Raw genomic sequence first — 144,179 nt, 5'->3', positions numbered from 1 at the left:
CCACACCCATAAAGAGATTCCCTCACCCAAACTGTTAGAACATGTAGTTTTAACTTCATATATCTACTGAATCAACTATTCACACATCTTTGGACAGTCACACCCCCCCCCACCGAACCACACACACTTTCACACTCCCATACAAATACTCAGTTAACTAATCAATAACTAATATAGACTTTCACATAGCTAGTAACCAACTGTAGAATCATTTTACACAACAACTGACAAAATGATACAGATATTCACACAGTTTAGTCACTATCCACTATATTTAGTGAGACATTATAAATTGGTCAAGTAAACAGTCAATTACATTGCTACTAAATCCTCCAACCAAATATTTATTTATATATATCCACTCATTCTTCCATGTAAATTGCTATATATATATATAATACATATTTAAATAACGAAGCAAACCACATTCACTGGATGATGTCATCAGTGATGTCATCAGTGATGCCATTTGAGATGTCATCAGTGATGTCACTGACCATGTCATGAATGATCTAATATGTGACATCATCAGCAGTGGATTGCGGGTGCGCGAAATATAGTTAGTACAACTAACTATATAGGAGCAATTTCATTGGTATTGTATGAGTAAAATGTCCAGCTAACTATAACACCACTAAAACTTATAGTTTTTTGAGTGAATATATATATATATATATATATATATATATATATATATATATATATATATATTCACTGAAAAAACCATAGGTTTTAGGCCTTATATAGTTAGGAATTAGCATTTAATAAAACCTTGAAAATTCACTGAAAAAACCATAGGTTTCAGGCCTTATATAGTTAGGAATTAGCATTTAAAAAACCTTTGAAATTCACTGAAAAAAAACATAGGTTTAGGCCTTATATAGTTAGGAATTAGCATTTAAAAAACCTTGAAAATTCACTGAAAAAACCATAGGTTTTAGGCCTTATATAGTTAGAAATTAGCATTTAAAAAACCTTGAAAATTCACTGAAAAAAACATAGGTTTCAGGCCTTATATAGTTAGGAATTAACATATAAAAAACCATTGAAATTGCTCCTATATAGTTAGTTGGACTAACTATATTTGGCGCACCCGCAATCCACTGCTGATGATGCCACATATTACATCATTCATGACATGGTCAGTGACATCACTGATGACATCACTGATGACATCATCCAGTGACTGTGTTTTTCTATAAAGTTTAAATATGTTTTACATAATGAAGAATGAGTGGATGTATAAGTGTCGGGATGAAGGATTTAGTAGGTGCGTGACTGACTGTATGAGTGAGTGATTAAATGTGTCTTACTGAATGCATAGGTTAGTGACTAAACTGTGTGAATGTGTGCATCAGTGTGTCTGTTGTTGTGTAAGCTGCTGCATGTGTTGATCAGTAGCTATATGAGTGGCTATATGGGTTATTGATTGGTTGCCCAAGTATTTGTATGGGAGACTGAGTGTGTGTGTGGCTGGCTGGGAGGTGTGCGATTCTGTGCAGATCAATGTGTACTTGTATCAGTGATTGTATAAGAGAGTAAGTATGTGTTAGTATATGTTTGAATAAGTAAGGTGTTGTGTGTATAACTATATAGATGAGGAAATGGGAGTGTGATTGATTCTTTACATGACTGACTAGGTTTGTGAGTAACTCCATGGATGAGTGGCAGGCTGTGAGTGTCTGCATAGGTGTATGAGTGCATATGATAGTGTTGCATTGATGAGTGACTGTATGTATGAGTGAATGAGTGGATGTGTGTGTAGACCTAGGAATCAGTGAGTGCCTATGTAGTAACTGGTATTGGTGTGTCAATAGTTTCAAGAATTGTAGTCTGTATTTAACACTGGGTATTTCAAAGGTTATATTAGAGTGTGAGGAGGTGCATCGTATTATCACATGAATGATGTAATCAGTGATGTCAAATGAGATGTCATCAGTGATGTCATTTGAGATGTCATCAGTGATGTCACTGACCATGTCATGAATGATGTAATATGTGACATCATCAGCAGTGGATTGCGGGTGCGCCAAATATAGTTAGTCCAACTAACTATATAGGAGCAATTTCAATTGTTTTTTATATGTTAATTCCTAACTATATAAGGCCTGAAACCTATGGTTTTTTCAGTGAATATATATATATATATATATATATATATATATAAATATATATATATATATATATAATTTCCAGCCCTGGATCCTTACATATGAAATCAGGGGCTGACACCGTGGGATCAAGATCAAAGAAAAGTTGTCTTTATTACATACGATTAGCTCAACGCGTTTCGGCGGCAGAACCGCCTTCTTCACAACATTTTGACACTGAGTGGAAAGTGAAATATATACAAGGGTGATTGGCTTAGTCGTGGCTTGACTGGGTTGCCATGGAAACTTCCCCTGCATTACTAGTCATGGAAGAGGTATGTTTTTTACATGTGTTACGTCATGTTCATGCAGTCTTTTTTCTAAAAAATATATATATATTTTTGTTTACTGAGACACTATTGACATTTAAATCATATTAACATATAGGCTGTGAGTATAAGTAATTATAAACTATTGTTTCCATTTAGAAACTCAAATGTTATTGTCACATAGTAGTTAATCTCATTGTGTCACGGGAAGTAAAAAACATTCTGGCATATATTTATGACATGCATAGGCATTCAGTCTAGTATCGTGTGTGCAATATTTACAGTGTCATTGTTATTAAACTCTCCCCAATGAGTGCACAGTGATTGAAATGTTCTCTTGCGTTGCCGTTTATGCTCACATATATGAATATTTTTGTGTAGCAACCGCTGTGTTCAGGGCCAGTGCCCCTTGTGGATCTTCCCGAGTTAAGTAAGTCATGTTTTGTGACCGATCAAGTTGTTTACTTGTGTGTATTCCCTGTGATAGTGCGATTGACACCTTCATTGCAAGTGTATTGTTAGTCAAATTAGACTTGGGTATATGCGGATTGTCCGTGTACTATAGGACTACCACCCGCCCCTGTGGACTTAACTTTAATACACTATTTCATCTGGTCCGAACTACACTTTCTTTCTTCAGGCATGTGCGAGAACACAGGATTGAAAAAAGAGAATGTGGTGCATGAGGTGAGTGTAAACTAGTAAGGAAGTGGGGGGGGAAAAGCAAAAAAATTATAATTGCTAATGCCACTAAGTCATTGTGTGTTCATTTATTAAAGTGTTGAAGAGAAATGGATACTAGTGTAACCCTGACACATGTGTAAAAAAATGTTTTTAGAGGAGTTGGGTCGGTACAGTGGGAGGCACGCATTATGTGTTTGTGACAGATTTTAGAGATGAACAATCATCACTTCATCTGTGTTCAGGTCATTGGGGGTCTTGGAGTCAAGCAGGATGATATACCTTGACTCCAATCTCCTGAGTGTGAGTTGTCTGTTGCCTCCTCCGGTGTTCTTCTTAAAACTGTCAATTGCAAAGTATTTTACGTCTTCAGCTCTCCCTTTGTGGTGTGCATTGATGTGTCTTGCTACTGGGTAGGCAGGGTCATCGTTATTGATTGCCCATAGGTGTTGGAGTATCCTTACATGGACAGGATGTATGGTACTGCCTACGTACCTTTTGTTGAATGTACATTGCAAGACATAGATCGCAAAATCTTTTTTGCATGTGTAGTTGTCTCATATGTCTAGTGGTGTTTTTCTTAGTGGGAGCTGAACTTTGTTCGTGCTTACGCCGTATCTGCAGGCTTTGCACTTGGTGCACTTATGGAAGCATTTTGCACTTTTTAGCCAATGGGTGTTTTTTTCTTTTCGTGGTATGTTGGACACTAGTTCTTCTTTCATTGATTTATCTTTCCTGAAAGTTAACTGAGGCAGTTTGGCGCATGAGGTTCCTATTGTGGGATCGCTGCGCACTAGTGGCCAATGTCTGTAAAGGATTTTTCGCAGCTGTGTATGATATGCACTGTATCCTGTAATCAACCGTGGTGTTCCCGTTGATTTGGATGGTGTGGGGTTCAGAGGAGGTTTAAAGATAAGGCTTTCCCTACTCTTTGTTTCACATTTCTGTTCTGCTCTGTTGAGAGTATGATTTTTGTACCCCCTTGCGTGCAGTCTGTTAAATAACCCCTGTTTGGATTCTACAAAACTGTTTTGTGTGCTGCAGTTGCGTTTCATTCTCAGGCATTCTGCATAGGGGATGCTGTTGATAAGACTGGTTGGGTGGAAGCTGCTGGCGTGCAGTATGGTGTTGCCGGCCGTAGGTTTTCTGTAAGTTTTTGACTGTATCTTGTTATTGGAGACAAACAGTTCTAGATCTAAAAACATGATTGATTTTTTACTGGTTGTACAAGTGAACTGTGTGTTTAATGTGTTTTCATTTAGATCTTTGGCAAATTTGGCTGCACTTTCTTCGCTCCCTTTCCACAGCAGAAAGATGTCGTCTATCTAGTGACTGTAGTGTACCACATTTTCTGACATCCGTGTGTTGAGTTGTACCCTGAGTACTTGCTCCTACCACCAGCCCATATGCAAATTAGCATAGCTGGGGGCGAAGCAAGTACCCATGGCTGTCCCCTGTGTTTGTTTGTATATAACAATTTGTCAAACATGAATCTATTATTTTCTAGACACCATTCTGTCATCTGCAACAACATTTGTGTATGCAGGTAATGTTCTATATTCTTAGTTTCAAGGAAATGTTTGATGGCATTAAGACCATCTCTGTGTCGAATGCTAGTGTACAAACTCTGCACATCTAGTGTCATAAATGCATATTCACTTTGCCAATTGACATAATAGATTTTTTTCAGAAAGTCACCACTGTCTTTGGTGTATGAAGGTAGATTCTGTACATATGGTTTCAAAAAATGGTCTATGAATTTGGTTGTATTTTCAAAGAGTCCCCCAATTGCCGATATGATGGGTCTTCCTGGGGGGCATTGTTCATTCTTATGAATTTTTGGGATAAGGTAGAGGTGCGGGGTGACTGGATAGTTGTTTTTCAGGAAATCAAACTCATGTTTGCTGAGTAGTCCTGTGCTTTTCCAATCATAAAGGCTTTTATGATACCTTTCTTGTATGTTGGCAATGTTTGTAGCGCTGATCCTTATGTAACAATCTCTGTCAGATAGCTGCAGTGATGCCTCTTTGTTGTACATATCCTGTGGCCAGAGGACCACATTGCCCCCTTTGTCTGACCATCGTACCATAATGTCACGTCTGTCTTTGATCTTTTTCATTACTTTCTCCTACTCCATTCTTTCATTGTGTCTTGTTTTCGTAAAGTTATTGCTGCTTTCCAGCGAAAGTTCCTTTAGATCCTTGATCACTTTATCAGAAAAAATGTCAATGTTATCCTTGGGCATAAGTGGGCAGAATGTAGATCTAGGTTTAAAAGGAGTTTTGCTGGTCCTATGTATGTTGATGCCTGCATGGGTCGCTGCTTCTTCTGAGCCCATGGTTACTGTTTCCTCCTCCGTATCTAGTTCTGCCATTTCTCTAATGAAATCCATATCAGCTATGTTCCAGTTGTTGTGTGAGTCATTGGTTGTTTCTTCATTGTTTGAATTGATGCCTCTTTCTCGCGTGTTAAAAAAGAATTTTCGCAATTTTAATTTTCTTGTGAATTGGTGTATATTTATGCGAGTCTGTGTGTAATCAAAGTTAGTTCTTTTCCAATAGGACAGGCCAAGTGTTAATGTTTCTTCTTCTTTTGATGTGAGAGCCATGTTTGAGAGATTCATGACTGTGTTTTTTTGTTCAATTGTATCTCTCATAGTCTGTTGTTCCTTCTGTACGTTTGTTTCTTTGTTTGTTGTTTTGAGTTTGCCCCATCTCCTGTTTTTGCGCCATCTGCTCCTTGATTTGTGGTTTTGGTTTTAGTTGCCTTATATTCCTGGCGTGGTTGTCGTGGCCTGAGACTTTTCAGGCGGTCCTCCCGTAAAAAAGCAAATTCTTCTACGGGTGTTGGAACTGTGCGTGTTTGACCGGTGTTTACGGAGGTTCCGGGGTCTGATTCTGCCCCTGAGTTGACATCGGATTCACTTGGCCCTGATTCTTTATTCGTATCGTTGTTAGTTGGTGGTAATTTCTGCTATCTGATATTATCGAATTTGTGGGCAAATGTATAAATTCTTCCCTTGAGGTAGTCGTTTCTATCACGTTGAAACTTGTGTGCTTTCCTTTCTTTTATAGTTTGCTCGTATTTTACCTCTCTGGTTTTTATTTCTCCCATGCATTTGCTTATTTCATCTTGGTTTGCATTTTCTTCCAGTTGTTTGCTCACAGTTTCAAGTTTGGCCAACAGTTTCTCACGGTCTGATGAGGCGTATTTAATTAGGATTTGGAGCATGTTTTTTGACGATTGGGCATTGCTGTCTGCCCATTCCTGTAACATGGCTGGGTCAGGGTTTTTGTATGTCGGTGCCAATAATACTCTGAGCCCCCTTGGCACTCGGCCTACCTCTAAATATCTTCGGAGTGAGGTACACTCCCACCACTTTGAAATTTCTTGTTTTCTTAGCTTTTCAAATTCTTTTAACTGTGCCTTGACATTGGACCCCTGTGCTTGCTGTTGCCCTGTTTCTCCCGTTGCTTCGGGGCTTGTGCCTTTATCTGTGTCGCAAAAAATGTCCAATGCTGCCTCCTCACGTTCCCGGACCCACTCCTCAGCCATTGTTTAATAGGAATGAACAGTTTTTTTTATACCCACTGCCGTTTTTGTTCGGGACAAACTAACGACTACCTCTCCCAGCAGCCACTATTTCCGGACCCAAATTAAAGTGCACTTGTGAAAAACACTTGCAGGCTTACCTGGAAACTCGGATGCCCTCCAGCATCCACAAGGATCCGGAAGCCCGTGTCTGTGCAATCAGTCCGTGCACTAATCGTCCAGCGATGCTGGCTTGGGGGGATCTTCGATTTCCTCGGTCCCAAAGAACAATCCACTTTGTTTTGCCAGGCAGCAAAGAGCACCAGATCGAGGAGGGTCAGCGTGAGGGGCACCGGCAAGTCCCTGTGTATAATTTCCAGTCCTGGATCCTTACATATGAAATCAGGCGCTGACACCGTGGGATCAAGATCAAAGAAAAGTTGTCTTTATTCGATACGATTAGCTTGACACGCTTCGGCAGCAGAATCGCCTTGTTCACAACATTTTGACACTGAGTGGAAAGTGAAATATATACACGGGTGATTGGCTTAGACGTGGCTTGACTGGGTTGCCATGGAAACTTCCCCTGCATTAACAGTCATGGAAGAGGTACGTTTTTTACATGTGTTGAGTCATGTTCATGCAGTCTTTTTTCTAAAAAATATTTTTTTTTGTTTACTGAGACACTATTGACATTTAAATCATATTAACATATAGGCTGTGAGTATAAGTAATTATAAACTATTGTTTCCATTTAGAAACTCAAATGTTATTTTGACATATAGTAGTTAATCTCATTTTGTCACGTGAAGTAAAAAACATTCTGGCATATATTTATGACATGTGAGAGAGCGCAAATCAAGAAAAAAAAAAATAGAAGTGCACCATATTTACAAGCACGTTGCATCAGTTTAGTAAAGATTTCATAAGAGTGTCGAATTTATAGAGAGAAAATACATAAGAGTGTTTAATTAAAATAGAATGCATATATCAGTGTGAAAAGCTAATGTAGAAGTGTGTAGAGATGTTAGAATGATGTTGAAGTCCCATGTTATGTGGCTGTTGTAAAGGAGAATGTAATGCTGCTAAACGTAGAAATGTGAAGGCCACATGGCGGTTCACAGAGAATGAAAGGTGTTGTTACACTCTCACATGATGTGGATTTTTAATGTTTTTGTAATTCAAAGTATTATTGATCATAAGACTGAAATATATATTTTATAGAAGTGTTTCATATAAACATTGTGTGTAATAAGTTAAGAATACTGTTTAGACTAAGAAATTAAAGGTTTACAGAGTGCACAGGCCCGTTTCATGTAATTCTAATAGGCCTGAATAGATAAGTTTGTTTCTTTTGATCTGCATGTGTTAGTTAAAGGAAGGTCATGTTAAGCATAAATTGCAGAGACTGTTCGATGGTTTACGACTTAGAAGATACGGTGGAGGCCGGAATTTGGGGCCCAATGTACGAGTGTCTGTTTGCAGGTGCGAGGAGGTTCCAATCAAGAGAGTGATCAATAGAGTTTTGTTCAGGGAGCCAGGCACAGGCTTGGAGGAGGCTTCAGGAATTTCCTGGGGGGTACCATCCTGCCGGAGAAGAGCCTGAGAAGCAAGGTCAACGCTAACGATGGGCCCAGAGGAGTATCAGCATGGAAAATGCCAGAACTGACACCACGTGAGGGGCGTCTCTAAAGGGCGTTTCTATTGTAAATGTGATTTTTGTATTAGGGACAGCACCCTTGGGTGGAGTTAGGGCAGATGGTCTGAGGAACCTAAGAGAGCGGATGGGTAGGCAGATAGGATAACTGCGAGACATCGTTTTTACAACGAAGACTAAGGGAAGTGAGTGATCTTCTTTGGAAGTCACCACGGCTGACACCTTTTTAGGTTAAGATTTTACTAAGCAGGGATGTCACTTAGTCTAGTGTAGGGACAGTCTAATCTGTATTTTCTTCCTTTCTGTAAATGACTCACAAGCTACAGCTTGTATCTATTCTTGCAACTCTGCTGAGTTTTTAATTGGTTTTGGTGATATTCTTTTGCCGACTAAGAGCATTTAGAAAATTTATGTTTGTATTGATACCAGTATATCTTTTGAACCTTATTTTGAGATGTTTGTATCTCCAGTTAACTTTGGCTTTGTAATAAACGTTTAAACTTATTCGTAGTAAGTGGTTCTTTAGAGTGGTGTAAGTCCTTATTGATTGACCTAGTAGTGGATTGCCTTTTACTCTATGACAGGTATCAACGGTTCAGTCGACCTGAGTTGGGATCTAGATCTATAGCAATAGATCCGAAATCCCGCCGTAACACATGTATAGACATTCAGTCTAGTATCGTGTGTGCAATATTTACAGTGTCATTGTTATTAAACTCTCCCCCATGAGTGCACAGTGATTAAAATGTTCTTTCGCGTTGCCGTTTATGCTCACATATATGAATATTTTTGAGTAGCAACCGCTGTGTTCAGGGCTAGTGCCCCTTGTGGATCTTCCCGAGTTAAGTAAGTCATGTTTTGTGACAGATCGGGCTGTGTTACTTGTGTGTATTCCCTGTGATGGTGAGAGTGACACCTTCATTGCAAGTGTATTGTTAGTCAAATTAGACTTGGGTATATGTGGATTGTCCGTGTACTATAGGACTACCACCCGCCTAGGACTCATTACAGTAGAGCTGGCCAGGATCCATGTTTTGGATGAGGAGTGCCTGCTGTAACCTGGCAAGCTCCTGTTCTAATCCAGCATTAGTCAATTCCCAGTTTTCTTGCACAACACCTGCACGTACAATTCACGGTTGTGGCCTAATTCACAAAAATCTTGGCTGCAGTGCATGAAAGTTACATTCATAGAATAACACCTACAAATATGCACATATATTTCAGACCGGTTCAATTCATAAAGACGTCCAGGAGTAGTCCTAGCATCTTTCATCTGTAATGGGTTCCCATAAGCACTACATTGCAGAATAAATATATGTAGCATCACTATTTCTTTCGTGAGTAGTGAAAACAGTGTATTTGCAGTTCCAAACTTTCTTTTGTTTCCTTCTGCCGTGGATTGACCCTTTCCAGTACGTCTCCCATCATCTATGGGGTTTTCTCTTTCCATTCTCACATTGGGTACACACCTAGAGGTGTACACATATGACCATATACAGGCAGTGCTTTTAAATGTGTGTGCATGTGTATTTTACTTGCACATATTAGGTCGATATATATTTTGTAAATCTGTTTTATCAATTGAAACATTTTTTATAGTATTTATAAAATTTTCTTAAGATGTCAGAGGCATTTTTTATAATTTTTTTATAATTATTTAAAAATGTCCAAATAATACAATATATATCTTTTTTTTATCTAATATGAATGTGCGCATTTATCTAATGTTTTTAGATTTTTTACCTATATTTATATATTGGCATTTTCTATGATACCAGGCGCTTAGTGAATGGCCAGGGAGTCTTAATAAGATCACGAAATGTCCGTAAATATCAGAACAGCATTTGAATGTTTCTTCTATTTTTATTCCACGTCAGAAATCACGTGCAAATGTGCAGCAATTTAATAGGTCTTGAATGTAAATGGCGCTGGCATGTGATCAAGCTTCTTCAGGAAGTGAAACGCGTTATGGCCGACATTAAACTGCTGCTGGTTTAAAGCATTGAACTTTGGGTCTGTGTCTGCTTGCTGAGAGGCAAGTCTGTGGAGTAGCGAAAGCAGCGCTTTGGATATATATATATTAATTTTCGGAACTTTGGAAGGAGTGCAAGTTGGTGCTTTGCAGGGAGCTACCTGCTTGACCCTCAAATCGGCATCTGTAAAGCAAGGCATGCGCCCTCTCAGACTCTGCTTCAACCCACTAGGGATTTTACTTGTCTTGATGTCTAAGGAATGTGCGCACCCACTTGGGATCTATCTTGGCACTACAATACCCACAAGGCCAGAGCACTGGACACGCCCACTGAGGCAGGTACGAATAAGTTCAGTGCGCTACGAACTATGCTGCCATTCCTGAAATTGACTTTCGCCACTGATGAAGGGATTCTACATTCCTGAAACGCGTTTGGCGCTTTAATTTGGAAGTGCTTTCTGGGCGAGGGGCCTGCCAGCAAGCTGTCGATTAAATAAAGAGTGTGCTGATGCAATTCCTTGTGGCTTTCACTTAATGGGTTTCCTGTTCTGGATGGACTTATAACGGCCGACCCGGTCGTAGGAGAAAGGCCTCTGCTGCTTGCAGGTCCGTTCTGAGGTCACTTGATTTTCGGAACTTTGGAAGGAGTGCAAGTTATCGAAATGTTTATATATTAAGAAGTTCATCATGGCCGCGCAATTCACATGCAAAATTTTAGTTCCGAAGCCGTCATCGCTTTCAAAGCATATGTCGTGATGACGTGCTTAAATAAAGCCCCCTCACACACGCCATTTTGTAAACACTGACGAAGGACTAGACGTCTGAAACGCGTCTGTGCACACTTGGTGTTGCTGAATAAATAACTTTGACTGCCCGCCACGGAGTGCTTCTACTTTGTTTTGGAGAAACAACGAGGTTTTTGAGCTTTGATTTATGACACGCGGTACCGGCGTGTTGGAGCACCCGCCCATGAGTGCCCTGGGATTGTTTGGTACAACTGGGGCTTCATATATATATATATATATATATATATATATATATATATATATATATATATATATATATATATATATATATATATATATATATATATATATATATATATATATATGTGCAGGTACTCACTATTTAGAGTACCACTTTGCTCCTCCTGAGAAGTGCTGATACTCCTCCATCAGTTGAAAAGTGCAGGTGCATTTCCATTAAATGCAATACAGCAGTGCTGGGAAATGTTGGTGCTCTCCCTTTTAAATTAAAGAAGTACAGGTATTCAGTACCGGACAGTACTTGCACATTTAAAGCATATATGCAGAGCGGTAATGTTCCTATCAGACATTTTGCGAACATCCTCACAGGTACAAGTTTGTGGATTCTCACCCACCTTCTTGTCTCTATTTCCACTCTGGAAAACCAAAATCACACAGGCGTAAACAGATTTAAGCATTTTTAAAATTCAGCCATATAGGTATAATTTGATGCATGCATAAATCTAATTGCATTCTTTGTGAATCAGTGAGGTGAATTTGCACTTCCAAACGTTGCTGTTTCTGCAACAAAATGGTGCTTATGTGCCTAAATGGATCTGGCCTCCTGCTTCACAGGGCCCAGCCTTTCAGAAGCACAGCCCGCCTGGGAAACCTAAACAGCTCCTCGTAGACTTGGCTGCTTCTGATCCCTGTGCAACAAGTAAACCGGCTAGTGGTGGCAGCACTGCACCGCACAGGCCTATCGCTTAATTTGTAAACAGGGTGCACTTACTACTTCTGCTGCATGTGACCTACTTTGCATCAGGTCTGTCATTAGCAAGGTGCGGCGAGACAGGTGGCGAGAGAGGTGTGATGATGGGGCCCATCCCAGGCTGGTGCCGCAGCTACCTCGCATGCACCACGCCAAATCCAGCCCCTGCACTTTCACAGAAATGTCAAGCGCCACAGCGTGCTCACACGCCCTCGCCCCTCCCTTGCTGTGAGCTTTCCAAAGAGGGATATGTGTTTTTTTTCTTGGGCAGATCCTGCTTGGGGCGACCCAGCCCTGCTACAGGTGAAGCAATTATTTCCAATCAGACATCATGTCGACCGAGGGCAACAGACATACCATCTATCATCCTCTGTTGGCTAGAGGGCTTTCGTGTTTACAGCCCAGCAACAATTGTTGGCATCGAAAATGAAACTTTTTTGTGTTTGTTCTTTCATCTGTCGAGCCGAGAATCCATTCTGCCTGTCCATTTATGAGCAAGCTGCATGTCCACAGAACACCCACATTTTCATTCGTGGGGCCTCATTTATGAGGCTGTGTGTCACTTTTATGCCGCCGGTGCGTCACTTTTTGTGACGCACCAGGGGCCTCATTTATGAAAAGTGACACACTGCTGCGTGAAAACAGTGATGCGTCACTTTTCACTGTGCCCTCCTTGCGAGACTAATGATGCGTCATATTTATAGTATGACGCATCATGGCGCAAGGAGTTACAGATACGTCAGTATTTCTGACGTATCTGTATGGCGCAAAAGTGACGCATTGCTGGAGTGTGTCACAAAAGTGGCGCAACTCAGGCAAGCCCCATTTGAAATGGCCTGCATCAGTCTTAAGCCTGCTGTGAGGCAGGCGTAAGATTTTGACGCATTTGAGTCCTAGAAGTGGCGGAGTGAAATCTTATAGATTTCACTGCGTCACTTCCATGACCCTTTCTTGCGTCAAAATGCCCCCCTTGCATACATTATACCTGGCGTAGGTATAATGTGGCGCAGGGGTTTACAAAGTGACGCATCTACCTAAATGCGTCACTTTGTAAATATGGCGCAACAAGGCGCATTTTTTACACCACTGGTGCATCACAAAAAGTGACGCACCGGCGGCGTAAAAGTGACGCACAGCCTCATAAAAGAGGCCCCATTGCTTTGTCAATGGCTGTTGGCTGTGTAAAATAAATGACTAAGAACAATTATATTGTATTAAATAATGCTGAAAAAGTTTTGAAATTGTGAATTAAATATTACTCAGGCCTATGGAAATGGTGATAGCCTTCAGAGTGTCTCAATTGCTCCTGGTGTGTTCACTCTTTGATAGATATATAAAACATCTTTCTCTCCACATCTCACACGTCTGTATATCTTACACCTCATCTTTTTCCTCTTCAGGTCTTTATTTTCACTCTCTCCTGTATGCACTTCCTTGCATCTCCCTCACTTCCCCACCACCCCAAATACCCAACGCATCCACTTACCTGTGAGCACTTCATTTTTTTTAACATAATATGACAACTGTGTACCGCCATCACACACATTTGCACAGAATCATAACTGCAACTGGAATAGGTGATCATTGCTTGGTGCCGTAGGCAGAGAGGCCAAGGATTGGTTGGCCATGTATTTTTTTGACAAGCAGACAGACACTGAGAGAAAATTGCACCTCCATCAGTTTCAACTCCAGAGCTCTTAATCGTGGCCCATTATAAGCCTGGGATGGACACACAATTGAAAGCATGCACTATACAAGAGTAATATGCTACACGACAAAAGGACATAATCACAATATCCTGGAAATAGCTAACACTAGTAGGGAATGCAAGGTAAAGTAATATGAGAAATATAAACAGAAACTAAATCACCTACTTGTATCACTTAATTATTTTTTCATTCATTGTTCAGAAATCGATCAACGTTTTTACCAGTAATATTAAGGACATAATTATAGGACCCAACAAGGACATGTTTCAATATCTGTATTAATAACTACCGAGTCTGAGACCTTGTCCTCTTCCAGCCCTGATTTTGGGAGTTGCAGTAGCTAGAGTTGTTTCCCATTTGCTCCACTCACCTTGGCACCAGGTATCCTTTCTAGTTCCTGTTCCAGGATGTTCGTGGGCAGGGGCGCTCCTCCATTAGGGTGGAGGAGCGTTGCACCACTGTTTTCTCACAGTGAGAGAAAGCCAAAACATAAAATGATAATACATTTTGGTTATTACAATGTTATGTCTTTTTCCGCATTGTTGGCGGGTGGGTGGATGGAACTACCAAGGCAGGGCAGGAGTGGTTTGCCCAATACTGAATGTGCATGACTGGTTAGGTCGGCCCTCTCGGGCCGCCCAAACCAGTCATGGGCACTCTGCACTTCTCCATGCAGGCTGCATTGCAGCCTTAATGGAGAACAAGCCATCCCCTACAGCCCCTTGCTGGACGACATCTTGACCAATCACAACACTCCACTGGAGCGTTGTGTTTGGCTTAGGGGAGGGTAGGGAAGCTGCCTGCCTCCTGTTCCTGCCTGAGGCAGGACTGCAGGAGGAGCAGTGATGACGCAGGACCCGGGCCAGCAGAAAGTTAGGTTTTATTATTATTATTTTTTTAATTATTGCCCCCCCTCCCTGCACTACCCCCTCCCAGCACGACCCCACGCTTGACCCTCCATCCGCGAGCCATACCGGCCGCTAGCTGTTCGTGGGGAGGAGTCTGAAGCGGCGAGAGGAAAGGAGAAGGCTGAACTCTCCCAAAAAGAGAAGGCTTAACTCTCTCATGCAATATGGATAGGTTCCAGGTGCGCCAGCAAGGGCAGTGCATGGTGGTGGAGCAAGCTGGTGGATTATAAGGAAGAGTAGTTGCCGTTCAGGTAGCAGAAAGAAGGACTGTGGACAGGCTGGGCGAGAAAGTCTTTGCCAAAACACAAAAAGGTTCATGGGCCATTTATCCAGGGGGATTCCGATCTGTTGACTCACCTACTGTTTCACAGATATATTTAGATATTAAGGCATGGGTAATCACAAACTTTCTCTTGGGGGCCAGATTTACAGTGTGGTTTGTGGAGGAGGGCTGCACCGGTGGGGGCGGGGTCAGTGGGGGAGGCTGGGCTAGAGCAAAAAAAAAACTGTGACCATGAGGTTGAACACAGGCCCCTGCAGCAAACGCATTCGTCCACTGAGCCACCAGACCCGGGATACACACATCTATGTATCTCTCTATCTCTCTATCTATCTATCTATCTATCTATCTATCTATCTATCTATCTATCTATCTATCTATCTATCTATCTATCTATCTATCTATCTATCTATCTATCTATCTATCTATCTATCTATCTATCTATCTATCTATCTATCTATCTATCTATCTATCTATCTATCTATCTATCTATCTATCTATCTATCTATCTATCTGTCTGTCTGTCTGTCTTTCTGTCTATCTATCTATCTGTCTGTCTGTCTGTCTGTCTGTCTATCTATCTATCTATCTATCTATCTATCTATCTATCTATCTATCTATCTATCTATCTATCTATCTATCTATCTATCTTTCTATCTATATATCTATCTATCTATCTATCTATCTATCTATCTCTCTATCTTTATCTATCTCTCCATCGCTATGTATCTCCGTCTGTCTCTGTCTCCATCTGTCTCTGCCTCTATCTGTCTCTGTCTCTATCTGTCTCTGTCTCCATCTGTCTCTCTGTCTCTATCTCTATCTGTCTCTGTCTCTATCGCTCTCTCTGTCTCTATCTCTATCTGTCTGTCTCTCTCTGTCTCTATCTGTCTCTCTGTCTCTACCTCTGTCTCTATCTGTCTCTGTCTCTATTTCTCTCTCGCTCTGTCTCTGTCTGTCTCTATGTCTCTCTGCCTGCCTCTATCTGTCTCTATCTGTCTGTCTCTGTCTCTATCTTTATTTGGCTCCGTTTGTCTCTGTCTCTATCTGTCTTCGTCTGTCTCTGTCTCTATCTGTCTCTATCTATCTCTGTCTGTCTCTATCTGTCTCTATCTCTCTCTCTCTCTCTGTCTCCATGTCTCTCTGTCTGTCCCTTTCTGTCCCTGTCTGTCTATATCTGTCTCTGTCTCTATGTGTTTTTGTCTGTCTCTGTCTCTATCTGTCTCAGTCTGTCTCTTTCTGTCTCTATTTGTCTCTGTCTGTCTCTATCTGTATTTGTCACTCTGTCTCTGTCTCTATCTATCTCTGTCTGTCTCTGTCTTTTTCTATCTGTCTCTGTCTCTATGTGTCTCTGTCTCTATCTGTCTCTGTCTCTATCTATCTCTATCTGTCTCTGTCTCTCTGTCGCCATCTGTCGCTGTCACTATCTATATTTGTCTCCATCTGTCACTGTCTATCTGTCTCTATCTGTTTCTCTGTGTCTATCTCTGTCTCTCTCAGTCTGTCTCTGTCTGTCACCGTCTATATCTGCATTTGTCTCTATCTGTCTCTCTGTCTCTATCTGTCTCTATCTGTCTGTCTATACGTCTCTGTCTCTATCTGTCTCTGTCTGTCTCTGTCTCTCTCTGTCTCTCTCTTTCTGTCTCTGCCTGTCTCTATCTGTCTCTGTCAGTTTGTCAGTCTGGCTCTGTCTGTCTGTCTCTAGCCCTCTCTTTCTGGCTTTGTCTGTCTGTCTCTCTCTGTCAGTCTCTATCTCTGCCTGTCTCTATCTGTATCTCTATCTGCATCTCGGTCTCTGCCTTTATCTGTCTCTGCCTCTATCTGTCCCTGCTTTTATCTGTCCCTCTGTCTGTCTCTATCTGTCTCTGTCCCTATCTGACTGTCTCTGTCTGTCCCTATCCGTGTCTGTCCCTATCTGTCTCTGTCCCTATCTGTCTCTGTCTGTCTCTATCTATATCTGTCTCTATCTGTATTTGTCTCTATCTGTCTCTATCTGTCTTTGTCTGTCTCTGTCTCTATCTGTCTCTGTCTGTCTCTATCTGTCTCAGTCTCTATCTGTATTTGTCTCTATCTGTCTCTGTCTCTATCGATCTCTATCTGTCTCTGTCTCTATCTGTCGCTCAGTGTCTGTCTCTGTCTCTCTCGGTCTGTCTCTGTCTATATCTTCATTTGTCTCTATCTGTCCCTGTCTGTCCCTGTCTCTATCTGCCTCTAACTGTCTGTCTATCCATCTCCGTCTCTATCCATCTCTGTCTCTCTCTGTCTCTTTCTGTCTCTATCTGTCTCTGTATGTCTCTGTCTGTTTGGCTGGCTCTGTCTGTCTATCTCTCTCTGTCAGTCTCTATCTGTCTGTCTCTATCTCTATCTATCTCTATCTGTCTCTGTTTCTATCTTCATGTCTGCCTCTATCAGTCTCTGCCTCTAGCTGTCCCTGCCTTTATCTGTCTCTGCCTCTATCTATCTCTGCCTCTATCTGTCTCTGCCTCTGTCTCTGTCCAAACAGGAAGCTTCCCAGAAGGCCCTTTAGAAGTCAAATGTGAAAGCACTTACAGCTGACTTTTAAAGGGCCTTTTGAGAAGCTTTCCAATGGTGCCGGTGCCGTGAGGTCACAGAGCCCAGCAGTAAACACAGAATATGGCTGCAGGAGCATTTGTAGTGAATACCTATTTAATAGGTAATCACAACGTATGCTCCTGTGGTTATCTTATGTGTTTACTGCTGGCCTCACTAGAAACATAGGCACAGCAAGGCAAAGTCTGCGGGCCGCCAATGAAGTACCACGGTATTAAGGGAATGCACCTGACCCACAATTAATAGTGGCATGCTAACTCATAGGGGCCTTTCCTTCATTCAGGAGGATGAGTAACACCCGAAAAGACTCAACCATTGATTGGGACCTCTATATAAATTGTCTTATCTGGATAAGTGCAGGGATTCAGTTTATTGTTTAAAAATAAAAGGCTATGAGCATTGTTGGACCTGACATCCTTGGGCTGGTTTTGCCCCAACTTTTTGCCTTCCAACTTCCTGTTTATGTTGACTTTAGACTCTGCACATTTTACCTGCTCATTTTACTACTTCAAACCAGTGCTAAAGTGTTTGTGCTCTCTCCTTTAATCATGGTAATATTGGCTTACATCCTATTTGCATATGTATTTTTCTTCTAAGTTCCTAGTACAGTGGTTCTAGAAGTAGCCAGGGCCTGTAAATTAAATACTACTAGTGGGCCTGTAGTACTCCTTGTGCCACTAGCTTCTGTAGCCCTTTAAACATATCTCAGGCCTGCCATTTCAGTCTGTGTGTGAATTATACACTGCCATTTCATCCTGGCAAAAAAAAACTTTTTCCAGGCCTAAACGTTCCTTTTGGACTTGGCCCTTTCTGCAGGGTCGTCCCCACTGCCTCCACTCCTCCTATTTTTCTGCTGAATTAGTTTTTGTTGGACTTAGGACTCTATGCACTTTACGACTTGCAACTAGTGCTAAAGTGCTAACTTCTTAAAACATGGTAGTACTGATTTATACCCAATTGGTATATTTAATGTACTTATAAATCCCTACTAAAGTGGTACTACATGTGCCCAAGGCCTGTAAATTATATGCTACTAGTGGGTCTGCAGCACGGATTGTGCTATCCACTTATGCAGGTCTTTAAACATGTCTCAGGCCTGTCATTGCAGAGCCTGTTCTTGCTATTTTAAACTGTCATGTCGACCTGCCAAAAAAACTCTTTTTTTCCAGGCCGAAACCTTCCTTTTTAATACATTTGGTATTTCCACTTGGGTAGGCCTTAGAGCCCAGAGTGCAATGTGAAATGTATTAAAAAAAATTGGACATGTTCCTTTAAGTTTTACATGTCCTTGAAGTGAAAGACTTGCATTGTTCACTAGTGCAAAACATACCTTTCCCATAGGATAACCTTGGAGTCACCTTATTACATCCATAAGTGTAATTTCCAAATGGGATTAGGTAACCAGTTCATGTTTGGTGTCTCTAGAATCACAAATCAAAATCCTAACTTATGGTGAATTCAGATCTTAAATTATAATTCTGAAAATGGCACTTTTAGAAAGTTTATATTTTTCTGCCTTAGCCATTTAGTGCCTGTAGCCTATAGCCTGTACTTGAGTTATATGACAGGATGTATCTGACAATTGAGCTTTGTTTATTCCTGCTAGTCAGCCACACACAATGAGGAGCTTAAGTGTGACTGATGGGCCATCACTGGCAGGATTGAATGGAGAAGCTGGGCACAACCCTACTTACTCTTGAATCAGCTGTGTCCTGCCTCCACAGAAAGTGCAGCATACCCCTGTAGTTAATCTGGAGCTAGGGCCCGGAGGCAGGACACCTGTGCACTTCAAAGAGATGCTCCTAGAAACTTCTCCCCACTTCAAAGGCACACATTGGTATACATTTTGGACCTCGGACATCAACTCTTCAGTACACCTCTGGACCTGTGGACACTCTGCCAGAAAGATGAAATCTTGTGCTGCTACAAGGACCACCACTCTGCTGGACTGCTGTTCTAAAGGAACTGCTGTGCTGACTAGGGGTGGGCGGTGAACTCCACTCCAATGGCGGTGTTCGCTGGGTTTTGCCCACTCTGCACTCCGCACTCTGTGTAAAGTGAGAACTTCTGAACCGCATGGCTCGCCAAAGTTAAGTTGGCAAGTGCGAGTGAAGAAAGTCATTCGCTCTACCACCTCCTGGCATTTCTCAATGCCGGCAATCGTGGCTGGTCGATACCACTCGTGTTGAGAAACCTGCAGCTCGAGTTGTGGAAGCTGCTGCTCGAGGAAAACATCTACATGAGCGGCAGAAAGATGCAGCGCTCTCTTGCACTGCACGTAGGACCGTTCCCACTGATTTTACAGTGTGGAACATACATTGCTAAAATAAGCACAAGCAGAATGATATACTGAACTCCGCCGCTTGCAAAACTCACTGAAGCACGTGGAGTTTTTTCAGCAGTTCTCTGAGTTCTGTCTAGCAGAACTGTGCAAACTCTGCCCAGGCCTAGGGCTGCTGTCTTGCCTGGGGAAAGAGAACTGCACCTGCAAATTCCTCTTGAACTTAGGACACTAGAGTGACTCCAAGGGCTAGTCTACTGGACTCCTGATCCGAGCCTCAGGCATATAAAAGGCTCCAAAACATCCTGAACAAGCCCCCGGACAAAGCTACAGTGAGTGTCTGACCCCCAACTGGTACCTCTCAGGTCCAGGATCCCTGGTGTGACTCATGAGCACTGAAATTAAGGTTTTGGGCTCTTCAAGACAGCAAACAGGCCCATTCACATCGAGGCCGCGCCGCTCCCACTGGAAATCAGTGTAATGCTCTGCCAGCCTGTCACTTTGTGCTGCAGCATCGGGCATTTGTGGGGGACTGCCAATGCTAAGCTCCAACTCACTGTCCACAATGCCCGTCCTGCTCTTTGCATCATGCCAACAGCCTCCTGCGTAGCTCTTCTTGCTCCTCGCAACCCTTTCCAACATGAGTGGGACTCTTGGCACCAAACCCGAGAAGGTAAACCTTCAGTGAGACTAACCTGGGACTATATCTGACCTGCATTCCATCGTGGTCAGCCTGAAATTTTGAATTTGATTCAGTCCAGAGCAACCACATATCCTGAGTAAGGTTCTACTTTTTACTTTATTATTTTTTAATTCATAACTCTGAGTCTGATAAATTGGATTTTGTTGTTTTGGTCCTGTTTTATTGATTACATTGTGGTCTAACTTTCTAACTTAGGGGCCGATTATGATGGCGGACGGACCTGAGTCCGTCCGCCACCATAGAGTAGGAGGGACCGCCCGCAGGGGCAGCGGCGGTCCCTCCATGAAGATTAGGATGTGACCGCCAGGGTGGCGGTCACATCCTATATCTCTAACATTGCGGCGGGTGCAGCTTCAAGCAGCACCCGCCGCAATGTTAAAAAAGCATACATTGCATTTGTATGCAGAAAGCGGCAGGCACCGCGCGGTGCCTGCCGATTTCTGCATACAAATGCAGGGGGGTACCATAGGTACCCCCCATGTGCACCCCCCACCCCCCCACCCCTTCACCTAGGGGGCCCGCAACGGGCCCCCGCAGTGATGTTCCACATGCTTTTCCACAGCGGAAAACCCGCCGCGGAAAAGCATCTTTTAAAGCCCTTCCTAATATGGTGGACGGTGTCTGAGAGACACCGCCACCATATTAGAGCTTTTCCGCCGCAGTTGTAAGCCAACCGCGGCGGAAAAGCTGCAGACGGAAACCAGGACCCACCAGCCATCCTAATGTGGCGGTGGGTCTTTGGTGGGTCCGCTGCGGTTTTTCCGCATCCTCTGGGCCGGCGGTGGCTTCCACCGGCCCGGAGGATGCGGAAAAACCGCTATCATAATAGGCCCCATAGTGTGGGATCTTTTTGTGTGGTATTTCAACTGTTTTACTGTTTGAAGTGTTGCACAAATACTTTACACATTGCCTCTAAGTTAAGCCTGACTGCTCTGTGTCAAGTTACCAGAGGGCTGAGCATTGGTCATTTTAGGGCTGGCTGGTCCCCCCACACCCCCCCTCCTCCCGACAAGGACTGTGGTTGCTGCTTGGCCAGGGCTCACACCTCAGTCAACCAGTAACCCAATTTCTTTTTAAAGCATATGTCAACCCTCAGGTAGGCCTGAAACAGCTCAGAGGGCAGTGTATTTATAAAATTCAACATGTGCTTTTAACTTTTACATGTCTTGGTAGTGAAAACCCTTACATTTGTTTTTCGCTACTGCAAAGTCTACCTCTCCCATAGGATAACAGTGGGTTAAATTATTACATTTATTAAGAGATAACCTTCAATTGGGAGCAGGTAGATATGTTGAGTTTGGTGTCTAAAGAACTTTGATTCAAAACACTCTTTAATAGTAGAGTTGGATTTTAAACAACAATTCTGAAAATGTCACTTTTAGAAAGTTGCAAAAAGAACAATTGATGTACGGAATGCTGAAAAATGTCAAACATTCACCCTGGTACAGAGTTCTGGGACTGAGTCCATTGTTTTTTTGCTCACCGTGCCTTTCCAGGTTGTACCCAGCCATACAACAAACTCCAAAGTTCCAGAGGGTCTAAGAAAGGAAAGTGAGAACGCGGTGGGCAGAAATTAATTAAACAACAGACCAAAGGACTGACCGTAGAGAGGTACGCAATGACAACTCAGTGGATGGTCACAGGTACCCATCAGTCACCACTCGAGACCGCCCTTCATCATTTGGGATTTCTTTGTGGAACCATCGATGCAAGTTGGTAATGCATAGGCAAAGGGAGACTAGATGGTTAATAGTTCTCCTTTCCTAAATAGCAAAAGTATGGTTCAATCACTCAATGAGACTGATGAGTGATAGGAGTGTGGTATCCACTGAGTTGTCATTGCGTACCTCTCTACGGTCAGTCCTTTGGTCTGTTGTTTAATTAATTTCTGCCCACCGCGTTCTCACTTTCCTTTCTTAGACCCTCTGGAACTTTGGAGTTTGTTGTATAGTCTTAGGGACTGTTCACAGAGCTGGTCTTTAAACATTCCCTTGGGTCCTACTTCACCGTTATGTTTTTGTTGTACCCAGCCACATGCAAATCAGTCTTAACCCTGCTCCCCCATGGGAACATTCCAGCCAGAACCTCCAGGCCAGGTTTTCCCTGGACTGGAAACAAGCATCCTGGGACCGATGCTTGCTTCTGGTCCAGGGAGAATCTGGCATTGCAATTCGGGCTGGACTGTTCACAAGGGGAGCAGTGTCAAGACCGGTTTATATATGGCTGGGTCCAAAATGGGGTGGCGTGGTGAGCACAAAATGTTGGATTAAACCCAGATCTCTGACTGGGGTAAATGTTTGAGTTATTCAGCATTCCATCCATCATTTGTTCTTTTTGCTTTTGTTGCCCTATGTGCAAAGGGTATGCCTAGATGTGGGTCCCTTGCTCACCGTGCCTTTGGATTCAAGCTAGCCTGGCTGATGAGGGGTGTTACGTCGAAACCGGTCCCTGGATACTTGCTTCCGGTCCGGTGAGGACCTGGCCTGGTAGTTCAGGATGGACTGTTCCCATGGGGAGCAGGGTTAAGACTGATTTGTATATAGATGGATCCAAACTGGGGTGGTGTGGTGAGCAAATAAACAATGAATTAAACCTAGATCTGTGACTGGGGGTGAATGTTGATTTGCTCAGCATTCTGTCGATCATTTTTTACTTTTAGAAAGGTGGAATTTTCTTGTCCTAACCATTTGGTGCCTGTAGCCTGTTTACTGGGTCACATGACTAGCTATAGCTAGCAGTTGATCTTTGTGTATTGCTCTCACACAGTGAAACAAACGGCCATAGGTGTTGGCAGGATGGGCCATCTCTAACTTGATGAGGGGGAGTAGCTGTCCCCTACCACACTTGTACCTCACAAAGGTTCTGTCTAGCACACTCACAAAGGGGTTTGACACTAGTCATTTGTGACCCAGACAACCCGGGAGCTGTGCAGGGAGGAGGGAATTTCCAAACACCTCATCAGGTGGAAACGTCCAGAAACTTCTCCTACTTCAAAACGGGCCCCAGGTATAAATAATGGTCCTTCAGACCCAACTCTTCAGTATACCTTTGAACCTGTGAAAGACTCAGGAGGACTGCTGTGCTGCTTTGTAAGCAGGACTGCTGCTCTGGTGCCTTCTGCCTTAGTTAAAAGACTGGACCTGTACCTTGGTCCCAGAATTACCAGAGTGGCTCCAAGTGTTTGTTGGCTGGCCTCCTGACCAGATTCTCAGGAACACAAGGTTCAAACCACCTTGAACTCAGCACCTGAACTATCTGATGTAAGTCATACACTCCCAAGTGATGCCACCCCAGTCCTGGAACCTTGAAGTGGGCCTGAAGGTGCTCTGACTGCCAACCTGAGATCCCCGAAGAACTGACGCAGCATGATGCAGCACCTCCCAAATCTCTGCATTGGAACTGCAGCGAGGTGTATTGCCTCACAAAACTCTGCTTCAGAACTTCTCAGCAACAACCCCGAAATTCAGATCTTCACATCACAAGCCCCTCGTTGACGCTATCCTCGACGACGACACAGGACTCTGCATTAAAGCCCCGCAACTTCTTCAGAACCAGCCCGTGCGCAACACATCTTCAATGCAGGCCATCGTATTGCAAGCCCATTGTCTATGGCAAACTCATTGACGATGCAGGACCTTGCATTGCAGCTTTGAAACTTCCCGGAACTGCTGCTGTGTGACTCATTCTCAATGCAGGATCTCGCAACCTCCAGCAACCAGGAATCAAATTACTCTTGTTCAGTGGGCCTAACTTGGTCCTTTTATCTGTGCCCAGCTCCATCATGTTGGCCTGAACTTGTGACTTTGTCCCAGTTCAGCACGACCAGATAACCACATATGGCACTTGGGTCTTTTTGGTGCTATTTTTACTTAAATATTTCGAATTGCATATCTCTGGTTCAACTGAATGGATTTTTGTCACTTTGGTCTTAAATTATTTATTAACATCTTTCTTGTGTTTCATTTTCACTTTATTAGCAGAGGGTTAAGCCCAGGTTAATTTGGGGTTTGCTTGTGTTTCATCATCACAGAGATTGTGGTGGCTGCTTGAGTGGGGTTTCACCCCCTCAACGAGGACTGGTAATTTGTAAAATAAATAAGTGCTTGGGCTCTCATCAGAAGGCAGCTTGCACAAGCCCTGTTCTCCTGTTAGCGCTGTCTAAAACAAAACCAACTATTAACCATGAAAGTGAAGAGAAGATGTGGCATAATGGCCAGAGCTGTCGACTTTGGGGCTGCGGAACCAGGTTCGAGTCTTAGCGTAGGCTCAACATCCTGTGATTCTGGGACAATCACGTAATCTCCCCGTGCCTGCCATTACTGAATGCATACTGGAACTCATGAAAAGCACTTGTATTGATGATAGAGTGCCCGCGCTGATCAACGGAAACTACGAGCTCAAATTAAGCACTGTCAACCAGTAACCTAATTTCCAACAGGCATGCTCCCAAGATATCTCCAAATTTCCAGTGTGCCTATGCCATGATTAAAATATGTTGTGAGGTTGTGTTATGACACTGAATGGTGCATCCATCCCACTCACTAGTAGTTTTTGCCTCCATTTGTCATCCGAGTTACATAGCCCATAAAGGGTTTCTTCAGGGATTATAGATTGCCTACCTGTGTACTTCAGAGCAGTGTCAAGCCTGCAGATGGAAGTAAAGGCATAAGGCTTGCATACCTGTCTATTGTTTAAACATTACCTACGAAGGTGATATAATGATATGTTACAGATTTATTAATTTATTCAATAACTTACGCTCACACATTAGTGATCATTGAAAATAACCTTGCTTCCAAGAACTTTAACATGACTTTCCCGGTAATGATGGGTTTTTAGTGTACACCGCACACTATAAAAACAAACACACACACTCAATCGCGCATGCATACATAGTATCACACGCCAGCATCTATGTATTGCAAGTGCTTACACTCCGATGACTGTGAGTGATCTAACTTAACCAACGTGGGCGTCAATGAGGGGATGGGCAGTCTGTACTCTTTAAAAATGTGATTGAATCGGTCTATTTCTTGTTTTGAATTAAAACAATTCTCTTGCCCTAGTTTGTTTTAGGTGGAAACCTAAGTGCTTATTTCTGACTGTTCTAACTCTTAATAGTGAATTAAAAGGCCGAAAATAATCACATCTTCATGCTCGTGACCTTGTGCCAGTATAATTGAAACGCTGAGTTGTGCACTGGCTCAAGAAGACTGAAGCGGCACACGAGAAAAGCGAAATCAAAATGGCACACGGTCCAGGGCACACATGGGCATATTTATAAAATATTTACGCAGCGTGTCGCCGCAATCCACCTTGCGGCGCTGAGCTGTGCCATCAGGAAGGTGCAGGGGTGCATTATATTTACAGCAGTACCACGCATCCCTGAGCTTCCTCAGTGCTGGCGCACAATTGGCTGCCTAGTGCCAACACAGGCACCCTTGCATTATGGTGCAATGGTGTCTGTGTTGTAGGAATGAATGATTGTGTTTGTGCAGGAAGGGACACCTTCCTGCCCAAACACTATCATTGATGGCATTTTCCTCCTTCTGTACGTGCTGCATAATGCAGCACAAATGGAAAGAGGAAAAAGTGAGAAGTAAAGGTATTTCTCCTCTCTGCGCCACTTTTACACCTGCCCTGGGGTGGCATTGGCTTATGACGCATTCCCAGGTTTACAAATCCTTGTAAATCAGGGAATGCAGCAAAATCGATGGGTGCTGCGTGGGAACACCCACAGTAACAGCCATTGAACGCCCCTTTCACGCAGAGTAAGGAATTGTCTTACTCCATATTATTTACAAGGTACTGAAAAGCCACGCAGGGTGGCATTGCTTCTCCTTGTAAATATGGGTCGGCACAATGCTCCTTCGGAGCATCTCAAAAGTGATGGTCTGCTGGCAAAAATGTGCCGCAGGAGCAGCCACGGCCCGTGGAGGGAGTTCGGTGGGGCAGGGAGGTGGTGCGGGGGAGGGGCAGGGTGGAGGGTGGTAAACAACGGAAAATGGATCATTGCAGGTAACTAAACAATTTAATAAATAAAACGAATTTCGTAGTGCACCCTGCATCGCAAAATGCGGGTAAATAAGCTCCACAGAGCTGTATGTGGTACAGATCTGGGTATGGTTGTCACTTAAGCATCACTGAGAACCAGAACACTTTGGGGCACATTCACACAGGGGCTTCTCCTCCACTAGGTGGAGAAGCGACGTTCCACTGTTTTCTCGCAGTGCGAGAAGCAAAAACATAAAATGGTAAAACGCCCATTTTATGTTTCTGCTTATCACACTGCAAGAAAGCAGAAGTGTTTGGTGCACTGCTCAACGCGCAGTGCTGGGCAGGGGAGGAGTGGTGTACCCACTCCTGAGTGAGCATGACTGGGCACTCTTCCCTTTCTCAAAGCAGGCTGCAATGCAGCCTAAATGGAGAAAATGGCCTCCCCATAGAAGCCTGGCTGGGCAGCTTCCCCACCAATCACAACACTGCCATTGCAGGGTTGTGATTGGCTTAGGGGAGGGAAGGGAGGCTGCCTGCTTCCTGTTTCTGCAGAATGCTGGTGAGGAGAGCAGGAGCCACAGCTGTCAAAAGGCGGGCCCGGCTGTCGGACAGGTAATTTTTTTATATTAATTATTAAATCTACCCCAACACCCTCCCCGCGCGAACCCCCGCCCACGATTAATGCAGGCCGCGACTGCATTTACAATGCCCCTGCATCACTTTTACGCTGCAGGAGCATCACTTTTTCGATGCCCTGGAGACAAAATGTTCCAGCCCATATTTACAAGGCAATGTTAAGCCACCCTATGTGGCTTATTACAGCCTTGTAACTATGGAAGATGGAGGAAGGCAATGCTTTACTCTGCGTGGAATTGGTGTTCCATGGGTTTTGCTGTGTGTGTTCCCATGCAACACCCATGGTTTTTGACACTGCTCCAGATTTACAACATACCTCTTTTTCTGTCACACTATCTAAACTAACTCACTAAACACAATTTCTAGAGTAACTAGATAGAGGCAGTTCTTGTACTTTCATTTTATAGCTGGTTTGTAAACTCTGGCACTTAATGGTGCTAAAAAGCAATGTATTTCAATATCCATCTGGCATGCACTGTAAGAACAAAGGTGTCAGGAACAGGTAAACTGGATAAGATATGTGTGCCTGTTAATGGTGAATAATCAAGGAGAGAGGTGAGACACCACAGACAGACTGATGTACTAGCTGGTTCTCCCTTTTGGCCAGAAAATCAAATAGAAAAGCGGCACTGTTGGAAGTGAGGGTCCTCATCCCTCACCGCCGCCACCAAATGCTGGAGGTGGGAATCCCTGTCCCACACCGCTGTTGCCAGATGCGAGAGCTGGACCCCTCATTTCAACGTTAGGCTAAGTAAGGATAGCGTCTTAGATAGCCCTGCTCACCCCCTTAGTAGCTTGGCATGAGCAGCCAGGCTTATCTCCAAAGCACGAGTGTACAGTATGTGCAACTACACTCACAGCAACCCAATGATGCCACCACATATAGACTCCACACAAGTTTTTTATAAAACAGTATAATCTTTATATGAGCAGATATACGATATGACCACACAATACAAAACCAACATATAATAATGGGTAGTATTCCTTCCGGTTGATTGGTAGGTTCTAATCCCAACCACTACTTCTAACCAACAGTTAAGCTTACGTCTAACCGATTCCAAAAGGTTAGGCAGGTTGTATTGCTAGAATTACACACATTGTAAAAGAAAAGAAATACTGCAATGCATAACGATATACTCCTGTTCTGTGCAATAGAGATCCAATGGCATGCATAGCACCACAGTCATCTACGTTGCAATAGAAGGAATAATGCAATGCGTATCACTACCAGCATGCCCTGTGCAAAGAAGAAACAAAGAAATGCGTCAGGCTACAATCATGTACTGTGCAATGAAGAAATAATCTAAGGCACCACGTTATAATCAGGTACTGTGCAATGAAGAAATAATGCAATGCGCCACGTTACAATCATGTACTCTGCAAAGGAAAAATAACGCAGTGCATAGCACACCAAGCATGTAGTTCGTCAGATACAAATAAGGTCAGGCGTCATACGACAGTTCGGTAGTTCATTAGCAGCAATAATGCAAAGTGTAATACAACAGTTTAGGTGCTCTGTTAACAGTTGCCCCCAATATAGATCAATTATGACACAAAAGTACTGCTTCTCATTCCGGCCCCAGTACTGCCCCTCCTTGACCCAGCACGGGCCTAGATCCGAGCCGAAGCAACAGGCTTGCGCAGCTGACAGAAGAAAGAGGCCGAGAGAGTGTCCCTCTGGGCCCGCACCCCACCCCACCCCAGGTGGTGATCCACGTTACCTGGGGGCGCGACCCCACTCTCCTCTCTTCCTTCAACGACTTGGGCCTTGATCCAGAGCTCCGTCAATGGGCATGGTGAGTTCAAGCTGGCGGCTCAGCTTCTCCAGGACTGCTGTTCCGGGCCGCTACTCTTTCACTCCAATGGCCCAACGACCTGGCCCTCCTTCTGGCGGTCTCAGTCGACACCGAGACCCACCCTCAGCACTGTGGAGACTTACTTCGATTTCAGTGCACACACTACCCAAGCACTCCTCACCAACGCCTCTGGTTGCACCTCGACACGTACTCTGCGCATCCGAGAATCTTCTCTGGTGCCCACGATGACCAGGCGCTCTTCACCAACGCCCCGTCTTGCATTTCAACACACACCCTGCGTGTCCGAGTCTCACCTCTTCGCTCGGTGTACACGATGACCTGCTCTATTCACCAACAGCTTGGCTGCTCCTCGACACGCACCATGCGTATCTTAGACTCACTTCTTCCCTCGGTGCACACCATGACCAGGCGCTCTTCACCAATGCCTGGGCTGCACCTCGACACGCACTCTGCGCATCCGAAGCTCACTTCTTTGCTCGGTGCCCACCACGACCAGGTGCTCTTCACCAACGCCTGGGCTGCACCACGACATGCACCATTTGCGTCCGAGCCTCCTCCTTATCCCGGTGCACACAATGAACAGGCGCTCATCACCAACACCTTGGCTTGCACCGTGACACGCACCCTCCGAGACTCCGTTTACTTCATGTGTGTCCACGATCACAAGGCACAACTTCCGAGGGTCTCAAGCTGCAAAAGCACATGCACACCGCGTTGCTTGGGACTTCCCCGGAAACTTTTATGTTCCTGTGTTTCCAAACAGGGAGCCAGCTCACCTCGGGCCCTTGGGGTTCAAGACACAGCACAAAGCACAGTCTTCATCAAGCAGGGGGACTCTGCGCCTCCAAGCACAGTACAAACAGCCTCTTTCTTGGTTAGAACAGCGAACTGTAGACTCGCCCCAGATCATGAAGCAAGGATTGGTCTTTCCCCAGCAGTCTCTTCAGTTGCTCCTTCCATAGCAGAGGTTCCTCTTGACCACAAAATGGGTCCAAGCATTTTCAGTCTCAATTCATTTCTGTTTCATTCCAACGTTCAGGGGTTTCAGCTCTCATAGTTATACCCCTTAATGTCTTTGAAGTTTGTTGTGTTCAGGGGTCCCTGACCCCTCCCTAAATCAGTTCTGGGTGTCTCCCTCCCAGTGTCACCTTTCTCCCTTTGATACTGGGGGCTGGATCCTTAATCACTCAGCAGGAGATGAGTCAATTGGTTTATAGCACCAGCCCAGGCCGTTTCACCTCCTGGGCTTCTCCTCCCCCTACTCTCCAGATGCAGGGCAGCCTGGTGCCATCTCAACCCCTCCCTGGGTCAAGACCTCTCCCAGATCCTCTCAGTTCCAGACAGTCAATCCACATTCAGCAGAGACATACAGAAATGCTTAAAGCACAAAACTCTGCCACTTTCTAAAAGAGTGGTTTCTGAACACACACTAAACGTCACTTCTCCATTTTGAACGTATAGGAAACTAGGTTAACAAACACAACACCCAGTCTCCCCCATTCTGTCCTATGGGCGGGATGGCCTTTTAGCAGTGAAAAACAAAATGGAGTGTTTTTCAGTGTCAGGACAGAACACACACCTTAGTACATGTCCTGCCTTTTACTCACACTACACCCTGCCCATGGGTTACCCTGGATTGACCACAGGGGTGCCCACTGTGTATGCAAAGGGAAAGTCAGACCTGACAAGTGGTTGCACTTGTCAGGACAACATACTAACTTAGCAAACTGCACGCAGGCCCTACACTGCAGCCTGAGTTCCCTTCTCCACGGGCCTTTGCATTACTAGCCCTGGCACACACAGTGCACATCACTAGGGACTTTACTAGTAAGGCAAACATACCAATCATGGCCAACTGATTACCAATACACTTCACATAGGGAGCACATGTACTTTGACACTGATCAGCAGTGGCAAAGTACCCAAAGTATCTAACTTTTCAACTCTATGTCAGGAAAACTGTCAACGGGGAAAGCAAAAAGTTTAGGGAACTTTAGCCAAAAAGGCCAAGTCCTACAAGCCCTGTCACTGATAAACCATAAATTGTGGTAAAACTAATTGGAGATCATGAGCAGTCAGAAAAAGAAAATTAGAATGCAGGAAGGGGCAGGGAGCACATACGTAAGGCACCTGGACAACAAGATCATTGAGTAGCAAGTGTGCCATGGGCCCTAATGCAAGTAAAGAAGGTGTACTCACCCTCTCCTACCTCTGCCGCTCTCTGGGTACCAAAATACACGTTTAATTGTGGACCACCAGGTTCCTTACACAGAGGCCCTGGAACCATTGCACCTAATGCACATTGGTAGCTAAACCCCTGATTGCTATACCCTTGAACTGTGGAAATCGATAAACCGTAAGTATACATAAGCGGCGTTCATTGATGTTCACCACAGCCACTGTTGAGAGCAAAGTGAAGATCGTGAAACATTGTCTGCATCATTTTGCGTAGCAAGGGCCTCTGCGTGCACGTAAGCAGCAACCATTTTAGATATCGCAGCCATTTTCATTCCCTGCTAGTCACCTATGATTCACCCTGACCTCCTAATCATCCCCAGCACCCTGACCAAGCCTGAACACACGTACTAGGGTTGTAAAACCTTTTCAGCCTGACAATGCCCCGGAGTCACTTCCCGCACCAAACCCACTTGTCCTTTCATCCTCCATGCACAGGCAAGCCCCCTTTTATAACCTCCTTCCCTGCACCTGGTCACTCAGTCTGGTCCCAAGCACTAACCGACCCCTGTGGACATTGTTTATTGCCTACACACGGCAGGGCTTGTTTCACCAACAAAGGGGCCTGACTTAATCAATAACCCAAAGCCCTTAGATCTGACCGATCCCACGTGTTTTTAGATCCTGTCGGAATGTCCAGCTGCGAGATCGCGATCATCTGTTACATCCAGGTGGGGGACATTTGCTGCTGGATTTGTGTGGGAACTACCTTAAGGCGGGGATTCCAAGGATGTTTCACTATGTAATAAACTGATGCCAGGAATGTTTGACCATGTAATAAACTGACGAAAAAGGGTATAAAAGGCCATGCTACAGAGATGCAGTTAGAGCACCTCCTGATGATAGCCCCGGTGTCTGATGTGATGTGTTGTCCTCCTGGAGTAATAAACCTGTTCTTCGCTTTTCCACTCCCCAGCGCCTGTCTCGTTATTTTGATAGCTAATATTAAGGTGAATTAGAGGTGGTTTGCACCAAGCGGTATCAAAAGTCTTGGGAGTCACAGCTGCTTTTTCACAATTGGCGCACCAACGTCGGGCCCATCAGAGACACGTGGGTCCAGTGAGAGAGGTCCTAACGACGGAGTGAACATCTAAACGGTTGGAGTATACCTGCCTTGAGAGGACCCTCGTCTGGCTGCCGATCAACCTGAACTTCACCAGTTCCGAATGGACCTCTCTCTCGAGTGACCTACGGTCCTGACTGGGACCTTACAGGAACGCCGCATTGTTGGAGTGAGAGGACAAACAGGCGCTGGAATGGGGCGACGAAGGAACTGTCCACAACGGTCCGGGTAAGGTCGTGAAAGATCGATTCTTACTTGTTATTGATTGTTTGACTGGTTGAATAAGTTCAACCGAATACTAGTATTCCCCTTAGTTGAGATATTCCCTACGTGCAAAGAAACAGAGATTAGGAATCCTCTCTTTCTTTGTAGGCAGTGAAGGGCTGGTAGTGCGGAGCTTTGTCCATGACCTATTGAGATTTTTTGTTGACTGCTTGCTACCTCACGCCTGTCTTCTCAAAATTGATTGATTGTTTTAGCTGGACCGTTTATTAGAGGTGAGTCATCGGGCACCGCCGGAAGGCACCCCTAATAAGGACATGTATGTGAAATATGGATTAGACACTATAATGTATAGCGAACAATGGCATAAAACGCGCTAGGAAAAAAACGGGAAAATCAGTAGGCCACTGATGGGATCTTTCGACCCCCTAAAATGGAAGCACTAGGAATAGCCCGTCACAAGAAACCTGGAATTAGCATCGTAAATATTGATTGATTGGTAGTTTTGAACAATGGTTACTCTTTGCAAATAGTAATGGACAGGTAATGTAGACTTCTTGTCTGAATTTAGGATTAATTGAAAGATTTGTTTTAAACCAATATCCATCATGCCTGTCTTTCCTGAAGTTATTGGAAAATGGTTGTTTAAGCCTGATTCGTTCGTCGAATAAAAAGTATGGTATTTGTCCCATAATGTATGACTCATTGTGGAACAAATATGCAAAGAAGAAACTCGAATTTCAATAGCCAGTAGAATGAGTAACTCGATTCTAAAAAGTTAAAAAGATACAGTACGCAGAAACAACGTCAAAAGAATTGTCAAGATCTGTTTTATTTTGCACTCCTACAACATGAGCAATTGGTAAAGATCCTGACGTTTAGATATATCAATGAAGAGGACAGTAGATCGAACCTCTTTTACTTAGCAGCTCCCTCGGAGGAGCAAAAGCACACCTTTTTCACATTAGGAATTTTTGTTTTTATTACAGTTGTAAGGTTCCCAAGGAAGTACATTAGCCCGAAATTGGTTAGCTCTTAACCCCAAGTGAATTCTGGTACTTGGAGTCCTAAAACATCGTAATCTTTATTTTCGTGCACCATGTGTTTCAGAGGAGCTTTTCAAATGCTCCTGAGCCTCACCAGAGGAATGCCATCCAGTCTAACATTAGACAGAAGTGAGTTATAAGCGTATTAAATAAAAAGGAGAGAAAAATCTTCTCTAAATCTAGTTGCCTGCAAGGCCAAAGCTAGGGCTCGAAAAACATCGCAAGAGAGCTCGTTTTAAATGTTAGCGTTTGATGTCCTCGCACAAGTTGCGTGATTGGAATGAGCATTTTTAAGAAAAGTCCGACTCTGTTTTAACCACTCGTAACCTCCTAAAGCAGCGGTCATCTGTTTAGATTATATATGGGAAAACATTTCTAGGCACTGTATTTAAGCAGTCAGGCACAAATGCATATTACCGGTTTTAGAAAGGCACAGTTTCTTTTGTATGTTATAGATTGGTACGCCTTACACAAACATTTCAGGCATGGCCTAGTCCGAGTTTACGGACCCCATGAACAGGTCTGCCAGCCTAGGCAATTACGAATCTGTGATTTTCTGGCACAGCTGTGCCCCCGCGTTATCGAACTAGAGCTGCGCTGTCTCTTCTATCCGCCCGAAAAACCGATCTCCATGCAGACATTAGACAAGTCTGTTAGTGGTCTTACCGTGTAGCAAAAAATGCATACCATTGGAAACACGAATGCACCCAATGAAACTCGCCACCTCCTATACTTTCCCTGCTCCGCGAATAGGAACCGCCCCAGGCCACTGTAGATTGTTTCTTCAATGAAAACATCGATCCTTCGCCCCCCCCTCACCTTATACTGAATACCTCTGGCATCTGACCCTTTTCCCACATGCAGTCCGTAATATCGCACTCGAATGGTCTATGTAGTGAGCGTCCTACCATTAGTTATCTTTACCACACTAAAAATTCTTCTGGGCTTCAATGCCGAGATGCCAAGGACTGCATCCAAAGAAATAAGTCAGATATATGGTAAGTAAAAATATTATCATTATCACGCGCGTTGATGTGCTTTAAATGCTGCCCCCTCCCCCTCTTTTCTTTTTCTTTAGGTTACATTGGAGTTTCAGCTGAAGAATGGAGAAGGCCTAAGCGCACTGTCTTCCACGCGAAAAATAGGCTAGTACTGTGAGATAGTACGTTGTATGCAGAGGCTATCTCTGGGGGCGTGAAATATTTGTATAGTATGAATGCGTATGTGTCCTGATTTGTATAGTATGATTTGTATAGTATGAATGCATATGTATCCTGATTTGTATAGTATGAATGTGTATATGTCATGTGCACCTGAGTCAATATTAGAAAGCTTTTTGTATGACTGAGGTGTTGATTGAGCGGTCAATGGGATGCGAAAAATAGGCCTGAACATGGTGCTCACATGCAAAAGACGAATAGCATTTTTTTTTTTAAATATAGCATATTCCTTACTTAGAAACGAGTCTCTCTGAAGCCAGTGAATGGGAGGGTAGCCTACACCAGGAGCTTAAAGGATTATTGCAGTACAACAAGCCGACTCCAACCGATATCCCAAGTGTGCGACCTTTTCTAGGAACACTTTCTATCCTGTTTAGACCAAAGTAATGCGCACCAGTGAGTTGATTTATGTACTGACCAAATAGAGAAATGAAGAGTCCACCGGGTTGGGGTTCATCCAAATCCTCCTCCACCCAGAAGTTAGAGATATTGTCATGTTTTAGATTTACCCCTTCTTCTTCCATCCATATAGAAAGATAGGAATTGTACCATTGCACGTCTGACTGGCATCCCTCCTTTACCTCAACTTGGACCATCGTTGCTAGATGTTGGGGGGACCCCACCATGTGTATCAGTACGACTGGGCTAGTATCCGATCATTAAAGGGAGTAAGTATTTTCAAAAAAGTCACTTGTTCAACTGTTAGGAAGGAGGGAAGGAAGGAGCATGCCCCCCGAGTAAATTAAATGAACTATGAGATGTGCAACATACATGAAAAAGTCCTTTTGTCCAAACTAACCCTGCGTCTTTGTCTTCGGTTTTTTACTTGGTGCATGTACTGTCGCGTCCTATTCGGTATTGTGTGTATGTAAACTGTGCATTTATGTTTTCCCTTGGCTTGTGTGTTTAATATGTAAATCGTCCTGTACTGTTCTGTGTTGTACGTGTACTGAACAGCCTATTGTTGTGCACGCACACACTCTCTCTCTCCCTATGTTGTACATGTACTTAATAGCCTATTGTTGTGCACATTCTTCCTCTCTCTCTCTCTCTGTGAGCCTACCTACGCTGTCCAGGAATGATCATGCTGGGATCAATTCAATAAGACAACTGGGTGGACTCACCCTTAGGCGTTCACTTCACAGAATGCTGTGAATTCAGTTTTGAATAAATGACGACACTGTACCTCACCGGTACACGTCTAATTGGCTTTAACACAACAGTGTTTGAACATACCATATTTTGCCATATTACTACCCATCCTTTCTGTAAAATGATGGAATTTAATTGGCTGAAAATGAAAGGGCGGGTAAGACGACTGATGTCCCCTAATCTGGCCCTTAAAAGGGAGCTATATGTCAGTGGCTTTTGTTTTAGTGCCTTAGTGGCACAACCATCATCGTTCATGTTACCACGCACATTACACATAAGTAGAGTGACCAAAACGTCCCCGTTTTGCCAGAATGGTCCCAGCTTTGTACCAGCTGTCCCAGAAAATTGCAAGAAATATAGCTTATGTCCCGGTTTTTAAAGATAAATCGACTAAAATTGGTAAGAGTTAGCAGTTGTTTCAAGAAAAAATGTAATTAACAAGCAGGCTACCAGGTTTAAAATCACAATTTATGTAAGTTCTTACTGACCGTTTTGTAACTCTCTGCTAAGGAGCGCGCTCACCGCTTGAAGTAAGATCGTAGTCCTTCTTCCAAATTCGTGAAATGTCCCTGGTTGTTTTGACTTTAAGATTCTGGTCACCCCACATTAAGTTGTATGGACATCGCAAGTCCTTCATTAAACTAATGAAGTAGCTAGGTTGTAAAGGATAATGCAGAAACAAGAATAATGTTTATAAAAAAAATGATTTGAACTAAAGTGAAAGGAATGTTGTAGTAAGCCCTGCTGAATGGGTACTGAAGTCGAAATGTTTGGCTAAAAGTAAGGAACATTGACAGGATGGAACAATGCTTAGCCTGTGTACTTTATGGTAAACAATAGCTAGGAAGGGTACCTGTATGCCCATGATAATAGCACATCACACTTTTTGTAGTTAGCAGACCTTGAAGAAAATATAGCTCAACAGGATTTAGTTTATAACGACAAGTCTCTGCCGGAGGAGCCGGTTTGAATTTGACAGACTATATAATTGATAGATATTAGATTTCTTGCCACAATCAAGAACGTAAAAGGAATGGACACCAAAGATAAAAATTATGGTGGAAATTCATAGAAATGCTTGCAGACCTGCACAACAGTAATGGTTCATGAGTAAATAATATATGCACAGATGTAAGGATTAAGAGTATCCCTGCTATCGTCATTTTTGAGTAAACGATAAATGTTTCCCCAGCTACTTGGGGTTGGGAGAGAAATTGAATTGTGTAAACGTCTTCCCCTGCCAGTTCTCTAAAAATTGTTTTATACTTATTCCTAGATTAAAGATATCATACAGTCTTCGGAAGAGAGGGGCCGGACGCGATGCACAGCCTGGCTGCAGATCATGAAACACCTATGACCACGACCAAGGTAGAGCCGCAGAGCAAAGAGATACTGGAGGAGGCACCATCCCCAACAAGGAAAATGAAAGAAAGAAGGGCTGTCCAGAAGCCCCCAGCCTCTTGATCCACCTGTGCCGGAAGTCCCAGCCCATTGAGCCTAATTGGTGAGCTCACTTGCGTGAAATTTCCGCCCCCCCCCCCCTTGGTCCATTTCAGATCTGACCCCTCTCCACCCTCTCTTCCCTTGACCTCCCCAAACACACACCCCTTTTTCATAAGGGGTTTTTGTAATTGACTTGATGAAGAAACACTGCACGAAGATAGAATAGGGTTAGTAGGGATGGACTTCACGGACCAAGAATAGGGTACGGGTACCCTGTCTCAGATACCAGCGATAGATTAGTTAGGTAACAGGGCAAAAGGGACTGCGGTCCTAGAGCAAGAACGACCTCGCCCTGCAACGTGGAATCTGGATCCGAGCTGGACGCATAGCTCCAACGCCGGTGCTCAACAGCGCCAACAAAAGAAGACAACAATGGGAGCCTACCAGTGATGGCTCACTGTAAAAGACACTGGAAAGAAGAGAACAATGGGAGCCTACCAGTGATGGCTCACTGTAAAAGACACTGGAAAGAAGAGCCTTTGAACATTATCACTCCCTGACCATCACTTATATTAGGTTGAATTTCTCTCCCAATCACCTCGTATTGATTATGCCCCAATTGGACAAGAAAAAGATTTTCCTTTGAAACCCTACATCGGTCGCTTTCACTGTGTCATATTATAAATAAGTAACGTAGACACCAGTTGTCCTCATGAATATGCTATTTAGTTTGGATCCTCATGGAGTCTAGACCTCAAATAATGTACTTAATGGTCCTTATCCTATCAGAACAAATTGTATGATCACATTTTTTGTATTAGAACGAATTTACCGCATCATCTAAAGAATTATGCTCATCTCCATGTCTAAAACGTATGGTACGACAAATTTCATTTTGTATGTGCTGTCTCCCCGCTTGTTACATTGACTACATAGGTTATTGACGATACTGTTTGTACTGATAGCAGAATTGTTTTCATCTGCCCATAAAACATATAGACCACCAAAGACCACAATGAACAGCCCAACTGCATACTTAGCTTTTGTGTATAATAATGTCAACTTGTACATCATCACAATGGATATGAACAGAAATGAACTAACTTATTTTAAAAACTGGGGACTGTGGAAATCGATAAACCTTAAGTATACATAAGCGGCGTTCATTTATGTTCGCCACAGCCACTGTTGAGAGCAAAGTGAAGATCGTGAAACATTGTCTGCATCATCTTGCATAGCAAGGGCCTCTGCGTGCGCGTAAGCAGCAACCATTTTAGATATCGCAGCCATTTTCATTCCCTGCTAGTCACCTATGATTCACCCTGACCTCGCAATCATCCCCAGCACCCTGACCAAGCCTGAACACACGTACTAGGGTCGTAAAACCTTTTCAGCCTGACAATGCCCCGGAGTCACTTCCCGCGCCAAACCCACTTGTCCTTTCATCCTTCATGCACAGGCAAGCCCCCTTTTATAACCTCCTTCCCTGCACCTGGCCACTCAGTCTGGTCCCAAGCACTAACCGACCCCTGTGGACATTGTTTATTGCCTACACACAGCAGTGCTTGTTTCACCAACAAAGGGGCCTGGCTTAATCAATAAACCAAAGCCCTTAGATCTGACCGATCCCACGTGTTTTTAGATCCTGTCGGAATGTCCAGCTGCGAGATCGCGATCATCTGTTACATCCAGGTGGGGGACATTTGCTGCTGGATTTGTGTGGGAACTAGCTTAAGGCGGGGATTCCAAGGATGTTTCACTATGTAATAAACTGATGCCAGGAATGTTTGACCATGTAATAAACTGACGAAAGAGGGTATAACAGGCCATGCCACAGAGATGCAGTTAGAGCACCTCCTGACGATAGCCCCGGTGTCTGATGTGATGTGTTCTCCTCCTGGAGTAATAAACCTGTTCTTCGCTTTTCCACTTTCCAGGCCCTGTCTCGTTATTTTGATAGCTAATATTAAGGTGAATTAGAGGTGGTTTGCACCAAGCGGCATCGAAAGTCTTGGGAATCACAGCTGCTTTTTCACAGAACTGCTGCCTGCCCATCGCTGATGCAAGGACCCAGCCTGGCAGTTCGAGCTGGTCTGTTCCCATGAGTAGCAGGGTCAAGACTGATTTGCAAATGGTTGGGTTCAAACTGGGGTGGTGTAGTGATCAAATGAATAATGGAACTAACCCAGATCTCTTGAGTGGGGGTGAATGTTTGATTCATTCAGCATTCCATCCATCATTTGTTGCCACGGCACTTTTCTGATGGCCACACACAAAGTGCCTCATTTATGAGAAATGACGCATCGCTGCGTGAAAGCAGCGATGCATCACTTCTCAGTGCGCACTCCTTGCGTCATGATTGATGCATCATATTTATAATATGATGCATCATGGTGGAAGGAGTTACAGATACGTCAGTATTTCTGACGTATCTGTAGGCGCAAAAGTGACGCATTGCTGGAGTGTGTCACAAAACTGACGCAACTCCAGCAATGTGTACTTTCACATGGGCAAGTTCCATGTTGTTAGTGCCTGCATCAGTCTTACGCCTGCCATGAAGCAGGCGTAAGATTTTGATGCATTAGCGGCCAAGAAATGGCGCAGTGAAATCTTATAGATTTCACTGCGTCACTTCCATGACCCTTTCTTGCGTCAAAACGCCCCCCTTGAATACATTATACCTGGTGCAGGTATAATGTGGCATGGGGGTTTACAAAGTGATGCATCTACCTAGATGCGTCACTTTGTAAATATGGCGCAACAAGGCGCATTTTTTACGCCACTGGTGCGTCACAAAAAGTGACGCACCGGCGGCGTAAAAGTGACGCACAGCCTCATAAATGAGGCCCAAAATGAGGAGGGACGGCAGCCAGACACTGATTCTGAGCACCACAAGAACTGCTTTCAGACTGCATAAGCTGCAGCAGGGAAGAACCAGGGACGGCTTTAGGGCAGTGCCACAGGTGCAGCCGCACAGGGCGCTGACCAGTGGAGGGGGCGCTAACCTCAGGGAGGGCACTGTTTTTATCAATAACTTATGATTGGAGAGATGATGGGCACTTTTTCCTGGTGGTAGTAGGAGAATCTGAGCAGGAGGTCATGGGATGTGGGGGCGCCAAAATGGATTGTCGCACCAGGTGCCACCAGACCTAAAGCCATCCTTGGGAAGAACACATGCTGCTTTATTGCCTGTCTCCATACAGAGTGCACATAAAGGCCTGGACTGTCCTTTATAAGCGTTTGCATAAGGGATTGGACAGTTTCAGATGTATACATAGTCACTTCAGATCTCGGAGACAGTGCAGCTGTTTGAACAGATGGACCAGAAAAAACATTTCCATTATACACCTAGGAGGCTAAAGGGATTTGTGTGCAATGCACTTAACAGTGGCACTTTTAGAGGAATACAAGAGAGCATCAAGTAGTCCTTTAACATATAAGCTGGTTTTGGTGGGGATCCCACAGAGATGAGGGAACCACACTGCATCCAGGGGAGTCCAAATTTATGGGACACTCTGGAAGCGTATTTAAAGTCGGGGAATATGGTAAGAGATTTCCAAACAACAAGAATTCAAGGAAAGCAGGGTGTCTTTGAGGCAAAGATCGACTTTCCATTACTTTGTAGCTGGTCTATTAGAAGTAATGTGCTGGAGTGAATAACAAGTTTGTTCTATCCGTCCTGCTGCTCCCTATTACAGTTCCTCGACTTCTGGGTGTTTGAAATATGATATTTGCGACTTCTGGGTTTTATTTGAGGTATTTCTCTTAACATTGTTAAAATATTTGTTGTGATGAATTTTAAAGGGATAGCCTGATATTTATCTTTTAAAGTATTGATTATTGGGTATTGGATATCCTTATGATATGAAGTAAGAATAATGTGCTGTAATTTTTTTTTTTTTTTTAAATAACCGTACTGTGTTTGTGTACTTTTACGGGCGGAGAGCCTGAATAAAGTATTTGATGATGATAAAGTACAAATCTTTTATCTGATCACTAGCGAGCTGTGGCCACTTCTAGGGAAGCAACCAGCAACATGCCATACAAGATCACAGGTGGACATTTGTGCATCGGTGAGATCACTACGAGGCTTGGTCAAAAGGGCCGATTCAGATTGGCGCATTCATATCAGAGTAATTTGAGAGATGGAAAAAGTATTTTATACTGTGACAATCTTGCTATGGATATGTGCTGAATTTTAATGATTAGTAACAAGGCAACCACAGCAAGAAGCACAGCAACAATATGGCAAGGAGAATTACAGCATCACAGTAGGGGCAGCTAGCAGTTTCCAAGCATGGCAAAAATCCTGCCCCAACTGCATCAAGGGCAGATGGGTAAAAGTGTGTGTGCCTCATGTGATGAGTAACGTGAGAAAGAAACAACACGGGGCATATTCACAACAGAATGCGGAAGTGTGGCATTAAGCAAACATTGCTAACACCACACTTCTCCATTCTGAAAACGCAGGGATGCACCGCATTCACAAGAACGCGGCGCACCCCTGCATTTCCCCGAGCGCTGGCGCTGAGTTCAGCTGCCTAGCGCCAATGCACGCCTTTGCCTGGTCTTAATTTTGGCGCTGGCTCCTATTTACGCTGCCCTTGTAAAGAGGAGGCAGTGTCAAAATCAATGGGTGTTGTGGTGGAACGCCCACAGAAACACCCGTTGCCCTCCCCTTTCACGTTAAATACAGCTTGAAAGGGTGCCTTATTTACAAGGTAGCGGTACACCACGTTAAGTGGCTTAATATTGCCTTGTAATTAAGGCGAGGACCCATCGCTATCTGACAGTGATGTTGCGGTAGCGATAGGGGCTTGTAAATATGCCCCACGGTGTCACAGGGGTAAGCAGGAGTCAATGGAGTAGAATATGAAGGTAGCAGGTGTTTTGTTGCAATTTTATTGTAAAACAACTAATCCATAGGTGTTTAGCACTTTACAACAGAATCAGACTATGTTACTCATTGTTTCCAGCACAGATAGAAATTAAGTGATCGGCCCACAATCGCACGATGTTGACCTGAAGCCAGATTTCTTACCTGGTTTGTCATGGTCTAAGGACATCAGCACTATTCACCAGGACACATCACCTGCCTAGTACAGAGCAAAAGTCTGTTTTTGTTTGAAAGAAATTGACTTAAAGTGATGGAACCTACGGTGCTGATTTAAATCATGAATTACAGTATTTATGTCATCTCCCTGATAGATTAACCGTACTCCAGATTTAGAGATGTCCTCCACCCCAGTGGATTTCTTTTACATTGGCAGGAACCTCTTTCACGGCAGTTCCTGTCAATGCATTAAAAGTGTGACATGCAGTTCCATCAACATGATGGTGCTGTACAGTACATTTCCCCCAAAAGATTTTCAATAACAAAATTGCGAAAAGGATTTTTTGGGGGGAAATAAAAAAGCAATGAGCGTCTCACATTGAGAGTTTTCTCTCATGGCGTAGGGGTCATTAAAACAATTTTATTTTCTTTTTCTTCCACCTTTTGGATGGCGGTGGGTGAAAATAGAAACTGGCCATTTCTCCGCCCACTAAATAGGGTAGAAGGACAAATGGCCTAACCTTCGGCTGGCCCTTACTCTGTCAGGCTGTCGGAGGAGTATTCAAAACAAAAGGATTCACCTCAAAGAGGTTCAAAGGAAAGTGTTCCCAATCTTGGTAGGGCATACATAGTGTTTGCTTAAATACCCCTCCCACACCAAAAGAGCACTTGGTGTCATGCTTCATCATAGGGGTCTTTCCGCCCCGCTGCGGGGCTGGGCGTGCTACAACTAACAACTACGCTGGAGCACTGTTATTGTAGTGCTATGTGTACAGAAAATGATACTGAATACAGTACCCAGTCGGTATTGTTAATATGTAAGCCCAGTCAGTATTTCTGAAAGTAAGCCTGATAAAGAGAGCACAGTTAATTGCACATGTGCGCCTCCCAATGCGCAAACACAGATCACCTGTTGAATTAAAGGTGATAAAACGTGACTGTAGTGTCCTTTAAATTTTAAAGTTAAAGACAAGTGTTGTGACCTATTCAGGAAAAAATGGAGAAGGGAAAATAAACACAAAACATACATACAATAAACAGAAAACACACTCTCTGTGTTATCGGTTAGCAGTAGCTGTGGAGCAAAAGGTAAAAGGTTTAAACATTGGGTACATACTAGAATTGATAGGAGTCAGTGCTCCATGAGCCTTCTTTAACAGGTGTGAAGGAATTTGCCACTGTGATCTGTTGTTGAAAGAAATGTAGGAGATATGACACTTCTCCAATGCAGCAGAAGGGAAAAAAGGCATGGGTCTTAAGAGATTGGTGTTCTCAGACATCCACATCTAAAATGCGAATGTCTAGCTCCCTCTTCAAAGGTGGATCCTGTTGTTTTGAATAAATCTAGTTGAGGAGGACATATCCACCCCAGTGCCCATGGGGGGCATTACCTCTTCACTTCCTAATCCTGTTTTTTGTCACAGGAGTATGCCAGTGGTGGAGACAGAGTAGTCTCCATTGCTGACACACTTAGTTTTTGCCCGCATCTGTATGAGATGGGCAGAACATCAGTTTGACAGTGAGGGTGCTCCATTGCCTTAAGGACTGAGTACTCTCTCTAGCAAACTCTAAATCGGCCATAAGTGTGTGAACAAGTTAGAAAGATGTATGTCACTTTCAAGTATGGTTTCATACAGACTGAGAGTAGGACTGTGAAATTATCTTTGTGCCAGACTTTTTAAAATGTGGTGTATGCACTTGCGTGCGTCTATGTACGTGCGTGTAAAAATGTAGGTAGTAGTTTGAGTGGGCTTTCTTTTCTGTTTCATGTGCGTTGTGTTTGTATGGATTATTGTGGGGCTAGGGGATGTAGTTATCTCAAAATCTGTAAGCAAGGGTTGGACTGTTAGGTGTTAGAACCACCGACTATTTCCATGGAATATTTAGCAGTGGTTTGCTGTCAGTCCGTGTGTGTCCTTCCCAAAAGCCCACATGTTTTTGGGGGCTATCAATAAAGAATTTTTTGATCATTCACCACAGCTATGCATTTGTCTTCACACAACTAAGACATGTACTTACCTACATCCTACACACAGCGATTTTATATTTGACTTTGCTGCACACCTTCTCATGCATATTACTTTTGTGCCTTCACTTGAAAGGCCGTCTTGCTCAGCTCTCCATTTCTGCTGATATGCCTGCTTGGTCCTGCTGTTGCAGATGGTGCATCCAAGTGTATAATCTGGCTAGGATCTACTCATGTGAATGCCTCCAGCGTCTGCTAAACATACTACTACCAGGTGTGGTGCAGTGGTCAGACTGGCTGACTCTGGAGCACAAGGCTTACAGTTCGTTCCCAGCGGCAGCTCATCTCAGCATCATGTGACTCTGGGCGATAGCTCACTTAATCTCCACGACAACTCAGAGCGCCTTGAAACCTTAAAGACTGATATGTTCACGCTTTATAAATTGGAATTATTATTACCATCTTAAGTATCGAATAAGCCTTCTGGTCTTCAGCCTGATCCTAGGAAGCATGTTAAGGGACACGTATGCACGCAAAACTCCTCTAGGCACAGCTGCTGTATTTGGTTGTGTAATGCCATAGCACATGCAAGGATCATTAAAGCACCTCAGCTACCCTTTATTGTGTGATGTCACTGTGCATGTTATTTTTGAGTGATATATTGTATATGAGCATCTCCTTGGCACAACAGTTGTTGTTGATTACATAATGTCATAGTGCGTGTGAGAATCCCCTAACAGGAGTTGGATTGTGCAATTTTTATGTCAATTAGTTTCTTCTTGGCTATGTCTCCTGTTGATTGTTTTATGTTTAAGTGATTGATTACCTTAGTGCCTGCAATGATCCTCTCGCTACTGTACCTGTTGATTAGGCAATATCATAATGCAATTGAGATTCCTCAAGGCACAACTGCTATTTTTAATTGTGTGCCATAAAGCATGTCATTATTTACTAGGCTCAGCAGCTGTTGATTATCTGTTGTCATAGTACCTGGGAGGACCCTCAGCCCACAGCAGCCTTTTTTGCTTGTCTGATGTCAGTGCATGTGAGGATCACCCAATCTATGGTTTTACAGTGCGTGGGAAAGTCCTGCAGGCGCAGCAGTTGTCGGTGACTGCTCGTCAGGTTCACCTAGGCACAGTAGCTATTGTTGATTGGCTGACGTCAGTGTGCATGTGGAGTACATAGAAGAACCAGCTACTCTTATTATTCGCACACAACTCCTCAATGAATCACAGTTAAGATTCTCCAGCATCAGACTTAAAGAAAGAATACACATTTAAAAACAACACGAGACTTGAACTAAAAAGTTCCTTATCAACCCTAGCACTGGAATAAACAAAGGTTCCTCTCAATCAACCTGACTTAAAAAGAAAACCTCCATGATTCTTATCCTTTCTTTCTCAGGATGTTGAGGCTTCCACAGTACAAATAGTGGCCACCTTAGCAACACTTTCTGTGTTTTGACTACTGGCAAATGAACTGCATTGGAAATGGACTCTGAAATAATAAACGAAAAAGATTTGAGTATTAACCTGATAGAGCGCGCAGGGACCAACTAGCTCAGTTTACCATACTCACCTGGGCCCATAAAACATTCACACTTTGAACTAGTAGCCCTGCCTAACTAATTACTAATGTTAATCACCCTATCAGTACTTTGAGTCCTTTCATGACTTATACCTGTACACCATGACTCACCAATCCTTGTCACTCTTACTAAAAGTCCCGGGGATTGGAAATGGAGTTTGTTTTTAAATAGGCAGTATTTAAACATATTTACCTTTCCTGTAATAAACCACACACTCAGGAAGAAGTTTTAAAAGATTTATCTATGAAAGATTTTCTGAGTCAAAAATGAAAAAGCCACAATCTTGTGACTATGAATTTTACAAGCAAGAATATAACCAGTAGGACATAAAGTTTGTAAGAAATCACAGTAACACATTTACACATTTGGTACCTGGGAATGGTGAGAAAAAGAAATAGCACAAGGACATACCACATGGATTATTTTTACCTAAAATGATGAAATGACCAATCCTGGTCACAGGTTGAGCCAAAAGACCAGGGCCAGGCTCCCGACTAATCAGGTGCCCACGGGACAAGACAGGTGAAAATCAGGACAGGTGACCTCCTTTAATTGCAATGCCAGCTTCACACCCCTCTCTCTAGGATAAGACAATTAGTACCCTGATTGGGTAATTGATTCTTCTGACAGAGTGTTCCGCCAGCACCTCTGTTCTTGATCACCTATTGAGTGCGTTGGGTCAGTGACAAGTCAGCTATTCAGACAAGTCGGACAATTTCTCTATCTAAACCTAACTTAGTTATTCCATTTTGAGGGCAATCTACCACCCCTAAATGTTGCAAATCTATGTGTTCCCTTTCAGTGATTGGTTGGAAAGACGAGGAGAGGTCATCACACCAAGATGAGATCATCTAAATTGACTTGAATTGATCAAGTTCTCACCCACAATTTTCTTTCTCACGTCTTTATTCCGCCCACCAATATTGGCATACAAATTATATACATTGTATTTATTTGAGTCTTCTTGCTCCCTCTATAGAGACCAGTAGAGCAGGTTCCCAGGAACATCGTGGGTAAGAAGGGTATTGGCAGCTAGTCAATGCCAATGCTTCAGCAATTTCGGAGTTTGAGTGTGCTTACGCAGCATCGCCCAAGATGGAGGATGTGACAGTATTCAGGCCCAAAGTGCGAGCTATCAACAAAGACAAAGAGAAACCTATTAGAATAAAGGAATTAATGAATGCGCTGTATACCACTTATCTCTACTCTAACCCCATTACTTTATTTAAACTTTTGCATTAATAGTTAAGCAAGAAGAACAAGCTTAGTACAAGCTGCAGCATAAGCGTGAGCATGTGAGGTTTTAAGCGGTCATTTCTGGCACTAGTGTGCAGAAGTGGGAAAATCCCTCCATAGTAGAGATACGTCACACCACGTAGATGTGGCGGACGCATGCGTAGTACAGTTCCTGCGTTTTCGGCGGATATTTTAGGACATTCGAGTTAATGTTAGTAAAAGAACATAGAGAAGCTTCCCCTAGATACTAGAAATGTCGTGAAATGCTATTTTTTAATAAACAAAACATGTTGGTTAATATGTTATAAGTTATTTCGAGAGGGTTGAGTACAAGCAGGTTTCTGTACGTATGAAACCTTGCTCCATCAAACCACTAATGAGATTAACCTTCTTGAAATCACAAAAGTGACTAGTTTGTACCTTCATGCCATTAATAAAGGAAAGATTTTTTTCAGAACTTTGCTTGGAAATCTGTACTTGCTATTGGCAGATACAGACCCTCTGTCTGGTCATCAGGCTGGCCCTGTACCCAGCCCTCTGCTCATGGAGTTCATTGTACATAGCAGATTGAGGTTTGGTCCTGGTCGAAAACTCTGCACAGCAGGGATCAGTCACCTACAGTGCGGTGGCTATAGGGCACGTTTATAGGCCAGGCTCTGTGGGTAACCTCTGCTGTGCAAGAGGTAGGGATGTATGGGGGAAATTAGTCGCTGGTGTGTACTGAGCATAGGGCCCCCCAGGAGACCCTGAGCAGTGAGGACCGGTCATCACCTCCTAGTTGTGCTCTGCCCATTGCTAAAGGCAGTGAGAACTTATCACCTGTAGACGTTTAATCGGGTAATTACAGTGCTTAATTTGGAGAAAAAAATAGGTTCCAGGCCTCTTGTCAGGAGGCCATGGCAGCTTGCATCGCACATTGCTCTGCTATGCTGCCAAATATACTAACACCCAACTGCTAACCATCACACTCCTACAAGTTTGACAATTCAGACTACTTCAGGCCCCCAAAGCTATAAGAATGGCTTGGGCGGCAGGTAATAGTAATTTTTAATGAATGTAGCATTAATAATTAACTGGTGTTGTGGTCAACTCTAAATTACATAGACAGTGCCACCGTGTGGCAGGCTGAACCAAGCACTGGTGCTGATAATTAAGTGCAGGCGCCTAGAAACCACTGGTTCAAATTAAGCTCTACAACTTCAACTGCCTACAGGGTCAAACGTGTAAAAGTAAAACATAACACATTCGATAAACTATAAAGTCAAACATGTGTTTGATGTAGAAATAGCAATACGGAAGGAAAATAATATGAGGCAACTGCCATTTTAACAGACCAGAGCTTCTCTCCTAAATCACTAGCTGCCGATATTGCTAATAACCATATATTAATAATTTTTTACATTTTCCCAATACAAGTCAGTGGAAGGGAGCGCACTTGATCAAGACTGCAACTAATTGATGCTAACTAGTATGCAGGTGCCAGAATCATCTTCTCACAAGACATAACGCAGGAGAGGTTGAAGAACTGAAACTGAAGGGGCAGACACCCACTGACTCCACCAGTTTCTAAAAGTCTTACTTAATTGACACAATCCTCAGAAATGTTTTATCGTGCAAAACCAAATATAATAACTGTGATGTCTTGGAAATATGTGTAACCTGGCGCCATACTAGGGGGCAGATTTATGAAGGCCCTGCGCCGCTGGTGCGTCACTTTTTCCCATGTTAAAAGTGACGCACCGGCGGCGCAAGGCCTTCATAAATCTGCCCCTAGGACTTTAGTGGTGTACAGGCTGGAATAAGAATGATGTAGCAATTCAGAAACTTAGGGGCAGATTTATGATGCCCTTGCGCCGCAATTGCGTCACGTAATGTGATGTAACGGCGGCGCAAACAATGCGCCCTATTTACAACGTGACCCATCTAGGAGATGCGTCACGTTGGAAACCCCTGCGCCATAAGGAGGCGTTCCTGCGCAGGGGGGGGCGTTCCTGCGCAGGAACGCCTCCTAAAAGTGGCTGAGTGAAATCTATGAGATTTCACTCAGCCACTTTCTACGTCAATTCCTTACGCCTGCTTGAAGCAGGCGTAAGGGTGACGCACAATGCTTTGCATAGGTGGCTCCTGTGCATTGCAGGAGTCATGTCGCACTTGCGACATGACTCCTGCAATGCGCCGCCCGTACGGCGAGAGATGTGTCACGCATCCTCACTTCCTTGCACCATGGTGCGCCGCATCATAAATGCGGCGCACCATGGGTGGCGGAGCAGTGGCGCACTGTGGCGCATGTTAACTGGCGCATCCCTGGGGATGCGCCAGTTAACATAAATCTGCCCCAAAAGGTGTTAGTATTGTAAAGATATGCATGAGCACTAGCGTTTCATTTTCGCAACACGTGTAGAACTATTTAGTCATGGAAACAGGCAAATCTACTTTTTAAGAAGGAATACGATCTGCAGAGCTTTGAAAGGAGAGCAAATGCATTATCACATAACAATAAGATTATAGATCACTTGATTGCATTCTCTCAAGTCTACAAGCAAGCGAGCTCATGAGATTTGGTAAGTGGCTTTCACGAGTAACAAAAATGTAAACTGCTTCATCTGAGCAAGCTGGTTTGCTAATATCAAGACTGATGCTAAGCCTTATGCTAAAATAAAGCAACACGTTTTTGATGTTCACAATCCTATAAACATGTTTTTATTTCCACGAGATTGGTATTGGTGTTCGAGGCTTCCTCGAGGACAGAGGGTGAACCGTGCAGGCTGATTGTTACAAGCTTGCTACCTTAGCTCACTGCAAAACAGTTTCACTTTAGTTAAACACATGCATTAGCCCTAATATTACTTTGTTAGGTAAACTATTGATTACACTGTGCACTTACACTTTTCATTTAAAGTTTTACATCTTCCATTCGTTTTGAACACCAAGCATGCGTGTTCAAAAGAGGAAGCCCTACCTTAAAAGGCAATTAAGTTCAAAAGCACTCCGGGGCATATTATCAAGCATGGCGTTATAATTATCGCCGCTTTAGCGGCAGAAAACTGGCGCTAAAGCATCGATAATGGGCTTGATAATATGCCTAAGAGAATTCCCATAGAAGTCCATGTTCACACCAGAACATGGGCTTCTATGGGAATTCCCAAGGGCATATTATCAAGCCAATTATCGCCGCTTTAGCGGCAGTTTTCTGCCGCTAAAGCGGCGATAATTATAATGTGGTTCCTTGATAATACGCCCCTCCATTCTGTCGATCCGGAGATAAAAGACAAATAAAAACAGAACAAAACACATGAAAGTCCAACAGAGATTACGACCATCAATAAATAATTAAAACAGAATTGTTCCTCTGTCAGCAATAAACAGTTGTCAGTAAAACGAACTCCCAGATGTCCATATGATTGTTAAATGCATGAGTCGTAAGAACTCTACGATTCCAATATACATAATGATGGGAAATTGACTACACAAAGGACAGTAATAAAAATAGGAGCTTGTCTCTACCTAGGGGTGATATTAGCCCTCCATTGCTCTCCTGCTCTAATAGCAGCTTTGAAAAAGAACATACAATTAAGCAAGTGCCCGGGGTGTTCAACAATTGTAGGTGATATAAAGCATCCCTCCACGTACGATGACCAAGGGTTTTTAGCAAACGTTTAAGAAAGTGCTTAAGTGAATAATTAAAATAGGTACAGAAAAACATATAATGTAACAGAAATTGTTCCGAAGTCCTATCACAAGGATAGAGTGGAGAAGTACTCCCCGCTGTGGCATATGATGGTGCAAAACACAAAAGCCGCAAAATAGTACAGGATCTAAAACAAAATAACAAGGGGGCATATTATCAAGGGGTTTATCTCCGCTTTTTTTACTTTAAAAGCCAAGAAAGCGGAGATAAAATTATCTCCCTATTACCTAGCTGTCGCTAACACCAGTTAGCGACAGCTAGTGGGAGATAGCGACCATCTTGGGCCCCACTTTGCATGTCAGTGATATTTATCACTAATGACATGCAAAGTGGGCGTGCCAAGATGTTAGCGACTGGAAACAGTCGCTAACATCGCTATCTCCTATTATCAACTTTTGGAGATATTCGCGCTTAGCGCGAATATCTCCAAAAGCTAACACCTGCACTGAGCAGTTCTTAGCCATGTTATCCAATGGGAGGTGGATAACATGGCTAAGAGCATTAGCTCGGTAATGCATGAATATCGCTGACTTTTCAGCGATATTCATGCATTGCGGCCGTTTTTTATCGCATTTGCGATAAACCTTGGTAATACCAAGGTTTATCTGCGATAAAAATCGCCGCTGCTCAGCGGTAAAATTTTGTCTCTAACCAAGCAATAGCGATAATTACCGCTATTGCTTGGTAATATGCCCCAAGGATCTTTCCCAGTGTGGTAATTCGAGTGAGAAATAGAACGCTAGCTCAGGAGAAGCAAATGACCTGTAATAAAACAGCACTGTGCTTTTCTTAGGTTCAGCTACAAGCCTGCTATCTTCACAGGACTGCAGAAATAATTTCTTAACCCGCAATGTATCTTCTTTTTTACGTTTGTAGGGAAAAAAAGATTAGACAACCCCAGTGGCTTTGGTGACCTTGATATATAAATATGTGCTCATGATCCACTCGGATACAGTCCAGAATGATATCTCTGCGAAGTTTGGCATATGGGTTAGCCCAAATACTAATCCAAAGCAACACAGGGTCTAGGTGCACACAGTCCTGAATAAGCTGCTGGCTTAGCTTTGCATGGACAATATAACTTGTGGTCATAGGCGGAAGGTATAACAACCTCCGGCAAATGAGATTCTCCTTGGAATGAAGTGATGAAACATTTTAGTAACCCCAAACCCCTGCCCATAGATTCTCTTAGATTACATTCAGCATTATATAATTTTAACAGAGGTGAGGGACAACCTTTAAGCGAGGGTCTAGAAAGATTAAAAACTACTCCCGCCGATCTGCTAAGTTTTGAGTGACAGGAAGTCACATGGGAGTGACACGTACCTAAGGAGTTAAAAATGATTCCCAGGTAACTATGGGGCATATTACCAACAACTAGCGATAATTTTTGTCTCTAACTTGTTTAGAGACAAAAATTATCGCCGCACATCGGCGATTTTTATCGCAGATAAACCTTGCTATTAGCAAGGTTTATCGCAAATGCGATAAAAAATGGCCGCAATGCATGAATATCGCTGAAAAGTCAGCGATATTCATGCATTATCGAGCAAATGCTCTTAGCCATGTTATCCACCTCCCATTGGATAACATGGTGAAGAACTGCTCAGGGCAGGTGTTAGCTTTTGGAGATATTCGCGCTTAGCCCGAATATCTCCAAAAGTTGGTAATAGGAGATAGCGATGTTAGCGACTGTTTCCAGTCGCTAACATCTTGGCACGCCCACTTTGCATGTCATTAGTGATAAATATCACTGACATGCAAAGCGGGGCCCAAGATGGTCGCTATCTCCTATTAGCTGTCACTAACTGGTGTTAGCGACAGCTTGGTAATAGGGAGATAATTTTATCTCCGCTTTCTTGGCTTTTAAAGCCAAAAAAGCGGAGATAAACCCCTTGATAATATACCCCTAATTTACTAAATGTGTAACATAAGCCACCAGTCTTAGACAAGTGAAGTTAGGCTGTGTAGACTGTGGCAAGCGGGAAGAAGTTCTACTATCAATGCACGGTCAGAGATAACTTTGCTGTATGTGACGAATGAGATATAAGCCAGCTAAACAAGGTTAGGCTCTACTGTTAGTGGCAGGTATAAAATTGGGATATTTCAAATTCCTCTGAACAAGTGACATTCTATTCTCCACTGAGCTTTTCTGTTCTTAGAACTTTACTCATGATGATTGGAAGGACAGAGTGGCAAATATGCTCCCTTTTTCTGCTCGAGAAATTTAAATGGCGTCACAGGCAGGCCTCCTGCTGTCTTTTGCTAATTTACACATTTATCGCTGGAGCATAGAGTTGCAGAGACAGCTGAAGCTCATATAAACTAGGAGAACACAGTCAACCATTTCCCAAAGGAATTTGGGATTGTGGAATAAAAGGCAAACCATAGTGTCAACCAATAAAAAAAAGACAAAATACGGTCACAGATATTGTGTTTTTTTAGGGAGAAGTGTATTTTCGCTAAAGTGTAAATTACCTAAGCCAAAGGTCTCATTCCTTAGGGCTTCACCTCCAGCTAGGGTTGAGCAGGATATCCTGGTTGAGGAAATGGTGGGATCCGGGCTGGATACTCCTGCAAACACTGATAAGAGGTATGGGGAAGATGGCAGCAGAAGGTGGACCAGCTGATCTGAGCATGGTCTGCAGAGTGGAGAAACAATTTCCAGCAGCAGTGGAGATGACGCTCATGAGGACCAAGCTAGCCTTTAGGTTTGCAATAGGGACTCGGGAGCTCAGAGAAGGAGATGGGGTGTGTGGTTGCCAAGCAGTGCCAATCCCCTGTTAACTTGAGTAACCTTTTACCATCAAGGGGGACCATTCTCAGCTGCCGCAAAGGTCCCTTGATGTGGCTCATCATTTAAAAAGAAATTTTAGAAGCCCTTTTCTGGGCCACGGCACAAGCCGCAGTAGAAAAAAGCAGTTTCCGACTGCCTAAATGGCAGTCTTATCGATTTATGGCGGGTGGGACACCGACTCCTTGTCAAGCAGTCTCATTCCCGCTGCAATGGCTGTCGGTCATTAGGTTAAAGGCTAGAGGCATGGGGCTTATTTACAAGCCCCTTGCACCGCTGGTGCATCACTTTTAATATGGGAAAAAGTGACATACCAGTGGCAAAAGGGTCTTGTAAATAAGCCCCCATGTGTCCGCTGCCCTTTGTTCCTTGCATTGGCTTTTTGCAAGCAATGGGTCTTCTTTAGATCAATATGCTTAATCCATAACATCCTACATAACCCTGTGTCTATCTTGCTGCACGCAAGGATATGTAAATATGTAGCATTCAAAGTCCTAAGATCTGGTAATCAAATGCTCTTGGTAGTACCTACAGCAAGATGCAGGACCATAGGTGGCAGAGTATTCTCAGTCGCAGCTACGAAACATTGGACACCCTCCTATTAAAGTTACATTCTGAAACCAATCTTCTTGTTCCTCAAAGCTCTGAAGACATTGCTGTTTGAAAATGCTTAGCAGATTTTCAGCATCATTTTATCTTTCTCTGCAGCACAAATATTTATCAATTCTACCAGCGCCAAGACACCCAACTTTGCATGTTTAAGGTGTAGAAAACCCCAAATAAATGGATTAATTATATTCTAGTGAATGAATTTATACATCCCGTGGAGATTCAATGAATGAATGAGTTTCTTGTTGCACAGTTAGTAAATAGTAAAAAGTATGTGGCAATAAGATAGTTGCCTAAATGTAATTCCTTAGCCTTGCCTTCATTTTCATCAAGGGGGTGACCCCTGGGTAGTATAAGTGCGTTCCCATGAAACCACCCATGGTTTTAGACACAAAGCCTGATCTACTAACAGTTGAAAACAGGGCTTTGCACCTTAAAAATATGCCTCCTTGAGGCAGGTGCAAAGGCGAAGAAAATATTTTTCTCTCTAATCTTTTCAAACTTTGCATGTGTGCTGCACTGTATGCACATACACAAGTGAGAAAAGTTTTAAAGTAGGTGTGAGCATAGCTTTTTGTACTGGATGTGTAACCTTCCACAGCAACAACTATTCTAGAATTCACACAAACACACCTTTGAACTGTGACTCAAAGGTGTGTATGGTGCAAAGCAGTTGAAAGTGAGCTACTGCTTGGGAAGAGAGCAACAGTGCAACAACTTAATACATAGGGCATTTTCCTATTCTCTCCCTGGTAGTAATACACTTTACTGTGCTGCTTTGCATGAAATATTCTTAAATCTACCTCTGCATCTTACATGACTATGTTTGCAGTTTTACTGAGCAGGAAGTCGACCTGAAGGTATTGGATCACTTTACATGAGCACCAGGTCACATTCATTTTTGTTTTTAGTCCACGGGAGATTAAGTGATTGGCCCAAAATTGAAGGATGTTCAGCCCATGCCAAGACTAGAGCCTCGTTCCCCAGTTCCAAAGTCAGCAGCTCCGGCCATAACGCCACATCCTCCCACAACAGAAAAGAAAGATTTGCTGGTGGCAGACATCTGCAGAAACTGAACGTGGACTGGCCTTTGCAGTGATTGAAAACTTCCTTACACGTCACTACATATGATAAGTTTCTAGGACTTTCGTGGAACTAGTCACATCTGATGCACCAGCATTCCATGCGACCATCACTACCACATTCCTGCTGGCACCAAAAAAATAGGAAAGTATACCTGTTTCCCTTTGGACAGAAAAAACAACATACCCTTGAGCACTGAGGTGTTCTTTTCATATCACCCACGCAGAGCGTTTGAGAGCCAAGGTGGTGAATTGCGGTCTGTATTGTCTGTACAACTGGCTGCCATCTTTGCCAAATCCCTACAGTAAACAAACCTCCAGGGCGTGAAATGGCTGCCTGGACCAGCGGCACACAAATACATCTCTATTTAAAACCAGAGCTGAGGTTAACATTCCTGAGTCATGCATTGTCTCGTCTGGATCTCACTCCCTACCTCAGCATCGCCACAATGCAGGCAGGAGCCACGAGTGAGTGTTGTCTGCTTTTCAATTGTGCAAGAGGAGTTTTGTTTCAGTTTCTTAGGAGAATCAGTAACTAAGGCACCTCAAGGCCTAGCAATAATTGCATAGCTCATGCGTGAAAACGCAAAAAGTTTTTCTCACACAATAAAGTACGACAGCTCCAGCCAAGTTATGCAGGTTAAGGACTGTGTAGTCAGACCTATTTGGGGAACAAATGACGTGTTGGTTATAAGTTTTGGTTATAAGAGCACCATACATAGTTCGCCGGCTAACACGGGGACCAAATATCCTGTTTTGACTGAGTTTGAGTAAGCTGAAGGGAAATTTTTCCAATTGCTAATTTTTTATTGCGTAACATGTTCAAACATCCAAAAAACTCAGCAAAAGAGCTGCTTCCTGTTAAAGTAAAATGATCTGACAGAGAAGTAGGGGAGTTGGTGGAGAAGGCACTTAGGAGAGAGTCAAAGCTCTTTAGATAGCTCGTAGGGAATATCCTGTCTCCTCAGAGACGTTTTAAGGCATGGGCAAAGTGGGTATTGCCCAGGGCCCCTCCTTCCAAGGGGCCCCAGTGAAAGTGTTCTTTTTATGTCTCTGACTTCTATTTCTTTATCCTTTAAAGCATAAGCATCTCTTGTTTGACATCATGGGAATTGAATACTAGATAATGGGTAAGGAAAAATAAAAGTTGTTCTAAACAGGGCCTCCAAAATATTTCATGCTCTGGCATCCAAAATCCTTAATATGACGCTGTGTCTCTCTCATCTGCAGTGAAACAAGACCATGGGCCTTCACTTAGGCCTGTGGGAGACGCTGGTACTACGCAATCAATCAAAGGGTTAATGAAAAAGGTATCATGAATAAATACAACTGAAAGGGGATCCTTGCAAACCCATATTCCCATAACCGCCTGAAATAGTCTCCCTCCATATCTGAGGATGATAGTCAGTCTTGAACTGTTCAAGAAGAAACTTAAAACCCATCTTTTTAACCTCATCACTACGGCGCGAATTCCGCCGCAGTGCTGAACATTCCGATCGCGGGCGTGGTCATGACTGCTCCCGGCCGTCATCAGCACACGCCCACTGTGACTCATGACGGGTGGGAGCCGTCATGAGCATGGAAGAGGTTAACGATTAGTACCCTTCTTGTGTCTGTCCTCCCTCTGCCAGCACCAGGACACTCTTGTTGAGTAGCCGCACGCTTTATAAATGGTTTTAACATAACATAACAGTTAACATAACAATTTTCACCTGTGAAGGATTTAAGACCATTCCACAAAAGCAGGGGATGACACTGAAAGGTTACAGAGGAGGTAGTGTAGCTGGCCAAAAATGTCAATTTTGTCGTATTTCAGAATAGTGAGCACAAACATATTGTGCTACCAAAATACTGTGCCCTAGATAGTGACTTCAAAATGATCATGAGTGTTGGTATTTATAGGTCTAATATTCTTAACTCCGTTTCCATGTACTTTGAAGATATAGACATTGTAAATGACCACAGGCCAGGGGCGTAGCTAGAGCTTCTGCCGCCCGGGGCTACCCCCCAGATTGCCGCCCATGGCAGGTAGTGGCAGTGGTAGTGGTAGGTAGTGGTGCGAGGACGGGGGATCTGGGTAAAAATGACCGCAAGCAACCGGGGTGGATTGGCAGGGTTTAAGTTACGACGCCACTCTCTACTCCACTGCATTAAGAAAGGGTGTGAAACTGCTGCGTAAGCATAGAGCAAACCTCAAAGGCCAAGTCTCAGTTGATGAAGGCCCACCAGCACTAAAATGATAGCTAAACGCATAAGTAAATGTATCCCTTCCTCCTCTTTACATCACTCCATACTTAACTGCTGCTACAAGACCACAGCACTAAAACCACCTGCTAGACATCAAGAACAACACCAAAACCCCACATAGGTCACACTCTATACCTACCCTGTACACCACCAGAGCAGAAAAAACACTTTTACACCCTAAACAATGGCATTATGAGTGGGGGAAGAAGCCTGGACGCCTTCTGGCCTTGCAGGCTCACCAACAGGAAGTATCCTGTGCTATACAGGCTATCCTCCACACAGACAGAACACCCTGAACGCACCACTGGACATCCTGGAGGCTTTACGCTCTTACTGTGCAGCCTTCTACACCTCGGAAACCGTTAGTCCTACTACCGTCATTGAATACTTTTTGAAATAACATGTCCTACCCAATCTTTCCCCAACGCAACGGTCACAACTCTATCACCCCATGACTGAGGACAAGGTCAGGGAAGTTATAAGGGGGAAGCCATTCAACAAAGTATTACAACATGCAGACAGAGGGTCCACTTTTCTAGCATGGTCCCGAAGCGCTATATTAAGTCGACAGAGAGGGTGACGTGTAATGGTCACGTATCTCCACCCTTCACTGTCCATGGGGGCACATGACATAGGTGCCCCTTCTTCCCATTGCTGTTTATCATAGCTTTAGAACCCTTGGCAATTGCTATCCGTAATTCCCACAACTTTCATGGCATAATGACGCAGGGTGGGATACACGAAGTATCATTGTATGTGGAAGACATCCTGGTTACCCTCTCAAACCTGAAGTCATCGCTTGATAGTATCTGGAACCCAACTGCAGCACAATGGTGGGTAGTTAGTTGTTTTTGAAACAATTAATAAAAAAGAATTAAAAAAACACAAGAAAAAATAACTTTAACTTTCACGTTCTATTAAGGACAAAGTTGAAATGATCATTGGCACTCGTGTGTACGTTCGGAAAGGTGGCACAGCATACAGCCTTTTTTTTTTTAAACATGTTTTTAAAAAAGCTCTTTGATAGAGTACATGCTTTTTTATATTTATTACTTGCATTTTCTCTCATGTAAAGGTTTTAATTAATTGCATATATGATTACTAAATTAACTCCAGTAAAAAAATAACTCAGCAGTTTACCAAGCCAACTAATAGGCTTACCCAAAAAGAATTAGTCCAAAACAGGACCATTTAACACTGATTGTGACATCAATCTGCAGGTGAACTCCCACCTTGTAGGCAGCCTTCAAATCATGGCCACAGATGATGTCGCTATATGTTTCCGCGTTTTGTGCACACCTCAGTGTGCACAAAACACGGTAAATTACCCTGGGTTGTGATGTCAGTCTGAAGGGGAATTCATTTAACGGTCACTGGTGCCCGAGCTGTGGCAGGTGAGCAGACCTACAGGGGACGTTGTGACAGAACTGACTGTGTGGAAGAATGCTCACGAGTGCAAATCACTCCTAGCCCCCCCACCTCTGCTTGCATAATGATAGGATAAAACAGAGCTGCGCCAAAATCAGACCTAGCTGGAAAGCAAAGACAGCCTGCCACTGGCATCATAATCAAACATTGGCAAGAATACGAGAGCAGGTTTGCACAGCAACCTGGGCACTGTGGATTTAAAAACAGCCTGCCTTGTTCTCCTCTCTTTGGGGTTTTACATGCAGAGTAGGCATGCAGTTCTGGGCTGCTGTCACGTGTGTTGGGAAACAACAACGGGCGTTACAAGGACTGACAACAATATCAGCCCGGTTTCCATTTTACATTAATTCTCGCACCTACAGGCTGAAGATCAGACCAGGACTGCAGGAAAGTAGACCCGAATGTCTTAAAACATCTGACCCCAAAGGAGTTAATTGTTGAATCATCAAACAACAGTGTTTTAAACACAATTAAGAATCAATATTATTTCAGGACAATATCTGACACACTTGGATTTGCTCATAACAAGGTCACGAGTTGAGTGTGAACTGATAAAAAGAAACATCTTGAAAGTGAATAGCCGTTAGGAAGACTTACCAACACTTTATGCATATACAAGCTTGAAAATGGCCTGCTTTGAAAATGGGGGCAGTTTTTTTTAGCAATCGGGTTCGCAAATGGGGCCACGGCTAGCAAACGACACTGCGAAAGAGCAACCAATGAAATAAAACCCACAGATGAAAGTTTCATGTGTGCTGGAGGTACTTCACTGAGCACTGCTAGAAGAAGGATTATCAAGGTGATACTTTTATTTCTCTCAGGCAAGGCAAGCTAAACAAAAAAGTATTTGCTATGTTATGTTCCCTGTCAGTGCCAACCCACGGGAACCACGTGGTTGCCATTTATCCGTTGGTTTTTATCCTTCTGCACCAGACGGCGGAGGGTGTGGACTGCAAAAATTAACCTATGGGGGGGGGACAACTCCTGTGCTGGCTGTGAAGGGGTGTAATATCAGGGCAGGATAGTGTAAAGTTGGTGCATGCAAATGATGTGCACAACGCTGATATAGTGTGTTAAGTATTTATTCTTAAATTAACAGATGAATACTGAGGAGCGCCGGCCGGCGCTTCCGATCATTACTTTATCTCCGCGCGCACTGGGGATGCGCGCACAGCTTGCCAACATGGCCGCCGCACGTCACGCCTACGTGACGTGCATCAACTAGAATGCGTCCGCTACATATCTCCCCCTTTTTATCAAACATTAATGAGTCACTTACAGTTCATCGTCCAATTCAAAATCCCGATATCTGGAAGGTCTTACCACCTGCCTTCCGCTCCTTGTGACCCTGACTGGGTTCTCCATTGTCTCTTGACTCTGCATCTCATGGCTTACTGTCCCTTCATTCTCAGCTCCTCCTTCATGCGTGCTTCTCTCCAACCTGTCCCATTCCAATCCTTGACTTCCGTTTTCTCCTTCCTCTTCACTTTCCGTTCCATCTCTCACTCCACCTTGCTGCTCTGCGGCCTCTTGATTCCTCTCCACTTCCGAGCCTTCCTTGTCTTCCCAGTCGGCGCTCTGTTGCTCCCAGCCCAAAACCTTATTGCACCTGGCCATGCGGTCTTGGGACCACACGTTCCCGTCGCTTAATAGGGCTGCTCGATCATACACTTCCACAACTTGCAACGGCTTGCTGTACTTGCTGTCTCCCTTCTTCTGTAGGGTGGCCAACCTTACTCTTACCCACTCTCCTTTCTCCAGGCCTGTACTTTTGACATTCCTTCGCTTGTTGTAGTGGTTGCTGTAGATTGTCTGTGCTCTTTCCAGGTTAGCCCGCACCACTGCAGGGGACCATTCACTGGTGATGAGCTTTTCCTTCCAAATTCGGTTGTCGTGTGTAAAGGGTTCACGTCCTCTCAATATTTGGAAAGGACTATATCCCGTGCCGGTGGGGGTTATTCTGTAGGCCCATACCATATTCTCTAGCACCTTCTCCCAGTTCTGTTCACTTGATATGGCTGCTTGTATGGCTCCCATCACTACCCTGTTAAATCTCTCCACTAAACCGTTACCGGCCGGATGGTAGATTGCGGTGTGTTTGACAGTGACGCCATTTCTTTGCATGAACTTGTTCCATTTTTCTGATGTGGACTGGGGTCCATTATCACTCAATATCGATTTTGGTATTCCTTCCCTTGTGAAAGTCTCTGACAGAAACTTAATTATGTTCTCAGTGTCCATGGACTCGTCTACTCTCAACTCTGGCCACTTCGAATAACGATCCATGAGCACACACACGTATTTCTGTGTGCCTTGGTCATCTAGAACCGGTCCCAAAATGTCTATGGATAGTTCTTCCCATGGATTTGAAGGAGGGTCAAACTTTCCTATCGCTGGCCTCAATGGTCTTAATGTCTTGTCCGCCCGTTGACATTGTGGACCCTCTCTGACATGCCTTTCCGCCCTTATGTCCATGCCTGGCCACCAGTAATTTTGTTTTGCTCGTGCCTTGAGTTTCCCTATGCCCAGGTGTCCCTCATGTAGCAAGTCCACAAGTTTTGAGGTGAGGTTCCTTGGGGGAATCACCTTGTCTCCCCTGTATACGAAGATCCCTTTGTCTCCTATTGACAGTTCTTCCCGCACTTCAAAGTACGGCTTGAGGCTTGTTCTCACATTTCTTTTGTCCGGCCATCCATGTACAATGTGCCCCTTCACTTCCTTTATGTCGACGTCCTCTTCATATGACTCTGTCCATTCTTGTAGACTGATCAGTTTTTCTTGGTCTTCTATAAGAGCTACCAACTCCCCCCTACTGGCAGAGTCTTCCTCTCCTGGCTCCATGGCAGCTGCCCTGCTCAGATAATCCGCTACTCGGTTCCGGTTCCCGGGGATGTACTCGACATCGTACCTGAACTCGAGCAACTTTAGAGACATCTTGGATATCCGGGGAGTGGCACTGGCATGCCCACTCGACGTTAGCACCTTCACCAACGGTTTGTGATCTGTTCTGAGTAGAAAGCGTGTTCCCCACAGAAATTGCCGGAATCTCGCCATGGCCCATACGACCGCCAGCATCTCTTTCTCAATCACGCTGTATTTGCTCTCCGTATCTGTCAATGCTCTGGACGCGAAGCTGATGGTCTCCTTTTCCCCTCTTCCCCTGTCTTGCATGAGTACAGCGCCCAGGCCCTTGTCGCTGGCATCTGTCGTCAGGATGGTGGTGCCTTGTGGGTCATACCCTTTGAGGGGAACCGCTCCTGTAACGTCTCTTTTGATAATTTCGAACTCTGCTTGGGCTTCTGGTGTCCACTGGAACACGGTGCTGTCCCTCGTCAACAGCCTCAAGTTGTAGGTCTTGGACGCAAAGTGTACTACAAACTTGCTGTAGTACTCCGCCATCCCCAGGAACGATCTGACCTCTTCCTTGTTCCTGGGCGGTGGTGCTTCAGCGATGGCTTTGACATTTTCCAATTTGGGGGTAACACCCTGTCATCCGATCTCGTGACCTAGGTACGTTACCGATTGCAGTCCCAACCGACACTTCGACCACTCCGCCGTAAGGCCCTTGTTCTCTAGTGTTTTCAACACCTTTCCCAGCTTCTGATCGTGATCTTGCTTATCTCGCCCCATCACCAAAATGTCATCCTGGAAGTACTGGACGTCCTTACAGTCTCTGAACAGTTGGTGCATCATTTTCTGGAAGACTGCAGCTGCCGAGGCCAGTCCAAAAGGCATCCTACAAAACTGGTAACACCCAAACGGAGTGATGAAGGATGTGAGCCGTTTGCTGTCCGGGTGGAGTGCGATTTGGTGATAGGCCGAGGTCAAGTCGATAGTGGAGTACCACTGTACCCCCTTGGTCTTGGTCAACATCTCCTCGATTCTGGGGAGGGGAAATTTCTCCACAACAATATTCTTATTTAGTTCTCTCAGATCCACACAGAGCCGGACCTTCCCATTTGGCTTCATCACGACCTCCAAAGGTGCCAGCCATTCTGCACAGGTTATAGGCTCTATTATTCCCTTCTGTTCTAACTCTTGGAGTTAATTTTGGACTGCTTCTCTCACCGCAATCGGCACATTCCTCACTTTGTGGGCTACCGGAATGGCCCCTTCCTTGAGCACGATCTTGTGTTGGAAGTTTTCCATCCGTCTCACCGTGCCTCCAAACACTTTCGGGTAGTTCTCCTTCCACTTGTTCAGGTCCGGCCATTCCTCTTGCTCTGTGAGTAATATTTGCTCCTTTCCTCCTGGATCCAGTTTTATTCCTAAGTCGCCCTGGTCTAGCCATCCCAGGACCGAGGGTCCCTTTTCTGCAATGTACAGCTTGCACCAAGCTGACCGGCCCCTGAATTCGAACAGTAGACGGCGGAACACCACCATTGGAATGCGGTCGCCATTGTAGGTAACCGGTCGGATGTCTAACTTTTCCAACTCCGGTCCCAACTTGGGTCTGAACATTTCTTCCCACACTGCCCGTTGGATGATGGTAAAGGGGGATCCTGTGTCCGCCTCCACAGTGATAGTGATTCCTCCCATAGACATGTCCAGGATGGGTTTCGTGGATTTCCTCCCTTCTATGCTCATTACCTGGTCATATATGCACAGGACGGTGACTACCTCTTCCTCTGCAACCTCCTCCTGATCGTCATCCCCTTGATCGACGCATTTCACTGTTTCCTTGGGATGTTTCTTCCTACACACCTTTTCATAGTGGCCCAGGATACCGCAGTGTAGGCACTTGGCTCGGAATGCGGGACATCTTCTGTCACGTGCGTCGTGGGACCAACTGCCACATCTGTAGCACGATTTCTTGCTGTCATTCCCTGTTTGCTTCCCTTGCCATCTGCTGGTTCCTCTGGTTGCTGGGTCCTTGCCTCTTTGGTCCTTACGGTTGTCTCCCTCTTGTATCCTGTTCACCATCGTTGGGGTGGCCACATCTTTCTTGGTTGCCTCAGCGCACCTCCTAGCGAGCTCCGCCCTTTTCACGATGACCATTACTTCTTTGAGTGTGGTGTCGCCGCTCGCCCACAGCTTGTCTTGGACCTGTGTGCTCGTAGTGTGCATCACGATCTGGTCTTTTATGAACTCATCCTCCCACAGTGCGTATTTACACGGGGCCGCTAGTTTCCTCAAGGCCCCTACATATTCCTCTATGGTTTCTCCAGCCCGTTGTTTCCTTTGCTGGAAGTTGAACCTATCCACTGACACACATATGGTGGGGCGGTACCTCTCATCCAGGTCTTCTACTGCATGGGCATAGACATCCGTATCAGTGTCCTCTCTCTTCTTGGGCACCAGACTCTTGTAAATCCTGAGACCCTCCGGTCCCAGGTTCAGTAACAGGATACGTTTCTTTCTTTGGGGGGTGAATTTTTCCTCATTTTCGTCCTCTAGGACCCCTATGAAATTATCGATATATTCTTTCCAATCCTCCCACTTCATCATGGGTTCGCCAGGTTTCGGTAGGAACTGCACTGGCGCAATTGCATAGCCTGCCGGTGTGCTCATCCTCACCTCCCTGATCTCTGTCGCTTTGACGTACTTGCTGGTGGGGCTCCCTGGGGCGCTGTCCTTCGCTTCTGTATTGGCGTCCTCCTGGGGACTCCTAGTGCTGGTCCCCTCTTCCTCCCCTTTGGCAGCCAGCGCTGTTCCTACCTTCCGCGGTGTGATGGGAAGGTCTGTGCGGTGATTTATCTTCTGCGGGGTGCGGTGCTGCCTCTCCGGCCACTGCGCCGCCCCTCCGGTGGTTGTGGCACTGCCACGCTCCTCAGCCTGTCGTTCTTTGGTGGGCTCAGCCGTGCCCCCTTGTGCCCTACGCAATCTGGCCTCGTGGGGCTGCTCTGCGCTATGTCCCAGTGGTCAGGGGGTTGCCTGCCCTGCTGCTGCCCACGTGGTGGAGGGTTCGATTTTTTCTCTGCTGAATTTACCAGCTGGATCCTCCCGACCTCGTCGCCACTGTAAAGTTGGTGCATGCAAATGATGTGCACAACGCTGATATAGTGTGTTAAGTATTTATTCTTAAATTAACAGATGAATACTGAGGAGCACCGGCCGGCGCTTCCGATCATTACTTTATCTCCGCGTGCACTGGGGATGCGCGCGCAGCTTGCCAACATGGCCGCCGCACGTCACGCCTACGTGACGTGCATCAACTAGAATGCGTCCGCTACAGATAGGAGCCGTGCCTTTGCTCTGCAGTCCTGCACACACTGGTACATCACTCCCTTTGCGTTGTCAGAGGAAGAAGGTAAAGTCCTGCGATTAATCTTTGTTTTTGTTAGGTAAAACGTATAAAGATCTAAAATTGATATTACAATAATCAGTAATGAAGCGGATCTTGTTTTACTTGATCCGACGCGGGCATCTGCTTACTGGCATTAAAAAATGTATGTAGTAGCTAATGTGTTTCTAAGAGTTCTGTAGGTTTTCAAAAATGCAGCCCTGAAACATGGTTTTACAGTCGCTTAAAGTCCATGGTGCAGTATTAAGTCTGTACAGGTCTTTGAGACCGTAACTCTTCCTAATAAGGAAAGTGCAGACGTCAGCCATAGAAATGAAAGACTCTAACCGAGTACCCTGTGAAACAGAGAATTAATTTAAAATGAACAGGTTAGTTATGCATTAAAATAACACCACCAACTTACTGATGGTCATGCTGCCGGCCGATCAGGAGAGGCGAGCGTCACGTGTGAAGCATCACTCCTGCCGTGGTGGTGCTGCGCTACGTTTCAGCGCGAGGGCTGGCCAAACCCAGGGCCGTCATTGGTAGCGCTTTCGTGCGCTACATGATTGACGGCCCAGGGACTTGAACCACAAACTGGGTAGGTCGCTGCTTAAAAAGCAGTGCGAGGGCTTGCTGTTCACGGGGGCAGAGCGGCACTGGCCGTTATCATTTATTTGGGGACACGGACACTACTAGTGTGGACTGAGTCTCCAAATAAATGATAAAGGCCGCCGCCCGCACAATAGTGCCGCCTGGGGCGGACCGCCCCCCTCGCCCCCCCCTAGCTACGCGGGTGCCACAGGCGTAGAATAAAGTATAGTAAATCTATATACCTTCACGATATTTTGGTACCTGATACTCTGGCTACAGTAATCTGGCAATGAAATATTTAAAACTAGATATTCAGCTTGTATACCATTCCTTTGGTGATAGCCAAGCAGTAAGGACCGGCGGTGCTGCATTTGCAGGACAAACAATTTTTCACAAGCTAGCCCCACTCTGGAGAAGGACCTATGCAACTTCCTCGAGTGGATAGCTTTCGTATTTATAAGATGTAGAGCAATACACCCCCGATTAAGGGTAGCCTCTTGTTTCCCACCACATCAGGGCATTTTTGTTTGTTCCATGAATAGTTTAGCTACTCAAAGCAGCTGAAACTCTGTGTGAAAGACTGGGGAAAAGCATGCTGAAAATGGCATGGAAATGCCAATTTCTGCATGCCCTTTCTTCAGCACCTGTAACCGTAGTTCCGCAGTAGGGAAATAATGGGGAATGATGAGAGGCAGTCATGGGTGAGGCCGAAATTAGCGTCATTCGAGTGCACTGTATCCCCTATAGTAATATTAAAAAAAAAAGAAAAACAGGCTGCGGTTTTGCTTGATTTCGCTCCAATTTTTTATTTGACCAGACAACAAATTGTGTACAAATTTTGGACAAGGGTAAGAATGAGATACTTTACCACTCTCTTACCCACACTATGGCACTACTGCGGGTGGTGCAAATAACCATCCCTTCCTGTGAGCACAGGAAGCTGCCATTGGTTCCTGAATATTCATAGTGTGCCCTCACTCTTTAACCTCTTTATGGAACCTCCTCTTACCCTCATCCTGAAACAAGCAGGAATCAACTACCACCTCTATGCTGACGACACACAACTGTACTATAAGATTAGGTCCCACACGGATGTACTTCATCTTAATCATACCTTAATCGAGATCCAACACTGATTCCACTCCAACCAACTCAAACTCAATCCCAAGAAAACTGAAATCATCCTCTTCTCCACTAAAAACAAAATACTCACCATCTAATCCTGGATCTCTGACCTCAATGAACTCAACTGCTCGCTCTCTTTGTCAAACTCAGTGAAATCTCTCGGTTTTACCGTCATCGAAAATCTAACCCTCAACGATCACATAAAAAACTCTGCTAAAGGAGCTCTCTTCACCTGAAGAAAATCAAAACCGTCATCCCACCTGAAGACTTCAAATGGGTCGTCCAATCCCTGAAAAATTTACTGTGGTAACGCTATACTCACAGGAACCTCCAAAGTCCACCTAGCCAGGCTCATCACTGGATATAAACGTTTCAACCACATCTCCCCAGCCCTGAAAGCTCTCAACTGACTTCCCGCTGAAGGTAGATCCTCCTACAAGACAGCATGCATCACACATTAAGCCCTCCACCAGAATGCCCCGCTGTACCGCACAAAAAACTTTTAAAAGCAGGTAGCTCCAGAACGATGAGCAGCACAAACACATTCCTCCTCATCCCTTAGTCAAAAAGAAAACCACTCAATCTCGCTCCTTCTCTGGTAACGCGCCAATCATCTGGAATGCCCTTCCAAAGGAACTGCTTTGCAACTCCTCTTACATTGCCTTAAAAAAAGACCTTAAGCTGCACCTCCTTGTCAAATACTGGGGACCTTCATCAGACCTTTGACCTCCTCTGACCCTGTAAATGTATGTATGGAACTTTTCAAAAGTTAGCTTGCCGGCTTTAGGCTGTTGATTACTATATATAGGCATTTAAAAGCGGGGCTATTTTTCCTAGACAGAGCGTGCAAATTCACGTACAGTGTAGAATGGCTTTTGTCTTCAAGAACAAGCAAAATACATAAATGTGTAAATGTAATTCATACAGGGTGGAAAGAACAGTTTCTTATTTGACATGGAAAAATGTGTTTTATTATTTAAATGCACATTTAAATCAGAGGTAAGTTCTAAAAACAACAGTAATTTCTGTTGCTAATTCGAGGCTTCAAAAGAAAGAGTTCCACATATGGTGCATGTCTCTTGTATTTCCAAGGACTTGTATCCTAAAGTGCTTCTAAGTGAGGTATGTACATTTTAACTATAAATGTATTATACTGTTTTTTCAGGCTGTTGATTAATGGCGAGAGCCTACTGATAGTCTATAGAGCAAACACAGGGTAAAGCCAAATTTGAAGACACATATTCAAACAACCCAGGGATGTGTCCAATAAATTAGGTTAAATAATGTCAAAATAGAAACTTAATATTGTCACAGAAAATTTTGCAGAATTCACATCTAAATGCATAATATACTTCATTATTAGCCTCTCTTAGTTGAATAATGTGCCTGTTTGTAACATAAACCAGAAAAATCTGCAACATAGTTTAGGGCCACATAATTCAAGTGGCCCCCAGACAGTATGTCTGATTTGTCAGCATCAAGGAAGAGTACAGTTCCCAAAAACTACTCATTACGTTGAGGTATAGAAAGTTCTCACTCACTGGTTTGAGAGGGATTTCAACGAGAGTTGGATCAGATAACTTCGCAAGTTGTACTCTTGCTGCTTAGGGCCTCATTACAATGCCGACCGAACGAGCGTCCGACCGACATTGTATCAGAAATGGAACCGCACGACAAGGAGTCGCCGGTCCTGCTTCCCATATTCGGATGCAACCACCTACACTTTTGTGTAAGTTTACATTGGTTTAGGAATTCTTAAACTGCTTATTAATTGTAAGTAGGTTATGAGTGTGGAGACTCTGCAGTCGGGGTAGAGATTTCTGCACATAAAAAGATAGGACATGCCCATCTTTTTATGTATGTAGTTCTCCACCCAGACTGCGGAGTATCCGCACTCATGAACGTTCTATTAAAATGCAATTGTGTGAATTAAAAAATAAATGTAAACTTACACAAAAGTGTACATTTACCACTGTGAATCTGACTTATGGTAATTTCCTATGTGTAGCCTTATCTCTAATGTTCAGTGTGAAAATATAGTAGGAGTTGCATTTCTTTTATTCTCTACCATTGTATATTCCCGATAGGCTTGACATTCCATTGGCCTCTGTGTGTCTTACCATGAATGATCTCACCATTGGATAAACCTCTTTCACTTGCCTATGAACTCAGTGGATGTTCTCTTGTGCTCCATAATATACCAAAACCAAAAAATTGAGAACCAAAACAGTAACAGACCCAACTTCCATCCCCCACCAAACAATATAGAATATATTTTGCCTTCACATTACAAACATTGCAACATGTTGGTTATCACCAAATTTTCAATCCTTTAGGAGCGTGTCACAGCAACTATAGTGCCCCAGTGTAGGAGACCCTTGCTTGATCAACCAGCACCTCGAGGAAACCCCCATAGTGTTACACGTTGCCTGTTGAGGATGCTTATGTCAGCTGCTGTTCATGAACTGTGCATTGGCCTCGCAATATCATCTGCCAGACTGGGTATCGCCCCCTATTGTCTCGCTCCCCATTGTTGCAAGACCCGTTGATCCCCGTTTCAGAATCCAAACCATGATCTGATGTCAGTACCCAAAAATGTTTTACTTAGTTGTAGAATTTCAGCCACCACCTGTGCCCTTTCCATAGACACCTATTCATCAGTAGGATGGCTCTTTGTTCTACGGTCTAACCTCATTCTCGATTGACTAAGATTCCATCCTGCTCTGAATGTCTCACCCTCTGACATGATCAATGCCCCTTTCATTTGTAGCCGGGACAAGGCCACCTCAGGGGACTAGAAGAACTGTGTCACCTCCCCCTCTACAACTCATAGTTTCATAGAGAACAAGGAACAGCTCTATGTTCAGTCCCTTTGTGCATTCAGGCAAGCCAATCATGTGAATATTATTATGTCTACAGCGTCCCTCTGAGTCTTCTGCTCGCAGTTGGAGTGCTTTCACTTCAGATTTCAAGATTTGTATTTGCGGTTTGGGTTAGTATGTCTTACAGCATGGGGCGCATCAAGGTTGTCGCCAATTTGTTGTCATCAACCCTCTCCTGCAGTTTATGCTATCTATTCTAAGCAGGTTCACCTTTATTGTGACTACATCAATCTTTGCTTCCTGTGTATTTTTGGGTTCAAGAATCACCTGTAATATCCTGTGAAATTGCCATGTGGGGTTTCTTCAGAGTAGATTATACCTGGCTCAAAGGGGTTGCCTCCAGAAAATAGCGTTGACAGCACTTCCATTATATCCTTGGAGGGGCAGAGATGCCTGGCTACTGTAGGTTTAGCCATATTCTAGCATGGGTTGTCAGTGTCATATAACCCAATCACACATAGAGAGCATTCATGTGTCTGCTCTAAGATATTCAGGTTAGGCATGTACAGTCCAGTCAACGCCAACCTCTCTGGGTGTCAGACCATTGGCAGCTGAAGGTGTGAGAAAGCAATATGTCCACACTGGTCGATGTCACCAGCACCACTGTGCATTCCACTGGGGTGGGCCAATGTTTTCTAGGATAAGAGGGTTTTTGTGAAGAGGATGTGTACCCATTTGTACATGTGGAACTTCCAGGCCTTAACAACATAGTATCAAAAGAATGCTCAAATGGGGGAGTCCTGCGGTGTCAACTTTCTATGCCCAGAGGAGCCTCTCAGGTTGGGTTGGTAGTCGATGCTGCTAGTGCATCGTTTCTCGCTGGCAAGGATCCCAGTGGTACACTCAGAATGGTCTGCTCACCACTTTCTCTCATGCAAGCCTTGCAATCACATGCCTGCTGTTGGCAGTACCGGATCCAATATCAGGTGAGGTACGCCCACAGCATTACAGGAGCAGGGTTGGGTGGGGCAAGTGCTCTTCCACTTCCAGTAGGCCTTCACTCTGCTTCAGCCCATCTGCACCACTAGCCCACATGGGATTCCTACCTGGCCAGTCTGTGTCCAATGTGCTCCTGTCTCTTCTACTTCCCCAACTGGTTAGGCCAGCTCTCCAGCATCCCAACCCAATTCAGCAATCATGCCTGGGCCTGGTCACAGCTCACGCAGCACGACAGCTCCTGTTCTGAGAGCTGAACTCCAGCAGGTAGTCTGCGGGCACAGCTTCCTCCAAGCTGCACACTGCTGATTGTGTTGCTCAACCAACACTGACAGTACAGCAGGTTCTGCGTCTTTTGTCGACATTGGCACTGGGTAACAGGCTGCGAATGCACAAGATAACAATAGAATTTTCTGGGGCCTCACCCAGAGCTCAGCATAATGCATCCAGTGCGACACCAATTTAATCACTCAATCAAACAGCATTTATAAAGCTTGGATAATCACCCGTGAGTGTATACAGGTGCTGAGGGCTACTGATGTGGGTGGATCAGTTGAACAGCCAGGTCTTCAGCAGCCGAACTCTAGAAGAGAGGGTGAGGTCCGGATGTGAAGGGCAAGGCCATTGCAGGACTTGGCAGTGAGGTAGGATAATAAGCATCTTCCTCTGTTGCTTCAGTGGATGCGGGGGTAAGCGAGAGAGAGGGAAGCAGAGCGCAGGTGTCTGGAGGGTTGGTGAAAGTTCATGCAGTGGTTGATCTACGCCGGTCCTTGGTCGTGGAGAGATTTGTAGGCCTGGGTCAGCATCATGCTTTGGCCTCTTTTCTGGATGGGGAACCAGTTGAGCTTCTTGAGGTGGGGGTGATGTGGGTCAATTTGGGGAGGTCGATGTTGGGTCTGGCCACTGCAGTCTGTATGGTCTGAGTCTCTTCAGGAGGTGGTTGGTGATTCATACATAGAGTGAGTTCCCCTAGTCCAGCCGGCTGGTGACTAGGTCTTGAGTGACGGTTGGTCTGGTGTTGGTGGAAAGCCATTTGAAGATTTTCCAGAGAATGCGAGGGGTGAGGAAGCAGGCAGACAAGACCATTAGGGTAAAATAATTTATCTTTTCCGATTCATATGTTCGATTTCACTTTTATGCTCCGTTTTAGAATTCCGGATTCATTTTCCTTCAAATTAACCTGGGGCTTGAGTGCGAAAGGTACTAAAAATACATATTTTACTACAAATATGAAAATCTTCTAATAGCTTTCCTGAAAATGTTTTGAAAATATACTCACAAACTTATTGAAAGCCCCTTTTACTGCACCTATAATTTGTGATCAAGATAAGACTATGGGGCCCGGTGAATCAGAGAGTTTTACCCGTTCTGTTTCTATGGGAAAATGTGTGAGCATTTAGGGACCCTGGTCTTTTTTTAAGCAATTTCGTGTTTTGTTCATAGATCCTACTGCAGCTCGTTCAGCAGTCTCCATACCCATCCAGAGTATATGCACGAATGAGCACTGTAATATCACATTGATACTTTTAGGCTATTGAGGCAAATAAGCTTTAGAGAGGAACAGCCTTCTCCAACGAGAGTGAAAATAATTAGAATATTGCACTTGCTGCTGATGCATGTGTATTTAACTATCCCAACTCGTCTAATGGCGAACGTGCCAGCTGTCATTGTCTGTTTCCATTTGCCTTAACCACTCATTCATTTTCTTTCACTCTTATTTAACTTATTTCTCTTCTTGGTCTAACTTAATCTCTTAGCTTCCTATTTTGCCCTATCCCTCCCTTTGCTATCATCTTTAATTTACAAATAGCATTTTTCAGTTCCCCACTCTCTCCCATATTTTCCCGGAAGCCATCTGACGCAAAAGTGCTCATGTGCGTCGAACGGCTACCGAACGTCCGATGCCATGGCCCCATGATGCGAGCACCAGAGGGATTTCTTTTATCCCTAAACAGCCTCAGGAGCTAGGGAGGAGATTCCCCAGCTCCCAAGGCTGGTTATTTTGTCTCACTGAAATGACAACAAGCGAGCACATCGCGCTGACGTCATTTCAGTGAAACCGAAGCTAAAATGAGCCAATAGGCTCATTTCAGTTTCACTTTCTATGTGCACGTGAGACTATCTCAGCCCCTTGAGAACGTAGAAAGACAGGAGAATCTCCCTTTTTCAATGGTACCCCTGCCTAATGGATCCCTTCTTGGGATCGCCTCAGGAGGGCGATCACCAAGCAGGAATCAGCCACTAGACAATGGGGCCTCTTGGGTAAGGGGCTTTGCTCCACCCTAAATAATTTGGGGGAAATTGGTAGCCCAAAATGCGAACTGGGCGAGAGGAGCACTCCTTTTTAAACTCTGTAAAATGCAATTTTCACTGTGTTTTTGAAGATTTTTATACCAAGCGTGCTACGGAGGTAGAGGAGCTATCATCATTATGGACAGGATAATGTACAATCGAAAAGTAGATGAACATGTGGCAGATACATCTACCTACTTTGAATTAGATAAAGATCCGACTGAAGATTTAAAAACAGCTCTCCAAGAGATTTTGACTCAGGCGTATGAATTAGGCTACATTTCTACTGCCACTAAACAGTTTTTAACCGTTCAGTACCCCAGGAGACCACATCTCTATATGCTCCCCAAGGTGCATAAAAATTTACAAGATCCACCTATGCGTCCCATTGTGACCGGGTGTGGTACCATTTTTTAACCACTCGGCCAATATATTGATAAATTTCTCCAGCCATTCGTTCAACAATGGCCATCGTATATAAAAGACACTAATGATTTTCTCTTGAAATTGAAGGAAATCAAGATGACGAGCCAAATGCTTTTGTGTACAATTGACGTGAAGTCGCTGTACACATCTATCCCACATCAATCCGGTCTGGAAGCCATGGAATGGGCTTTGTTACAACAACCATCAGTGAAGGCAGATAAAGTTTTCATTTTGGAGATATTACATTTCTGCTTATACCATAGTTACTTTCAGTGGTCAACCAAGTTTTTTCTTCAACAACATGGGACATCCATGGGATTTGCAGGGGCACCGGCCTATGCAAATACCTTCATGGCAAAGTTCGAGGCAGACTTTCTTTATAGCAGCAGCTCTTGGAAAGAACAAGCGATCATCTACCGAAGGTTCATAGATGATATTTTTGTATTGTGGTTCGGATCAAGGGAAAGTCTCGAATTAGAGATTGGAAGACTCAATCATTGTACAGAGCACATTGAATTCACTCACACTATCAGTGAGAAAGAACTTTCATTTTTGGACGTGATGATCAGAATTCAAGATTTGCAAATGGAAACAACAGTATTTAGAAAAGAGACAGATGTGAACAACTCTTTATTATTCCAGAGCTTTCACCCTCAAAACTTAAAGAATAATTTACCAGTGTCACAGTACATGAGATTTAAAAGAATTTGTTCTAAAGAAGAGGATTTGGAAGATAATTTGATGTTACAACACCAAAGGTACCAGGAAAGAGGATATCCAGATGATATTCTGGAGAAAGCCAGAAATAGGATTCAGACCTATAGTAGAGAAAATCTCTTGATACAGAGACCCAAGAAATCAATTGAAAGACACGTCTTTGTTTCAAAATGTTCTACCTCATCACAAAAAGTGAAGAATATTATTAACAGACATTGGGAACTATTGCAAAACGAAACAGACTTCAATGGAATTTTCAACAGAAAACCTATTTTTGCCTATACGAGATCAAAAAAATCTAAAAGAGTTATTGATGACACCCATAAGACAAGCAGAAGTGAGTCAGAGAGGAATGAAGAAATGTCAGAACTGTGATCATTGTTCCAATGTAATAGAAGGCAAAATGCTTCATCATCCACGAACAGGAAAATAAATGACTTTACACTATGATGGTGATTGCAATTCAATTTTTTTTATTTATTACATAAAGTGTCCATGTGGTAAAATTTACACAGGAAAAACAGAAAGAAAGCTAAAAAACAGAATATCCGAACACAATAGTACGATAAGAAACAAAAATCTCAAAAGTAATTTGGCAAGACATTGGAATGAGAATAACCACAACATATCCCAGATCAGGTTTTCCATACTGGAAATAGTGAAAACATATGAGGGGGTTGATCTAACCAGATCCCTCCTTCAGAGAGAAATATATTGGATTAGAATCCTTGAAACACAAGAGCCGGGGGGACTCAATGAAAAAATAGATCTATTGTGTTTTTTATGAAAATTTCACTCTAGAACTGCCATAGGTTGATGCCTGTATTTTGTAACCCTGTATTACATCCTTCAGTATTTTGTATATATTTACTAAGATGTTTGTCATGAGAAACCTTCTTTCTTTCTTTCTTCCTTTTTCTTTCCTTCAACACAGTTTTGTTTCATTTTTAATCTTTTACGAGCACTTTATTAGCAATAGTTTCGCCGAACTACACTCCAACAAGTATTGAGTAGTCTGTTTTTAGTGTCTAGTTGTGGAAACCTCAGCTGTAATTAGTGCGGTCACGGAGGGAGTTTTGAGCGAGGCAGGTTGCCGACGAGAGCAGCTTTGTAGAAACGCACGGGCGAGTTTGTCACTTAGAGGACGTTCACTGCAGAGGTGAGATTCGAGTGAATTGTTGAGCCATTTGGTTTTAAACCGCGGTGACATGTATCGATAAACACCAAGTAAGACCCGAGTGAGATTTTGGCTTTTATATGTTTTCAGGTAACGGCATAGTCAGAGGTGGTGATAGCTGGTTGACCCTAGAGAGGTGATTCTCAGAAAAGAAAGTTTTTTACAAGGTAAGACGGTCGATCAGGCTGGTCATTCAGGTGGTAAAGGACGTTTTATTTCTTGAAAACATGTAACATTCGTTTTATGATTTAGGTTTGACGAAAGTCTACGATTACGAGATCAGTGAGTCCAGTTTTTGATTCTGAGCACATAGTGGTGGGGTATAAGGTTCTTTGAAAGCACTAGTTTCCTTTCCCATTTTACTTGTATTTCTTTGATGCCTTGTATCTTGTGAATTTTTGATGTCCAGCATACCGAATAGTTGATTAAAATGAACATTATATTTAGTCCACAGGCCCCTGACGAAGAGCTCGCTGAGCTTGAAATGCATTGGGCACAAAGAAGAGTCGTCTAGGATGATGTTTTGAATTCAATTTTGATTGTTGTTAATAATGTTAAAAAGTGTACCAGATTTATTGTGACTGAATACAATAATGTTTGGAACTATGTTTGGTTGAAACATAAAACATCATTGATGCTCCATTGAGCAAATATCAAGGAGATGATGTGATGAGTTTTGTATTGATTATTTTGTTATGTAGATAAATTTGAAAAACGCACAGCGTTGTAGCAACAGTGCACAGAGGTTAAGTGTTTCTTACACTTAAGATAAGGTCGGAAATTGGTAGCCCCCAATTTCCCCCCTGAGGGAGCAGAAAGCCCACTAGATGCCAGGGATTTTTTATTGCATTTAGAGAGGGCTGCCCTAAATTGGCATGTCAATGCACCCACCCATCCCAAACAATGTCCACAGACTTTCTGCCCCCTCTAGGGGGCAAATGAGGGGTACTACCCCCTGATATTCCCCTTTGGGGTGGTAAAAATTCCACTAGACACCAGAGATTTTTTATTATTTTTTATAATAGAGGGGTGGGGGCTGCCCACACAGGGCAAGACAATGCCCACACCCAAATATATTTGGGAATAGTGTTTTTGCCCGCTAGAGGGGGGGGGTGAGGGGGGGGGCAGAAAGCACACTAGATACCATTGATTTTTTTAATAGTATATAGCGGTGAGGGCAGCCCTAAATGGGAATGCCAATGCCCCTGCCCCCAAACAACCTCCACAGACTTTCTGTCCCCCAGGGGTAAATGAGGGGTATTATCACCAATCTGCCCTCCAGGGGGGATGAAATCCCACTAGACATCAAGATTTTTGTTTTGATAAAAGTAGGTTGGGGGCTACCTACAAAGGGCAACATCATGTCCCCACCAAAATATATTTGGGAACAGGGATTATTTATTTTGCCAATACCCCCCACCCCCCAAAAAAAGTCACAGTCTTTCTGCCCCCTAACAGGAGGCAGTTGGGGCAATAGCCCCTGACCTGTACCCGGGAGGGGGGGGGGCAGATTAGTTCCTGATCTGCCCCTCGAGAGACAGAAAGCACACTAGGCACCAGAGATTATGAGGGTTTTTTATACATAGGAGTGGGGGCTACAGCGAATGGGCATGCTAATGCCCCCACCCCCAAAAATGTATTTCTGTTCTGTATTTCTGTTCCTCTCCCGGAAGGCAGATCGAGCAATAGCCCCTGATCTGCCCTGCCCTCCGTGGGGGGCAGTAAGCCCACTGGACTCCAGGGATATTTTTATGGGCATGTTAGGGCAAGGGCAAGGGTCGCTCCCCTTTTTTTAGGTACACATTTTGCCTGTTTCAGTGATATTTTTAGTCTCATCTGCCCCCAAGCGGGGACAGAAAACCACTGAAAACCAGGGAGAATTTTTGTGTGTGAACTGCAGTTTGGTTGATGGGCTGCATGAAGGTCTGGCATTTTGCTTTCGGTGTGTGTGGACCTGCACTTGGCAAATGGTGTGTGTGAACTCATGCTTGATGATGGTGTGTGTAGATTGGCGTTTGCCTGCTGGTGTGAGTGGTGTGGCGCTTGGCTTGGCTGGCGGTGTACATGGACTGGTGCTTGGCTGACGGTTTGCATTGATGGTGCTTGGCTGTAGGGCTGGACTGGGATTTTTTAACTAAAATGTCTCCCACACAGCGTTCCCCTTGGTATTCCGATAAAAATTATACTTTACTTGTATAGGTGTACAATGCAGAATTGCCTGAAAACATATTTTAAAATAAATATAGCACTTAGAATTCGCTGTGCTATCCCCTTAATCCCTACATTTGTGGCCCTTCCCAATCGCAGGTCCTTGGCCCACCCACGCAATTGGGAGACCGGGGGAAACACTGGGTGGTGTGAAATTTGTATCAATCCGGTGATCCCACAACTATCCCACACAGAAACATAAGGAAAATGTGACTTTCCAGCTAAATTTGAGGTTTGCAGGGGATTCTGGGTAGAAAAGGTTGGGGGGGGTCCACGCAAGCCATACCTCCCTAAGCTCCCCTGGGTGTCTAGTTTTCAGAAATGTGTGGGTTTCATAGGTTTCATCCGTTTCAGGGCTTTGCCATGGATGCTGGCATCATGGAGTATTGCGCATTGGGTGCGTGAGAGACGGTTCCAGGAGGATGAGGGCGGAAGTTTTGCCTCGGTTGAGGAGGGTACGGACATCGTCTGTGGCAGCGAGTAGGGCAGTCTTGGTGCTGTGGTTGCTTCGGAAGCTGGTTTGGGAGAGGCACAGGATGTGATTTGCTTCAATGAACTCTCAGATTTAGGCGTTGATGGTCTTCTTGATGACCTTGGCTGGGAAGGGTAATGGGCCTAATGTTCTTGAGGACCATCGGGTCGACAGAGGTTTTCTTCAGCATGTAGTTGATCTCTGCTTGTTTCCAGTCTTCTGAGAAAGTGGCAGAGTTGATGGAGCAGCTGATAGTGCAGCAGAGTTTGGAGGAGATAGTGGTGCCGGCTCTGTTAAAGATGTGGTGCGAGCAGGGGTCCGAAGGTGCTCCAAAGTGGATGCTTTTCATGATATTGAGGGTGTCGTTTGCGGTGAGGGGAGTCCAGCTGAGGAGGGTCTGCTAGGGTCCGGTGTCGTTGGGTGCGGTGGTTGCGGGTGGAGTGGGAGGGTCCTGGGTATCGAGGCTGTCGAAGCTGTTGTATATCTCCGTAATATTACAGTGGAAAAAGGTGCCTAGGTTGTTACAGGGGTTTTGGGAGGGAGTATAGATGCCGATAGAGTACCCATCTGCCAAACTCTAAATCAGGTCCATTGCTACTATTTCTCTTACCCAGCTGAGTACCCATCTGCGAAACTCTAAATCAGGCCCATTGTAAAAATTTCTCTTACTATGCTTGTAGAAGTGGAGAAGTGTGGCTCAATGGTTAGAGGGGCAGACCCTGATGCAGAGGTCTAGCCTGGGACCAGGGTTCAATTCCCCACCTCGGCGGGTCTTGGGCTCAAAATTCCACGGGCCTGATAATTCTCGCCTCGGTGCCTATTCCAATCATGGAGTCCCACTCTGCAACTCTAGGCAATAGCTTGCTTAATCTCCACAACGGCCCCCACAGCGCTAAGGATGCCTTGCCTCCACCTTGGGGGTGCCAGGATGGGTTCCACAGCGGTATTCGTACAAGCGCCTTGAGACCCTTGCGGGTGAGTAGTGCGCTATACAAGTATCAATTTACATTTACAATTTACATTTATGCTTGTAGTGAGCACTGGCAGGGGTGTCCAATGTAGTTCATTGAGGGTCTGTTTCATATCAGGCTTTTAGGATATCTATATAAAATGAATTTACCTGAAATTAATCTGGACCGAACTATTAAGGGCAGTCTGTGATGGATCCATTTCTCCCCAAAATTCCTGAAATTAAATGTCTGGCACCCATAATTGTCATAGAGAAATTGTAATCTATTTGAGGATCAGAATCAGTTATTTGTTTTTTTCACTGCAGAGCACTTCATCATACTAGGTGTAATACATAAACCCATGCATTTTGTGACGCATCGATTAAATGCCTTTATACATTGTTGCAATAAGCAGAAAGGCCAGTCTTCAACACCATTGTATTTCAATATTTAGCACTGTTTTAAAGATGGATCTGACTATGTTTTAAAATATTTTTGTAATAAATCTCAAATGACATTTACCAAAGTTTTCTGGCCTTTTAATGTATGCAACTGCAAAAGAGATATTGGTATATAAATCTTGGGATTCTGTAATCCCTGTTTAAATGCACATCTCTAAATAATTTATTGTCCACGACTTGTGGTCAGAACTCGCCTAATTAAGTTATTACAGTGGAATTCTGACATTGCAATGCCTGCTGCCCACAGCCCAGGCGAAAATCAAGTCAGTTCAAGGAGAATAACTGGAGCAGCTGTTTAAAGCAACAACAGAACCTTGATTTTCTTTCTTCTGTTCTATTTTAATAGCTTACAATGATAAGCAGAGAGAATCTGTTTCTTTTTTGCACTCATTTGATAGAGAAAAGCTAGTACCTTTCTGCATCTTTCTTCAAATTGAGCTACTGCCATTTTTTTTAACTGGCTTGGATTGAAACTGTTTCTAATATCTGTTTGCAGCAAATATCTAACAGGTTTTTGATGTGTGCAATTTTGCACTAGAGGATTTATTTTAATTCTTCATGTTTGCAAACATGCTCGGTCTTTCATATGAAAGAACTATGCACCAAGGTTTAAGTGGTTTGTGGGAAAGGTGATGGGGTGACCATGTATTGTATGGGAAAAGGTACCCCTGGCCTACATTATAAGGATATTGCAAGTCACCTTGGAGTTCTGTAACCCTATAAAGGAAATCAGCCTTCGGCCTTGTTCCTGTATATGGTTATAGAACTTCTCGGTGATTTGCAATAGCCTTATAATGTACGGCAGGGGGGTACTTTAACCCTTATATCTTTTTTAACTTTATTTATAATTGTTTTGTAAGGGTTAAGCCTTTAAACCGCAATATACACCAGTAAAAAGGGATTACATGCTCAATTCGGTCAAAATGCCATGCCTACAGCTAGAAATGTCAATTAAATTAAAAGGTTTAATTTCAATTACATTAAAAGAAGGTTTTGATGGGAATCAACACAATGGCCTGGATTTACTAATGGCTCCACGGGTGCTCGCTAGGAGCTGCTCAATTTTTTACTGCTATTTGGTCTTTTTCGGTGCAAGGCTTTGAATTGCTTTGCGACACGTGCAAAACGGTATTAAATAACCACCGTTCAAAAACAAGGCATTAATAGTGCCTTGCATGTGGTAGAAACAATGGACAATCGAATAGCAAAAGAAGCTTCGAGTATATGCAGCACGTTTAACATAATCTGCAACATTTCGTATGCATTTATAGCCTTATTAAAGCCCCTAACACGCCACTCCATACATGGAACATGGATGAATTTGCGACATGCGCTCCAAAGATGCGCTCTCTCTGTTTAGGACCTTGGCTCTGGGTCGCCCGGGTGAAACCAAGGTGCCTCTCGGGGTGGCGCAGAAACCAAACGCCTCAGCGCTGACTCACGCGCAGACCGATTGTTTCTGTCATTTATTGTTTGAAGTGGTGTTCTATTTAGTCTGCCGCTGATAAAACTGCCTCTAGTGCGAGGCAGACTGGGCTTGGGGAATCCCCAGAGGAGTTATCCATACCCATTCTATTATTACTGTTGTGGCGCCCCCTGGCAATTGAGCCAAGAACTGCAGGAACGTTAAAAGTCACGAACAATATGAAACGTACAAACTGTTGAGAGGATGTTAATCTAAGAGATTCTATTGGATTTTATTTATAACCCGTTTCCTAAATGTTTTATATTTATTTGGCTTGGCAGTGAAGGGCACTAGGTGATTGGCAGGCAGAGCAGTGTGTGCCCAGGATCAGTGCTTTATATAGAAATATAGAAGTGCAGGTGTACTCAATATTTAGAGTGCCTTTCTGATCCTGAGAAATAGGGGTACTCTCCCACTAAATGCATTTATGTAGAGGGTGTTAAGTAAAGGGTAGCACTGTTGACTGGGGAACTGGGTTCGAGTCTCTACGTCGGCTCAATATCCTGTCATTCTGGGCAAATCACTTCCCTGTGCCGGCACGCAGTGCTTTGAATGGAAAAATAGAAGTGCAGGTACCCTGTACAGAGTACCTGCTTGTTTCTGAGAAAAGACGGTACTCTCCGATTAAAAGTATTAAGTCACTCTTGAGAAGTGCAGGTGATCTCTCAAAATAAAAAAAGGACCGGGCAATTTAAAGCTCTGCCTACAAATTACTTTTTTAAATCATAGTAGGCACATTAGGACAGAGACGTGTTTGTAGCTACTGCCTCCGCCCAAGGCCAATTAAGTTTGACAGAAGAGGCATGATGCAAAGTGCAAATGCGTTTGCAAATACAAACTCCAGCTTCGCTCAAAGGCAACACAAATTCAAAAAAGAAGCCACAGTGTAACCCTTGTGATTGAGTGTGCTCTAACTCCTTTTGCAAAAACTTAGGGGCTCATTAGGATGGCGGGCGGACTTTGTCCGCCCGCCACCCTAACGGAGAACGGGACCGCCCGCCATAAGGGCGGGGGTCCTGTAGGGGGAATTAGGATGTGCCCGCCACAGTGGCGGGCACGTCCTCCATGTTTTGCATTGTGGCAGGCGGTGCACTCTGCACCGGCCGCCACAATGCAAAACAATTGTGCACGCATTTGCATGTGCAAAGAGGCAGGCACCGCGCGGTGCCTGCCGCTTTGCATATGCAAATGTGGAGGGGTACCATAGGTACCCCCCTGTCCTCCCCCTACACCGGCATCACCTGGGGGCCCCGCATCAAACACCGCCTGCCTTGCCTTTCTGAAATGCCAGAAACCGGTCCCCGGAAGCTTGTTTCCTTCCCAGTGTAAGAATTGGCTTATGTAGTCTGGTCTGCCCTGTTCCCATGATGCACTGGGCCAGGGACAGACTAATTTGCATACAGCCAGGTTCTGAAACTGGGATGGTGCAATGAGCTAAAAAACGGTGTTGGATCTAGCCCTGATCTCTTGACTGGGTGAGAGTACTCTGCTTAATTCAGAGACTCTGTCCATCACCACCCCTTGTTGTAAATAATTTTGTCCACCCTAAGCGTGGAAGGGTATACTCAGATGTGAGTCCCTTGCTCATTGCACCATCAGGATTCAAGCAAGCCGGGCCGAAGACGGCTGAAATGCCAGAAACCGGTCCCCGGAAGCTTGTTTCCTTCCCAGTGTAAGAATTGGCTTATGTAGTCTGGTCTGCCCTGTTCCCATGATGCACTGGGCCAGGGACAGACTAATTTGCATACAGCCAGGTTCTGAAACTGGGATGGTGTAATGAGCTAAAAAACGGTGTTGGATCTAGCCCTGATCTCTTGACTGGGTGAGAGTACTCTGCTTAATTCAGAGACTCTGTCCATCACCACCCCTTGTTGTAAATAATTTTGTCCACCCTAAGCGTGGAAGGGTATACTCAGATGTGAGTCCCTTGCTCATTGCACCATCAGGATTCAAGCAAGCCGGGCCGAAGACGGCTGAAATGCCAGAAACCGGTCCCGGAAGCTTGTTTCCTTCCCAGTGTAAGAATTGGCTTATGTAGTCTGGTCTGCCCTGCCCTGTTCCCATGATGCACTGGGCCAGGGACAGATTAATTTGCATACAGCCAGGTTCTGAAACTGGGATGGTGCAATGAGCTAAAAAACGGTGTTGGATCTAGCCCTGATCTCTTGACTGGGTGAGAGTACTCTGCTTAATTCAGAGACTCTGTCCATCACCACCCCTTGTTGTAAATAATTTTGTCCACCCTAAGCGTGGAAGGTATACTCAGATGTGAGTCCCTTGCTCATTGCACCATCAGGATTCAAGCAAGCCGGGCCGAAGACGGCTGAAATGCCAGAAACCGGTCCCCGGAAGCTTGTTTCCTTCCCAGTGTAAGAATTGCTTATGTAGTCTGGTCTGCCCTGTTCCCATGATGCACTGGGCCAGGGACAGACTAATTTGCATACAGCCAGGTTCTGAAACTGGGATGGTGCAATGAGCTAAAAAACGGTGTTGGATCTAGCCCTGATCTCTTGACTGGGTGAGAGTACTCTGCTTAATTCAGAGACTCTGTCCATCACCACCCCTTGTTGTAAATAATTTTGTCCACCCTAAGCGTGGAAGGGTATACTCAGATGTGAGTCCCTTGCTCATTGCACCATCAGGATTCAAGCAAGCCGGGCCGAAGACGGCTGAAATGCCAGAAACCGTTCCCCGGAAGCTTGTTTCCTTCCCAGTGTAAGAATTGGCTTATGTAGTCTGGTCTGCCCTGTTCCCATGATGCACTGGGCCAGGGACAGACTAATTTGCATACAGCCAGGTTCTGAAACTGGGATGGTGCAATGAGCTAAAAAACGGTGTTGGATCTAGCCCTGATCTCTTGACTGGGTGAGAGTACTCTGCTTAATTCAGAGACTCTGTCCATCACCACCCCTTGTTGTAAATAATTTTGTCCACCCTAAACGTGGAAGGGTATACTCAGATGTGAGTCCCTTGCTCATTCCACCATCAGGATTCAAGCAAGCCGGGCCGAAGACGGCTGAAATGCCAGAAACCGGTCCCCTGAAGCTTGTTTCCTTCCCAGTGTAAGAATTGGCTTATGTAGTCTGGTCTGCCCTGTTCCCATGATGCACTGGGCCAGGGACAGACTAATTTGCATACAGCCAGGTTCTGAAACTGGGATGGTGCCATGAGCTAAAAAACGGTGTTGGATCTAGCCCTGATCTCTTGACTGGGTGAGAGTACTCTGCTTAATTCAGAGACTCTGTCCATCACCACCCCTTGTTGTAAATAATTTTGTCCACCCTAAGCGTGGAAGGGTATACTCAGATGTGAGTCCCTTGCTCATTGCACCATCAGGATTCAAGCAAGCCGGGCCGAAGACGGCTGAAATGCCAGAAACCGGTCCCCGGAAGCTTGTTTCCTTCCCAGTGTAAGAATTGGCTTATGTAGTCTGGTCTGCCCTGTTCCCATGATGCACTGGGTCAGGGACAGACTAATTTGCATACAGCCAGGTTCTGAAACTGGGATGGTGCAATGAGCTAAAAAACGGTGTTGGATCTAGCCCTGATCTCTTGACTGGGTGAGAGTACTCTGCTTAATTCAGAGACTCTGTCCATCACCACCCCTTGTTGTAAATAATTTTGTCCACCCTAAGCGTGGAAGGGTATACTCAGATGTGAGTCCCTTGCTCATTGCACCATCAGGATTCAAGCAAGCCGGGCCGAAGACGGCTGAAATGCCAGAAACCCATCCCCGGAAGCTTGTTTCCTTTCCAGTGTAAGAATTGGCTTATGTAGTCTGGTCTGCCCTGTTCCCATGATGCACTGGGCCAGGGACAGACTAATTTGCATACAGCCAGGTTCTGAAACTGGGATGGTGCAATGAGCTAAAAAACGGTGTTGGATCTAGCCCTGATCTCTTGACTGGGTGAGAGTACTCTGCTTAATTCAGAGACTCTGTCCATCACCACCCCTTGTTGTAAATAATTTTGTCCACCCTAAACGTGGAAGGGTATACTCAGATGTGAGTCCCTTGCTCATTCCACCATCAGGATTCAAGCAAGCCGGGCCGAAGACGGCTGAAATGCCAGAAACCGGTCCCCTGAAGCTTGTTTCCTTCCCAGTGTAAGAATTGGCTTATGTAGTCTGGTCTGCCCTGTTCCCATGATGCACTGGGCCAGGGACAGACTAATTTGCATACAGCCAGGTTCTGAAACTGGGATGGTGCCATGAGCTAAAAAACGGTGTTGGATCTAGCCCTGATCTCTTGACTGGGTGAGAGTACTCTGCTTAATTCAGAGACTCTGTCCATCACCACCCCTTGTTGTAAATAATTTTGTCCACCCTAAGCGTGGAAGGGTATACTCAGATGTGAGTCCCTTGCTCATTGCACCATCAGGATTCAAGCAAGCCGGGCCGAAGACGGCTGAAATGCCAGAAACCGGTCCCCGGAAGCTTGTTTCCTTCCCAGTGTAAGAATTGGCTTATGTAGTCTGGTCTGCCCTGTTCCCATGATGCACTGGGTCAGGGACAGACTAATTTGCATACAGCCAGGTTCTGAAACTGGGATGGTGCAATGAGCTAAAAAACGGTGTTGGATCTAGCCCTGATCTCTTGACTGGGTGAGAGTACTCTGCTTAATTCAGAGACTCTGTCCATCACCACCCCTTGTTGTAAATAATTTTGTCCACCCTAAGCGTGGAAGGGTATACTCAGATGTGAGTCCCTTGCTCATTGCACCATCAGGATTCAAGCAAGCCGGGCCGAAGACGGCTGAAATGCCAGAAACCCATCCCCGGAAGCTTGTTTCCTTTCCAGTGTAAGAATTGGCTTATGTAGTCTGGTCTGCCCTGTTCCCATGATGCACTGGGCCAGGGACAGACTAATTTGCATACAGCCAGGTTCTGAAACTGGGATGGTGCAATGAGCTAAAAAACGGTGTTGGATCTAGCCCTGATCTCTTGACTGGGTGAGAGTACTCTGCTTAATTCAGAGACTCTGTCCATCACCACCCCTTGTTGTAAATAATTTTGTCCACCCTAAGCGTGGAAGGGTATACTCAGATGTGAGTCCCTTGCTCATTGCACCATCAGGATTCAAGCAAGCCGGGCCGAAGACGGCTGAAATGCCAGAAACCGGTCCCCGGAAGCTTGTTTCCTTCCCAGTGTAAGAATTGGCTTATGTAGTCTGGTCTGCCCTGTTCCCATGATGCACTGGGCCAGGGACAGACTAATTTGCATACAGCCAGGTTCTGAAACTGGGATGGTGCAATGAGCTAAAAAACGGTGTTGGATCTAGCCCTGATCTCTTGACTGGGTGAGAGTACTCTGCTTAATTCAGAGACTCTGTCCATCACCACCCCTTGTTGTAAATGCCTTTCCGTGGCGGCATTGCCGCCCCGGAAAGGCACCTCTAAGTGGCCATTGTAATATGGCTGGCGGTGTCCATTGGACACCGCCACCATATTATTCCATTACCACCGCGGTCGCAAGGCGGCGGTAAAGCGGCGGACGGTCTTTCTATCCGCAGCGCTCCCCCCGCCATCCTAATGCGGCGGGGGGGAATCCGGCATAGGTGTCGGGCAGATTGCCACCCACCACTCTAGTCAGGGCAAGGGAGTTACACTCCAAAGATAACCCATGCTCACCCCTTTCGTAGCTTGGCAGAGCAGGCAGGCTTACCCAGAGGCAATGTGTAAAGCATTTGCCCAACACACTCACACAGTAGTGACACACTAGGCACACCACAAAAGAGATGTGGTGCATTGACGTGGCACTTTACATGCCACGTTACTGCAGCAGGGAACTGCGCGCGCAGGCCCTGCATTGGCAGAGGCCTGAGACAGGTTTAAAAGGCTACTTCGGTGGGTGGCGCAAGCAGCACTGCAAACCCACTAATATCATTTAATTTACATGCCATGGGTATATGGGATCCCACTGTACAAGGGACTTATAGGTAAATTAAATATGCCAAACAGGTGTAGATCAATCTTACTAAGTTTACAAGTGCGAGCACATGCACTTTAGCACTGATCAAAAGTGATAAAGTGCCCAGAGTCAGAAAACCACCAACACCAGGTCAGAGAAAATACAAGAGGAGGGCAAAAATGTTGGGATGACCCTGCAAAAAGGACCAATTCCAACAAAGATACATCAGTGTTTAGTGGTGGAGAGCTTTATGAGTAATGCATGTTAGTTAAGTTGAATGGCAGCCAAATCAGAGCCTTCAGATGAGGAGAGATGTGGTAAACATTTTTAGATTCTGTTAGGAGTCTTGCTGCATTGTTAAGACAAGTTTTTAGTGGAGCAGTGGAGAGCTTGGGTAAGCCTGAAAGTGTTGTGCAACCATATTCGATCCTAGAAATGACTACGTCCAGTACTGCCAATTTAAGGTCTGTATATGAAATGAATGGTTTCTGTTTTCTAAGCTAGGTCAGGTGAAAGGGGGCGCTTTTGGCCATCGAGCTGTTGACGCTTAAGTTCTTATCAAGAGTAATACCACAGTGTATTACACAGACTCATTTGTTCCTGTACGCTGCACCATAAGTAATGTGGAGTATGTCATATATTGATACTGCACACATTCAAAGTGTATTGTAAGCAAAATGAATGCTGTTTCATTTTGGAAAGTTTTGGACTGTGTTTTACCATTGCAGTACTGCTGTGATACTACTACGTCTACAGATATCACTAACTTTGTTTGCCTTAAAAATTACCTACTACTGAAGCAATTCCATTCAAACACACAGAAGGATCATCTACACATCGTAATGTATATTCATGCCAAATTTAATTACAATTGGTTCCGCGAAATTTGTGCTACGTGTGAGAACAAACGCAATAGACATGATGAATCACTGCAAAACTTTGCATCAACCACCATTCTAGAAAAATGAATAGGTCTACCAACTTTGGAGGAGAATTGTCAAATGGGTGCAGTCAGTAAGGGACACATGTCTGAGAAAATCCTATCTCTGGTATCCTTAATTATATCTACAGATTGGCTATTGCCACTCTGATTTTCTATCTATCTATCTGTCTATCTGCCTATCTGTCTATCTATCTATCTATCTATCTATCTATCTATCTATCTATCTATCTATCTATCTATCTATCTATCTATCTATCTATCTATCTATCGATCTATCTATCTATCTATCTATCTGACAGTGCGTCTAGATGAAAAGTGCCTGCTCCCATCACATCCAGATCCAAACAAGGATTCTAACTGACTCTCTGAAATCTGTGCGCATTGGAACCTTCTATAGGTGTTCAATGAATGCTCGATGTGACCACACATCCCAACATGCTTTATGAAGAAACCAAATGCGTAGTTGAACCCATGAGGGGTTTTTCAACCAATCAGCATTTGGTATAACGAGTGCTCCAATGCGCAAAGGACAAATGCCTCTGATGAAGTGGTATGTTGGCCACAGAAACGCATCAGGTAGTACAACGAACTTGGATGGCTGGGGCGGGCTGAACCGTGATGCCGAATGGCAGACGCTCTGCCGAGTGCATCTTGAGAAGCTTCGGCGTTTGTTGGATAAAATTATGACATGGGTGCCGTCCCGTGCAAGATGCACCATCTCGAAGGAATGAGAGCTGAGGGAGAGGAACCTTCCTGCTCCAGTTTCCAGCACAGTACGTCTTGACAATCGTGATTGCTGGGGGAGTACCTGCCAGGGCGGTGACGTGTGGAGGGAGAGGGGCAGGGTGGGGGTTAGTAATGTATGGATAATGGAGGTTTGTAGGTAAGTAAACATATAAATAAATCAAACAAATTTCGTTGCGTGCACTGCATCCCCAAATGCAATGCAGTGCGTGCAACGAAATTCGTTTGATTTATTTATATGTTTACTTACCTGCAAACCTCCATTATCCATACATTACTAACCCCCACCCTGCCCCTCCCCCTCCCCATGTCACCGCCCCAGCAGGTACTCCCCTACCGACCGCGGATGCATCTTGATGAAAAGTGCCTGCTCCCATCACATCCAGATCCTACCAAAGATTCTAACTGACTCTCTCAAACATGTGCGCATTGGAACCTACTATAGGTGTTCAATGAAAGCTCGTTGTGACTACACATCCCAGCATGCTGTATGAAGAAACCAAATACTTTGTTGAACCAATGAGGGATTTTTCAACCAATGAGCATGTAGTATAAAGAGCGTTCCAATGCGTACAGGAGAAATGCCTCTGATGAAGTGATACGTTGGCCACAGAAACGCGTCAGGCAGTGCAACGAACTTGGATGGCTGGGGCGAGCTGAACCATGATGCTGAATGCCAGACGCACTGTTGAGTGCATCTTGAGAAGCGTTGGGGTTTTTTGGATAAAAAAAAATATATATATATCTATACAAATATAATAAAGAGAGAGCCCAAACCTTTGAGGCGGGTAATCTCAGAAATCACAGCACCAATCACAACACCCAATTCAGCGTTAGAAAGGGCAGTTGCAGCAGAAGGACATAGGCTATGCAGACGCCCACCATATACATTTAAAAGGTAAAAGAACGGTGCCAGCAAAGTAGTCCCTAGTGGGCGTGTCTGTGTTGTGCTGTGGGCGTGTGCTGGGGGGCGTGGCAAACGCTGGGGGCGTGTGGTACGTTCCGCCCTTCATGCCATGTCTCATATCGTGTGCTGTGAGCGAGTCCTGGGGGTGTGGGCGTGTGCGGGGCGCGGGCGTGTGCGGGGTGCGGGATTACGGGAAAAAAAGCGAGCATTGTGCCCAATATTTCATTGTTTTTTCTTCACAGGTTCTGTACATTCCAGCTCCGGGTGTCCACCATGCTCCCTTTAAATACCCCTGCACCCCATAATCATAACCCACCCTTACTCCTTAAAATACCCCAGCATCCTTAAACACTAACCAATCTTAACCCTATAAATATACCATGTACCCCAAAACCCAAACCTATCCCTAAACCCTAAAAATACCCCTGTACCCCAAAACCCAAACCTAGCCCTGAACCCTATAAATACCCCTGCACCTCAAAACCCAAACCTACCCCTGAACCCTAAACATACCCCTGTACCCCAAAACCCAAACCTAGCCCTGAACCCTAAAAATACCATTGTACCCCAAAACCCAAACCTACCTCTGAACCCTAAAATACCCCTGTACCCCAAAACCCAAACATAGCCCTGAACCCTTAAAATACCCCTGTACCCCAAAACCCAAACCTACCCCTGAACCCTAAAAATACCCCTGTACCCCAAAACCCAAACCTAGCCCTGAACCATAAAAATACCTCTGTACCCCAAAACCCAAACCTACCCCTGAACCCTAAAATACCCCTGTACCCCAAAACCCAAACCTAGCACTGAACCCTAAAAATACCCCTGTACCCCAAAACCCAAACCTAGCCCTGAACCCTTAAAATTCCCCTGTACCCCAAAACCCAAACCTAGCCCTGAACCCAAAAAATACCCCTGTACCCCAAAACCCATACCTATCCCTAAACCCTAAAACTACCCCTGTACCCCATAACCCAAAACTATATCTGAACTCCTAAAATACCCAAACACCGCAAAACATATACCTCAGTACCCCAAAACATATACCCCTATACCCATACTTACCTTATCCAAACATAAAAAAACATGCTTTTACCATTCATGCATTTACAACGAATTTCGTTGTAAATGTATGCGTGATAAAAGCATATAAAATGTAATGCCATACGTTATAATGGCATTGCGGAGTCATGGTACTTTCGTAATGAAAGTATGCGGAGTGATGGTATGCGGAAAGAAAGTTGCGGAATAATGGGTGTTTACCCTCCCCCGGTAAGTACATTGGTGGCACGGCGGCCCACATCTCCAGCAACATACTCATATTTGTTCATCACCGATTTGAAAAATGCACAGGTCTCTCTCATTGATGACCAGCACCGACATACACTTTTAGACACACCTCCCGCCACAAGTTCTAGAATTGCGAACTTTAGAGCTGGGGAGCTACGTTCGAATCTCAGCATCAGCTCAACATCCTGTGATTCCAGGCAAATCGCTTTGTCTCCCCGTGCCTACCACAAATGATTGTGTTCTTCTGTAATTTAAATTGTGCTCTTGCCATGTTGTCGAGTTCGCGCTATATAATATTGCAAGGAAAAATAAAGTTGGGAAACTCGAGTTCACACACTACTGAACGCGCACTCTTAAGTGCATCAGCAGTGCACTGTGAATCGGAGCGTTTCACAGGCCTGTCACAGATAAGAAATGCTATCAAAACGAAATCCTACAAAACAATATACTACTGGCCGACAGCAATTCATACCCGGACAACGTTGGGGCGGGCTGCTAGTATATATATATATATGAACATTTACAAGGCTATGCAAAAAAATAGACAGGCCAGATACAGAGGAAAGACTAAAGACTCTTGTCCTACTTGTATATCTGGCCTCTCTCTGCTTTTGCTGTTCAAATTCTGGCCATCCCATTCTGGTGGTAAAACAAAGACACCCCCAGAGTGCAAACAGTGAGCTGAGAAGGACAAGGTAGAAGATGTATAGGCTAAGGGAAGCAAATCTACTGCAAAGTGATTAACTAATCCACACACAGATTCACAAGGCAGGTCTCACTGGAAGTCATTCAGAGTCTACACCCATTACATCAACCTAATGCAAAGTGAGGACACACACTGCTTCTGCACGTACAAGTACTCACTTCACTCCATCGGCTTGCGTCATGCTCATATCCTCCAGGGGAAACATCCTTTACAACGCAACTTTTACCACGCAGTGCCTTTACGACGCAACTTTTACAACGCAAACCATTACAACGCATTGCTCTGGGGGGCGCTCTAGGATAGGGAATAGGTTTAATTTACTATCCAACACCTTCCCTACTATCCACGGGGACTGGAGTTGGAATAGTAAATTAAACAATTCACTATCCAGCGCCCCAAAGCACTATGCGTTGTAAAGGCATGCGTTGTAAAAACCGCGTTGTAAAGGCATGCGTGGTAAAAGCATGCGTTGTAATGTCATACATCCATCTTCCAGTGATGGCAATGGCAGTTGGTACCTCAAAGAGTACAGTCTTGTGTATCAGCACATGCCAGGCACAGGGCGACACTGATGGGCATTGAGAGATGCATGGCAGATTGCACCTTACAGTGCAGTCTCATGTTTCCTCCATAGATTCCCAAGAGTCATCCTCATAAACATTGAGCGATACACCTACTTCCCTAACATTCAATGAGCCCTACAGGGCATAAAAGCAAAGTCTTACAGCATAGCATATCTCACATGGAAATGTAGCCATAGATGGCATGCATGTTTCAATATGGCCACCATTAGTCAAACAAACATTTGCAATGCAATCGGTCTCGCCTTTGGGACCTTATATGTATTTAGCTATGAAGCACATTAGCCTGGGTGCTTAAATATCTACTGTTCTTTAACATGGAGGGAAAGTAAGCACTAAACTGCGTGACACATCCGGTATGGGTACACATGGAGAGAAATATTGCCTTTCAGCTGGAAATGGTATAGTCCAAAGCTTTGTTTTTAATATAAAATCAGGGCCTTCGGCGGTCATAACACTGAAAATACAAGATTTGAAAAACATATTATTGTCTACGGGTGCTTGTGGGAGACAGTTTTTATGGTCTGGAATCTAGAAAATGCTAAAGTGATTCTGGTATTTTACTGACATCTGCTGGTCATTTTCTATCAAGAACTTTAAATGGAGGCAGTTGCCAGACAAATAAAAAAAAAAGAAAGTCCCTCAGGAGAAAGCAATTCTGGTATTTTACTGACCTCTGCTGGTCGTTTTCTATCAAGACAGTTAAATAGAGGCAGTTGAACAGAAACAAAAGTCCCTAAGCGGAAGCAGACACGTCCTAGGGCTGAGCTCCAGAGCCCACAAAGTACATACACACATAAGTATTTTATAAGTATAAACTAAAGTATATACAAGAGGTCTTGAATGCTCGACCTAAAAAGAGCATACGTGAGAAGAGAAAGTTACAATGAGCATTGAATATGGAGAACACCTGTGAAGCCTGTTACATCATCACTACTACTCTACGCTCCTGTTCTGTGTAAAGAACGGAAATCCAATGGCAAAAAGTAAACAAGAGTTCAACGCATTGACGCCATGTCTCACTTGGGAGGTGGTCCCTAATAGCAGACACATTGATGAATTTCAAACAATGAGGGATGTTAATGAAGGATTTTGATCTGAACCTTTTTAGTTATGGATCAAGGATAATACATTTGGTCAAGATATATTTTTGGCTCTTCGTTAATGGAGAGCAGGACCTTTGACGGAATTGGCGGTATTATTATTAGACATTTACTCTTCGTCTCACGAGGATTAATACTGAGCCAAATATTCTTGAGTATTAATTATGTGCTTTGAGTTTTTTCGGTCCTGTGGTCAATGAATCTGAAAAGTTTGGAGTTATGAGGCGAGCTCACTGAATGGACAATGCAATCCAGAAAATAACTGAAAATGTGCCCCACAACAAAAAGTTTTGCTAGAAGGATTTAATAATGACACATAGTGGAACAAAATGGATCCACAAGAAATGTATTTAAAATGGCAGTGCCCAGGAGGGCCAATATGTCTTTACAGCCGTGTGGGTGCTAAGGTGTCACTGCAGGTGGAATGAGACGAGCCTGATGCCTGCGTAAATAAGAGCTGTGGGAAACTTTGCTCAAGGCAGGAGTGCAGGAAAAGGACATTTACCACAATGCAATGCACATGACAGGTACAGTGCATAAGGCATATGGAGGTGCATCTCATCAGGTGTCTGCATCAAGAGATACAAGGGTACATTAGTACCTAGAGCAAGCAAGAGGAACAGAAATTCTCTAGAGTAGGCTTTTCACCTACAGAAAGGAAGAATCAGATGTGTCCACAAATCAGACAGGTCATCGGAACATGACCCAACAGAATGACGCAAAATGATTTTAACCTGCCATGGTAAACATTTGTAGCAATGCACAGGTGCATTGGGTATGAGATGGATGTAAATGTCGATGATGATGATGAGGATGAAGATGTCTATCTTGAGGTGCAACCATGTGCATAGTCTTGAAGGAGCTTTGGAAGTTTTTGTTTGGAAAAATAAAGTAATTTTTTTATTATTATTAAACAGTGCTAAGAAGCAAACTACAGGTCGTTTATGAGAGATAGGGTCTTACTTTATATATGTTTTACCTCACCGAAAGGTGCAGAGAGAGAACTGAGTTATATAAAATTAGAATTAGAATTAGTCAACAAAAAGCAGAGACGAAATAAAATGAAATTATGTGAAACCAAATGAAAGCTAACATTGGGAGAAGAATTTCTGTAGAATTTCTATCTCCAGTGGTGATGTTCCGAAAATCGGAGTATTGGGTATGTCCACATCCCCATAGTGGATAGCTCACTTGCAGTGCCTAATTTGAGCCGGTGGTTTCCAGTGCTCACCATCGGTACTTAATCCTCAACAAAGCACATTTTATGAGCACCAGTTAGGACACATTAATTTACAGGGAGATTAAGTGATTTGCCCAGAATCACAGGATGCTGAGCTGATGCCAAGACTCGAACCTCGTTCCCCATCTCTGAAATCAGCAGCTCTGGCCATTACTCCACATCTTCTACGAACTTGTATGGTTAGTAGTTGGTTCTGTTTTAGGCGGCGCTAACAGGAGAAATGGACTGGTGCAAGCTGCCTCCTTACGAGAGCACTGGTATTTTTTTTTTTACAAATTAACCACTGCTCACTGGTGGTAAACACACTGGTCACACTGGCCACATTGGACTTGTTACTGCTGGCAGGGATGGTGGGATGCCTGCTGAGTTGGCACTGAGGGCAGACCTGTCGGAATGGACACCTGTAACAGGCTCCATGCCATGTCAAAGCTTCCTGTAATGCAGTCATTATGAAGGTGCACACACTGTTGGCTGAGCACAGGTGTGGATTTGATGCACAGACCTCCTGTGTAAACAATCCGTGGCAATATGTGGTCAGGTTGGCCACTTCACCATCTTGGATATTGCCTGTTCTGTGGCTTCAATGGCTTCCTACATTTCCCTGTTGCTCATCCTTGATCTGATTAGATTCGTTTTTGGTGACAGGGGTCAGGTCACCTGCACAATATTCTCTGTAGTTTAGGGCACAGATCTGTTACAGCTATTTTTAGGTCTGACTTTAGCCATTACCTTTTGATTTTACACAAATTATATATTCAATATACTTACAGGGACATTCAGCCAGATTTTTTATCCCTTGTTCTGTTTCTGTATCATTCCCATTTTACCACCTAGTACAGTATACAGCTTGTGCCAATGGATCAGCCCTCGACTGCCATTGGCTAACTTCACTGTAAGTGACAGCATTCTGCCCTTTCACAAGAAGCACATTCAGACACAAACGGACATATTTATGAGGCCTTTGCATCAAGCTTGCATCACGCAATGTGGTACATGCACCACGCAAACCTCTCAGTCATATTTATGAAGCAATTTTGCGTGGCTTTGAATGGCTTAATAAATATTGGGTAATGCAACGCAGTGCAAATCGCTGCGTTGCCTTACTCTGTGCAAGTGAGGTGTTCCATAGGCATTGCAGTGAGTGTTCCCAAGTAACTCCCATGGTTTTTGATGCATTCCCAGATTTACAAATGTGGGAATGCATCAAAATCTTATGCCTCTCCAGGTGAGGCGTATGGAGGAGAAATATCTCTGGTTCTCCTCATGTTTTCCTTTTTTAGGTCGAGGACCGGAAATGCTGGCTTGCCAGCTTCCGGGAGGAGATCTTATGTTTCTTAGTAGTGTGGTTTAACCCGCCTCTCTCATCCATTGGTTGGCTTCCTAAACGGAGGCCAGCCATTGGAGGAGAGGGCCGTCACTTAAATTTAGCCCCGCCTCTTTTGGATTCGGGGGCGTGTTATTAGCGTTCTTTCGCCCTGTGACGTCACCCGTCACTCAGAACGCCTAAACACGCCCCCGAATCTGAAAATTTTCGGACTTGCGGCCGCCATTTTTATTCCTGTTTTTCTGCCTGCCTGCTGTTCTCTGGGCCCGGTGCGGCCCGTCCTCCACTAGATGCAGGCCCAGCTTCCAACTACGTGGGCTTGGTGGCTAGGGTGTTCTCCCTGTAGCAGGCCGCCATCCGCTTCTCTGTAGTGTGATCAGCCTCGGTGCCGGCGCAGTCTAGCAGGTATTTGGTGTGCCCGAAAAAAATCCCAGTAACAGGCCCGTAATATGTCGACAGGCGCGGAGGGGAGTTGGAAAGCAGATCTCTGTAGTGTGATCTGCCTCGGTGCCGGCGCAGTCTAGCAGGTATTTGGTGTGCCCGAAAGAACTCCCGGTAACAGGCCCGTAATATGTCGGCAGGCGAGGAGGGGAGTTGGAAAGCAGAAAGGGCTGCCCGCTTCCAGCCCGATTTATCGCACCTGTTCCCCTCACCACCCTGTGGTAATGTGTCGTCTCACCAGGCAGCACTCTACAGTGCACTACTGCGCTCTAATGTCTGTAATGGTCGCCTTTCTCCTCCACGCCACCACCACACCATGTCTCAATGTTCACTGTAGCCCCCAGGGGTCCGTCCTGCCTCAGGTACAGCCGCCTCCTCAATCATCCGCTCAAGTGATCCCAGTGCAGTCTAGCATGCATCGGGTGTGCCTGAAATTGCTCCCGGCAGTGTGTGGAGGAGGTGGGGGTTGTTGGAGGGGGGAGCCCGCCCACGTCTTCCAGCCTAGCAGTGCGCCGTGGTGCTATTGGGGGGAGCCAGCTCACATCACCCAGTCTGGCACAACCGCCAAGAGGTATTTCCCTCGTTGTGGTCTGCGCTCCAGGTCCGTGCCTACACTCGGCTCCCACACTGCTCGGCCCTACAGGACGTCAGTAGTCCGCGGCGGCGAGGCAGAAGGGGCCGCCCGCTCCCAGCCCGATGCTCCGCATATTCGCGTCTCACCGCCCTGTGTTAATGCGTCATCTTTCAGCAGTCCAGGGTCCGCTGCCGATCTCCGGTGCTCGTTCTCTCAGACACCTTTCTGCCGGGAAGCTGTAGCCTTCACCTTCCGCAGTTGCGTCCCTCACCAATCTCGACTGATCACAGGCAGTGAGGGCCGCAGTCAGTCCCGAGCTGTGTGGGCTGTGAGAGCTGTGTGGGCTGTGAGGGCTGTGAGAGCTGTGTGGGCTGTGAGAGCTGTGTGGGCTGTGAAAGCTGTGTGCGCTGTGAGAGCTGTGTGCGCTGTGAGAGCTGTGAGAGCTGTGTGCGCTGTGAGAGCTGTGTGCGCTGTGAGAGCTGTGTGGGCTGTGAGAGCTGTGTGGGCTGTGAAATGTGTGGGCTGTGAGAGCTGTGTGGGCTGTGAGAGCAGTGTGGGCTGTGAGAGCAGTGTGGGTTGTGAGAGCAGTGTGGGCTGTGAGAGTAGTGTGGGCTGTGAGAGCAGTGTGGGCTGTGAGAGCAGTGTGGGCTGTGAGAGCAGTGTGGGCTGTGAGAGCTGTGTGGGCTGTGAGAGCTGTGTGGGCTGTGAGAGCTGTGTGGGCTGTGTGGGCTGTGAGAGCTGTGAGAGCGGTGTGGGCTGTGAGAGCTGTGTAGGCTGTGAGAGCTGTGTGGGCTGTGATAGCTGTGTGGGCTGTGAGAGCCGTGTGGGCTGTGAAAGCTGTGAAAGCTGTGTGAGCTATGCGAGCGGTGCACTCGTTTTTCTTGCCTTCTGCCCCCTGATTGCACTCGTTTTTCTTGCCTTCTGCCCCCTGATTGCACTCGTTTTTCTTGCCTTCTGCCCTTTGATTGTGCTGTTTTTTCTTGCCTTCTGCCCCCTGGTTATGCCGTTTGTCGTGCCTTCTGTCCCCTGATTGTGCCTTTTTTCGTGACCCTGCTCCCCTGATTGTATTATCTTTGCCAGTGTTTGTTCGCTGCTGGTATTGCCTTTGCCTGTGTTTCTTTGCTGCCGTTATTGTCTTTGCCAGTGTTTGTTTGCTACCGTTATTGTCTTTGCCAGTGTTTGTTTGCTGCCATTATTGTCTTTGCCAGTGCTTGTTCGCTGCTGGTATTATCTTTGCCAGAGCTGTGTGGGCTGCGAGAGCTGTGTGGGCTGTGAGAGCTGTGTGGGCTGTGAGAGCTGTGTGGGCTGTGAGGGCTGTGTTCAGTTGCCCACTCATCCATCCATACTCCTCCATCCACCTATTTCCCTGTGCATCCACCAATTAACACATCCTCACAACCTCACCCACATTCACCAATCAATAACCAAAATAACAAGAAAACAAAGCACTTAAAATGTGGACTCCAGGAGTTGTGGTGATACGCCAAAAAGGCCCCCAGAATCTTGAGATCATATTCTAGAAGTAGCCCATAGAACCGAAGGCAGTACTTCAGGGTAGCCCTCAAAACTGGATGCAAAATGCTAGAGTTGGCCCCCAGAACTGAGCACAAAACGTCACAGGTGATATCCAAATCTGGTCATCATACCACAAGAGCCACTCTCCAGAAGTAGACATATTACTCTGGATGTTGGTTCCTGAAGTAGCCTAAGGAAGGGATTGGTCATTGCATAATTATCCAACTACTGATCTATAAGTCCAAAAGCTGCCACAATGAACACACTAAGATTTGGGCCTATTGGCAAGAAGTCAGAGCGATTACCGTCGGGGATGGGGAGCCACCAAGTACTGGGGAATGGTGGCTCTGTGTGTGTGTGGCTCTGTGTCTGTGTGTGTCTCTGTGTTTGTGGCTCTGTGTGTGTGTGTTTGGCTCTGTGTGTGTTTGGCTCTGTGTGTGTGTGTGTGTGTGGCTCTGTGTGTGTGGCTCTGTGTGTGTGGCTCTGTGTGTGTGTGTGGCTCTGTGTGGATAGCTTTTTTTGTAGGTGGCTCTGTGTGTGTGAGGGTGGCTCTGTGTAGGTGGCTCTATGTGAATGACTGGTGAATTGCTCTGTATGTGTGTGTGGGTTGCTTTGTGTGTGTGGCTCTGTGTGGGTGTAAATGCAATAGGTCATGCATTTGCGAGCGATTACGCTATTGGCATTGTAAATGACAAAATGCCATTTGTTTAACGATTAAGCTATTGGCATTGTAAATAACAATGCCATTTATTTATGATAAAAAAAATATCATGAGCAATGCCAATAGCTCTACCTTTAATAATGCCGAGACCATTGCATTGTAAATGCTTGTCTATGTTTGCTGCATTCTGCAGCACACATAGAAAGAGGAAAAGGCCTCTATGGATTGTTTTTGTACAGGAAGATACCCCTTCCTTCACAAAAGCAATCCTGCCTGTAACGCAGGTGCCCTTGCACTATGGTGCAAGGGTGCCTGTGTTGGTGCTAGGCTGCCTAAGCGGCCCAAGTGGAGGGGGAAAGGACAGGAATGAGCCTTACTCGATTAATATGGTGCATTCCTGCCCATTCCCTGTGACCCAGGGCAGCGCAGCAAGGTTGCTGCGCTGCCCTGTACCACGATTCTAGTAAATATGCCCCAAAGTCTTTTCATTCAGCCGCCGGGGTCTTCTACAGCAAAGTGCGCTTTTTAAAACAAACAAATATTTTCGATTTTAGCTAGTTTTCTTTTTTCATATGTTTGAGGGCCCAGCAGCTACTTCAAAGTTTTACAAAAAACACAATGCAAAACAAGCATTGACAAAGCTAATAGGCTGGCAGCCACGCCTGACTCAATCGCTTTATCAATGCTTATTTTCAAAGTCATCACATCGTGACTTTTTCACATGCTGGTCACATAGCCTGCAAGGTTTACCTGATGTACCAGGAGGTCTGATTCTCTTTCAAGAGTCACAGCATATATTGTTGTGGGTTGCTGCTTCCTGATGTCGGCAATCCTGATGTATCTGTCTGCGCTAAAGCCATGCTTTGCTGTAGTCGTGTCACAACCATGACGCAACTCCATCAATGCATGGGGCCAGCCTATCCCTGTGGCACTGCGTCCCCCTCATGCCTGCCATCAGGCAGGCAGAAGGTACTGATGCAGTGCTGTTCATGAGGGGTGCCCGCATGTCTGCGCTGTTGGAGATCCATCGGTGGTGGGTGTCCGCTGTGGTGTCATCGTCTGTAAGCATTGGTGGAGTTTTGGCGCGGAGGGAGTTGACGAGACGTTCTTCGGCGACCTTGATCCAGCTGCGAGGGGGTGCGATGATGGCGGTGGCATGCGGTGGGCTAGCTGAAGACGTGATGTTACCAAGGATAGTTGGTTCGGGAGAGTCTGGTGTTGTGGCTGTAGTTGAAGTTCCCGTTGGCGGAGGTGACGTGCTCAACCGTGTTTCCTGCTATGTGGCTTGTTGAGGTGACTTGCTGCTTGCGTCTGATGTAGGGCACCGTCCACAGAAGGGGGTGGTGTCCTAGTCACTGGGGTTGTCCAGGTGGAACTTGAGTTCACCGAGTAAGATGTCGTCAGTGGATGGAGACCATAGAGTGCAATGAGGTCTACAATGGTATTGGAGAATGGGGGGCCAAGGCCCGGGGGCCTGCACATGAGGGTGCCCCAGAGGATGTGCTTGGGCTTGGTCCGGATCTGGGAGTTGAGGTGGTCCATGGTCACCCTTGGGACATTAGAGTGCATGGTCAGTCGGAGTGTGCTTCTGTAGGTGAAGGCAATGCCTTCTCCTGGATGGTCGTGTGCTCCTTGTGGGTGATTCTACAGCCGTCACTGATGGAAATGGTGATGTCCGGCCCGGAACAGAGGTTGGTCCTGGCAGGCGAAGTGGCGTCCAGGGTTGATGGCGAAGAGGGTGCTGCATTGTAGCGGTGGAGTGTCCAAGAGGATGGCTCCTTGGTGCTGAGCGTGGTCCAGGGGCAGACGGACGCAAACAGCATGGCCTATGGGTTGACTTTGGCACGGGAGACTACCATTGCAAAGCAGGCAGTACATCATTAACAACGCAACTCCAACAACGCAAGTGCCTTTACATCGCCTTTGGTTACAACGCATTGTGAGGTCTGTAATGGGGTAATATAAATCTTTTCAGGTGGGTATGAGTTTCGGATGTAAAATATGGAAATTGGGGTGTGCATTTGGGTAAAATCTGATATTTGGGTGTGTTATGGGGGCTAAAAATGTAATTCCAGGGTTCACGGTTGGGTTTGGGGTGCAAAGGTTAGTTTTGGGTTGCACTCACTGAAGTGGGAATAGTGATATTAATGTCTCCGCTATGCCGCTGGCCGCGCGACGCGAAGGGGAGCTAAGCGAGACAGCATCTTAGTCCCACATTCCGCGCGACAAACGGTGCTGCCAGCTCGTGACCGCCCCCTTTAATGCTCGCCCTATGGGCGCGGGCCAGCAGGGGTGAGGGGCGGCCCTTTAGGGGTTTAAGTGTAGCGCGGCAGCGAGGCTCGGCCTTTCCTGCCGTCGCGTTCCTGGTTGCTCTGCGCTGTTTGGCCGTCCTGCGCCTGCCTGTCTCGCGGGTCCTGCGTCGGGTTCGTTACCTCGACGGGTTCGCGGTGAGTACTGTTTTCAGGGTCCGCTTGCTGAGGGTCTAGAGCGGGAAGAGGGACACATGTTGTCCCCGGTGCCGAACAGCCGTTTGTGTGGCCTGGTGGGCCGAGGGGTGCGTGCCGGTGCCGAGCAGCCGTTTGTGTGGCCTGGGGAGCCGAGGGAGAGCGTGCCGGGCAGGGTCGGTTCCGGCGGTGTTAGAGAGCTGCTCAGAGGTAAAAGTTTAAAGCCGCAGGAGAATAGCGTATGTAAATGCTCACACCGCTGGACAATGACGTGGGGCAGTCTTTTTCCGGGCAATGCTAGTGTGAAACAAAGGCCTCCCTTTCACTTCTTATTCCGAGAGGGAAATCAGTTTCTCGATTTTAAAGCCGCAGAAGAATAGCGTATCTAAAAATGCTCACACCGCTGGACAAATGACGTGGGGCAGTCTGTTTCCGGGCAATCCTAGTGTGAAACAAAGGCCTCCCTTTCAATTCTTATTCCGAGATGGAAATCAAATTTCTCTTTTTACCGACGAACTGCCTTTAGTCGGGAATGTTTATCATCAGAGGGATCAGGCCAAGAGCACGTGTCCTCTGCAGCGCTATTAAATTTCTACTTAACGCAGCGCATTTAAGGAACAATAGCCGGCACGACTTCGCCTCGATGTATAGGCACAGAGGTTTCGGTATGACGACATTTCTCTACAGAAGGGGGGACGAGTAAGATGGCAGTATGCGGTCTAACCTTTGAACAGCCCTTAGCTAAAAATTTCAACAGCATGAGCTTATTTCACTGAGCTATCCTTCCGACTGCAGAGTGTATATTTATAACGTCGCTCTGCCATGGATTGTCAAGTTCTTTTGCCTTTTGGCCCGGTGGTGACCTATAATTCTTTGTGCTGTATGTTTCAACCCCCCAACCGTGCACTGAGGCTTTTGTGCTAATTTTGGGTGGGTTGGTGGGGCCTAAGGGGCCGAGGGTCAGCGTGTACTTTGCGGAGTAGGATAATGGGAGTGTCGATGCGCCTCGTTACCGTGTGGGATTGTGGAGGACTTCAACTCGATTAGGGCTTGAGTTTAACTTGGAAGAAAGGTCCCGGTGTTTGGTGTTAAGTCAACATAGTCACATTGTGTTTGAGGGCGCAGCGAGGTGCGGAGGTTTTTGGGTTGTGTTGTCGTCCCGATGCAGAGCAGCGGTTGGTGGGGCCTAGGGGGCCGAGGGTCAGCGTGTACTTTGCGGAGTGAGATAATGGGAGTGTCGATGCCGCCTCGTTACCGCGTGGGAGTGTGGAGGACTTCAAGTCGATTAGGGCTTGAGTTTAACTTGGAAGAAAGGTCCCGGTGTTTGGTTAAGTCAACATAGTCACACTTAAGGTTCCCGGTAGCATTTACGCTAATTAGACTCCTTTTCAGTAGCCATGGTGCACAATTTTTCATGTTGGCGCAGAATACCCGCCTTGGCCGCGGCCAGTAATCCCCGAGATTATGGCCTTGTTCTCGAAAGTAATGGTAAACCACAGAGCATGGCGGGTAGAACTAGGGCAGCAATCTGTGTTAGCCGCCCTCGAGAGGAAATATTCTCCGGGCCGGCCACATCCGATCGAGGGACAACCCTAATTCCACTTTAATTTTGGTTGTGAGGTCGGTCAAGGGGGCAGTTGTGCCTGTCCGCCAGGCGTATGACATCGATGTATTTCTTGGTGGCTGCGCGTGTCTCCGCCGCAGCTGCATGAACGCCCAGGCATACCAGCCACCCGAGTTGAATTACTCCATGCTGCGGCAGTGCTAAGAAAAGGTTAAACGCTAAACACGTTTCTATTACAGCTGCTCCTGGTTTATGAGCTCTAGTGACTGTGTTTTCAACAACAATTGCCTCCGATATTCTTTGTCTTTTGCTCTTACAGTGCGAACCTGCACCAAAAGGAGCGCTCAAAAGTGGCACATGGCACAGGATACGAGCAGTTTTTAGGGCCCGGGTGCATATCGGGTGATTGGCCAGAATTACGGAATGTTTTGAAGGTCCATCCTAATGGGCGCTTTGTACAGACTGGGGCATGATGCCATGGCCTTAAGATATGGAAAGCTTAAGGTGCGTTGCTCTGGGCTGATTGGTAGAGTTCCGATGCTGCGCAGCTACAGGTAAACAAAAGATGAAGTATGCAAATAAGATAGTTTGGGAGGAGAAGGGTTTTTACCAATGTGCTTTTATCGTGTTACAACCTATACAGTCGGTAATTTGCATGCTCAACGAGGCTTCTATCAGCCCGAGTTTCCGTTGCATATACTTTGCCACAATTTGAGGTAACATTTACATCTTGTCTTTCACTAAGTTAAGCGGGAGAAATGTATTAACATTATGCAATATGCTACTTCTTGGATCATGCTGAGAAAGTATAAGCAATTCTTTCCACGTTACTATACTGTTGCGTTATTGTAATATGATGATATTTAAAAAGGGCCTACATGAGCCATTTTATTTTTTCGGCATCTTGTAGAAGTGCACCATCGTTTTTTAAACTGACACAGAAAAGCGTAGATTGAGGAACTCAGCATAGGACTGCACCCCGTTCTTATTTACGGCACATTTAGCAGTAAATAACTTTGGCCATTAATACTCTTTTATAATAAAGTACCAACCTGTCCACGCACACTTGGGTCATGCTGAGAAAGTATAATTAATTCTGTCCGAGTCACTGGACTGTTGCTTCATTGTATGCGGAGAAAGTATAATTAATTCTTTCCGGGTAACTGTACTGTTGCTTTATTGTATGCGGAGAAAGTATAATTAATTCTCCGAGTTACTGTACTGTTGCTTTATTGTAATATGATAATATTAAATGGGCCTACTGAAGCCATTTTATTCAGCATCACACAATTTTTCGGCCTCTTGTAGAAGTGCACCATCGTTGTAAAACTGTCACGAAAAAGCGTAGATTGAGGAACCCAGCATAGGACTGTATTTCGTTCTTAGTTCAAGGACTCCTTGCATCCTTCTCAGGAGAGGATTCCAACAGCGGCTCATTAGTCGGTTTCAATTTTCGATCACGTCGTTTAGCATTAAACAAGTGAGACTATTAATACTCTTTGATAATAAATACCAAATTGTCCAAGCGCACTTTAAATTTTGCTGAGCACTGTTTACGGCTTACCAGACTTTCGTGATGATTTGCACAGACACTGGCTAGAGCTGGTCAGTTTCCTATTCGGGCACTTTGCCGTGTCCGGCAGTAAATGGCCTCTTTGCTGGTCTAAAACAACAAAGTCGTTTCACAAAGAAGGGGATTGCTCAGAGCTTAAGGCACCTTGAAATTACCGCTCGGAGGACAGGTGTTTAGTTACGGTCAGCTTTAGTGCCGGCATGACATGGTCACCCACCCCAGAGCGCTCGAGGGCTCCGGTGAAAGACGAGCGCCTACACAGTTTAGTGAGCATCACTGGTGGCGCCAAGCCCGCCATAACACAACATAAACAGTGCAAGTATTTGTAAAGCGCACTTATCAGCAATGGGTCCAAAGGCACTGAATAACTATTGCCTATTGTAACCCAACTCAATGGTCCTCGTTTTATCGACCTCGGAGGATGATGGGCTGAGTGGACCCGCTGGCACTTTAACTGGTTACCTTGAGGTCGTACACGGGCCAATAATAGGGCCCGGACTTGACGGGTAGGGGAGCTTATAAGCGCATGTCCGCTGCTTTAGCCCCGGGCTATTGGCTCCGAAATGCGGCGGGGCCGGCTGTGGTTCTTTTGACACGCTCTTGACCGCGGCGCTAATTCCCCGGATACATACTGGTCATGACGGGGAATAGATTCACCATCGTTGGGTGGCGTGAGGTATGCGAGTTCAGGGGTTATAGGCATGGAAGTCTAGAGTATTGAGTAACTTTACACTTGTAAAAAGCCGAAAGTAGTGAAGTTACACAGAAGTGGAGGAGTAAACTGACACATGTAAATGTATTTACTTATAGGTTTACCTTTGTGAATGGGCCTCTAGGAAACAAATAAAAAAAAAAAAAAAAAAAAAAAATTTCGGAGTGACCTTGCACACGTAAATTACCTTTGTGATAGGCTCCCCAGTGATGAGTGGTTCTCTTGTTAGAACAGCTCCAGCTCTTGTGTGTCATATTCAGAAAGTTTCTGCGATCTTGGGGTACACCATGGTGCAAGCGTATTTTACTCAGTGAATGTACCCGAGGGGCTAGCGTGCACTTAAAACTGACTACAATATATCTGACTGAGATATCACTACTACTTGCTCTCTGAAATTAAGTCTCTCACCCCACCATGCTTGAAACAGATTGTCTTTGACATGAGAGGGAACACAAGTCATCTGTACTATCGGATACTGACTTGAAAAAGCAGTAGTATCTATCAAAGAAACACGTTTATTGTACCCATATATTAAATGAAAGGATAAATATACAAATTGTTGAGTGCTCTGAAAGTCACCGACTGCCCATAAGGCAACTGTGTAAATTGAATATACGTATGCTTGCTATATACCTTCATTAAGCGAAGGTACATTAGTTTATGCTCCGTTGCGTGGATGCAACTGACAAAGCATCAACGTGCCCTTATGCACGGAGCAGGGAGCACAGCGTTTGGTGTGTGGGGCTATGTTCGCCGGTATCAGTCCCTCGTTACAACACCCCGGAGCAATCAATTTGGGGTCTCGCCTTAGTGCATTTTGCTACGGGATCATTGGGGAGCATGGTTCAAGGGAGGCCTACACTGGAGCTGGCATAGCGCACATTCCGATCTGACACGGGGTATTGACAGGGAAGCTGGGGCGTGTAGTTCTGCATAGATTGTGTTATGGGCACCTCAGGGGAAGAAAGCCCCGTCCTCGTGCATTCATGTGACCAGCTGCGGCGCATTTGGGTATGCAAGAACACGGCGATAATTGGATATAACGATGCAGGAGTCTAACGAGAGCACCCAGAAATACAGCGCTCGCGCTAGGGGCGTTGACGTATCACTTAAAATTGGTAATGAGGCAGGTTGAAGCACTGCACAAGAATGCCCACGGGAAGGAATATGTTATCGAGTAACGGCAGCAAGGTGGTTGAGGTGCGCGCGTAATTGCCCGCGGTCCCCAATTCACGCCATATCACGGCCCGTGCGCAGCACCTTTTATCAGCTGTGGTGGCGCCGGCCCAGAAGCTTTCCCAGCGTAGTGTCAGGGCTATGTGGCCAGAACGGTTATCGTCAAGGGATGCAGCGTAGGGTCGGAGCGCATGCGGGCAGGTGTGTGATCGTTAATGGATGAACGGTGAAGGATCGAAGTGCACAGGTTAACTTCTATACCTGTCAAGTTACTGGGCCAGCTTCTTAAAATGCCCTCAGGCTACATCTGTCAGTGCAGGTATGTTTAGCACTCCTGGTGGGTTGGATTTTGTAAATTCCAGGGAAAGGTTGTCCAGTTGTAGCCATAACGGATATTGGAGACAACAGACAGCTATGGTATAGGGCACGGGAAACATAATTTAAGGGCGATTGCAGGTTCCTTAATTCCGCAGGCATAAATACAATGTGGTAACCCACACATGTAATCCCAAGGGCACTGCAGTAGTGGGCAGTGGACCACATCACTTGCAGGAGTGTCCATTCGTATGTTTTGACATATTAATGCGAAGCGAAGAGTGTGTTGCAAGAGGAAATGGCGGGTGCATATTTCAAATAAGTACGATGCTGCAATAAATGGCAGTCACCCGGCAGGGACCCAAGTAGGCTTGCCTGCAACTTTTTCACCCATAGTCAGGTGCGGGCACTGTAAGAGTATCAGGAAATTACTCTTTAGGGTTTGTTGAAAGGGGTACACACGGCATTCCCAGTACAAGCTATAACAGTAGTACTTGCACACAGAAATTTCATTAACGGTAAGATGCTTTCCGAAATGATAAAGTTAGCGATTGTATTGGGCACGTGTAAATGTGTGGTAAATACGTAAACCCGTATATTGGTTCATTCACCTTTAAGCACATGGACCCCCTGCCTTAGTGTGGGAATCCCACTGCGAAATACGACCGAAGGATGGGAGTGCCAACGGGGAGGAATAAGTAGAATTAGTAAGAAGGGTCATGATGGTGAACACCTTGCCCCACTGTGAAGGGGGCCAAACATATACCCGAACATTAGGAAACGAGTGCAATAGTCAGCCCGAAATTACTGTACAGCCGATGCCAATTCGTGCATTACACATAAAATGGGATTGCTTTAGCACATACTCCCTACATCGAAAATATGTACAACAGCCTAGCTTGAGGTTAAATGGGAAGATGGTTGTTCGCCTAGAAGAATATTAGGAGTGCATTCGTGCGGCAGGGGCACTAGGCTTGTCACAGACAGAGGGAGGTCAAACACTTTCAAACAATTCGTTTAAAATGGGGGCAGCCACTGCTGCATATAGGGCTGGGCTGGGCAAGGAAGGTGTCAAGTGAGTGGGGAGGTGGCCATCCTCTTGCTACCAGCTGACTGTTGCGTGTGGGTGATGGGCCATTCGTATGGTACCAGGAACAGTGGGTGTCATACGGGAAATGGGATCCGGCTCTAGCAAGGACACGAATTTCATGGCTGGGTTCCCGGGTACGAGATGAGATGGGGCCAGCTGAGGCGTAGGATTGATCAATGTCGGCAGCACAGGGTGGGCCCCACAGCATCAGCATCATCCACTTGGGCAGGAACGATCTGGTGACGATGGGGAGGAGAGCTCTGGTAGATGCAATGCAGAGGGACTCAATGACCATAACGAACAAATTGGGTGCCACCGAGCTAATATGGTCGGAGTTTGTTCCCCGTAGGGCCTGGAAGGGAGCGCGATGAGCTGTTGCCTTAGAGCAAGGCAGGAAAGAGGGTCAACAGGACCATGCAAGAATGCATGGAAAGGAGAGGCCTGGGGTTCATCAGGCATGCGTGATACAGGAAAGGACTGTGGGCATTACGGAAAGGACGGGGTGCACTTGTCTGGGTGGATGGACGTCTTTCCCCTAGACTTAGAAGAGTGCCTAACAGCAGCAGGGTGCCAGTGATCTGGTGACAGGTACCAAATGCGGCAAGGCGAGACACAGAAAGATACAAGTGATGAAAACTGTAACAGAAAGTATAGGTGGTGGGGGGCTCTGTCATCGACGGGGGCCTCCTCCAGAGCTGTGGCGGAGTACAGGGCGATCTGGAAGCAGATGGACAGTAGGGGTACCTCTGCGGCAGAAGGATACGGTCAATACCTCTGCCTGGCACAGTAGGGGTGCCTGAGCCAAGAACCTGGAGCCGAGGGGGTTCCAGGAAACAGCGTCGGCGCCCCGTTAGTCCTTCGGGCGGTCGGGGGGCCTGAACCGACCGGGGGTGTGCCTCATCGCTCCGCCCTGACAGGGGGGGCGGGAGTGAACGAAAGAAAGGGATAATGGACTGCACCGTCAGAGCATCGACTCGCCGTGCAAGTATGGCTCATTAGGCATGCGGGGCAGCGAGGGGCTGCCGCATTGGATCGCCCGTAAGATGACCCACCTTATTTACACTTGTTGTGCAAAATAAACCTGCACCACTGCTTTCCCACAAAATTTGTCTCATGAGTTTCCTTGGTATGTAAGTGGTATGTGGCGCGGAGTGGAGGAAGCGCTGGGAGTGTGGGCACTATGCTGCTGGCCGCGCGACGCGAAGGGGAGCTAAGCGAGACAGCATCTTAGTCCCACATTCCGCGCGACAAACGGTGCTGCCAGCTCGTGACCGCCCCCTTTAATGCTCGCCCTATGGGCGCGGGCCAGCAGGGGTGAGGGGCGGCCCTTTAGGGGTTTAAGTGTAGCGCGGCAGCGAGGCTCGGCCTTTCCTGCCGTCGCGTTCCTGGTTGCTCTGCGCTGTTCCCGCCCTGGCCCAAACCCAGCGGCAGAGCAGCAGGCATGTTTTGAACTGTTAACGGTCTGTTTTGTGTTGCAGGCGGAGTCACAGGGCGATCTGGAAGCAGATGGACAGTAGGGGTACCTCTGCGGCAGAAGGATACGGTCAATACCTCTGCCTGGCACAGTAGGGGTGCCTGAGCCAAGAACCTGGAGCCGAGGGGGTTCCAGGAAACAGCGTCGGCGCCCCGTTAGTCCTTCGGGCGGTCGGGGGGCCTGAACCGACCGGGGGTGTGCCTCATCGCTCCGCCCTGACAGGGGGGGCGGGAGTGAACGAAAGAAAGGGATAATGGACTGCACCGTCAGAGCATCGACTCGCCGTGCAAGTATGGCTCATTAGGCATGCGGGGCAGCGAGGGGCTGCCGCATTGGATCGCCCGTAAGATGACCCACCTTATTTACACTTGTTGTGCAAAATAAACCTGCACCACTGCTTTCCCACAAAATTTGTCTCATGAGTTTCCTTGGTATGTAAGTGGTATGTGGCGCGGAGTGGAGGAAGCGCTGGGAGTGTGGGCACTATGCAAAACCTACTCTACTATTGCAATGTGCCTAGTATTTGTATGCATTGAAATGGAATGGAATGTTATGGCATGCGTCGCAACCACGTATTTGCCTTTGACTGTGCATGGGAGCACAGCGGTCTCCATGGAGAAGTGCTGGGGGTGGAGGGACAGCTGGAAAATGGTAAACGCTGGAAAGAACACTGGATGGGGCGTGCACTCCTGGATGTGTGTGTGAGCGGGTATTGTAAATATTTTAATAAGGGAAGCCTTACCTCGAAGATGGGCCCGGGCCTTTGTTGCTTTTGCTCTCCTGCGTCTGCTTCCAGGAACAGGAAGAAGGCAGCCAGGCTCCCTCCCCTGAGCCAATCAAACGCTGCAATGCAGCAGTCGGATTGGTAATTGGCAACAGGACAAGGCATGCAGCCAGGGGCTGGAGGGGTGGGCATGTTCTCCATGCAGGCTGTAATGCAGCCTGCATTACGAACAGGGAAGTGAGCATGACTGCTTTAGGCGGTCAGAGTGGGCCGCCGAAACAGTCATTGCGCACTTGAGTGGACATGCCTATCCGCCCATGCCTTGCCCCGTGCTTGGAGCAGTCCTACCCACCCTTCCTCCCAGAAAGGAAACATAGCATGGTTACATCAGTAAGTTATCATCATGTGATGATTATTCCTCTTCTGCACTGCTTGAAAGCAGTGGGGCGACGGTCTTCCGCCATAGAGGATGAGCCACCAATGGGGGTGCTTCATCTACGTGTGCTAGGCCTGGGTGACTCGGCCCCAAAGCGTCCTGCGCTACGCGTCCCTCCTTCTCCATCCCTGGACATTGACACTGTGGCAAAATCCGCGGCACTCTCTCCAAATCTGTAACTCAGCCAGCAGGAGTCTCAGCCAGGAGGGATTTCACAAGCCTGGGTACAGCAGTCACGCCAAGTCCGCTGGTGAACCTACCAATGCAGTTGATGCAGCAGGGCCCCCTTATGTATGAAGTTGCAGCGCTCCCGCCACAAAAGTTAGGCGCAGCTCAGGGGCCTCACCCTCCACAGCGTCTGGCCAGCCCAACATCATCCAGCCTGTGAAGCAGAGAGGCCGCACCCACCATTGGTAATCCCCTCCGTGCACCCCGGTGTAGTGGTGGATTGTAGTATGCAATGCAGACCTCCCTATGTTTGGGGTGCAGGAGCGCCTCTACTATTAACAGCTCCAAGGGGCGCAAGGCGGACTTCTCACACTGGTCAGCAACGTGTCTCCATGCGACATGCCAGACTTCACCACCAGGTACGGACGATTGTCGCACCTCAATGTCTACCGCCATGGCTCGACTCCACAGCTCCTCCGGATCCCACTCCAGGCTCCATACGCAGGTCCAGTGAGGCATCCAATCTCCAGACGCAGGTCTAGCGAGGCATTCAGGCTCCAGACGCAGGAAAAGCGAGGCATCCAGGCTCCAGATGCAGGTCCAGCGAGGCATCCAGGCTCCAGACGCAAGTCCTGCGAGGCATCCTGGTCATCCAGGATGTTGGGTGGCTTGCAAGGGTTGTTGATGTGTGCTGCACTTAGCCCAGGCAGCTCCATTCTGCATTTTTTTGGTTGTATGCCTATTTTCTATGGGATGTTGACTGATAGGCTATTTTTTGCATTAGAGGCAAAAACACTCACTTTGGGCTGGCTAACATGAGTTTTTTTGCCGCTAATGGGCCTATCAGTAGTTTTTGCCCGCTAACGCCGGATTTCCTATCACCTTAGCGCTGATGTCAGCAGCAGTTTTCACCACCATTCCCTGATACTATCACCATGTAGTGATGGCCTGTTAATGGTGATAGTTTTCAGGGTTAGGCGGCGATAAAAAAACTGCAGCTAACTGGTGTTTGCGATAGGTATCACGGGCCCTTGTGAATATCCCCCCATTTCTTGGTCTTTGGTGAGCACTTGCATCAGGAAATGCAGTTTTTCTTTATTGCGAATGTTATTATTTCTGCATTCTTCTTCAGCGTCACTGGGTCCCCTGATGCCTGGTAGGAGCAGGTGGCAATAAAATCTCTAATTCCACTGCAAATGCTATACTTTGATTTCCTGTAGTCTGGGAGTGACGTTGCCAATGCCTGACCAACGACTTATCAAAATGTCAAATTCAACCACTTCTCAAATTAGTGATACTTAAACTCTTTATATTCTTGATGAAGCGCCACTTTGAAAAATATATTTCTGTTAACATGTTAGCAAGCGACAGGTTGGGTGAGTCGGTAAAACTCTAAAAGAACATTTAAAAAATCAATAAGATTTTTAACTAAAAAAACTAAACAAAAATCATTAAGGTAACAGAATAACATCTATGCTTTGACCCAGTTATTTTTTGCTGTGGTTTTATGAACTATGCAACACGTTATTTATTTATTTCTTGGTTTTTATCAAACTACTTTTTCATTTGACTTTGTTTAGGGGTGTGCTGAGTTGCAAAGTTTCATAAATCGCAATCTTTGTAATTTCAAATTAAAAAAAGATGATGGTTCCTAGCACAGAGCAAGGCGAAGCTGGCTTTTGTATGTGAATTAAAAGAAAAACGAAAAATGAGCAACCATATTGGAGGAATCTAAAATCATACACATTCAAATTTAAGTAAATACACTTTTATGGAAATACAAACAAATCAAATCAAATCAATTCAAGCTTTTTTCGGGTGCAAGAAAAACAACCATAAAAGCACATTATAGTACATATAGTAAAATTCCATTTAAAAATAGATTAAAAAAAGATAGTGACTAAAACAGATAAAAACTTGCTAAAACAAATAACATATTCACATTTTATGTTAAGTCTTTGCACATTGTACAATTCCACCCATATACAAGCTGCTAAACAAATGAGCTCAGAAGCTAAAAACAATACTGAGATGACGCAATCTAAGATCCAAGAGTCCAACACCCGGATCTAAGTTTCAGGGGCTAATGTACCGCAGCGTATTTTAACATTAACATTTCAGCCCAAGTTCTGCCTGTGTTTGATAACTAGTTTCAAAAATGCTGCTACCTGTCTGGCAAACGGTTCAGCGTCTAGGAATTGTAGTGCCAGGTAAGCTGGGCGGCACCTACGTAGGCCCATGATTTTGAGAATAGGCAAAAGCCAATAGTGCCTCAGTTCCTTGTAAAACTTACAGAACAGTGTAATATGGATTGTCGTTTGGGGTGAGCTGTCATCGCAAGGACAAGACTTAAGAGGTTTTTTCCAAGTGTTGGTCTTAAGAAAGGTGACCAGGTGGTGGAAGATGTCCAGTCTAAACCTGGTGAGCAAGAATCTCTCATAGCCCGTAAAGTTATAGGTTAGAATGGGCTGGACCTTAAAAGATGTTTGTATCTGAAGTGAGTGCTGGACTGTGACTTTTGAGACCTCACTAACAAGTCGAAGAGATTCTAAGTGGGCCAGGCAGATCTTTTTAAACTTCTTTCTCGGGATGACAGCTATTGAGGTGGGTGAAAGATAATACTGGATCATGCCGAGGTCGATAACATTTTTTTTAACATAAGCGATCCAGCCAATCTTTAGAGCCATATCTAGGGAAAGACAATCCTCTATGATTCCCCGGCAAAGAGTGGTCTCACGGGCCGTCCAAATGCGGTGCCACAAAAGAAGAGGCTGAATCCGATCTACTACATAGGACATGCCTACTTCCAAATGATAAGCGTAAGTTGATGTGCTCTGAAGCACTGCTGTTGAAATCTAGATTGCGACGTAAACATTATCGGCGCCATCTTGTCCCCTTTTAAGCTCATATGTGCACGTAAGTAGTAGCCATTTTGAATGCCATGGCCTCTCTGCCCACTGCCGATAGCCAGCGCCTCTCTCTCTCTCTCCCTCCCTGACCCCGCAAGCATCCCCCGCGCGCTGACAGCCCACGCTCTCACATGCTTGGGCCATAAACCACCCCTTCAGCGCGGCCCTGCCTCGGAGCCGGATCCCGTACCCGGCTAACACCTCCCTCCGTCCCTTTGATGATCACATCCTTTGATGAACCCCCTTCCTCTGTGCCCGATTGTCCGGCCCGATCCCAGGCCATCACCTAGCCCTGCGGATGCAGTTTATTGCCCCTTACAGTAGGAAGCTGTCCCTCTTCAAAGAATCTATGACTGATCAAAGCCCCCACCCCATGAGATCCGATCAGCCACACACATTCCGGGAACCGGCGGAATATCCAGCTGCGCGATAGTCATCACCTACTGAGATCGTGGTGGGGACCTGTCACTGTAAATATGTGTGGGAACGGGTTTGGAAGCGGGGATTCCGGGGATGCCTTTCCGTACTTCAAAGTATTGACAAGAACATGTTTCATACAATAAAGCCATAAACCTGTGTATAAGAGGCCAGGCCTCAGAGATGCGGTTAGAGCACCTCGAGAAGATACCCTGTTGTCTGATTTGACGTGTTCTGCTCCGTCGGAATAAACTCCTGTTTCCTGCCTTCCTGTCTCCAGCGCCTGCCTCTTTGTTTGGTAATATTGAATGGTATGAGAGGCGGCTAACGCCGGGCAAACACTGAAGGTTCTTGGTCGACATCGGCCCTACCGTTCAACACTGCCAAAAGGAAACGTAGAAAAGTGTTTTCCACTTTTTGCAGCTCCTCGACCTTGGCGTGTCCCCAAACTCCCGCCCCATAAAGTGCACTTGACATGCATTTAGCTCTGTATATTTCTAGTAGTTCTACGATGGGGCACCTGCCCAGTTTATTCGCAAACTTACATAATGCAGCAGTTGTTCTAATAAGGGACAGTTTTCTAGATTCTATGGCGGGCTTCCAAGAGCATTTTTGATCAAAAGTAATACCCAAGTAAGGGTACGTAGGAGTCATCTCTACTTTTTGTGAGTCGAGGTACATAGGCTTGATGTTGTTAGTTCTCGACCCTGCTACCATCACAAAGGTTTTCTTAATGTTCACCTTTAGGTTGAGAGTAGCCATAAATGTGTGGTATCTTGTGAGTGCACGCTGTAACTCCATGGGGGTGCGGGCCAGGATTACGGCGTCGTCCGCGTAGAGTAGAACCGGGATTGGACGGTTATTTATTATGGGGAGGTCCTGGCTACCCGTCAGCATGGCTTTTTCCAGGCCATTAGTATACAAGTTAAATAAAAACGGGGCCAGGACACATCCCTGTCTTACCCCTCGCTCTACTTTGAACGACTTTGTTAGTTCACCCCCCGTGCCGTATCTGACTTTAGCTGTGGCATCTGAGTATAGTTCCCGCAAGAATGTTAAAAGAGTGGACTCTACACCCATATCTGCTAAAATCGTCCACAGCTTATTGTGGTTGACGCAGTCAAATGCTGCGGAGAGGTCAACGTATGCCATGTAAAGGGCCCCTCCCTTAGCGCTTACGTATTTCCCTATCAATAAGGACAAATTAAGTGCTTGCTCTATGGTTCCCAAGCCCTCCCGGAATCCAAATTGCAGGTCAGACAGAACTTTTTTATCTGAGGCCCACAATTGGAGGCACTCTAGGATAACACGACCGGCCACTTTCCCCAGTGAATCCAAGAGGGATATTGGACGGTAACAAGATGGGAGTTGGCGGTCCCCTTTCTTAAAGATGGGCACGAGGATTGATTCAATAAGCCCAAGGTCACATGTAGCTTGAAGGACCCTGGTTAAAATTGGGGACCATAGATCCATGCTGTGCTTAAAGAGATCTATTGGGACCTCATCAGGGCCTGGCGCCTTGCCATTCTTACTGGCTTTTAGGGCAAGTTCTACCTCCTCGTGAGTAATTTGGATGGACAACGGAAAGTGCGTTTGTTCAGGGCCAGTTGAAGCTGGTTGATTAGCGGTTATAGGGAGGCTGAATATCCGCTCAAAATACTCATCCCACGACCGCTCATCAACCGCAACTTCAATACTGGGGTTATCCGGTGTAACTAATAAGAAAGGGGACTTCACAACTCTCCAAAATGCGGCACTATCTCTTAAAGTACACGATCTATGGAGTTGTAACCAGAGTTCTTGTTTAAGAGTGTTCTTCCTGATTTTTAGTGCCTGGTTACAAGTCTTTCTAAGATCTGCAATTTCCTTTGGGATTCTGTCTTTGCTATTTAAGGCTACTTTCAAGTTCCGATGGGCTTTTGTACAGGAACTATCGAACCACCCCTTATCGCTGATTTTACCGGTTTTCGTTTTAATGAAAATGTTGTCCTTGATTGCTATCAGCAGTTTGGAAAAATTAACCAGTATTCCCTCACTTGTGGTTGCTGGGTCTAAACAGTTTGCAAACTCCTGCCTAAAACTTGTAACCAAAGTTCTTGTAATAGCCAGCGGATCCACTTTCTCCCATCTTAATGAGTAGCCGTTTTCTCTGTCCATTATAAGGTTATTCTGGGTCAGGAGGATTTCAATATTGGGCCTCTCATAATTCTTGGGAGATTTTAAGGTGATGGTGTTCGGGTAGTGGTCGCTGACAGCGATGTCATGTGTTTTGCAGGGCCGTTCCCACTGTCCCAGATATAAATATAAAATCTATTATACTAAGCCTACCTCTACCGTTGTAGGTGGGAACAACAGGAGCAGGAGGGTTTACTAGATTGTAACGATGGCGAGATCTATGCCACACAGGGTTTCAGTCAAGATGTTCCCAACTGCAGTATGAGGAAAGTGGGTTATCGGATCGTTGTTTTCGTCCGCTATACCGCATAGTGTGTTGGCACTGTGCTTGCATAATGTCTGGTTGAAGTCCCCACCCCAAACTATGGTCAACTCCTTGAGGGCCTTGTTGGTTATTTTGTGGAGACAAAGGCCTATTTCCTTAATTACACTTATTAGGTCATCTGTGAGTATATTGTTATAAAAATTCACTATTACCAGGGCGTTAGCACTAGTTTGATGCAGAATAAGTATTTGGTAGTTTGGTTCCAGTTTTACTGAATCAATTCTTTGGAGTAGTAAGGTGTTGGATACATATATGATCAGTCCCCCCTTTGCCCTGCCAGAGGGAGATGGTAAAGCTAGGGAGTCAGTGGAGGAGCCGGGAGCCGAGCAGACGCTGATCGTCTCGGCTCCCGGTCCACGAGCTGCTCTGACCCGGCTCAGGACTGCTACAGCACTTCATTTTGACTGCTCATTTTTCCAACATGAAGCGGAGCGAGTGGGGCATCTGCGGAGCGGCGGTGGTCGCTCCTAGGTTGGCGGACAGGTTCGATCTCCCGAAGTAAAGGAAGAGAGAGCGGTGGCGCTCAAAATGGCGGGCGGCACCTCGCCGTGGACTCCGCTGACTGCAGCCACCGCTGGGAGGTAGGATTGCATCCTGCGCTACCCCGGCTTGTCGAGACTCTCGCCGATCTTCGCAGCAGCTGACACAATATCCACTAGCTTCACTTCGGCGGAGACCCCCACCGAGGGAATCCTCCCAGCGCCTGCCTGACTCCAAGATGGCGGCCGGCGGCGACTTTCGGATGGCAATCGCCGCTTCCACTGGCTCGCCCCAACTTCTCTCCGGCCTCCTGCTATTCCTGCGGCCCTCTCTCGGAGTTTCTGGCCTGCCTCCCGACCTGCTGCCGGTTTGGGGCCACTGCCATTACCAGAATGCCCTGTGGTCCTGCAACACGGGCCGGATCTCCGGATCACTCACCCCTCCCCCCCCCCCCGCATGGCACCAGTGTCCTGAATGTGCCGCTGCTCCCGGAGACCACACTGCTTGCGGCTGAATCCACACACAACGCACCGGCTGCCGTGCAGCGCCTCACGGCCAATGCGTGACATGGCCTTCACCCCCTGGCGCTCTCTCACCCCCACCGAGCCGGCTGACCGCAAGCTCTCCAAGATGGTGACGCGCCTGCGGCTGGCCTCCAGCTTCATCTCCCACCTTCTCTCCTGGACTTCTTTACTTTTTGTTCTGTCCTGGCCGACACTTTGCTGCTGATTTCGGACAGTTTTCTCTGGACTCTGACCCTCCTTCCATTACCTCGTCCTTTAACCCTTTTCCCCGTCGATGATCCTCAAATGTTTCTTCCCTTTTCTGCTTTGCCTTCTCTCCATACCCTTGCATCCCTACCACCCTCCCTTTGTGCTGTGACTGCATCCACACTTATGGAACTCTGCTTTTTTGCATATTGAAATAACTCTAATCACTAGTATTTGCAGTAGACCTTTGTACCATCTACCATTCCTATGTGACCCTAAGAGTATATCCAGTCATATCCCTTCCTTTGTATATAGAGATAACTAACGACTAGTCTCCTACGTGACTGTTAGAGTATATCCATGTGTATCCCTTCCCTTTGTATATAGAGATAACTCTAATGACCAGTCTCCTATGTGACTTTTAGAGTATATCCATGTGTATCCCTTCCCTTTGTATATAGAAATAACTCTAATCACTAGTATATGTAGTAGACCTTTGTAATATCTACCATTCCTATGTGACTCTTAGAGTATATCCAGTCATATCCCCTCCCTATGTATATAGAGATAACTCTAATCACTAGAATATGCAGTAGTCCGCTATGCTCTCTACCATTCCTATGTGACTCTTAGAGTATATCCAGTCTTATCCCTTCCCTATGTATATAGAGATAACTCTAATCACTAGTATATGCAGTAGTCCGCTGTGCTCTCTACCATTCCTATGTGACTCTTAGAGTATATCCATGTGTATCCCCTCCCTATGTAGATAGAGATATCACCATTATATGCCTAGAGTATATCCATTTGTATCTCCTCCTTATGTGACTTTACCTCTTGTACATTTGCAATTTTTTCTGTTTGTATCCTTTATTTAACGCATGTAATCCTAAGTCCTTATGTTTTCAACTGGTTCTTATATAAAGCAAAAATTTGCTTTTTTTTTTTTTTCCGCATGTAACGTGAAGTCCTTATGTTTTCAACTGGTTCTTATGTAAAGCGCTCTGACACCTTCGGGTAAAGTTCGCGCTATATAAAATTGCACAAATAAATAAATAATAAAAAGGGAAGAAAAAGTTCTATAACCCTGAATATGAAGCTCCGCCGTAGCCCACGTTTCCTGTAAACCCAAGACACTGTAGTCATGGATGAAATCTAACCAAATGTTGTTTCCAGCCTTTGAGCGGAGACCCGCGACATTCCAGAACAGAATGCCCAGCGAGGGGTCACCCCGTATTGTTCTTGGTTTATGGGCTACTGCCACGTGTTCCACACGGGAACAGGGCTGTACAAAATTTGGTAGTACTTCATTGTTTGTTTCACCACTTTGTTCTAAATTATCTAAGGATAAAGAATTAACGGTAGCGCTAGGGCCTATGGGTTCAGTCAGAGCCCATACAGCAAGTCAATCTACCTGCTCCAGATCCGAGAGCTTGTAAAAATAATTAAAAGTTGGGATGTTATATCTCTCCCCCCCCGACCTCTGAGTATGGTCTATTAGCATGTCCCTTATTATAGTTGATAGATTGGAGTGAGTGAAGTTGGGGGTAGAAAAAGCTCAGGTCCCTAGTGAGTATCTTGCCATCGCTAAACTTGGGAGGCCAGTTGGAGATGTATTCTACGACCAGTCTGTCCCCAAAATTTACCACAACACAATCCCCCGGGAGGTCCTTTTTTCTGTGGCCCAACCAGCTAAGTCTCCTTGCAAATAAGATGGACCCTGATAATTCAGGAGGCGGTGGCCTGTTCTTGTTAAGCCAGTGGGCCACTTTATTTCGAAGCTCAGGGAAGGATTCGGATCTTCCTTGGGGTAATTCCGGGACACCTACTAGTACTACCGTGTAGGGTAGCGATTGCGGGGGAAGATCGATACGTGAGAAAGTCCTAGTTAATTTTCTAGTCAGAGAAGGATCCTTTACTGCTCTTCGGTTCGCTTTTGAATGTCCCTCATGATTCGTTCCCTGATCTATGGTGCCCTCTACGTTTTCCAGGTCCTTAGAATCCATTGCCCTTAATGTTTTTTGTGGGGGTCTGCTCGTGGTGTCCACAGTGGTCGTTGTGTCATGTGTTTAGCTATGGTTCTGCGCTCAGGTAGAAGCTGAGTCCTGTTACTTGTGAGAGGATTCTGTGTAGTAAGACAAGATGGCTTAATGGTGGTCTTTGCATTCACTTCAACGGGTGGTTGCCCTAGAGTGATCTGGCGACTAAGCAAAACTTTCTCCAGGTTGTCTACTTTATCTCCTATACGCTTTACTCTTTCCAAGAGGGGAGCCATTAGAGATTTCATTAAATGCTCTATTTTATTCAATAAACCCTCATTATGTGAGGGGGAGAGTAAGGAGCTGACTGGGTTATCGTTATTTATGTCCTTAGGGCTACTGCCTTTACTTAGGGCAGGTGTTACAACAGGCACACCTTTTTTGGTGTTTGAACCCCTTATTTTGGCTAATGTTGTAGCAGTCTTCTTATGTTTCTGTATGAACCCTCCCACGTTTAGGTTATCATTGGTAAGTGAATGTTCAGGGTTAGATTTCTTTGAGTTAAGTTTGGCTTTTTGCCCTCTGGTTGTAACCCTCGGAGTGACATTCCTTATATTTAAAGGGGAGGCAGGAATAAGGATTGGGCTTGTAGGAGTGCTAACGCGGGATTACTGGTTACTAGTTACCTTACCAAATCCCAAACTAAGTCGACTGAATCGTTGGTACCTGTCATTGAGTAAAAGGTAATCTTACAATAAGTCAATCAATTTAAGAACTTACACCACTCTAAAGGACCACTGACCAAATTTTAAGTTTCAAAGATTTAATATAAAGTCAAAGATAACTGAAGATACAAACTTCTCAAAATGAGATTCAGAAGATAAATCGGTATCACTATGAACATGAACTTTTTGAATAATCTGAGTCTGAAAAACAAAATAATAAGTACAAGCTCGAAAACCATAAGGGTTGCCAAAATGGATACAAGTTGTAACCTCAAAGTCATTACAGAAAAGAAAATTAAGGTTAGTCTGTCCCTACACTATACTAAGTGACATCCCTACTTAGCAAGATCTTTACCCCTCTAGGTGTCAGCCGTGGTGACTTCCTAAGAAGATCACGCACTTCTCTTTGTCTCTTCTCTGATAATGGGTCTCTCCTGATCAGCCTATCTGCCTACCCATCCGCTTCCTTAGGCTCCCAAAATCATCTGCTCTGCTCTCCTCCCGGGTCTCTTTCCCTAATACCAAATCACATTTCCAACAGAAACGCCCCTTGGGACGCCCCTCACGTGGTATATCTTTGCGCGGCAAACTCCATGATGGTACTCTTGAAGACCCTCGTTAAAGTTGACCTTGGTTCCCAGGCTTCTTCTCCAATGCGCCGATACCCCCTAAATTCCTGGAAACTCCTACAGGCCTGCGCAAGGCGCCACTGAACAAAGTCCCTTTCATTCGAGCTGATTAGGACCCTCGCACCTGCATACAGTTCGTCCTGCAGTGGGCCTCAAATTCCAGACTCCACCATATCTTTAGGTCGTAAAACACACTCCAAGCTCTGTGCTGGACACCTCTCGACTTCTTCCCTAACGAGCACATGGCAGTTCAAACGATATGACATTATCTGTTCAGGCCTACTTGATTTACATGAGGCAGGTCCCTGCACTCTTAAAACATTAACTTGATTTAAACAGCAACATTCTTAACTATCATACGTTTCTAAAATAACACATCTATAAAGCATATACTTCAACCCTAAGTTCAATAATACATTTGGAAGAACCACGTCAACCTTATCTCACATTATTTTAGCAGCACGTTTAGGTTTGCTGTGAATTGCCATGAGGCCTACACATTTAACTGGATTTCAGAGTTACATTTAATTCGGACATGATTCTTTTAACATGAGAACGTGAGGTTTTCATATTCATTCCAACATTTCTACATTAATCTCACACAGTTATACTTATTATTACTCTACTTAACATTTTATACATTTCGCTACTGAATATAGAACACTCTGTATATGTCACTCCTAGATATAAAACACTCGTGTGCAAAACATGTTTAACTAACTACGTGCTTGTAAATATGGTGTACTTATACATTTTTTCCCAAACTTGTGCTCTCTCAGTCCCCCCTTTGATGACCTTCAGGGGTCATCACCATCAAGACACTAAAAATGTAGAACCCTTCAAAGTGAAGTCATGGCAGTGCCACCTCTTTTCATAGTCTCCAATGCTTTCAGACTCTTGTATTGAGTGTCCTGCATCGCTGTCAACTCTTCCTCCTGTTTCCTCATAGTTCTCTGTAACCTATTTGCTCTATAACATTGATACAAACGCACCAATCCCCACAAAGTGATTACGCAAATCACAATTATGATGATGGGTTTCAGTATGTACCAAACGATACCCTTTCCTAAGTTGGCAAACCAACCTCCAACTTTACCCATTCCATGACCTACTTTTTCCCACACATTTACTTTTGCCAGATCCTCAATTTCGTAGTGTATGGCAGTGATGTTTCGTATATACTTCTCTAGAGGTTTTGAATTGTCTGGAATGTAAGTGCAGCATTCCTGGACCTTCAAAGCCTTACAGACTCCTCCCTCTTTAGCTAACAGAACGTCTAAAGCAAGTCGGTTCTGAAGAACCATTGCCCTAATCGATTGCATCTCCCCTTCTATCAGCATCAATGATCTTGCAGTACTGGCAGATAGCCTATCTACGACTGTAGCTAACCTCCTGATCTTAATGTCATTCAATATCAGTCCTAAGATAGGGAATGCAGCACCGAGTACATCTCCAACTACTTCTGCTGCACCCAGCCCTCTCTTCCACCTAGTTGGTATTTCTTTCTTTGTTGTTTCTAAATTCTCAACATGATATATTTTAGGGAAGACAACAGCCAGATAGCATGATCCGTACCAATTATCTGGAAACTTCACATAGGCATTTCTTCCACATACAAAATATACATTTGGTATTGCTTGCATCCCTTTCAAAAAATCCTTAGAGTAATACTCCAATTGAAAGGCATGTTCACAATTGACTTGACCTACATAAAAGTTCTCATAATAGGAGTAACTCCTGTGAATGCACAGTTTCCCCCGTTTCTCCTTATTCAAAGCAATTGGACCAATACTACCTTTTCTTTGATGTGCCCTTTCCTCCTTGGTCCAATCTGTTTCCCATTGTCCTGAGGCCTTCAGAATCTTCTGCCTCCTGTATCTAGTATCTACCTGTCCTATAAACTTTTTCTCAATTTCTGACACTTGACAAGTCAGATTGTTTCTTCGAGCATGTGAAGTATCTAACGTTTTCCATGGAATAAACCATTTGTGTAATCTGTCTTCGCTTTTGTAATAGTCCCACTTGTTCAAATGCTTGAAATTCGGGACCTCTGGCAATGTCGAGTCGAAATTCGAGAAATAATACTCAAATCCTTCTCGTCCATAAAATATGCTCAACAACAAACTGCACGTGATTCCATATGTCAACGGAAGATGATGGTATCTGATACCCTCCTCTACCGAAGCTGGTAATTGCATACAAACGTAACAATTCTTCACTTCCATGGCATCAACGTATTCATAAAGCAATTTAGCATAAGCATTTGACCTGAAGTTTCCCTGTGACTCATCTGTGTGTAACCTTTTTACTTCTGCATCTAACAACGCTTTGTCTTTATCATTGATGTTTCCCTTATCATTAATAATGGTAGTTTTCGGTGTTGACACTCCCTTGACCTCCTGGACTGTAGTTGCATCTCTCTCGTGTCCCACTATGTATGAGACCGTAACCACTAAAACTATCAAGGAAATCACTACTCCCAACAATGTGCCAACTATACATTTTGCCCTGCGGTTCGGGTTGCCAGCCTCCATGTTCTCAAACAGTGTGGTTCTGGACGCTCTTCCTGCATCAACTTCTTCCTCTTTTCGAACAAAGTCTTTCTCTCTTGCAATGTCTCTCTTTTGAACACTTGGAAGCTTGACAATCTATTTCCGCAAAACAGTTCAAAGTCCAGTAGAAATATAGACAACCCTAGCCCTTCTCCATCCGCTAAAAGGAAACCCCTACCATTTTTTCTTCTTCCACTCGGCGCTAGGTTATCTTGCAGCAATTTTACAATTTCTTTTCAAGAGTCTTATTTTCGTCTGAAGTTATGTATGGCTCAAGGAGGGACACTACGTCTTCATAAATGTCCATCCGAAGAAACATTCCCTCAAGTTCTGGGCAGTTCGTACAACAACATGGAAAGTCAACTGTTTCTAGGATTATTCTCCTTATTTCGCTCTGGACGAGTGGACGGACGAAATTGAGAGTTAACGTTTTTTCAATTTCTACTCCTGGTACTATCAGTTCTACATCCACAATTACAAAGGGGTCCGTTCTAATCAAGATCACTTTCTTCACCTTTCCAGTTCTGCGCCCCCTTGAAGACATTCGCAATATGGTATTAATCCACAACAATGAGCGCTCCAAGAATTTCTACTACTCGCTCAAGCATTTCCAAACGAAGAAGAGTTCCCTCCAATATTGGATATCGTGAACAGCAAACTGGAAACTCAACTGTCTCTAAAATCAATTTTCTTATTCCGCTCAGGAGAGGAGGATGAACGATGTTGAGTGTCAGCAACCTTTCGGTCTCCGCTACTGGCAGTAGAAACTTTATTTGCACTGTGATGATCGGGTTAGTTCTGACCAGGTCCACTTCCCGGATCCTCCCGGTTCTGTGCCCCCCCGACATCTGCAACGAGGTAGGTCCAATCAGGAGTAGAGTATCTTCTACTAGGCACTCGCACCCTCCTTGATCTTCTAAGGCCTTCCTCGGTTCCCTCCTGAGTATCTTCTTCCTGATCCGAGTCTTCAGATATAGGGACAAGAGTTTCTTCCTGGGCCGACCTTAAACTTAGCCTTCTGTCTCTTCCCGGCCAAGTGGCAGCCTCACCTCTTGTTCTCCTATGTCTCGTCCTCACACTCGGTTCTTGATCACTCTGGTACTGATCTGTGTCTGTTTCGTATTCACTGCTGCTTTCCCCTTCAGTTGCGTCTTCAGTCTCACTGCCGTCCTGCCTTCGCTCTTCTTCTGAATCCGATGCGTTCCCAACTTCTTCCGACACCCCCTCAGCTGCCTCAATCCCTTCTTGCGACTCTTCTTCCACTTCCGGGCTTTCGTCTGGGATAGGAGCTGTTCCTTCTAGAGGTGCTGGAACTCTTCGAGTATGGGATGCATGGATCCAATTTGGCAGCCCCCCGCACTTCACCGCGGTGTTCGTTATCAGGATTACCTGAAAGGGCCCACGCCAGCGAACATCTAGGCAGTTCTTCCGGACGTGTTTTTTAACCAACACCCAGTCCCCTGGGTTCAGGTCATGACACAGGTTCCTCGATGCTGGAACTTCAACCGCATGCACCTGAAGGGACACAGAATGGATGGCGTCAGACAGTCCTTTACAATAATCCAAGATCAGATCATCTGTAATATTCAATAGGGCAGCAGTTGGAACGGTGGGAAGTCTCATGGCCCTCCCCATCAGGATCTCGTAGGGAGAGAGACCTGTCCTCCCGGTTCTTGCCTCGTTCGATCTATTTTTACCCAATCTATATCCTGTGGTGGTACCTTCTCTTTCAACCAAGCTATTACCCTTTCATACTTTCGCATGACAATCTCGGATGGTCCATTAGTTCGAACATCCCTCACTGGTTCAGCATTTGGCCATTCGACACTAGTCTTACACGGGGTCCACAGGTCAGATGGGACCACGATGTCAAACAACGTGTTCAAATCAATCCACAATACTTTCGAGATTTTGACAAACCTCTCTACCTGCTTATACCACTCTACTGGATTGTCCCTCAACTTCGGAAATGAGTTGGTAAATGCAGCTAAGTCTCCTCTACTCCAGGGCACATGTACATAATTCCCATTTGATATTTCTCGCAAAGGGAATGCCTCCATCTGCATTACCCTTCCCTCAGGGGTCATCACATTTGTACTTCGCCTAACCGTGCCCTTTTTTGACCACCTTTCTTCCCATTTGTCCAGTTCTCTCCACACTCTTATCCCAGATATCAACTCCCTTATGTGAGTTTTCAATCCAGTAGTCCTCTTCTCATCTAGGTCTTGGTCTGAGTATTGTAACCTATGGTTACTCTGTAGTGCCCTTGTCCTAGATAAATCTACAGCATACCTGTCGGCCAAATTAGACAGTTTCTCGTGGAATGCTCTAGCTCTCCTAGTAGTATCCTTCGCTATGAACAGCAATTCGTCTTGTTCGTACAAATCGATCCTTTCTAAAGGCACCGTTCCTTCTATAATCTCGTCAAGATCGGATTTTAGACTGGAGACATCAAGCCTTTTAACCTTTATCGCAGCTTTCAGCATCTCTGGTCCAGATGTACCTTCCACATCCTTTCCGTCCCAGCTCCTAGCCCTGCGCCTAGGCACTGGTGAGTTAAAGGGAGTCCTCCCTTCTTCCCATCTCTCTAGGTCCCATGCCTTTCCATCCTCTCGGGGTGGATGATGAAATACTTCCTTGTTTCTCAAATTTCCGCCTTCCCCGATCTGCCTGTTTTCTCTGGGTGCATAGCAAGGCATCCCATTGCTCCCCCTTTCCTCACTATTTCCCTGTGATTCTTGATTACTCGAAGCATGGCGGGACCTGTCACTATTCTCCTTCCTCCAATGTTGAACGTCTTCCCCGAGTGTATGATGAAGGCACCTAAACCTATTCTGAAAAGCCCGTACCATTTCATCTCCCCCTTTCCCCCAGAGACGAGACATTTCCTCACACTCTACAATCCTAGTATTTTGTTCCGGCTGTTCTCCCTGATTTGTAGGACGTGCATCCCCTCTATTCTCTGGACTTTGGCTTTCCCGGCCCTGGCTGCTTTCGCTGGCCCCACAATGAGATACAGTCCCATTACCCCTGGTTTCCCATTCTGATTCTGTTCTTGTCCTGTTACTCGGAGATACTATGGACCCGTCCCATTCCCTCAAATCAGCTCTTAATTCTGAATAGGGTCTTGGCCGCGGTCCCCTTAGATCCATTGGTCCTCTCGGACCTCCCTGTTCTGAATTGGGACCGACAGTTGTGTCTAATGGGGTATTCCATGTTACCGATCCTGGCAATTGTTTCCATGCATTTGTCACATTATTCCTTCTTTCTATCTCCATCCTTTCTCTATCCAATTGCCTTTGTTGTTCCTCTCTATCTCTCTCAGGGTTATAGATCGAAACTATGGGTCCTATGGTAACAGGCACCTGAAGAGCATCTGGCAATCCCACAGACTCAGCCCTTTCGGTGGTTGGCGTTTTCTGCACCACAAACCTTCCCACCACACTCTGTACAGTGTTGTTTTGAGGTATTTCTCCGCCTTTGATAGGTGTCCATTCCGATATAGGGAGTGGTGTATACCCCTCTATGGCATTCCCATCTTCCCTTGCGAGCCCTCTATCTTCTATCACCCCCACTCTCGGAGGCGGTCTATCCATTAACAATCTGTTTATCAGATTGTCCTCCGACTCGCTTTCCTCGTCTTCTTCCATGAGGTTTCCTCCTCCTGCCACCTCCCTCATCGGATACATTTTTTCCACCTCAATAGCCTGTACCCTCCAACGCTTTTCCTCCTCATCCCATTTGGAATCTCGCACTGCCCTTACCGATCGCGTCAGCCTTTGTTGACGCCTGTTCAAATTTCGGTCGTGTGCAGCCTTAATCCATGCATTAAGGGCCTCAAACTGTGTTGGTCTAGGTGAGGGTTTCAATGAGGACATGGTTGCTTTTAGCCGATGTAACACCTCTAACTTAAACGTCCCGTACTTCGGGAACTGCATTTCCTCATTCCCTTCCGTAAGCTTATTCCAAGCCCCAATCCATAATATGGTATGCAGCCCAACATTCGTTGCCATATAATGAGCTGGCGTACCCTCCGGCGGAGCCTCTTCCCCGTAATAATGCTCACTTCTTTTTCTTTTAAAAATCCCTTTCAAACACTTAAAACACTTCATGATTTCTCTTTTCTCCGCGTTTATTTACTTCCTGATGACAATCCACAAATCTCAGCGCCGTTCTTACTAACTGGCCTATCCGTACGCGACTTTCCTCCGACGTCACTCTAGCCGCCCAACCAGAGCGCGGCTCTAGCTAACGTCACACCAACCGCTCAATCACAGCGCGGCTCTAGCCGACGTCACCCGTCCCCCTTCGCAGCAGTTCCCCTCCTTACTCAGCTCGTCTCCTCGGTCATGCACGCGTCCCATTCATACTCTGAAAAATGATTACTTCCGTCCAAGCGATCACCTTTCTTGACTGTACGCCCACAGTCTTTCTGTAGTTGTCACCTTAACTTGGCGAAATGTCTTTCCGTTTACTTCCAGACAATCGCCTTCTCCGATAGGTTACTCACACACAGTAACTTTCGACCAGCGTCCGTTACTCATACACTCACTCTTACACTCCCCCTATCTTGGATCCACGGCGGTCAATGGTACCTCGTGACCTCCGTACTATGGTCGACAACTACCCTGGATGTTCGATACACCCAAAACCACTTAAGCTCTGGCCTGAACTTAAGATTTCACCAGTTCACCCGTTTACCAGGTTACCAGTTTACCAGGTTGCGCGCGCTCACAACCTTCTCTCATTCACACTACAGGCATTCAACTCCGCAAGACATTACAATACAAATACAACACAAAACACCGCAATCTGTTCACGCATGACCCTTTGTATACTCACTCTTCTCCGATACTGCTGCTTTTCTCGCACCGTCTGCACCTTTCGGCACACGATTCTTCCGCTGCTCGTCTCTCGACGTCTCGGGCCTTGGGGTAAACTAACCTCTCTAGATTACCTTCCTCAAGAAGATAACCAACCATCCTCTGCTACCAACTGCTAACACGCGATTACTGGTTACTAGTTACCTTACCAAATCCCAAACTAAGTCGACTGAATCGTTGGTACCTGTCATTGAGTAAAAGGTAATCTTACAATAAGTCAATCAATTTAAGAACTTACACCACTCTAAAGGACCACTGACCAAATTTTAAGTTTCAAAGATTTAATATAAAGTCAAAGATAACTGAAGATACAAACTTCTCAAAATGAGATTCAGAAGATAAATCGGTATCACTATGAACATGAACTTTTTGAATAATCTGAGTCTGAAAAACAAAATAATAAGTACAAGCTCGAAAACCATAAGGGTTGCCAAAATGGATACAAGTTGTAACCTCAAAGTCATTACAGAAAAGAAAATTAAGGTTAGTCTGTCCCTACACTATACTAAGTGACATCCCTACTTAGCAAGATCTTTACCCCTCTAGGTGTCAGCCGTGGTGACTTCCTAAGAAGATCACGCACTTCTCTTTGTCTCTTCTCTGATAATGGGTCTCTCCTGATCAGCCTATCTGCCTACCCATCCGCTTCCTTAGGCTCCCAAAATCATCTGCTCTGCTCTCCTCCCGGGTCTCTTTCCCTAATACCAAATCACATTTCCAACAGAAACGCCCCTTGGGATGCCCCTCACGTGGTATATCTTTGCGCGGCAAACTCCATGATGGTACTCTTGAAGACCCTCGTTAAAGTTGACCTTGGTTCCCAGGCTTCTTCTCCAATGCGCCGATACCCCCTAAATTCCTGGAAACTCCTACAGGCCTGCGCAAGGCGCCACTGAACAAAGTCCCTTTCATTCGAGCTGATTAGGACCCTCGCACCTGCATACAGTTCGTCCTGCAGTGGGCCTCAAATTCCAGACTCCACCATATCTTTAGGTCGTAAAACACACTCCAAGCTCTGTGCTGGACACCTCTCGACTTCTTCCCTAACGAGCACATGGCAGTTCAAACGATATGACATTATCTGTTCAGGCCTACTTGATTTACATGAGGCAGGTCCCTGCACTCTTAAAACATTAACTTGATTTAAACAGCAACATTCTTAACTATCATACGTTTCTAAAATAACACATCTATAAAGCATATACTTCAACCCTAAGTTCAATAATACATTTGGAAGAACCACGTCAACCTTATCTCACATTATTTTAGCAGCACGTTTAGGTTTGCTGTGAATTGCCCTGAGGCCTACACATTTAACTGGATTTCAGAGTTACATTTAATTCGGACATGATTCTTTTAACATGAGAACGTGAGGTTTTCATATTCATTCCAACATTTCTACATTAATCTCACACAGTTATACTTATTATTACTCTACTTAACATTTTATACATTTCGCTACTGAATATAGAACACTCTGTATATTTCACTCCTAGATATAAAACACTCGTGTGCAAAACATGTTTAACTAACTACGTGCTTGTAAATATGGTGTACTTATACATTTTTTCCCAAACTTGTGCTCTCTCAGGAGCGTCACCTGACCCAATAGCTAAAGAGTCCTCAGTCTGTGATGGTAGATTAGTTAATGACTCATTAGTAAAGATGGTTGGAGTCAAAGTTAGTCTAGGCAGCGCAGGCAGAAACTCTGGCGATGCGTTGCCTATAATGGGCGGACTGATATGAGTGTTTGCAACATAGTAGGCACCAGGGAGGGAAACAAAGGATGGGGCCAAAATTGAATCCAAGGAGTTAATTGTAGTCGGTGATGTATTGGTAGGTGGCAAAAGTGGGAGAGACCCAGCAGGGAGTGATAGGCGTCGTTCGGTATGCTCAATGGCATTAGCCACTACCCCAATTGTTTTCTGGAGTATACGATCGATCGCTGTCAGGCTGGGTAATGGGGGTTTTGGGACCACCTGTTTCTTTCTTTCTGGGGCAGGCATCGGAAAGAGCTAAGCTTCCTCGTATTGCTAAAAGCTAGCGTCTAACTAATATAGGATTACCACATGTAATACTCCAAACTGAGTTTAGATGCACTTAATATTACACAATATTCTAGTTCACCAGAGTTAGCAAATGGCAATAGCCGGATTAAAAGTAGAGTCTTACTCAGTATATAGGATGTCCTTTACCCCAGTCCAGTCCACGGGGCAAAGAGGGGTGACCCGACCTCTTCCGGCCACAAACGGTCACAAACGGTCCCGCCCTTGCCCCAGGCTTCTCCCGGTGCGCTCCCGCGCAGCGGAAGTACTCAGATAGTTTTATGCGCCGGTGTTGGGGGCGGAGACTGCCCCGGGGCCAGCTGTAAGAAGCCCAGAGCCTTCTGGGACTTAGAGTCCAGGCTCACCGGTAGGAACGTCTAGGGATTGCGGTAACAGTCCTCCAAACCGTGGTATCCAGAGAACATAGCTGTAGGCTGCACCCGCATCTCAAAAGTGACCCAGCTCGAAAAGCCCAGGCTCCGCAGGTAACACACACCAGGACAGGCGCTGCGGCACCCGCTATAGCGGGTGCGGTGAGGTTTTAAGCGATGTGCGCCGGTGCTGGGGGCGGAGACTGCCCCGGGGCCAGGTGTCAGAAGCCCAGAGCCTTCTGGGACTTAGAGTCCAGGCTCACAGGTAGGAACGTCTGGGGATTGCGGTAACAGTCCTCCAAACCGCGGTATCCAGAGAAAATAGCTGTAGGCTGCACCCGCTGCTCAGAAGTGACCCAGCTCGAAAAGCCCTGGCTCTGCAGGTAACACACACCAGGACAGGCGCTGCGACAAATCAAAAAAAGAACGGAATCATTTTAAATTAAAGATTTTTTTAAGGGAAAATCCCAAAATGACGTTACACTTGGGTGGAGTTTAGGGGTTAGCGTGGATTGTTTGGGTTCAGGAATTGGTGACGTTTAGGGGTGATGAGGGGTCTTTAGGGACCAGGGATGGTGTTGCGTTTCCGGGTTGGATTGTTCCAAGGCCGCCCCCTGAGTGAGGGGTCTCTAGGAAGCAACCCCATTACGTAGGACCATGATGGTAATTATCATGATGTAACGAGGAAGTTAACAAATTACCCTGGGCCCCGCACCTCATGTCGCAAGATTAATAACTACAGTGTGGTCTCAGTTATATTGCACACCTACCTCGCTGCTTGGAAGCAGGCCACATTCCTGGGCCCCAACAATTGGTGACGAGGGGGAGTTCGGCTTAATCTTCCTTCTCCTGGGCTGGATGTGTGTTTCCTTCTGCCATTGTGCATTTTCTGGTGGTAAGACCTGCACAATTCTGCCTGTCTTGTTGCCCTCCAGGTTGCTGAAGGCGTTGGTTGGGCATGCTGAGGCACCTTTTCATCTTCCTATACCTGGCTGCCTGTTTGTTCCTGCTGCCATCGTGCCTGTCTACCCTGCTGGTGAGCCCTGCACGATTTCGGCTTCTTATCCTGCACTCCTTAGTGCTGCCTGTTTCTGTTTTTGCACCATTCTGCAGGATCTCCTGGACTACTGGCTGCCCCTGCTGCTTCTGTCATGACTTTGGTGCCTGTCCTTGAGCCTTTTGTTACTGATGGCCCTCCATCAGCGCAGGTGACGTGCTGGAAAGACTAGGTGGAGAGGCTGGAGACCTACTTCGCTGCAGTAGCATTAGAAGAGGACACACAATGCCATGCTGCTGCATCTAGGGGTTGCCACAATTCACAAGCTGAGTAAATCCATGGTGGAAGCTGGCCCACCCTTCACATATGTTACCCTGAAGCGGGTTCTCACTGCGCATTTCGAGCCACTCGCCAATCCTTACTATGAGCGAATCCTTCATGCCAAGTCAGGTAGGTACCCGATGAATAAGAAGGCACATTTTATGCTAGATTAGAAGACCTTGCCAGCACCTACATGATGCCGGATGCTATGGATGAGATTCGGGCACAATTCATAGAGGGTGGTGCTTCCGTCAAGCTGAGGGAGAACATTCTGCAGGTCCCGGGGATGTCCATGGCTGACATGCTCACATTGGGGTGCTAAAAAGAACTCCCTAAAGTGTGCTGCGCATATGGAGGTGGCTCGGTAACCTCAAGTCAAGAGGGAGCTGGTCAATGCAGTGGTACCAATGGGGACGGAAAAGAACAAGGGCTATACCAAGCTCCCAAAGTATGCTATACTTGCAGAGGACCCTATACTCATCAAGGGTCCTGCCCGGCACACACAAAAAGATGTTTGACTTGCAGCAAACTGCATCATTTTGCCAAAGTATGCCATTCCACCACTACTCCCAAGGGACTCAACCCAAAATCAGTAAATGTCACGCACACCCAGGAGCCACTGATAATGAAGAGGATATGGATGATGATGATATTTTCACATCTGATATATCTTATGAGTCCCACTCCACGAGGGCCAAAGTGTATGTCACCAAGAACGGCTCCGGAATGATGCTGAGCTACCAAACAGCTGAACATCTCTAGCTAATTTTATTTGCTTTCAGTATACATCTAGGGAGCGTGGATGACTTAATAGCTGAGTTCTCGCGGCTGTTTGTTGGCATCGGGTGTCTCAAGGACCTTCTCATAAGCCTCCACATCGATGAATCCATCAATCTGGTGGCACTGAGACATCACATGCTAGCATTCCATCTGTGCCACAAAGTGCAGAATTAACTCAGAAAATTGGAGTGGCGGTCATAATTGAGAAGGTACATGGCCCTACACCCAGCGAAGTCAGAATGTGTTGACATGCGCTTGCTGAACATGGCCATCCGGCGAAGGCGCCACCTGATGCCCACTGTTTTTGATATTGTGGCAGAAGTCAGTGGCTCGAGCTGATTTTCCATGATTGACTTATGGGCATGATATCATCAGTTAATGTTGGCTCTGGAGTCACAAGCTATTGCTTCCCTCTCCACCCATGTGGGTCTGAGGACATACAAATGCCTCAGTTTTAGCATATACAGTCCAATGCCACAGAAGTTATTCAGGACACATTCAGAGCGGTGCTGACTAGCCTGTAAGAGGTCATTAATGTCAGTGATGACATTCTGGTGCACGCCCCCTCTATATAGGAACACCATGACAGGTTAACAGCAAAGTTTTGACTGCTTCAGGGCAACAGATTCACCCTTCACTGTGGAAAGTGTGCCTTCCTACAGACAGCAATGGCATTCTTTTGGCACTGTTTCTTGGAACATGGGGTCTTGCCTAATCCCTCAAAGGTCCTGGACATTCAATCAGCCCCAGCCCCTACCACCGTCACAGGTGTTTGCAGTTTCTGCGGGATGGTTAATTACTGTGGCTGTTTTATTCCAAATCATATGGCTCTCACTGCCCGGCTTCGAGAACTAAATAAAGCCAGTGCAGTCTGGGGATGGGGGTCCTGCCCAAGAAGAAGCATTTGCAGTGACCTATCAAGCTTTGTCTGAGCAAACCACCTTGGTGTACTTTGGTCCACGAGTCAGAGTTGTCAGCTGATGCTATCCCTACTGGCCTGGAAGCGGTCTTGTCCCAAAAAACAGGATGATGCTGGATGGGCTCCAGTGGCGTATGCCAGTCAGGCTCAGACAGAGACAGACAGTGTTACTCTCACATCGAAAAGGAGGCCATTGCTGTTCACTGGGGAAGTTGTCATTTTCATATATATCTCTATGGACAGCCGTTTGTGGTTCACCATTGATACTGCTGTTCACCGGCTCCTAATGCAAGCCACTACCCAGGATCGAGAAGTGGATCCTCCAATTACAGGAATACCGGTTCTCTGTGGTGTACCGACTGGGGTCTAAAAAGCCTGCGGCGATCTCTCCATACATGCACGGCCCACCATGGTCTGTGAGATGTCTGACGCAGAGAAAATAGAGAAGTACGTGAGGCTGGTTGTTGAGCATTCAAGGCCTCTGCCGATCTCCCTGGAAGAGACTGTCACAGATACTTGTTTCGATGAATGTCTACGATTGGCAATCTCAGCAGTGACATCAGAGAACTAGCACTCCATTACTCAGAATGCTTCTTATTGCACAGAGGAGGTGTGTGCAACTCTGGCGTCCCTGTTTAATGTATGTCATGGACTGGCTGTATCTCTGGAAGGGTGTTTGCTTAGAGGTCCCCGCCTAGTAATTCCACGATCACTGCAACAACAAGTGGTGGACGTCACGCACACTGCCCATTAAGGGATAGTCAAAATGAAATAAAGACTCAGGTGAAATGTATGATTTCCTGGTTTGGATGACCGGGTGGAGCGCACTGTTAAACAGTGTTCGTTGTGCCAAGCTACTGGCCCAGCAGAATCACCCAGGCACTCGTCACCAGCTGACTGGACTACGAAACACCCTCTACGCCGGAACCACAGCCAAGCTACAGAGGAGACTCCAACGCATCCAGAACACCTCCGCCCGACTCATCCTGGACATCCCCCGATGCAGCTACATCTCCGGCCACCTGAGGGACCTGCACTGGCTCCCCGTCAACAAGAGGATCACGTTCAGGCTCCTCACCCACGCACACAAGTCTCTCCACGACCTGGGCCCCAAGTACCTCAACGACCGACTGACCTTCTACACGCCCACCCGCCAGCAACGATCTACTAGCCTCGCCCTCGCCGCCGTACCACGCATCCGAAGAGCCACCGCCGGAGGCAGATCCTTCTCCTACCTGGCGGCCAAGACATGGAACTCCCTCCCCATCCACCTTCGACTGACCCAGGACCATCTCGCCTTCAGGAGACAACTCAAGACCTGGCTGTTCGAGCAGTAGCGGACCCCTTCCCCCAAGCGCCTTGAGACCCTCCCGGGTGAGTAGTGCGCTATACAAGTGTTATGATTGATTGATTGATTGATTGACCCATTCCACTCATCAATGAAGTAATTCCCCCTGTTCCCTGGCGCAGAGCTAGTGCAGACTTTGGAAGCTAACCTGATGATCAGCACATTTTGGTGATCATGGATGACTTCTCAAAGTACCCAAAGATATAAACGCTGAAGTCTGTGACAGCAAGCCAGACTATCCCTCGTTTAGAGAAAGTCTTGGCTACTCATGTCTTGCTGAATGAATTAAGGGCTGACAATGGCTCTCCTTTTCCAGTCAGGAGATTGCTAACTACATGACCTCTAGATGGGTTCGTCATAAGGAGATTACTTCATGTTGGCCTGAAGCAAATGGGGAAGCAGGTAGCTTAATGCGAACCCTCAACAAAGTCCTGAAAATTGTGCTTGCCAATGGACAGAAAATGTAGTGTGCTCTGTATGCATTCCTATGAGAATATCATCTTACTCTGCATACTACAAGAAATGTGTCTCCCAATGCCCTATGCATGAACAGAGTGGCTAGTGACACCTTTCCTCATGTTGGTGAACCCTCCATGCTCAAGGATCAAGTTGCCGATGCTTTAAGCTAGCAACAAGTACAATATAACAAGATGTCCAGAAAGAGACGATTTAAGCAAAGTCATGTGATGAACTGTGACTGTGTGCAAATTTCTGTTGCCTTCTGAGGTAGGCCCCTGGAGGGTGAGTGAGTGCAGTGAGGGTAACAATGATCACGGCCCAGAAAGGTCATGAAACCATCAGGAGGAACATGTGATTTTTCAATCTCTAACATCAGCCAGACACTGGATCAAGTAATGCTTGCTGTGCAACTCCTGTGGCTGACCTGGGAGTTGAACACGAGAGTATGAGAGGTTCGCACGATGATGGCTGTGCATCATTGGTAGCCCAGGCTGGGGAAGCTGATGGTCCTCAAGAACCTGTCAAGCCAATGGAAGTTCAGGAGACTGTCCCGAGGGCTGAAGTGGGGGATGGTCTCACGGTGGGATCTCCCAAATGGCTAGACATGCCTGGAGATGCAGATCCTGGTCCTTGTTGGCACGGAGTGGTGAGATATATTCTGAAATCTACAAAACTGAAGGATAATATTTTGAAGTGAGGGTATGGTCATGTCCTGTATGTGTGGCTACATTGCTTTTTCTTCATGTGATGCTAACTGAGTTTGGTGGAGATGTGCATTTATCCAGGCTTCTTACAATAGTTTGAAGTGGCTGCTGTTTGTGTCTGTCTGTTTTTTCGGGTGATTTTTATTTGCTTTTGCTTTGTTCTGTTATGTGGGTTAAGGTGGAATGTTGTGTTTCCGGGTTGGATTGTTCCAAGGCAGCCCCCGAGTGAGGGGTCTCTATGGAGCATCCCCATTACATAGGACCATGATGGTAATGGCCATGAAGTAACGGAGATGTTAATAAATTGCCTGGGGCCCAGCACATCATGGCAGAAAAATAATAACTAAGGTGTGGTCTCAGATATATTATAGAGCTACCTTGCTGCTTGGAAGCAGACCACATTCATGTACCCCAACAGGTGGGTCAAGTTCAGGTATAGAAAGAGGTTTTTATAGTTCAGGGATTGGTTTAGTTTAATGGATGTGAGGTTTTTTAGGGACCAGGAATGGGTAGAGTCTGTGGGTGGGAAGGGTTTTTAGGGTTCATGGATGATTGTAGTTTTGGGGTCGGGGATCTTATGGTCCTGGGATGGGTAGAATATAGGTATGCTGAGTTTTCAGATGGTGGAGTTTAAGGGCGGTGAGGGCTTTTTTTAGCTTCAGTAATGGGTAGAGTTTAGGGGTGATAAACAGTTTTATGGGTTTAGGAGTTGGAGTTTAGGGGTAGTAAGTGGTTTTTGGTAGGCGTAGGTGTAACTGGCATAATTCTCTTTAGCATAATTACTAATAATTATAGGAAAATTGCTTGTAATTATGTGAGAAGCATAATCCAGTATTTAGCTATATTTTCTTAGTACAAAATTCACCCTCATGTCCAAAATAAGCCAGAGGATGTATGTTGCGCTAAGAGATATAGCACTAAATGCTACAGGACACGAATATCAGTAGTCAGCAGCTGCTCGCTCCATCTTAGATCATTTTTCCTGTGCTTCTGTTGTAGGATTTTTGCCCCAAATTACTCCTAATTAATCAAGCTTGCACAATTGCATAATTTCAGTACTTTTGCATCACAGGGCTGATGCGTAATTACAGAAATTACTCTGATTACTCCGACGCAATTGAAATGTCGCCCAGACCTAGTTTTTAGGGGTCACAGATGGGTGGCGTTTAGGGGTATTGAGGTTTTTTAGGGCTCAGGGATACTTTGAGTTTAGATACTTGGTAAGGTTCAGGTATGGTGGATTATAGAGGCAGAGAGAGCTTTTAGTGTTCAGGAGTGGATAGAGTTTAAGCTTTAGGGTTGGGTGGAGTTTGGATGCAGTGAGGGGTTTAGGGTTCAGTGAGGGTTGGAGTTTAGAGGTAGGAAGGGTTTTTGGGTCCAGGTAAGGGTGGAGTTTATGAGCCAGGGATGTGTCAAGTTTAGGCATGGTAAGGATTTTTAGGGCATAGGGATGGATGATGTTTCGGGCATCCAACATAATTTTTGACAATGTAAAGATTTAGATCCGAAATATTGGCCCGGGAGTAAAACACTGAAACAAATGCCTCTGACAAAAATATTTGTGAAAGTAAGACCTACAAACATTGTGTTGTGACCCTGGCATCATTTGTGTTATAAAACGATTGTTGTGGAGATTTGAGGTTCGCGACACCGCCAAAGCCCGCTACTGTAAGCGGCTCGGGTTTCTTCGCAAAAAAAGTTGTGGAGATATATATATCACACTGTGGGTAACAGGAAAATTGCCAGGCACTTCACGTATCTCAGATTCTTGCTGGAAACATATATATATATATATATATATATATATATATATATATATATATATATATATATATATATATATATATATATATATATATATATATATATACCATCAAGAAATATGGATGTGAATTTAAGAATAGTAAATCTTTACTTCCCTCTGTGAACTTATCCTTCAATATTTTGTCCCCCAATATTTTGTCCATGATATAAGTGCACCACGGTATTGTTGTGCTCTGTATTCAAGAATGTAATCTCTTCCATGCACTTGAAGCCCAGAATAGCTGGTTAGCACCAATTAACAAGCTCCAAAAACAAAAAACAAAAATGTTCTAATTCATCGTTTATAAACGTAGAAAGATTTAAAATAGAATGCTTGAATTACTTCCCTTTGGATTGAATCAAGAGATGGCCAGATTCCTTATGTGTATTCTATACATGGTTATAATGTCACATTTGGTGCACCATTCCATGCAAATGAAGTAGCAGAGAATCGATTTTTGGGGGAAAAGGGTAACTCTGGGCTGGTTTGCTTCTCAGACGTCCTCAATTTTGCAGTTATGGCCTATGAGGGACAGCGATATGGAGATGTTTGCCCAGGATCAGGCACTTTCTTACATATTTTCTATGAATTTGTCGTTAGTTCTCCAATCATTTGACTTAAAACTTAGAAAATATAGGAGAGAACCAGTTTTGTGAGAAAACAATTTTAATTTTTAAAAGGATTTGAACATGAACAAATAAAGAGCAGCACTTTTTTGCATTTTATTACATTTTACCGAATCATAACTGTGAGAACTGAAAGGTGACAAATGTGGAGAGAAATGTTTTTTGTCCAAAGAAAATGTGATGGGCACATGAAACAGGCAAAAATGTCCCACTGGCAAGTCTTTCAATTTCTCCATTGGATCTAAAAAGTCAGATTGGTTAGAAAAATATTCAGGGGCTGATTACAAGTTTGGCAGGGACACAGCCAGCCCGCAGCGGTCGGGAGAACGCCGCCAAGCCAGTGGCATCCTGTCTGCTGCAATCCAACATTACTGCGGAGCTGGCAGTGTTGCCAAGGCAGCGGGATGCTTTAGCTCTAGGAGTGAGCCTGAAGCTAATGCTGGCAGCACTGCTGCGCCACCAGCATGTCAGGCACACTGTTGCCATGCACAGTGCGCACACTGACATGGGTGGCATAGGGGGGGCACAACATAAGCCACACAGGCTTGTTTGCCCTGGGGCCCTTTTCTATGGGCCTTTACCTGACTTTCTGTTGACCTTTTCATGCCAGTGTCCCTGCCATGTCTGTGGAAAGGCCGTTCGGAATACCCATGGCGGTGTCAATGCCGGCACCGCCACCATTGACCACCACTCTCCACACCTCCACAGGACCAAAGATCTAGGCTGTGGTGGTGGTGGTGGTGGTCGGGCGGTGGTCTGCCCGCCCACATTGTAATCCGGAGGTGGGACTGCCAGGGTAGCGGGCAGTTGGTCAAAAAAGAAGGAAGGTACCCCTATATTTTGTATACAGGGAGGGGTATGTAAACAGGCAAAGGAACGCAAAGGAAAAAAAGGCCTATTTGCCTCTGTATGAAATCTGGTCATCCGCAAATACGCATTTATCTCTTCTCACAATATATGTAGCAAAAAACTAATGTTTGCACCAAATCCTAAAAAGTCAAGGGTATCACATTGTACTACCAGGCACAAATACAAAGAATTATTTAATTAAAAAACATTTTTATTCACATAAAATCATATCAAAACCTCTCTGGTGGTTACAATCTACAAATTGTGTCTCCGAATGAAGAGAGGCATTAAAAACAGTCGACGCAGCGTTTCAGTGTACAACAGAAATTATCCACCTTCTTCAGGACCAATACATTTCTTTTATTACAATCTAGGTAAAGAAATGAAAAAACTGTATATTTAAACGCCTGGCGACCCTTGTGAACCCTGCTTTTGCATTGTTATTTTCTAAGACCTAACTTACAACAATTACCATACAGAAACTAAAACATTTTGCATAAATGTGCGAACACAGGCAATGTTAGGTTATAACTGACTTCCTATAGTGTTGCCACTTAGATACAGAAAAGTTCTGAATAAGCAAATTAATTCTAGTATTTATTTGGGATAAAAAGAACAATTTGTTCTATTGTACTATACTTCTCAGTAATAACTCTGCAGAAAATATATTCCTAAAAGCCATTTCATTGAATGTTTACCTTATTCAAATTTGTAGGGATTATGGTTCATCAATTTCATAATGCCTAATTTGTTCCCTATGTCCAATGGCTGTTTGATTGCCGCCTTTGAAGTAAATAAAAATTCAAGGTGTTATTTAATTGAAAACCTTGATCGATAAGGGGGGTCATAAATTTGTATAACAGTACATTTTACCTTTTATATTATTTAAAATAAATTGCACTTCCTTGTATGGGTTGCTTGTTGGAACCACTGTCTTTATGTAATAAAACTTTGCAGGTGACGACTCGCTGGTCTCGAGTTTAAACTGCAAAGGATAATCACCCCTTGTTTTATTATAGTTACACATTGCTATCTTTATTCATTTATTTAGACAAATGTTTTTAATCTTGGACCGCCAAACGACGATGGCCAAATTCGTAACTAGGCCCTCAGTTATATGTCGGGAACTGACTGGCATCGGATTGAACGCACCACACCACTAATGGCTTTTGAGAGGCATTAACATGTTGGAAAATCTTCAGATTATTACATTAATGGCGGATCACAGTTGCACAGTAACGGTGTGGTGGTAAATCTGCCCCCCATAATTACCATTTCTATTGGAATCTTGCCACCATCACCTTTCAATTTTGTTTGTACATATTTCCCCATTTCCAGGCCATTTGTCAAGCACAAAGACTACTTGCTGTTGGCGGTGAAACTGTGCTGGGTGTTACTACACTCATTATTTCCTGGGGTGGTGGCGACTATCAAATTGTTATTCTATTATTCTGCCCGAAAATAACACTTTTCGGCCGAAACTTTATTACAACAGAACTTGTGACAGGGGCCTCAGCGTTATTTTAATCTTGTCAAAAAATGTGTTTATTTTGAGCAAACTATTGTATCCCTGCGCAGGAGATACTACACGTTGTAGAAAAAATTTGTTTTGTGTAGTAGCAGCAGTACTCTGAGCCCAGCATGAGCCTTCTCCGGCTCTTGAGAGTGTCTGCTTCAGGGACATCTGCCAAGAGGAACTAGCCTAGGATAAGGAATAGAAAGGGGTAGACTGACTCTGGCAATCAAGCCTGCGGCTGGCCTATTGTTATGAAACCAGGAAAGTAAGTTGAGATGATAAGAGCTGGGACGTCTTGTCTCCTCCAAGCTTACACTGGGGATTTTACGCTTAGATAAACTGCAGTTTGGCTGCACCCAAACCCCGACAAGCGAAAACCATCAACAAATATGTCCGACTCACAACTACTACGTCTGGACTTTGTTTACCGCTTCCTTGGGAGGCTGTTTTGTAGAAACAACATTCCTGCTTTTTTATCTTCCTGCTATTAGCCAACGACGAAGTATGCGTTTTGCAAGAAAATGCAGGTCCCCTCAATGAAAAAAAAGACATCCTTCAGCAATCTGCAGCTGTCCTGTAATAATACACACAGTAGTAGTAGCCATTCAGTCTATAGTAAGTAAATTGTATTTCAATCTTAATTAATGTGGTGGGTCCATTCTGTTCCTGGGTGAAATTTTAATTGTGCTAGTGAAATTCACAAAATGTGTGAATTTCCAAATAGGCGAAATTCATGAGATCACAGTAATTTTTCCATTTCACTTCCATGGGAAACTGGTCCACAGACAAAAATGTCATATTCGAGAGGCGCTTTCTGTGTGAACCAGTGCTTTATTGCCATTGCACCTAATATTACAAACGTTCATGACATTTTGAAAAAAAAGCCACAGTTTTACACACTCATGGTCCACTTGCTTCAGAGAAGAATCTACAACAAAGCACACTGTTTACTGATGGGGCATGTCTATGGGCAGTGATGGACGACTGCCTGAACAGCATTATACTCCTCGAAAGAATGGAAAGGCCTGTATAGGGTTTTCAAACCTCCTATTGAAGTTAATTAAAATAAAGGAAAATTGGGGGAATAATGGTACTGAAAGTGATTAGCAGAAAAAAGCAAAACTGTTGAGTGTAAAAAGTCTGGAATTTCAAAGGCAATTACAGTCATAGCAGTTTGAGAGCAGAAAAGTTTCTCTAGGAAGGCAGGTAAAGCAGATAGGAGAGCAGAAGCATGATAACAACTAGTGAAATTGGTCAAGCCATTCAACCAAACAACTTTTCGTATAGGCAGCTAGAGATAAAATGGAAGTGTAAACCTGACCTTCAGGAAGAGTGAAAGGGATGAAGATGATCAAAACATTATTGCAAATCATTCAGAGCCAATGCAGTTGTATCCAATCACAGTTTACTGCATAGTTATTAAAACCATCACAAGACATACAAACATCAAAACATCTTTCAAATATATATGAAAATATATTAAATAATACTGTTGCGCTAATTAGGAACATTCAAAGTGATTGGTGGAATCCTTGAATTAGTCTCAACTGATGGGAATTACTCTGGCCGCATCCCAGTCCATGATTATTTTTGCTTACCTTACCACCACAGACTCCTTGTACTGGAACTAGCCATATACAAATCAGTATCAGTTGTGCTACTCAAGCTATACTTAAATAAAGGTGCACAACTAGACGTAAATTGATGTAGGTGGGGTACTTGTTTTTCATTCACAGGCAACCTGGTCTGGCAGTTCATGCTGGACTATTTCTGTGGTCTATTCCTCCTAGAGCAGGACCGATGTTTGCATATGGCTGGCACCTCTGAGGTGGCATAATGGCATAAAGCGATAATAATTAACAGTGGCTAAGATTATTTCAAGTATTCCACACATTCCTTTTTTGTTTTCTTCAATCAGTGAGATACAGATTTGTGTAGCTGACGACGTGACTGATTTACTGCCTTTCAGACCGGCCTATGCATGGAAGGCTTCTCTCCAGTGCCTCTTCTGTGAGTGGGAGAGATCAGTCGCACCTGCCCCCTAGAAGCAGCAGTTGGGCGGGTGGTGTAACGAAGTTAGCAGTCCAGTAGCTGGGGTGGGCGGAGCTAGGTGGGCAGAGGGGAAGAGGAGGGGACAGGACAGGAAAGGGCGGTTAGAGTAGGGACGGGGTCGGAGTAAGAAGTATAGAATAAAGCTCCTTAATTAACACACTGTGTCTGTGTGATTTAGTAGCGCGACGCTACAGCTGGCGACGAGGGTGGGATGAGGTGACCCACCAGCGACATCGGAGAGCGAGAAAAGAAGCTGACCCGTCCAGAGCCCCGGCTGAACGCGACCACTGCCTGCGGCGCCGGTGCCCCCGTAATTGCCGCCGCCTCCAGCCCGAGGCCAGCGGTAGAGAACCTGTTCACGACCAGGAGATCGTGTGTGGCCGCGGTAGAGCAGCGGGAAACGAGACGCTGCCCCTCTGATGTCCGGCGCTTCGCTCGCGCCAAAAATACGAGGAGTGTGCCCCGAAACGAAGATCGAAGAAAGAAGGGTCTGGGAGCCTACCCCAGCCCTCCTGAAGCGTCCTGCACGAGCGAGGAGTGCAGCGAGAGGTGAGGGAACTCGCGGAGGCGCCAGGACAAAGCGCCGATGCCGCCGACACCGGGTCTCACCCCCGATGCGTGAGGAACAGCACGCTGCGGCAAGCAAGACGCGGGAACTTGCATTGACCTACCTGCACGGTGGAAAGTGGCCAGAAAGTGAAGAGGAACTGCCAAAGCCTGGCTGATGGGAGGAAGAACCCTCGGTGAGTGCCAAGAGTGACCGAGTGTGGCTGAGAGTGCAGAGGAGCCCAGACCTCGTGGTTGACTGGGGGCGGCCATCTTTGAGTCAGGCACCCTCAAGGACATCCTCCCTGTGCAGAATACAGGCGGCCATCTTGAAGTCAGGCATTCAACAGAAAACAAGCATTGGCCATAGAACACAAAACAAGCACTGACAAAGGAACAAGCATTGGAACACAAACAAGCATTGACGGCCACAAGAGACAAACAAGCATTGATAGCCACAAGAGAGCAAACCTTGGAAACGCACGCCAGCCGCTGACGCAAGAAGCGGACGTGGGCGCCAAAACCCATTGCCAAGATGTC

This window comes from Lissotriton helveticus, chromosome 7 (assembly GCF_964261635.1).
Source record: "Lissotriton helveticus chromosome 7, aLisHel1.1, whole genome shotgun sequence".
In the NCBI taxonomy this organism is placed as follows: Eukaryota; Metazoa; Chordata; class Amphibia; order Caudata; family Salamandridae; genus Lissotriton; species Lissotriton helveticus.
This window is presented reverse-complemented; position numbering follows the sequence as displayed.